This window comes from Leptinotarsa decemlineata, unplaced genomic scaffold, assembly GCF_025532065.1.
Source record: "Leptinotarsa decemlineata unplaced genomic scaffold, Ldec_3_MD MMD2_tig00003192_RagTag_RagTag, whole genome shotgun sequence".
Classification (NCBI taxonomy): domain Eukaryota; kingdom Metazoa; phylum Arthropoda; class Insecta; order Coleoptera; family Chrysomelidae; genus Leptinotarsa; species Leptinotarsa decemlineata.
In genome coordinates this window covers 955,688-1,099,866 of record NW_027412582.1, presented here as the reverse complement: position 1 = coordinate 1,099,866, position 144,179 = coordinate 955,688, and the positions used below count along the sequence as shown (strand labels likewise).

The 144,179-nt window shown below is 34.4% G+C and overlaps 1 long non-coding RNA gene across 2 annotated transcripts; it reads left to right on the top strand.

Annotated features, from left to right (window-relative positions):
* Positions 1 to 51,227: 51,227 nt before the first annotated feature.
* Positions 51,228 to 123,680, top strand: LOC141483217 (uncharacterized). 2 transcript variants are annotated; one of them, XR_012465966.1, is made up of 3 exons: positions 51,228 to 51,420; positions 76,524 to 76,972; positions 123,570 to 123,680. It is a non-coding gene; the product is annotated as an uncharacterized lncRNA (long non-coding RNA). The 2 variants fall into 2 exon arrangements; XR_012465965.1 differs by lacking the exon at positions 123,570 to 123,680 and having other exon boundaries at positions 76,524 to 77,493.
* The last annotated feature ends 20,499 nt before the right edge of the window (positions 123,681 to 144,179 follow it).

The window sequence follows — 144,179 nt, the reverse complement described above, 5'->3', positions numbered from 1 at the left end:
CCGTGTTCGTCAGGATGGTTTTTAGTGATTTTACGATTAAAGAAGATCTTTTGAAGTTCATTCCACTGAAAGGACATGAGATGTTTTCTCATTTAAAAAATATTATTTTTTCTGAGAAAATTCCAATATCAAAAATGGTAGGCTTGATAACCGATGGCGCTCCAGCTATGGTGGGTTGTGATAAGGGTCTGGTGGCGTTATGTCGTAAAGATGAAACTTTTCCGCAATTTCTCTGTTACCACTGCCTTATCCATCAGCAAGCATTATGTGGAAATTTCCTGGAACTAAACAACGTTATGAAACTGGTGGTAAAAATTGTGAACAAGATTAGAGCTCAAGCGTTACAAAGAAGATTATTCAGAACCTTGGCCGATGAAGTTGACTGTCAATACGGGGACCTACCCCTTCACTCTGAAGTCCGATGGTTAAATAGAGGACGGGTGCTGAAACGTTTTGATGATGTCCTATCTGGCATATTTCAGTTTTTCAAACAACGCGATGAACCCGCTCCGGAACTAGAAAATTCAATCTGGCTTAGAGATTTTGGTTTTCTCGAGGACATTACAGAGAAATTAAACGAACTTAATTTGCAGCTTCAGGGGAGAGACAAAGAACTAGCGGAAATGATTTCTGATATAAAAGCATTTATCAAAAAGTTGAAGTTTTGGGAACAAATCCTAATTAACAGCGATGCCAAGCATTTTCCTATTCTTTCAGAAAAAATATCTCAAAATCCATTAGAACCCTATGTCAACAAATATCATGTAGAATGAATTTCTACCCTGAAGAATAACTTCAAAAATCGTTTTAAGGATTTCAATGAAATGGCTTCAGTAGCGCAGTTTGTTGTTTCACCCTTTATGGAAATTGATATCCAACAGTTTGCAACTTGTGTAATGCAGAACTTTGGCGAAGACATCGCTGCAACAGAAATGGAAGTCATTGAGTTTCACAATGTCAAAGGCATTAGAAAAGTCACAGAACACTGCTGCTGAAAAATTTTAAAATTGTCAAATGCGACATGTCACTGATAATTAGTACAGTTTCATTTGTAAACTACAGATTCGTCCTTTCTATACCCATATGAAGCTCTCCATTACAACTTTAATTTTTTGAGATTGTGGAAAGGCAAAATTTCCAAAAAGGTCAACAAAAACCCACAATTCGGTTCATTTTGCTGGCAATGCTGATTGAGCACGGTTCAATAATGAACATGACGAATACAGCCAAGTCTCGTTACATAAAAGCACTCTCGCACGTGAAATTTTTTCCAATCCAGATGTAAATGTCACCAATCGAGAACGTTCATGTGAGGATATATCTTGGATCAAAGAGAATCTACATATATCTATTCTAGCGGAGTCTATCAACGGCGAGCGTCGGCGGACTAACGAAATTGTTTCTGTATAGCTTCGCAAATTCCGTTGCCAATGCAAACACATACATATACTCTGTGCAGGTGAAACATGAATATTTTATGCAGGAACTCGTCTTCGACGAAAAGCGTTCCGCTACTACGGAAATGTACTCTAGAAAAATTGACTCGAGACGGAAAATTATTTCTTCGCCGATGGAGATGTCTACCAACCTATATTCGGAATTGAATAACTACAAGAAAGAATTTAACATTAATGGGAGAGTCAATTTTACGCCATCCTTATAGAATAGAATAGAAAAGAATAGCATAATACAGGGTGTAACTGAATAAGTGAAAAACATTCAAGAAGGTGATTCCTCATCGAAATATTATTAAAGTAACAAATTAAGAACAGAACAACAACACACAATTAGTATTAATTCAATTTCGAAAATTCCCAAACTAACGCTAATAGCGACCTACTAGATAGATTAGTTTCATATTTTCGCATTTATGACGATGTATCTCTGTAGTTGTTCGTAAAATATTTTTTTGCTGCGAACTGGTTTATTTTGGGAAAAAACCCAAGAGACATTTTTTGTTCAGAATGAAACAGGCTATCGGAAATAAATTTTTAAATGGTAAACAAATGATAAGACAAAAAGTTATATTGGAAATAAATTTTGGGGGTTGCGTTTTCCACCCCTTACAACCATAAGGTAAACCAAATAAATAAAATAAGTGTCTTTTTGGTAGTACAAAACGTCAGGTTGATTTCAATATTGTAACTTCTTTAGTGCTCGTGAAAATAATTGTTATAAAAATTTTATGTACCCCCTTTAAGGGGTTATATCTAAAGAAGGGCTGCTCCAATGAAGTTTCTTTACATGAAAGATCCTTTCGATGAGCAATCACCTCCTTCATTTTTTTACACTTATTCAGTTACACCCTGCATAAAGAATCGAAATGCTTCGATTTGCAACAATCATTTTTTACAGCATTTCGGTTAACCTATACAGAAACAAACACGAACTGAAAACAATAGAACATAAATACATAACAAGACAAAAAAGCAATTCTGATATTTGTACGAAATCCTCAGAAAAAGCGGTAGGACAACGATGTTATACTTACCTCGCACCTCGGCTTTTCAACTTCTTACATAACAGTTCAAAGGATCAAATCTCTCACACCAACTCTATCACTTTAATCAGAAAAATACTAAAATCGTACATATTCAATCTAAACAGAAAAGTAATTCACGATACATAAAGAATACAGAACAATTAGTTGAAAATTAGAGTGTTATTTCCCCTATGTTGACTACAATATTGAAAAAATTATTAAATACCTCTACATCAAACAACAAAATTTATCAATAAACAGGAAAAAACCCCACGTACAACCTAGGTTTTTGTGGGTTTCCCTGTTTATTCGTGGAAATCATCGAAGAAACTGATATTCATTATTGTACTCAGAATGATACAGAAACTTATATTCACAACAATAAATATTAGTACTATTACATTGTTAATATAACTTAGGAGTGTTCTCTATAATATGAATCATCATTATTATTGTTTTACTTTATACATTTCAATATTCTGCACACGCACAAGTTTTACTTTTGTGGGTCTTCTTTTATTTATTCACCATTGTCATATTATATATTGTAAACTTGATTTGAAATTTTGGTAAATCAATATTATTATTATTATCGAAAATTTATTTTAAAAAGACGGAAGACGACAACCACATCGAACTTTGTTCAAGTTATTGGATCAAAATATCACCGAGACTAATTCATTTGAAACGCCAAGGAAAAAATATGGAGACAGAATGGACCAAGAAACCACCAAGTAGTAGTTGTGTAAATTCATGTTCGTTTTCAGTATGTAAGACTTTACATTACATTTGGATATGTTGAAAGATAGATTATTCTTCCGACACCATGTAGCAGCACGATTTAAATTCAGGGCGAGGCGTTCGCAATCATTAGAACCTGTTTTGTTATCTCATTTACACCGTTTGACGTGAACAGTGGTTTTCAAATTCATACCTCGATGTGTTTTGCTGAGAAACGAAAGATATTCGCCGACAAAGATGCATTCTTGCCGTTCTCAACTCTTCCAAAAATCTCCGAACACACACGCATCGACAATCGTCCGCCTAACAAAACAACATTTTCCCGATAGCGTTACTTCTACGCCAATGATTCCGCATGTAGATTCCCTTTGATCCGAAATACATCTATGCAGGAGTCTGATCCCCTCGTTCACTATTCCTGCTCGGCGTATATTCGTTATTTTTGTTCTTTTATCCAGAGCTTCGCATTCTTGTCTTGAGGGACCTCCATCCTTCATATATTGTGAGATACGAGAGAGAATCTATTCCCCAGACGACAGAACTGCCAACCAAACAGGAAGCGTCGCCTCCTCTGCGTGGGGAGCATAAGGAGATTGAAATATGGCACGCTCAAAGATTGAACCAATTTTCATATATTCACTATATTGGGATATCTGAGATACTCGAGACCATTTACGGTCTAATGCAATATTATGTTTTCGTTTTGGACTGGTTGAATGGAAAATAAACTTAGTTTAGAGGTACTAATAAAACTGTCATTGTTGTGGGTCAAGATATTCAAAAATCAAATTCAAATTAGGAGTTATTACATTTATCATTCATTTGCGAATACAAGTATCTAACAATAATTGTGTTCCTTCGATCAATAGGAATACAAACTAAGCATAGGATGCTTGTGTTTTGCACTTCTTAATGATAATCCAGAAAATATGCCTTGAGTTTGTACAGTTTATGAATCACACGAGTCAGACGAGTGATTAGTAGATATTGATTTCAGATAAATGGCAAAGAGGTACAAAAATTTTATGAGGAAAGAATTTGATAGTTATTTGAAATTATTTTCAGAATAACATCATAATAGTGATTATTAAGATTCATAAACTATATATTCAATGGTATTCGAAAATTATAGATAAAGATTAACATTAATTTCATTTGACTTTATGAGCTTCTTTACTTAAGTTTTGGAAGCTTTCTCCCTTCTCAATTCTTTCACACATGAAGTCAGTGAATTATACAGCGTGAGTCAAGGTCGATGGTAGGTTAGACGTTTCTGGAAAACGCAAAGCATGATTTTTCTGAACATTTCACCTCTCACATTTCCTTACCTGTTCTATCAATCTAAAATATTTTCAGAATAACTATGTACTGAAATATATCTTTCTGTAGGTTGATCTTTTGGTTCTCCTAAATGAATTAAATTCTAATAATCATGACGTTTACTTTCTCAACTGGATTCAGAGTGCCTCTAAATAGGTGTGACCAAAATTTCATGAAAAAATATTCATTATTAACAAAGTTATGACAACTCAAAAATTCGAAACCTCACACAGCTAACAGTCACAATATATCATTTTTTTTATGATTTCAACAATAAAGTGCCGCCAGATGAAAAAACAAACAAATAGCGTAAATATTCTTAATGAAAATAACGAAATTACATTCACACAATTCAACAAACAATGAAGCAAAAAATTTTAATAAACGTAACTAATAACTAATTATTGAAATGTTTCGATTCAGTGCAACAATTAATTCTAACTCATATTCTAGTAGCCTGTACTAATCCACCACGTATTTCGATACATGTGTCGTAGCGCTTACGAATGTTTCTGATTACGTTCCTAAGTTCTTGAGGGCTAATATCTGCACATACCTGTCGAATTCTTGCACAAAGTTCATTTCTATCTCTTGAGCGGTTTTTGTAAACCTTTTGTGTGAGAAGTCCCCAGAGAAAAAAGTCCAAAACTGTGAGGTCTGGTGATCTGGGTGGCCACTCTATAAACGGACTATCACGGCCTATCCATCGGTTTGGAAAATGTTCGTTAAGCCATTGCCTCACAGCTCTGGCATAATGAACTGAACACCCATCTAACTGGATAATTACATTTGATCGTTCATTGATTGGCAGCTCGTGAATAGCATCCTAAAATTCTGTGTTTAAAAATTCTAGAAACCTCTGCGCATTATTGTTTTCCTCAAAAAAAAGGGACCAATAATTCTTTCGTTCAATATCCCACAGCAGACGTTGATTTTTTAGGGATACTGGCTCTTACAGTTTATTACCCAGTTAGGATTATCCGCTGCCCAATAGCGACAATTCTGTGATGACACTACTCCATTTGTAGTGAAAGTGGCTTCGTCGGTATATAAAATTTTTTTTAGGAAATTTCTATTGTTTAAATATTCCTCTTGGGCCCATAAACAATATTCCAGGCGTCTTGCTTCGTCACCTTCTTGAAGTGTGTGTAAAAATTTTGACTTGAAAGCTTCAATATTCTTCGCCTTGAGACATCTCCGAATAGTTTCTCGTGGAATATTCAAATCTAAAGTGGCATTCCTTATGCTGGCATTACGATTATTTCCGAAATAATCTAAAATGATTTGATCATTTCTGTCATTTCTGTTTCGTCTTTGTACAAGATTACTTTTTAACATAATTTTTGATACTGCACCAGTTTCATTGAATATTTTATTTATTTTATTTACCGTACCGCAGCTAATACGAGGACGATCTGGATGTCTCTCATTAAATACTCTACAAACCTCTCTTGCACTTCTAACGTCATCTCCCGAAAGGCGTACAATTTCAATTTTCTCTCTTACGCTCAATCTTGCAGCCATGACACAAAATAATTCGAAGAACTGTAAGGTGAATATTGTTGACAATAATACACTCGAATCTTCCACAATTAAGATTTAAATTGAAATATTAGGTCTTAGTTTCAGTTAATTTGCGTGAACACTTGATTGTAATTCCGTTATTTTCATTAAAAATATTTACGCTATTCGTTTTTTTTTCATCTGGCGGCACTTTATTGTTGAAATCATAAAAAAAATATGCTCATGGCTATATCTGTTGATATAGGGTGTTTTTTGTAACTGTTAGCTGTGTGAGTTTTCGAATTTTTGAGTTGTCATAACTTTGTTAATAATGAATATTTTTTCATGAAATTTTGGTCACACCTGTTCAGAGGTACTCTGAATTCAGTGACGTAGTGATTTTTTCAATGAAAAAATCGCTAATAAAAAATCCCAATTTTCGACTAAGAAAAAATATCGTAGTATGCCCTGAAACTTTAATATACATTTAAAATTTTGTAACAAGGTAGACCTTTCAGTACTTGACAATTCAAAAAAAAATTTAAAATCGGTTTACAACTTCAAATTTAAGGGGGGGTGTTTCCATTAAAAATGAGTCACACTGTATGTAAAAATGAAAAAAATAACACTGAATCAACTAGGAATTCAAAAATATCAATTGGCAAAACTTTATCATCTTTAGTTTTGGCAAACCTCCCACCCACAGAAGGAGCAGCAGAACAACATTGTTACAGGGCATATTATCAGCTTCAAACTTGGCTGGGTAACGAACTGACAGCAAAAGATTGGGGCTGGAAGCAACATCAACGTGGCGTTATGCACAAATTTACAGAAAAGGAATCAATTCCGGAAGTATTGCTCAAAACTATTTGCTGCATCTGTGAAACTGGATGTAACAGTTTAAAATGTGGCTGTCGATAACATGGTTTAAAATGTAGAATTCATGCTCAAATTGTCATGGTTCTGAAAATTGCTCCAATATGGAAAAAACCCACGAGAAAGTTGATGATTCTGATGAAATTGTGGATGAAGAACCAATGCAGCCTGAAAATAATATTGAAAACGAAAAAAGTGATGGTATCGAAGATTTCGAAGATCAACTAGAATTGAAAAGGATTTTCGAATCTAATGATGAAGAATGCCATGAAAGAGACAAAAGCTAATGGATACGTGATTAAAACTCAAGATAAGGTATTTTTAAATAACAAGAATAACGTTTTTGAAAATATTATAATTAATAATGTAATCAGAATGAAGTATCTAAATTCAATAGTACGTATTACATGTATACTTATATTTTATATGATATGAATGTAATTAGAATAAAATTGCAGCAATTTAATTTTTTTAATGAAATTGTACATAATGATTTTTAAAAAATCGAATTGGAGTTTTTTTCGATCTTCTGCATGCATTTTCAGAGAAAATTTATTGTAGTAATGTATTTTTTCACACCATCAAAAAGCAGAGATTTCAACGAACAAAAAGGACACCAACTTTTAGAAAAAAGCTGATATTTTGATGCGAGAATTTTCGACTGAATATTAGGGTGCTTTTTTGATTGTAAGTCAAAATAAGGTGAAAAAAATAAAAATAAAATACCGAAAACTTTGTTATTCAAATGTTTTACATAAATTTTGTGTTTATGTGAAAAAATCGTAATCAATAAAGTTGTAGGTTATTTTATTACCTACAAATATGCCCTTTAACGTTTTCCTATAGGACTTGTAGTTTTGTCGGAAATCGAGATAAATCATTTTTTACCCTCAAAAACTCATTCCCTCCTCCCACTTCCTGAACTCAGATCGCCCGTAATTCATTTTTCCTCTCATTTTTATTATATTTCCCTCTTTTTCTTGTGGGTTTCATACCACTGTTATTTTTTTGGTTTCAAAAATTGACAACCCAGGACTATATATAATACCTAAAATATACGTAGAATAATCAGAAACGCCTTACTTTTAGCTCTGCAAGTTTGAAATCCAAAACGAATGTATTAGTGACAGCCGTTGTTACAAGTATATGCAATGCTAACATCATTAGTTGCATTAAACTCACTTCGTCCAACTTCCAGCAGAAATTAAGATACATAAATAACTTTTCAGCACATAGTAATAAATCATAATTATAAGTTTACGCTTTCTGTTCGATTCAAGAGTTTTGATATTTTGCCGACAATAAGTGTAATTAATTGAACAACTTGATTATCAATACATTTCAAAAGTCGGGATCGTGCTTTTGGAATAACATGTGGGTGATTTGCTGATTCGAGTTTTTCGTTTGAACCAACATGAGAAACAGATTTGAAGTGGCATGGGTTCATTACCATCTAGCTGTGTGATTGTGAGACTCTTCTTCCAGTCATTGAGTTCGTTTTGCTTCTTTACATGAATCCTTTTTTGATTTATACGAGGACCGTTCAAAAATTCCGTGGTATGTCCTTGAAGAATTATCGGCGATTCGGTATTTATCTCCTGAATAGTCGTAAAAAAGCCGTTCTTTTATGGGGAACAGGTAGACGTCGCAGGGGGCGAAATATGGTGAATACGATGGATGAGGCATGATTGTGGTGTTGTTTTTCGCCAAAAAAATTACGAACAAGCAATAACGAGCGAGCAGGTACATTGACCTTGACATTTGATCCAGCTTGGCGTCCGTTGTTTGGTCTCCACTTCTAACACCTCGGTGTGAATTTTAAAGAAAAACGTACTTCCTGCCTCACTGGGGATACACTATGAAACACACTTTTGTGTGTTTTATAGTTCATCCCCAGTGAGTTTCATATTTGTTGACTAGTTTACAACATTTTCAAAACTAACTAGATCAAAATATGTTTATACCTACCTTGCCTATACCTGTCATAAATAATTTGATACCTAGATTGTGTATACTTGGGATAAACTCAATTAAAAGCAGTATATGGATGAACATGACAAAACATTTTTTTGATAAAATGTGGGCTTTGGGAACTGGGTTATAGATTCAGGAGGGAACTATTACTTAGATCAGTGGTCGCCAACCTCTTCAATGTGTTGAGCTACTTTGTTAATTTTGGAATAAACAGCGAGCTACCCACACGGAAGCCACGTAACGCAACGTAAATGAAATAATCCACAGTTAATTCATCATTATATGTATTTATTTTACTATTTAACTGGTAATACATAATACATAGGTACTAATAATAAACTAATAACAAAACAACTAATATTACTAGTACGTACTTGATCATAGCTACATTCCTACCTATCAAACGAAGGTGTTTGAAAAATAAACACAAACTTTTATCCAGCCACAACGGCATGTCACGTATGATTCAAAAATAGTTAATAATAACAACAAAAAAGTAACGCACTATCATGAACATAAACATTGAAAAATAAAAGAGCACGTTCAATGAGAAGGCTGACACTCAGACTCATCGATAATTTTTTTTAATGTTTGCAGTATAATTTGATGCAGCCATTCGAATACAATTATCCAAATGTTTATCTGTAAGTCGATAGCGATATTTGTTCTTGATAAACTTCATATTGGAAAAAGAAGATTCACACAAATAGGTTGAACTGAACAATGCTTTCACTTTCAAGGCAACACGGCATAGAACTGACTATTTGTCCTTACTTACAATAGGCCAGATACATTCAGTACTTGAGACTAACGATTTTAAGGCTAAATCATTTTAAAACTCAATGACTTCCATTTCTGTTGCAGCGATGTCTTCGCCAAAGTTCTGCATAACACAAGTTGCAAACTGTTGGATATCAATTTCCATAAAGGGTGAAACAACAAACTGCGCTACTAAAGCCATTTCATTGAAATCCTTAAAACGATTTTTGAAGTTAATCTTCAGGGTAGAAATTATTTGTACATGATATTTGTTGTCATAGGGTTCTTATGGATTTTGAGATATTTTTTCTGAAAGAATAGGAAAATGCTTGGCATCGCTTTTAATTAGGTTTTGTTCCCAAAACTCCAGTTTTTTGATAAATGCTATTATATCAGAAATCATTTCCGCTAGTTCTTTGTCTCTCCCCTGAAGCTGCAAATTAAGTTCGTTTAATTTCTCTGTAATGTCCACGAGAAAACCAAAATCTCTAAGCCAGATTGAATTTTCTAGTTCCGGAGTCGGTTCATCGCGTTGTTTGAAAAATTGAACTATGCCAGATAGGACATCATTAAAACGTTTCAGCACCCGTCCTCTACTTAACCATCGGACTTCAGAGTGAAGGAGTAGGTCCCCGTATTGACAGTCAACTTCATCGGCCAAGGTTCTGAATAATCTTCTTTGTAACGCTTGAGCTCTAATCTTGTTTAGTTTCAGGAAATTTCCACATAATGCTTGCTGATGGATAATGCAGCGGTAACAGAGAAATTGCGGAAAAGTTTCATCTTTACGACATAACGCCATTAGACCCTTATCACAACCCACCATAGCTGGAGCGCCATCGGTTGTCAAACCTACCATTTTCGATATTGGAATTTTCTCGGAAGAAATAATATTTTTCAAATGAGAAAACAACTCATGTCCAGTAGTGTGTCCTTTTAGTGGAATGAACTTCAAAAGATCTTCTTTAATCGTAAAATCACTATAAACCATCCTGACGAACACGGCCATCTGGGCAGTGTCAACGACATCTGTTGATTCATCCAGTTGAAGTGAAAAATAATAAATAAATCTAAGTCAGTTCTTAACTGTAAAAAAATATCATTGCTCATTACTTCTACACGTCTCATCACTGTATTAGCAGAAAGTTGCATAGATTTTATAGCTGAAACTATCTCGTCTTTATTTCTAAAGTTGGCAAATAACGAATCAGCAGTTTCTAAAAACGCCTGTTTTATCATTTCTCCGTCTTCATAAGGTTTCTTTTTTTTGTGCAATTATCTGGGACACACGGTACGATGCTTCAGTTGCAGCCTTATTTTTGTCGATTGTTCTAAAAAATATTGATTGTTGTCCAATTAAGTGCTTTTTTAACTGTTTCAGTTTCTCCTTACTGGCGACAGAATGTAGTGGGAATGATTTTTCAAAATTAGAATGTACAGTTTTATGATGTCTTTCAATATTTCCTTTTTTAGCAACGGAGACCGAAGTATTACATAACAAACACACATTTTTATCTTTAACTTCTGTAAAAAAGTATTGTTCTTCCCATTCCGAATGAAAGTGGTATGTCTCTACCTTCTTACAACTGCTTGCCATAATATTATTTTTGTTGTTCTCTACTAACCCAACCGCTGTGGACGTTGGTTACGCGTTCAGTTTTAAACTAAGCGCAATGTCGCCGCGCCGTGCGTATTTATCCCGTTCAAAGCAATCCAGATCGTTCTCGAACACTAACGCGCTGGTCCGGCTGGTCGGTTCTAGCCGATTGTAGCTTGATGGCGTCAGCGGCAGATCGTTGACCGCAACGTTGTCGCTGTTAATGTTTAATATTATGACAATTAGATTTTTTTGAGGAATTTTCGGAAGCTTCTCTGATTTTTGCAGTTTGTATTTTTTAAATTAAAATCGTTGTGAGAGCTACCAGAATTGCCTCCGCGAGCTACCGGTAGCTCGCGATCGACAGGTTGGCGACCACTGTTCTATATGGTTTATGAGATTGTCATAGAACTAATAGATTGCGCTAGTTGTTGATTTACCCGGTCGAAAACCGTGCTGGCTATTTGTCAAAATATTATGCTCATTGATAAAATTCATCAGCCTGTCCAAAAATCCATATTCGAAAACTTTCGAGAAACTACTGCAGATCGTTATAGGTCTATAATTTTCCATGTGATCGGGACAGTGTTTTTTATAAATAGGAATGACTTTTCCTTTGTTGAGGGTTGTGGGGAATGAAAGGATATGAATAATGAATTCGATATGGATATTGTATTTCAAGAAAGTGAAAAACTATTTGGATACTACTTTTTCCGGTCGTTGAATTAGCCGTCGAGGTCCTACAGAATGGCCAGCCCGCTCGCCATATTTGACACCTTTGGACTTTTTTATGAGGCTATTCGAAACAGAAGGTTTACGAAACTGCTTCAATATTGGATATACGGCAGATAATAAATATTTGTAGAGATATTGACGTCACTTTGTTCGAAAATGTTCGGCGTAAAAGATCGGATAGGCTGTTCATATGTCAAAAAGTTCAAGGCAACCATTTCGAGCTTCTTCTAAACTGACCTCAAGCTCATTAATGTATTCAGGCAATTATTGAAATTTCCACCATTTTGTAGTAGTTGAAGATATTGACATTATACTCTAGGGTTGTGAATCATTTGTCAGGAGCTCCAAAATGATGTGTCACAAGACCCCCTTTCCATTTAATTTTTTTCCCAGATGGCGCCCAGTCGCCATTTTGAAAGTTTCATCTGTCAATTTCACTTCAAAATAAAGTATTCATGCATTAATTTCATTATCCCAAATTCCAATCTTTTGAGTTGAATCGTTCAGAAAATAAAAGGCGGGGGCTATGAAGAAATGTACTGTATATGGAAACTAAAGGTAAATTTTCATGTTACATCTGAACGAAAACGATGATCGGTTACGAAGTGTCGTTCAAGAACCAGCTGTTATCGAAGAACAAAAACCAGAGCAAACAATTATTTTCCGTCCCAACTCATTCACGGTTTAAAATACAACCTACCGTAAAAAGTAAAAGCTAATAAATAATCCAAAGTTTGGCCGAGGTGAGCGCCTTTGTAAGACGCCGTGTTTTACATGCGAAAGTAGATTTGTATTCCGTGCCCTCTTTAGCTCTAAAGACGAGCGAGTTCATTACTTAAGAAGCGCGATGAGACTCCAAACGCCTGGGGAGCGTTCCCGACCTGCCCCAAGAACATATTAGTTTAATGTGTTACGACTTTAAATGATCCACATCCTCAGCCACTAGCCGGATTTTCCGCTTTAAATTTGTTTTATTAAGAGGGTGGATTTTTGTGAAAGAAACTGGGAAATGCGGAGTTATGATTCCGGAGTCGGTTTGTTTGTATTGGGGAAAGGGTTGGGGAACGAGTTTGATTTAGGATTCATTGGGATTTCGATTAGTGATTTGAACATTTGGTTGACGGTAGATAGAAAAGTGCGAAATTGGAGATTTCTTTGGTGGATTTTAACCTAAAAGCTAAACTGTATGCAGTGTGGGATCCCTCCATTTTATTATATGTACAGGCGGTTCCTTTTATCATGTGGTAACATTGCTGTATTGTGAACCGTAACAGATACGAAGACGATTCTGTTTAAAATCTGTTTTTCCGTCAATCAGCTGTCGCCCCCATAGAAACAACAACTCTCAGAAGTTGAGAAACTTGTGCGAGCTAAAGAGTAACGAGATCTTACCTTCTAACGTGTGATTCCTGGGCAATAAATGTGAAAAAAACCTGAAACAGGTCGATTTTTATTCTTAAATTGACAATTTACACTATGAAAATATTATCCCCCTCCAGCACCCCTTCTGAATTATAAGCACCCTCTCGAAAATTTTAAATAGCAAAGGGAGTCGTGTGGCACCTTGTTAGAAAGGGATTTCAGTCCTCTGTTCAGCAATATGAAGTTTTTTGAGTTTGGTGCAATCATAACTGATAAAATTGATTTTTAGGATGTAAAATTTTGATAATGTCTCTTGGTATCACATAACTTTACGTAGAATGAAGATAATAATGCCGCATAATATTTAGAATGTATTTTTCAATGTACTTCACAAACAAATTAAATGTTTAAAATGACCACCATTAACTTCTTGACAATAACCGAGGCGATTTTGGAATTCTCGTACAACATTTTGTATGACCTCGGGGGTTATTTTGTTAATTTCTTCCGTTATCCTTACTTTCAAATCAGCAATATTGTTTGTTCTATTGAAATATACTTCAGATTTTTAAATAACCCCATAAGAAGTAATCGAGAGGAGTCAAATCGGGGGATCTAGCCGGCCATTTGATCGTTTCACGTCTTTCAATCCACCTATTGGGAAACACCTCGTTTAAATAATTTCAACTGTACGTGCAAAATGCGGTGGAGCTGCGTTTGTTGGTAGTTAATAGTTCGATCTATCTTATTTGGATGATTAACATCAGGAAAATGTATTTGTAATGTACGCACTAAAAAGTTAATCAAAAAATCTAGATAAACCTCACCATTAACAGTGCCCTCAAAAAAATAAGGACAAAATATTTTATTGGTAATGATACCAGCCCAAACGTTAACTTTTTTAGGATATTGAGTGTGAGTCGCACACATCCAGTGAGGATTTTCTTTGCTCCAATATCTACAGTTCTGTCTGTTAACTGTTCCGTTTAAATGAAACGTTGCTTCATCAGAAAACACTATTTTGTTAATGAACTGCAAATCTGCGTTCATTCTGTCCATCATCAATTCACAGAATTCTTGCCTTCTATCAGGAGCATCTTCATTCAACTCGTGAACCAACTGAACTTTGTAAGGGTGGTATTTTTCTTTATGCAAAACTCTCAAAATAGATGATTTACTTACATCATTGTCGGCGGCAAGTTCTCCAGTTGTCTTATGCAGATTCCTCAATCTCTAGAAGTACATCTAACTTTTTTTCATCAGTAAATTGAAAATTTCTACCTGGTTTTCCAATATTTTTTAGATGTCCAGTTTCACGAAACTCATTTTGAATTTTGCTAACTTTAGTCTGCGACACGTGTTGACCAGGGTATTTATTGTTAAAAATTTCACAAACCTCCTTTTGAGTTCTTGTTTTATTACCACAACCAATCATAATGAAAATGTATATTCTTTGAGTCTCGGACAAATGAGCCATAATTAAATTCAATACGCCCACAAATATTATACTGAAGTCTTTTAGTAACTTTTAATACCTAAATAACAGCAGCCTACTAGATTCATATCAATTGTTTATTTGGATTTTCGTCTAATATTTTAGTATCTTCAAAGATTTTTTCCAGGATTCAAGGTGAGTAAGGATCGTGTTACAGGAATGGTCTGTTTAATAGATCAGGTTATTGTCAAGAAGTGAATAATGGTGGTCATTTTGAACATTTAATTCAATTGTGAAAATTAATTATCTCAGTTATGATTGCACCAAACCCACTCAGTGTCGCTCCTCTTCACCAAAACGTCTAAGAATGGCAATTCGTTGTGGATTTCCTTCTCCATTGTGAAATTGATGGAAGGTCTCACGCTGTTGATGTGTTTCAGGAAGGCGTCTAGTTCAGTATTCCCATGGTTCCATATTATGAAGGTGTCGTCAACATATCTCAACCAGACTCGAGGTTTCTTATTGGCTTCTTCAATGGCCAGAGTTTCAACCACTCCATATATATGTTGGCTATGACTGGTGAAAGTGGCGATCCCATTGGCAGTCCCTCATTTTATGTACAGAATTCGTCCTTCAGTTGGAAATAACAGTTACGTACACAGCATCCTAGTAATTCCATGGTTACTTCTATAGGTAGATTCGTTCTCTCTTTCAGGTTCCCGTCTTCGGATAGCTTTCTCTGTATGATTTGGAGTGCTTCTTCGACCGGAACGTTGGTGTAGAGGCTTTCCACGTCGAAACTAATTAGTTGATCTTCCTGTGTAACCTCAATTGACCCTAGTAGTTCGACAAAGTGCCTTGAATTCTTCACAAAAGACGATGTTTTTCCTTGTAATGGTTGTATTAAGGGAAGTAAAAATCTAGACAAGTTTTGAGTAGCCGAATCTCTGGAGCTGATGATCGGTCTAAGCAGAACGTCCTTCTTGTGGATTTTGGGTAGTCCATACAAGTGAGGGAGTTAACTGTGGTGCGGTGTTAGCGATGATATTTCCTTGTTCGAAAAATAGACTCGGTGTTTTTTCAAAATCTGGTACAACTTTCTTTCGATTGATGCAGTAGGGTCCCGTACGATCTTTGTTTATCGTCCCTTCTGAAGGACCTCTTCGATCTTTTGTTCGTAGAGAACGGTATCCATTACCACAGTAGCGTGGTAATCGTGAAGAGGACCGACACTAAGTGGGAAACATCTGTATACCGAAAACTCACTCATACGGGACAGTATCTGAACCACGAATCCAACCACCATCAATCGACTGAAAGAGGAATCATCAAGACTCTATTAGAACGTGCTTTTGGGCTTTGTAATACGAAGGAAGGTCTTGAGAAGGAACTAGACATCATCAAAAATGATCTTCAACGGAATGGCTACTCCAAAGCGATGGTAGAAAAGACTTTGGCTAGAAGACAGGCCTCGCAAGGAAGAGAAGCCGTCACAACCAGTGCTTGCACTTCCCTACATCAGAGGATTATCGGAGAGGATAAAAAGAATTGGTTCCAAGTACAACATCAGAACCTGCTTTAGATCCGGTAACACTATCCGTAGCAGCCTCACGAAAACCAGGCCACCAAACGCGGACTGCGATTCCAAGAATTGCATTTACCGGATACCCTGTGAGTGCGGAAAATCCTATATTGGTGAAACTAAGAGGCCATTGAATGTTTGCATTGCCGAGCACAAGAAACACACATAGCGAGGGGAATCCAGCAAATCAGGAATAGCAGACCATGTTTGGACCCATCAACACAACATCGAGTGGTCCCAAGCTGAGATCTTGCACAGAGAGGAACATTGGTTTAGGAGAAAATTCAAGGAAGCCGCATACATGTTTTCCAAGAACGTATTCAGCCAAGCCAGCGTAGAAATACGCAACAAGCGAAAAATGGCCAACTCCCACCAAAACGGTCATCTCCCACGGAACCAGTGAAGCGGAAAATGGAAAGCGGGGATAAGTGAAAGTACTCGAACGACCTATAAATAGTCATCTCTCGGAGGAATCAGTCCAGTCATCACCCAAAGACGATTGTAGATACTAACAGTCGAAACGTCGTGAACTAACGTGACTTGGAATCTCTCCACTTTTTATTTTTATTTTCTTTTATCATTTCTTTATTTTTATTTATTCAATTGTTCTATTTTTACTTGTATTTTATTTCACTATCATTTCATTTCAGGTTTATTTTGGTTAATATAATTGTTATTTTCAGCTATTCAATTTCAATTCTTCTTTTTTAGTTGTTTCAGGGATTTCAAATCATTCTATATAGTAGACAATGGAAGTCCGAACTAGTGAAATAAATTTTGTTGATTATATTATATTTTAAATTAGCTAACCCGTATATCAGGGAATCCTAATTCAATTCAATATCTCAATTTGTTTATAATTTCCGCAATTTCTCATGTGCTAAGAAACGGTATCATTTCGCACAGAATTTTCGCACCTACTTTTCCAAACGGTCTCTTTATTTTTCACCATTTTCAACTTGTGAACCAGAGTATCTAACGAACATACTCCCCCCCCCCCGATATTCCGCAGCAGTTTCTCTACGTCCCCAGCACGATTCATGATTTATTCCTAATTTGGCAGTGTATGCTCTCCCGACGTACCGTTAGAACAAAATTATTAGACAGTCGCGTCACGATCACACAATCGCGTTTGTGACAATTTCATATGCTGACAGGCGTGAGCTCGAATTATTTTATTAGTTTTAGTCTCGTAGGTGAACCGCGAAAATCTCACATCTCGATCTTTGTTACAGCCGACGTTCTCATCTTCATCTCACACACGTCCCCGGAAAATCTTATTATTAATCTTTACACTCGATAAGCACGCCGTTTCACAAATTCGGGCTTTGCGGCCTCACCAGCTTCTGAGAAAAAGCAAGTATTGCTCGTACTTTTCCACCCCCTGCGACTTGCAGGAATTTAATTGAGGACGCAGTCATGTCGAGCACTGCCGGGGTGGTGCTATAATATTTTATAAGTTTAATATATCTGCATTTGAGTGTGATGTGCTTGTGCGTCTGTTATGCCCCCGCCGTGGGTTATTGCGACTGGAGCAATGAGAATACATTTTCCATCTTGGATTCCGGGTCAGTAAGAGGTGAACAGGAAAATCAAGATCAGAGCTTCTCAAACTTATTTTCTCTACCGCCCACTTCGAGAATTAATTATTTTCTAGCGCCCCCCATTTTTTTTACTACTACGTCTTAAGAATCACAATCGCAGTCATTACTGCGACTTATGTTTGTCATGTGAAAATGAGACTTTCTGTATGTAAAACACCATTTTGTAATATTAGGAAAACTTTTATTCATGCTATTTTTTTTTCAATTTCAATTCAATTTTATTTTCAATTTGATATAACAAGATACTACATAAACATACATTATTATTGAATAACTTTGAACAGGAGAAGAAAATTGACCAATTTTCTTCTCCTGAGGAACTTTGATGCCGAAACGCGCGTCGAGTGCAAAAATATCAGTTTGGTGTTAGGGCAATTGATCTCGAAAAAAGTTATTCAACTTTCACACCAAAGGTTCCAAACTCATCGTTATACATTATTATAACAGTTATCCTTTATTATCCCAAGGGTTCTCCTGAGCACTCGAGGCGCTTGTCTTGTGCATCCCCTTGGAATAATTCAGGATTTTCATTAGGTAAGTAAAATGAATGGTAATTATATTAACCATATTAATATTCAGATATCAAAGAAAATATACATTCTATCTAGTTGAATTCTTGTAGGAAATGATAAAATTCAATCAATGGATAATTCTTTTTCCTTTGGGATTATTTTTTTTAATTTTACCTTATTTTCTCTTTCTTGTTTCGCCTTCTCTAATTTATGATTCATTATCTGGTTCATTTTTTTTTCTCTAATCTTACATTTCACTCTTCGGAGCGGTTGATGTGGCAAGGATCCATGTCTTTATTCAAATTTATGGGGTTCGTTCATATAAACTCATACAGAGTGTAACTGAATAAGTGTAAAACATTTAAAGAACTGATTCCTAATCTAAAAAAAGATAGGATCCTTCATATAAAGAAACTTCATTGGAGCATCCCTTGTTAAGATACAGCTCCTTAAAGGGGGTACATGAAATTTGGATACTTAACAATTTTTCCACAAGCACTGAAAAAGTTACAATATAGAAATTAACCTGACGTTTTGTATTATCAAAAATAAACTTAGCCAGTAATTTTTTTGGTTTAACCCATGGTTGTAAGGGGTGGAAAACGCAACCCCTAAAATTTATTTCCAATTAAACATTTTGTCTTATCATTTGATTACCATTAAAAAATGTATTTCCGATAGCCTGTTTCATTCTAAACAAAAAATGTCTCTTGGGTTTTTTGCCCAAAATAAACCAGTTCGCAGCAAAAAAATATATTACGAACAACTACAGAGATACATCGTCATAAATGCGAACTGGATTTATTGTTATTTTGTAGTTAGTACCTGCATTAAACAATTAAAGGTTGATAAACAAAGCTAATTTATTATTACCAAAACACACAACATGTAGAAATCATAGTAAATGAGCCACGTATTCGCTCAAATATTCCTGGAGTCTCCCTGATTACCCTGCACGCAGCAATGATGCGGTTTCTTAAGTTCTCTTCATCGCGAACAGAAGAACCAAAAAATTAAATGCAGTAAATGGCTCCAAATAGAGAAATCGAGAGGATTGAGATACGGGGATCGAGCGAGCCAGTTCTGTGGTCCTCCTCGACCTATCCACTGATTTGCATATGTTTCAGTTGAATGCTGACATGCTACTTGACTAAAATAGGCAGTAGCCCCATCATGCATAAAAAAGGTATCCCTTCTGATGCCCAAAGGAACTTCCTCCAGCAGTACTGGATGCACTTCTCTTAAAAATTGAATGTATGCCTCACCATTTAATCGAATAGGTAGAAAATGAGGCCCAATTAAATCATCCCCAATAACTCCGAGCCACACGTTAAGAGAAAACTGTTCTTGATGGTTAGTTTCGACAATAGCGTGAGGGTTTTCATCAGCACATATGTGGAAATTATGAAAATTAATAATCTTGTCCCGAGAAAAACTACATTCGTCTGTGAATTCTATCGTCTTCAGAAAGTCACAATTTCTTCTAATCATTTCCAGCATCCAATTGCAAAATTCAAGACGGTTCGGAAAGTCTCGCGGTAACAGTGCCTGTACTCGTTGCAGATGGTAAGGGTATGAGAATTGTTTCTTTGAAATTCTAAATACCGTCATATGATCAACATTTAGCTGGAAAGCAATCTTTCTAGTACTGGTAGTAGGTTGTTCTTCAATCAAATTAAGTACTGCTTCCTCAAGCTGTGGTGTTCGTACTTCGCGATGGCGACCAAAATCCTGTTTTTTTTTTTTCGAATTAACCATATTCTCATAATCGTTGATGAAGTCGAGCAAATATTCTATGCGAATGATACTGCCGTTGAGGATACATTTCAGCATATCTTCAAGAAGCTTCTAACCCATTCCCCTGCGACAGACAGTAAACGTAATGCATATCAGCCATTTCCTAATTTGTGTATGCCATTTTAATAACAAGTAAATTATTAAAGTAACAAATTAAGAACAGAACAACAACACACAGTTAGTATTAATTCAATTTCGAAAATTCACAAACTGACAGCGTCATACCAATTTAATTGTTACTATCGCTAATAGCGACCTACTAGATATATCAGTTTCATATTTTCGCATTTATGACGATGTATCTCTGTAGTTGTTCCTAAAATAATGGTTTGCTGTGAACTGGTTTATTTTGGGGAACAAACCCATGAGACATTATTTGTTTAGAATGAAACAGGCTATCGGAAATACATTTTTGAATGGTAATCAAATAATAAGACAAAAAGTTACATTGGAAATAAATTTTAGGGGTTGCGTTTTCCACCCCTTACAACCATGGGGTAAATCAAATAAATTTCCGGCTAAGTGTCTTTTTGGTAGTACAAAACGTCAGGTTAATTTCAATATTGTAACTTTTTTAGTGCTTGTGAAAAAAATTGTTATACAAATTGTATGTACCCCCTTTAAGGGACTGTATCTTAACAAGGGATGATCCAATGAAATTTCTTCATATGAAAGATCCTATCTATTTTTCGATGAGGTATCACCTCCTTGAATGTTTGACACTCATTTAGTTACACCCTGTATACATACACAAATTACACACGTACAAACATATAATATGTCAATCTTTATCCATATATACAACTGACTTCTAGTCAACCATATATATTTTTTATAGTAACTTCACTAGTGATGGATAGTTGAAGTTGATAAATTGTTTTATACCAGTTTTATATTTGTTAAATGAGAGGTTTTCTTTCAAACTGCGATCTAGTATATTGTAAAATTTAGGACCGAAATTGAAAATTGTTCGTTGTGTATGAGTTTTTTAAACATGGGAATTACTACATTTAAATTTTCGATAGATCTAGTATTTTTTATCTTTTCGCTAAAGTAAAGATGTTTATTATTATACATCCATATAAGACAGTGATAAATATAAATACATCTTATGTTATATAACTTGGTTTCTTTATAGAGCTGTTCTGTTGAGTTTTTTTCCTAAGAATTATTTTGATTATGGTATTTTGCATGACTTGGAGGTTGTACAGGTTGCAGTGAAATGTGCCTCCCCACCCGGAGATACAATACCTAATAAGTGATTCTGCTAAAGATCTAAATACCGCCATTAAATTTTTAATGTTTATGATTTCTCTCAAATTATACATTTTGTGAGTGAGCTTGGGGAGTCGCTTTGTAACATATATGGTATGTTCGTCCCATCTCATATGCTGATCCAGAACTACACCAAGATATTTTAACTTTGACTCTTTTTCTATCGAAGAGCAATCACATTGTTTCCTTGATGGACATTCAGAGGTATGTATTTTTAGGGCAGTGTCAATTGGTTGATCGTTTTTGAGAAGCGTGAAACAATCGAATTTGGTTTTATTCAAATTCAAACTGAGGAGATTGTAGTTCAGCAATATCTGGATATCCTTCAAACCATTTGCAGCTGTTTAATATACTTGTTGCCATGTTTTTGCCAGAAAAAATGATCACCGTGTCGTCTGCATATGAAATAAGATTATTAACCGATTTTATACAGCCAATACTATTTATGTAAACTAAAAATAAAATCGGCCCCAATACTGTGCCTTGTGGAACATCAATTGTGATTTCATTTGAGGAATTAAGTTCTTTGTCAATTTTAACAGTTTGTTTTCTGTTCGATAAATAATTTTGCAAAACGTTTAACGCTGGGATACGAATGCCGTACTTATATAGTTTGTTCAGTAGCTCACTATGTGCTACCGTGTCGAAAGCTTTAGCTATGTCTAGAAAAATTGCAAGGCACTTATCGGAATTTTCCAAAGAGTCGGTTACGGTTTTCGTCAAATGAATGACAACTTTTGCCAGGCAAAATTGCAAGTGACTACTCAATTAATTTCGAATCTCAGCGTCTCCAGCTCACTGTTCCTAACTCGCTACCACTTTATATTCATTATTTCGTCGAATCGTTTTGAAAAATGAAGTTCCTTGGCCTTCTCTCCGGCATGGTACAGTCTGTAATGTGACAAGGTAGACCGTTTCAGGAGCGGTTAGAGAATTACCATAGAGTGGGCCATAAAGCGAGCGGAGAATGTGAGAACTGTAAAACGTAATACGCCAAGGACAATAACTGGATGCAGCTAACGGATATGAACACATAAACGGAGAAATAACCTCCTGGATGCGAGTTGATATTCAAATTCCAACTGAGACGGCGACCATATGAATAAAACGAACTTCAAATAGAAAAGTTTCCTCATATCGCTTGATTTATGTGCTTTCGAGAAAAAATCTTATTGTTGCTCATGTCGATACCAAAGTAGAAAATGCATAAATATTCTGCAATGAAATGAGCGTGTAATAACAATATAAAACTGAATTATTACCTTCTGGAAGCTATGGATATAAAATATTTTTTCAGATGTGAAATTCATAAGCGTCACTTCGTTAAAGACAGTGATTTAATTTGGCTATAAAGCTTCAAGGAAAACATTACTCTCCTATTTTTCTTTGGCTTATTCAAGGTATTCGACTCCATATAGTAGAAGATCCAAACCTAAATCGACCTTCACCGAGATGATAATAGAATGAAATATATTTTATAATGAATTTAGTATATTAGAAAATATGTTAAAAAGGGGTTCGCTAAAAATTCCTGGACAGACTATTTTTAATTATTTTTTGAAAAATGATTTTCAATTAAATTTTGCAACATCAAGATAATAAGAAAATTTTTGTCCTTACTTGAAGTATAAAACGTATAGAATGTGCAGCCGTTGGGTTGTCTATTATTTACCTGGGCGAACTACTGGTTTTCAGGTATAAACAGGTATATCGATGCCAGTTACTTTCACTGCTTAGATAATAAAAAAAATGTATATCATCATGAGCGCTGTTTCATTGCGAACACGTTGATATAGGGTTGTCTCCAGAAAATTCGGTCCTATTAGGGGTTTGCGAACTTTAAAGATTTGAATTCAAGCTGCTGGAAAATAATTCCATGAGAATCAAAATAAATAGATAGATACTTTTTGATCACTCCCATATTGATTTCAATTTAAGAGCCACCGGTAGACAGCTGTTTCAGCCTATTGGGCATCGTCAGTACCGGGCAGGCGGTCCTCAATTGATGACAAAATGAGAAAAAACCAAGAAAGTACTTGATAAAAATAGCGGCATGAACGCAAGCGAAACTTAAGTGGAACCACCTATTGGTGTGACACCCAAGTCAACTTGCCAAGTTTTTATGTCAGTGTTGGTGATTTGACCAATCAACCGGCAGCTATAGCTACCTGCGCGACATCCGGGTCCAGGATATAAATACAGACAAAGAAGATTTTATCGAGTGTGTATGATATACAAATCAAAAAAAGAAACAATTAGTGGATATAACACTCCAAAAAGGGGGGCAAACCGCGGACACGTGTTTCTGGCTATTGGCCTCATCAGCGCGGTGCAGCCTAGTGTAAAGATAGATAACACTTGTTTGCCGAGTGTTATGTCCACTAATTGTTTCTTTTTTGATTTGTGTATCATACACACTCGATACAATCTTCTTTGTCTGTATTTATATCCTGGACCCGGATGTCATGCAGGTAGCTGTAGCTGCCTACGTGGTCATGTTAGATGTAGCCTGGGAATTCTAGGTCTTCTAACTGGAACCACAAATGTGCGGTTGGCTCCTGTTGTTGACTCCGTGCATATGTGTTGTTTCCTGTTTTCGGCAAACAAGTGTTACCCATCTTTACACTTGGCTGCACCGCGCTGATGAGGCCAATAACAAGAAACACGTGTCCGCGGTTTGCCCCCCTTTTTGGATGGGTTCATGACTGAAGGGATGTTGGCGGTATGAAGTCCTCAGACATCATTACCACCCTTCACGGGGAGTTTGAAACTAATTCAACGTGTCACAATTACCCCACAAGAAATGGAAATCTAATTAAACTGCAGCAACATCGTACGAGATTGTTTAAAAAATCACCCTCTCTAGCAGGATCCAAGCTAGTCAAATATCTGCCTTCAAATACAATAATGTCTACTTTCAAACGGAAAGTTGAAGAATATCTTTCAGAGTGATGTTTTTATCCTATCGATGAGTATTTTGAGTATACTTCCAAATAATTGTGATCAATGTACTCTATGTGATTTATTAACTCCGCATTCATCTACATATTTTTTGACGTTCCCTACCTCATCATTAAATTATCATTTCAAAGGATTAAAAACATTATTATTATTATCATCGAAGTATACGCTGGTCAGGCCTTATCCCCCGAAGCCCCGATACATCCGAGAGGGCACGCCAGCATTATCAACCAACGAGCACTCCCCACACCGTTGGGGAGTGCTCCCCACACCGTGGGGGAGTCTGCGGAGTTCGAAGAAAAAATTCTTGATATTTTATTCGTTTTTCCTCCTCTTTTCGGATGATATTTGTTTCGCTGAAAACTCCATGACAATTATCGTCTTGTTCTGGTGGTCGGTAAGAACTACATCATGCTTATTAGCTTGAGGATGGGGAAGGAATAGTTCCAATAAATTCGGCACTTCCCGTTTCCCACAACGGATTCAATATCCCCCGAAGCGTAGGGCAACACCGGTGTCTCGTCAATACCGTAAGAGTTCCGTAGATGGTAATATAACACTCTAAGGGCCGCGTTATGTCGATGGATATAGGCCGAGACCGCATATGCTGGACATGCTGATAGCAAGTGCATTATGGTCTCGGGCGCCTCGCGGCAGGTCAGTAACCTCTATACACATCACGCGACTGCGGTAGACTAAGGTGTTGAAGACACTATCCTGGCAAGCCATGATGAACCCCTGAGTTTTTGACTTCAGCCCACTCGCCCTGAAGTAAGCAAAGTCAGGCGCTTTGATAAGCCAAAGTTTTCAATGTTATTGAAAAAGACCCCATGCATTGGCTTATCCTTGTGTTTCCGCAGAAGTGAGGTTATCTCTGCGGCTTTTATATGAGCTTCATGCTGAACGGGTTTCAACTTGGTGGCATAGTTGTGAACACTTCGTTCAGTGTCGAAAACTAAACCGAGTTCATCAGCTGCTCGGGCAGCTGCCCTAAAGGGAAATGCTCCAATTCCTGCTCTCTCACGGTCACGGACCATGCAGAGAAAGGGATCCGAACTCCTGACGACTTTACAGGCAGTATCCAGTACCATTCTGTCATGTAGACACTCTAAACTCAAAAGTCCACGGCCGCACTGTTGTCGGGGGAAGAACAACCGTTGAACGGACGATTTGGGATGCAAACTCCTATAGAGATGCATCCTTCTATGAAGACGCATCATTTTTCGGGTCTTTACGTTGAGTTGATACAGCTCCTTCCGAGTCCACTTCACTACTCCAAACGAATAGAGTAAGATTGGAACGGCAAGCATATTTGTTGTAGCAACATTACTCTTCCCTGACAGTTCCGATGACCAGATCTGTGGAAGTTTGTGGTTATACTTGCCGCGGAGAGAGTTTTTCACTGCTGTTACCTCTTGTGAGTGGCGTTGTTCCACCCCGAGGTAAGCATACGTCTCTCCTGCATCCAGATGGTGTAGGATGCCTCCATCTACGAGCTGCACATCCTCTCCGTAGTCCCCGCATCGTCCTCTTTTGAGATGGACCATTGCACTTTTGTCTATCCCGAATTTCATACCGATAGCATACATGTACTCTTCCACCACCCTCAAGGACTGACGAAGATCCTTCTCTCCAGAGGCATAAAGTTTAAGATCATCCATATAAAACAAATGGGTGACCTTGACCGGGGGTGCCACAGTTATACCCTCGAGTATTTCTGAGCGCAACGGATAATGGCCATAGTGAGATGAAGAAGAGAAGGGGACTGAGGGAATCACCCTGAAATACACCCCTTCTGAAAGTGACCCACCCTGTTTGAACTTTTGCTTGACCAGATGTTATGGTGAAGCGAGTTCGTCAGAGTGGTATCAGTTATTCAATGCTTCTCACTATTTTGTCGGGTACCGCAAGGCATCTGAGCAAATGCAAGATGAGCTCATGCAAAATTGTATCAAATGCCTTACGGTAATCGATCCAGGCTATAGAGAGGTTCCGCTTATATTGTATCGAGTCCTGCGTTACACATCTATCGATGAGCAGGTTCTCTTTACATCCAGCGACTCCTCTCTTCGACCCTCTCTGCTCATATATTCGTTCGAATACTCGGTCAACTGCGGTGAGTATTCGTGTGTACAAAATGCTCGTAAACAACTTATAACACGAATTAAAGCATGTTATCAGTCTGTAATTCTTAGGAATCGACAAATCTTCGCTTTTGGGGATAACACCCTTCCCCCCCTCGACAATCCAATGCGGAATCGGCTGCTCATCGCCCAGCCATGAGTTGAAAACTCTGGCCAGATGGCGGTGGGTGCTTGGTAGTTTTTCCACCAATAAGTGTTCAGTCCATCTGGGCCTGGAGCAGCAAAGTTCTTGGAACCCACAAGGGCTCTTCGAACGTCATCCGGGGTTATCGGGTTCCGCAGTTCATTGGGCTCAGGTTGTCGAAGCTCTCTGTTGAAAGCTTCGAACTGCGCTAGGGCTGGAGTGTCTAAGTTGAGTGGCTGCGGGTGTTCATAGATATCTTTCCAGAAGGATTCCACCTGATCAGCGGTCGGCGGATTATCCACAACACGTGGAGGCTCTTGGAATAAGCGAGAAGGTTTGTCGCGGAACCTAAGGTTTTCCGCGATACTTCTCGCTCGCCTCACTAGTGACTTCTTAGCAGCCACCAGCATCCGTATTCTATCAATGCAGTGCTGTTTGGTAGTCAGCAGCACGCCTTGACTTAAAGTGTGATGGATACGTCGTAAATTGGCGGCTATTCGCCGCACTACGGGCGTGAAAGGCCTATTGGCCGCACTGTAATCCAACACACATTGGATACAAGACGCGTGTTGTCTCGCTGAAGACATCTCAGCCTCCATCTTGTGTACACGCCGTTCAATCTCTCGAACCGCAAGGCCGGGATTTCGTCCTTACGATTCGGGAAGCGATTGGACGACGCTATACATGGCGGTGTTGATTTGCCAGATGTCAGTCTCTTCTGTTGGAAGTTTTTTCCATCGTTTTGTTTTTTTCATCGTAGTGTGCGCTGGTCAGGCCCTATCCCCCGAAGCCCCGATTATTATTATTATTTTTTCCACCGTAGTGTGCGCTGGTCAGGCCCTATCCCCCGAAGCCCCGACACATTCGGGAGGACGCGCCAGCATTATCAACCAATGACCACTCCCCACACCGTGGGGGTAAGTGATCATTGGGTCTGAGAATCATGTGCCCTGAGCAAGTGTAGTGAGCCAAGAATGACAGCCTTCTTCATCTGTGCGGCCAAGATTTCTGCTCTAGTGCGGCAAGCCGGTATGATTTTAAGATTCGAGAGTAGAGAGGACATCATTCCTCCAAGGACTTCAACAATCAGAAGAACCATCTTGACAGAGTGATCTGGATATAATCTGCGGAGTTCGAAGAGAACTCTATTATTATTATTATTATATCCATATTTTTCAGTTCACAATCTGCATTGGTCAAAGACGATGTCTTGAATTTATTGGAGCCTCTGCAGACACCCTACATTTTGTTTTACGAAAGAGAGAACATTGGCAAATCAAGATCTACAGATGATGTGGTGATGCAGGTTTTTCCAGGTTTTCCTGCAGCTGAAAGAGCAAATGCGCCACTGGAATCAATGAAGTCGCCCCGGAGCGCCAATTAATTTTTGTTGTTACAAATTTTATACAGTTTTATATTACTTCACCTTAGTCTTGACGTACCTACACAATTATATTGTGAATCTTATAAACATTTTTGTAATTTTTAAAAGTCAATAAATATCTGATCTTATCTGAATTCGAACTAGGAGATTTGTTTTGTTTGAGAATTCCAACAAATGATTCTATTGGTTACGGCCTGATCCCAACTAAACTCCTTTCTTTCAAGAACCCGTAAGAGTGCACATAACCGCAAACATTCATGGAGAATGTCGTTGCAACAAAACCGAGTACACTAACAGTTTTCTTCGTATATGCAGATGGTATTGACAGGCCGCCATTCGAGGCATAACGACGCTAATATCTTCTAATAGCCTTCCCATAAAAACCAACAGCAGGAAATTCGGAAAGTTAACCGAGCGGAAGATGGGTTTGCCTACCGCAATTTTCCTTGTAATACATGATGTGTTGTACGCTTTTCGCCGGCATTTCCACTATGGGAATCGTAAAGAAATAATGTTATGTAATCGAACAACATTATTCTTCTTGCATTTCGGGTCTGGTTTTGGCACCGTTTTAACCACACATTTGTCTTTGAGGAAATTCGTGGAAAATTAGTATACGAGCCAATTCCGGAAAATGCTCTCGAGCATAACGTTGAAATGAAATGGAAATGAAAGATTATGCGGACATGTATGTTCCGAATATGTTTACCATTAGACAAGGAAGTTATTTGCTGCAGTCCTGATGGAAAAATTGTTCGACTCTCATCAACATCAAGATCTCAATATATAAATAAAATTCACGATGCTCGAAAAAATTGGCAAAATATAAATGACAGGACCAACAGCAACTCGAAATGTCAAGACAAATATAACATTATAGATGATAGTGGGCAAAAAATTTTCGATAATAAACACAAATCAAATTACTTCAACAATTTTTTTGCAAATATTGGGCAACAAATGGCAGAAAAAATTGATAAACACGTTACCAGAAAGAGATTCTAATATTTCTGATTATATTTTCCTGAATACGGTCATAGAAAACGAGGTTGTGAAAATTATATCCAGTCTAAAAAACAACAGCTCCGTATCAACTCCGTATCTGACTCCATTGTGTCATATTATTGAACTATGTTTCATACAAGGATATGTACCTATTACTTGTAAACACGCTTTTACCATCCCAATATTTAAATCTGGCATCAATAAATTTGCCGCAAATTATAGGCCAATAACTATCACAAACAATTTAGCTAAAGTTTTCGAAAAAACTTGAAAAATAGACTTGTTCATTACCTATACAAAAATAATATCTTAAATGAATGCCAGTTTGGATTCAGAGAACATATGTCAACAGCAAATGCTGTCTTTCAATTGGTTCATAGTATATTGAATAATTTCAATATTGGCAAAAAGTGCCTAACATTATTTTTAGATTTGGAGAAAGCCTTTAACACTGTCAATCATCATGTCTTACTGCTGCGTTTAGAATTCATTGTAGTAAGAGGAATCACCCTTCAGCTTTTTGAAAGTTACCTATCTGGCAAAAATCAGATTGTTAAAATCAACAATATTTACAGTGGTCCACTACCTATAACCATGGGCGTCCCCCAGGGAACAGTACTAGGCCCAATTTTGTTCTTAATATACATCAATGACATTTACAAACTTGAAAACATCCAAGGCAGCATTATATCTTATGCAGACGATACAGCTCTGTCATTTCTAGGCCATACGTGGGACGACGTCTTTGAAAAAGCTGAAAGGGGGCTCACATCTGTTTTTTCTTGGTTGACCACAAGTCTTTTGAGCCTAAACATCGCTAAAACTAAGTACATAACATTTACCCCTAGAGATAAAGATCAAATTTCCAAAAATAAGCTCACTATACACAAACTATTCACCAAACGCCAATGATATGCACATGTCCTACAGTTGATAAGGTAAACAACATGAAGTATCTTTGTGTATATGTAGTATATATAAATACAAATTCAAGTCAAAACTGAAAGAACATGTGAATCAAAACTATGACACATTGAAATCTGTCTATGAACTGGATTCATAATCGAAGTTCTCTCTAGGCTATGAATACAAACTACATCCTATTGTAGGTAATATTCAACGTCACCTTCTTTTCGAATATTACTCTCTCTTTCCACCAGTTTTCCTTCCTTCCAACTATTTGTATCAGTTGTATTTCCATTGTCAGTATGAGTGTTTGCTTCATTATGCAACAATGATACCTCATTTATATGTATGTGTTTATGTATGTATATGTGTATATGCATGTATATGTATATATATATATATATATATATATATATATATATATATATATATATATATATATATATATATATATATATATATATATATATATATATATATGAAATCTGAAGTTTTCACGGATAGGAATATGCTGAACTGGTTTTTCCGGGTATTTGATCCGTGTATGTGATATTATCTCTAATTTCACCGACGTTTCGACAAAATCTCATTTGTCATTATCAAGGTGTGCTGTTACGTGTTCAGAAATTTGTTGACCTTGCTCAACTCACTTCTTACTATAATGGTAAAATGGTATTCGTTATGTGTTCAGAAATAGAGTAGTCCATAAACCCTCTACTACCTACTATTTAAACGTTGTTGAGTTTTACCTGCGTTCTTCTTCTTCTTAGTTGACCTCATCTCCCCGTTAAGGTATTGAATATGAAATCTGAAGTTTTCACGGATAGGAATATGCTGAACTGGTTTTTCCGGGTATTTGATCCGTGTATGTGATATTATCTCTAATTTCACCGACGTTTCGACAAAATCTCATTTGTCATTATCAAGGTGTGCTGTTACGTGTTCAGAAACGTTCAATAGCATATATATATGCTATTGAAGAGGAAATACACAACTCTATTCCTTTCCTCGATATGAAGTTATTGAGATTAGAACAAAATATTATCATCACTGAATTGTACAGAAAACCAACATCAAGTAATAGATTTATTAATTACCATTCCTATCATCCAAATAAAATGAAAATCAATTTAATAAAATCATTAAAAAACAGAATCATCAAAATTACCCATCCCGATTTACGAAACCAAAGTTTGTCTAATTTCAGTAAAATTCTGATCCAAAATTCTCATCCTAAATCTTTAGTAAACAGAATTTTATTTTGTGAAAGAACAAACTTTCAAAATAATAATGAAGAAGTTGAACATAACAACGTTATACCTTCATTCATATATAAATCACTCCCATATATTCAAGAATTGACACCAAAATTAATTAATGTATTCCTAAATAATAACCTCAAAATATCTAAAACAAATGTCACTTCTAATATAACCGAGGGAAAGTTTCTTTGTGCAATTATTATTTATTTTTTGTTAATTTCTTACATAGTAGAACTTAATATTGTGATATTTTTCTCATATATCATAACTAATCTTTTGTCTCCATAATCCGATTTGATAAAAATGCCAGAATCAGTTACAACGATGAATGTCTTACAACGCCGATGATAATTATAATTCTATATCTAAATTATACAGTAAACTAAAAGCTCCAATTTCAAATAAACAAAAATCCAATTTAGTATACATAATTTCTTGTATGGATTGTTCTAAAACATATATAGGACAAACACCTAGACCTCTAAGTAGTCGCATCACTTCCCATAAGAGCGACTGTATACGAAATGTTAATTCTTGTGCATTAACAGCACATGTTAATTCGGAGGATCATAAAATTAATTTTGAAAATCCAAATATTTCAGATAGAGAAACCAATACAACTAAAAGAATATTTTTGGAAATGATACATATTAATAACGAAGAACATTCAATGAATAAACGAACTGATATTGATAGTCTTAGCAAGATTTACACGTACCTACTGAAATATGATAAAGAAAATAAAAGATCTAGTAATTCAAGTATCATTCAGAATTTTCCCACTTGACATTGTCAACCAAAATTTTTATCAACTGTCATTTATTAATGTTTTTCTATCTGTTTTTGATCCATTTTATATTTTTTCTACACCCGTACTCTAACAATACACTTCTATGACCATAATCCGTTTCATAATAATATCCATTATGATACAGATTTTTCATAACGATACAGATTATCAACCAATAGAAACCCATAATTTTTCAATCAAGAATCCTGTTCCTTTGTCCTAGATTCTAACCTAAGTAACTAATTGCTTTATTTGTCAAAATCATAATAAAATCAGCATTTCCAATACAATATTGAACTCTATTGAGAGTAACAACAATGAGGTAAATGTAAATATTCATTTCACTTCCAAATCAGTGGTACCTGGAATAAACTTTTCAAATTGCACAATAAATAACCTTAATATCTTTAAAAGATCAGATTAATTACAGTTGTTATATTCAATATAAATATAATTAGAATCTTTATAGTTTTCATATATCCATGATAATACCATTAAGTTTGTGTTTTTTTTTTTAATATGAGTTAATTACTGTAAATGTGTTCAATACAAATATAATATTTATAGTTTTTCATTATTTATCGGGTTTAGAAAAAATAGCGTATGCAACTCTCATGTAATGGTTATTAATACACTCGCATATACCATACAAAACTCGCCTTCGGCTCGTTTCGTATCCGGTTAATGCTCGTGTCTTAATAATCATCATTACATGATCGTTGCATAATAAACTATTATTCTCACGTTGGTAAGTTCTCCATATTTATATATTTTTTACAAGATATATAATCTTATTATTGCAGTTGTCCTGACGAAGGTGTGAAATATACCGAAAGCTTGACATATAACAAAGAATTTTCTTTGCAACCTCACGAATTAAACCGATTTATAGTTAATCCAGTCACTAATTATTCTGTTATTCAATTCTACAAAAAGGATTTGAAGCTTTATATCTTCTGCGAGCGCTATCGACAGTTGGTAGTACTGTTATCTTCTAGGCACTCCTCAAACTGAACTGGTCATCCTGTTGTCTGCCTCTTTATACGGTCCGAACGTCTCAACTCAGGTATTTCAGGTACTTTAGGTGAATTTGCCTGTATTTGTACTGCATCAGGTACTCTTCTTTGTGTTAGATCTTCTCTAGGAATCTGTATGGTTTTGTTTAATATATTGAATGTGAGGTCTTGTTGTGTTTTGATTTGTACTTGTTCCTTGATAAATGTTTTATGACTGTTAAATTTATGGATGTTCAAGTTTTCCAAAATGTCCATGCGGTTTCCCTTGTTGACTTGTTTTATGAGTTTTATGTTCTCTGGTGGGGGGAAATTATGTTTGTTTTGTATGGCGTGTGTTGCAAGGTTTGATTTATATACTTTTGGATTTATGATGATTTCTGATGCAGAACGAATACAGGCAAATTTACCTAAAGTACCTGAAATACCTGAGTTAAGACGCTCTGACCGTATAAAGAGGCAGACAACAGGATGACCAGTTCAGTTTGAGGAGTGCCTAGAAGATGACAGTACTACCAACTGTCAAAAGCGCTCGCAGATAATTGATAGAAGATATAAAGCTTCAAATCCTTTTTGTAGAAATTAATATTGAAATACTCAAAATAAAGGAAAATTAGTTGCATCAATCAAAAAAAAAATATAAATTCCACATATGCCACTCGTTTAATCGCAGAGGGACATGAGTTCAAATATGAATTCAAGCCCCTCCATTTCCAGAAGAAAGATTCGAAACTTAACCTGCTGGAGAGTATGGAAATAAACAAATTCAAAAACTGTCAATATCTCATTAACGATCAAACTGAATTGAATAATTCACCATTATTGAATCTGTTTATTTCCAGGTAAGAAAAGTTAGGTTATTCATATAGTTAATGAATTCATAACTGACTTTTCAGGTAGATTCATCAATTAGAAAGTAGGCATACAAGTAGGTAATATGGTAGAGTATGAAATATTTCTAATTTAGAAGTTATTTTCAGTTTACGCTTGAGAAAGCTATTGTATAGCGAAACTAGTGTCGCGGTTTTTGTAAAATCCTTTATAGTGAAAATCACAGCTGTATTAATCAGTTTTTTTTGTTGCAGGCTGATCAGATTTCTTAGTTTCACGATAAGAAAGCCATTTTCATTACAAAATGTTGAGCAGTTCATGAAATATTGGAAAAAATCGATTTTCATTTCGTACTTTCCAAGGGCGGTACCTTTTTTGTGGCCAAATTTGCATTAAAGTAAGTTATATCCAATTGAGTTGTCTTTGACCCCAGAATATGTGGTTCAATTCGATACCTACTTTTGTTGCACCCTGTATATTCCATTCGCATCTAATTTCTTCAGCTGCAAGATCTATGATTGCCCCGTCATAATCGTAAATCTAATCAATAACCCGTGAGCTCGACCACAAATTCCATTTGATCAATTAAATAAATCATTTTCTGTGTATGGGCATTCGACGCCCCTAAAATCGTTATCATTATTATTATTTGGGATGGTCTGTGCGCCATTCAATATCGCCGCTTGATATTAATTACAATACAAATAAAAGCTTGCTATCCCATTGACTCACACAGAAATTATCATTGCCGTATTAAGATAATTATTGGTTATCTGGCACCTATTTCAGGTTTATAAACTTCATTGAATTCCGTAATTATAGATTATACGATATCTCCGTGTAGGTCCATTCACGACTTATATTATCCTCAACGTAATAACGCCATCAAGTCCGGGGTGTTGATTATTGCCGTGTATATATTTATAACCTCACATTTTCTACTCGGATTCTCATTACAACTTTCGACTGGTGACAGTAATCCTCTGTCTGATTCCTCATTTGTTACACATGGATTATCCGCATGTTCCGTACGTTCGTAGTAAACAACTAATAATATGTTTTCTGGCTTTTCCTTCACCTACTCTTGGGAGCTTATTGTTTCTTTATTATCTGCTTTTCTAATAGGAATGAAGGGGATTTTGAATATTCCGGAGCATCTCGTTTGTTACTCGTAACAATGATATATTTATATTCGGTCTGCGGTGACTTCAAAGAGAGTTTATGTCAAGTAATTTAAGAGGTTTTATACCAACCCAGTTACTTTTCTGGGAGTAGCTCAAGATATTTACGCATAAAATGCAGGCATGTAGTGAGAGACATGAAAAACTATTCCATAACCTTAGCAAAATTAATTCTGAAGCCATATTGAATGAAAGTATAATAAATAATAGTTTAAAAAACTAATAAAACATGCTTTGATAGCAACAAAAACTAAAAAATGATTTGAAACTAATTAAAGACTGTTTGTCCAGTCATTTTGAATCGATTTAGGCGTGTATTTCGGAAAGTTGACATACCCAGCTGTAAATTTGTATAAACTTTATAGTTTGACATCATAAAAGTATTCTAAAAATTCACACATGATTCGACGGCCGCAACTTCGAAAATTGAGGGTCAAAAGTCAAATGAACCGACTTTTTTTGCAGGATTTTTGCCAATATCTCGTTTCCAATTGATTTTACGCTAATTATATTCATGATCAATATTGTAGAGAATTGAATTCTCTACAACTTTTGCCTCAAACATTTTTTCATACGTTGAATCGTTTTTGAGATAGAGGGCAGCGCGAGCGCAGATTAAATATTATTTGAAATCAACGGGTTGTCCCGATCGAAATCAGCTCATTTAAGGTTTATAAATTATTACTTAATGAATCATTATGAATAATTTTCATTTTTCATTAACAAATACATTATATTTAAATATTTTTTTCATTAATGAACCGATCTATGAATTCAATAATACAATTTATTCTTATATTTCAAAAAGTCATCAAGGGATATACTTTAATTACATTTTAATCGTATTCTCTTTATCAAATATTCCACCAACAAGTGCAGCTGCTCATCAACATTTCAACCGTGTATATTATCAAGTTCAAACTTGGTTAGGACATGATTTGGAGCCCCAAGAATGGGGTTGGACAATGCATAACAGATTACTAGAACCTATCATGACCATTTGACAACCTGCTCCAGATGAGTTACTCAAAACGATATTCTGTAACTGCAAAAGTGGTTGTGGTTCAAGGTGTGGATGCAGGAAAGCGGGGTTGCAATGCTCTTTAGCTTGTGGCCAGTGTAATTAACAAGCTTGCCTCAATAATGTACCATATGAGACCGATGTTAACGAAGATATGTCCTTTGATCCAGAAATCTTCACCCAATCTGGGTGAAGATGTCAATGAAGATGATAAAGCCCTTGAATTTTTACAGCTGCGAGAAGACGACGACGATGAAGAAGAAGAAAATTGAAATTATCACTCATTATTCTTTCAATAATTTTATCTGTTTTTTTTGACATTTACAAATGTATCAATTGAGAATGTTTTTAATGAAAATATTATTTAAATTTTTATTTCTTTTCCATTAATTTTTATTTATTAAAGAAAGATTACTATATATTAGATTTAAATTATAATGTAATATATATTTTTCCCTCTACAAATTCATAACTACACGGGCAGGTAAGTGTTACTGAATAAATTGATACTTGATTCAAAATAAGTAATTAATGAAAAAAATATTTAAATATAATGTATTTGTTGATAAAAAATGAAAATTATTTATAATCATCTATTGAGTAATAATTTATAAACTTTAACTGAGCTGATTTCGATCGGGACAACCAGTTGATTTCAAATAATATTTAATCTGCGCTCGCGCTGCCCTCTATCTCAAAAACGATTCAACGAATGAAAAAATGTTTGAAACAAAAGTTGTAGAGAATTCAATTCTCTACAATATTGATCATGAATATAATTAGCGTAAAATCCATTGGAAACGAGATATTGGCAAAAAACCTGCAAAAAAGTCGGTTCATTTGACTTTTGACCCTCAATTTTTAAAGTTGCGGCCATCGAATCATATGTGAATTTTGAGAATACTTTTATGATACCTACAAAGTTTATACAAATTTACAGCTAGGTATGTCCACTTTCCTAGGCAAACCCCCTAAAATAACTGGACAGTTCAACATCGATAGTAAGTCATATGACTTTATATAACTAATGACTTTCAATAAGTCTGAAATCAGAATGAATCTAAATCGGAATAAATCTATTTCGGCTCTGCCGAACTATAAAAATCTGATGAATCCCCCGCCGGGATATTTAGCACCACACATTTTTGTACCTACAACATTTTTTTTTTTTTGTAAATAGATTTGTTCTAATTTCAGACTCATTAAAAGTCATTAGCTACATCAAGCCATAGGACTTATTATCGATGTTGAACACAATCTTAAATTAGTTTCGAACTAATTTTCAGTTTGTCTTGCTATTGAAGCGTGTTCTTTTATTTTTTTAACTAATATTTATTTTTCACTTTTCAGTTTGGCTTGCTATTTAAAGCCCATTTGTTACAATACAAAATTTACACACATGCGCAGGCAGTGTGGTTGTTTCACTTGCTCTCGCACAAAGACTGTGCGAGGAAATTATTTAATCCTGGCGATCCTGATCAGGAAAATGAGATGAACTTATGAAATTATTGTATTGTTACCGATTCTTAATAAAGGTACAAAGTTTAAAATACATCTGTCCGTTTGAAGTTAGTCAAAATCGAGTCCAAAGGAGTCGCTTGCGAACAAACGTACAAGTCTGTCTGTCTGTTTAAAATATGTTTTTCCGTTAATCAGTTGTCGCCCTCATACGAACGACAACTCTCAGAAGTTGAGAAACTTGTGCGAGCTGAGGGCTAACGAGGTCTTACCTTTTAACGTGTGATTCCTAACACGGTGAAGCTAATAAATGCTGCTGAAGAAAGTTTTTGCAAAAACTGAAAAACTGATGGCAACAACCAAGAATAATTTTTTAACTGAAACGGCTTCTGGTAGAAAAAAATGTCCTTTAGCTTGATTAAGTTACAGAGCGGTGAGCAAGTTCACGACCCTCAGGATATTGCTATATGTTAACACCTACATTTCTGTTTTTGAAATACTAATAACAATTATTGAATACTCACAGAACTCATAGTAGATGTTTACTTGGAGTATTGAAATAACATCATTCACATGGCTCACCTGAAAAAAGAAAAAAACATTGAGAAAATCAAATATTATTGTTTAATTTGAACATCGTTTGATTGATGAATATGTAGCAATCTTATATTTGAAAACTTGTAGTTTTGAATTCTTAAAATGTAGTATGAATTGAAAGTTCTTTGACGACCAAACTCTCCAGCTTTCCACTTCTCATCTCCAAACAGAAAATGTGGGAAATTTCCCGAAACATCGAAGTACACCGTTAAGGATAATATTACACACTGTGCAGGGTTCCTATGAATTATGTCGATTTCAATTTCATCTGGCAACAAAAACTGACAATTTTTTCGATTGTTGAGGTGAACCATTCAGGTTTAGGAATCGTACAAAGTATGCATTATATCAAAGAGTAACTTATGTAAATTTTGTTTGAAGGTGGTTGACAAAGTTTCGTGGTGCATTGCATTTGTTCGGGCTTCCATTGTCATATGATATAAATTGATTTGAAGTCCCTGAAAGAATCTATAAAATATTAAAAAGATTAGCTGAAAAACAATTATAGTAAGCAAAATAACTGAATTACAATGAAATATAATCGTCTTCGGGTGATAACTTGACTTATTCCTCTGACTATTCATAGGTCATTCTAGCGCTTTCACCTATCCCCTCTTCCCTCTCTCCGCTTCATTGGTTTTTAGCAGGAGCTGACCGTTTGGCAGGAGTTGGTCGTGTTCCGCTTGATTAGAGGTTTCCATATGTTGCGTATCTCTACGCCAGCTCGGCTAAATGCATTGTTGGACAACATAAATGCGGTTTCTTTGAATTTGCCCTAATCCAGTGTTTCTCCTTGAGGATAATTTCAGCTAGAGCCCGCTTGATGTTATAATAATAATAATATTTATTTAACTACGTTACATAATACAATACGTTTGTAGCAAGTCATGTTTGGCTTCACATTTAAAATTCTCAAGTTAAAATTTACACAACAGTAACATATGTAAAAACTTTGAAAGTCAAAAAGAAGTAGTGACTTTTATGTTACTACAAAAATGTGTTCTGAAGTCACCGACAGAATAGAAGCAATGCCTCAACGAATGATTTTTCAATTTTCTCTTGTATGTGTTTAGACTGAGTTCTTTGAAATCTTGGGGCAAAATATTGTACAGAGAGTAATCTATGGATTTTTTTTGCGATCAGTGAAGACGAAATCGATTCATTCTAATGTGGTGAGCGTTTCGCGTGTTATGTTCGTGGATATGACAGTCTTTTAATACCACTACAGAAAATATTCAACGCCTCAATAAGAAACAAGATATTCCCAGACAAGTTTAAAATTGGTCGCATAACACCCATACATAAATCAGGAAACACTAGTTTAGTTTGTAACTATAGGCCCATTACAGTTCTGCCATAATTAACGAACAACATGGTTTTGTACCAAAAAAATCAACTGTAATAAATTTAATCCTCATTAGTGATTATGTTGGTAATAATATTGAATTTCAAGTTGACACGATATATACCGACTTAGCAAAAGCCTTTGATAAGGTCAACCATAATATCTTGATAAAGAAATTGCATGCATATTCTTTTTCAGAAAACTTATCATCTTTACTCAAGTCGTATCTTTCGAATCGCGAGAATTTTGTGAAATTCAACGATAGAAAATCAAATACCTTCGAAACATCTTCGGGTGTACCACAGGGCTCAATATTAGGTCCTTTGCTCTTTGTTATGTTTGTCAACGATATATCTAATTATATTAGGTATACAAAATTTGTGTTATACGCTGATGACTTGAAAATTTACAGATCCATCAAATCATTTGAAGATACTGATTTCATACAAAATGACATTATCTCCATATCTGCTTTCTGTAAGGATAATGACCTGGCTTTGAATGTATCCAAATGTAGAATAATAACTTTTACCAGGAAAAGAAACCCTTTCAAGAGACTCTATAACATTGATAATATTCCTATCGAGAGAGTCAATGAAATCAAGGATCTAGGTGTAGTGTTTACTTCAAACTTCAACTTCAATGAACATATTGAAAGACTGCAAGCGAAATGTTTCAGATGGCTTGGATTCATCCTCAGGACTTGTCATGAATTTACCTTTAAGACTTATAAAGTACTTTTTAATCCTTACATTCGTTCAAAACTCGAATATGCGTGTGTAATATGGTCACCCCAAACGCTGACTCATTCTGATATGCTGGAAAAGGTAAAAAAACGATATATCAGGTCAATGTATCTGAAAAAATATGGAATATACCCTTTTATGATATCCTATGTAAAACAAATGGAAGATTTTAATTTAAGCACCTTTAAAAAACGCCGAGAAAATGTTCAAATATTATTCATATTCAATTTATTACGAAACAACATTTTTCTTCCCGATGTACTCGCTTCCATCAATTCCTTCCAAGAACCGATTTGAACGGTATCATATGTTTGCACAAGCCATTCACATAAATGACAAATAAGAGCGGGCCCAAAACAGTCCCTTGCGGAACGCCATGCTTAACAGTTTGAGAGTTTGATAAGGTACCATTAAGCATCACTGCTTGTTGACGGTTAGTAAGATAGGTTCTTAATAAGTGAAGCGAAATACCTCTAACTCCGTAATAATTTAATTTTTTCAATAGAATTTCATGTGAGACGCAGTCGAACGCTCTCAAGAGGTCACAAAGCATCAGCGCAGTGTGATTGCCCTGCTCAAGTTCGTCAATCATGTCAGACACGACGTCGAACACTGCATCTATTGTTGAGCGCGACTTTCTGAAACCATATTGTGAGTTGCTGAAAAATTTATTATTCTCAAAGTAGCTAAATTTTAATTATAATTTCCACCACTTTACTGAATATTGAAATAATACTTATTGGTCTGTAGTTATCAATGACTTTTTTATCACCTTTTTTAATGTTGTTGATGAGTCCAAACATGCTCTGCTATTCCTAATTTGCTGGTTTCTCCTCGCTGTGTGTGTGTTTCTTGTGCTTGACAATGCGAAGAGGACCGACACTAAATGGGAAACATCTGTAAACCGAAAACCCACTCACACGGGACAGTATCTGAACCAGGAATCCAACCACCATCAATCGACTAAAAGAGGAATCATCAAGACTCTATTAGACCGTGCTTTTGGGCTTTGTAATACGAAGGAAGGTCTTGAGAAGGAACTAGACATCATCAAAAATGATCTTCAACGGAATGGCTACTCCAAAGCGATGGTAGAAAAGACTTTGACTAGAAGACAGCAGGAGCCTCGCAAGGAAGAGAAGCCGTCACAACCAGTGCTTGCATTTCCCTACATCAGAGGATTATCGGAGAGGATAAGAAGAATTGGTTTCAAGTTCAACATCAGAACCTGCTTCAGATCCGGTAACACTATCCGTAGCAGCCTCACCAAAACCAGGCCACCAAACGCGGACTGCAATTCCAAGAATTGCATTTACCGGATACCCTGTGAGTGCGGAAAATCCTATATTGGTGAAACTAAGAGGCCATTGAATGTTCGCATTGCCGAGCACAAGAAACACACACAGCAAGGAGAAACCAGCAAATCAGGAATAACTCTTCAACATAACAACGAGTGAGCTCAAGCTGAAATCATCCACAAGTAGAATCACTGGTTGAAAAAACCGCATGTATGTTGTCCAGCAACGCATCTAGTCAAGCTAGCGTGGAGATACGCAACATATGGAAACCTCCAATCTAACGGAACACGACCAACTCTCGCCAAACGGTCAGCTCCCGCTAAAACCAATGAAGCGAAGAGAGGAAAGAGAGGATAGATGAAAGCACTCGAATGACCTATAAATAGTCAGATCTCGGAGGAATAAGTCCAGTTATCACCCGAAGACGATTGTGGATACTAACAATCGAAACGTCGCAAAGTAACTTGGATCCTTCTTTCCATATCTTGTTAATGATTTCTTCAATTTAGTTAGATTTTTTGGTTATTGCTTGTATTTTATTTCATTGTATTTTATTTCATATTAGACAATGAAAGTCCGAACTAATAAAATGGATGGATATTATATATCGTTATTGGAGCGTTTCAAGGCCGAAAATGCAAAGAAACGACCGCACATGGCAAAGAAAAAAAATTGTTTCATCAAGACAACGCATCATGTCACAAGTCAATCAAAACAATGGGAAAATTGCATGAATTTGGCTTCGAATTGCACCGTATTCTGCAGATTTGACTCCCAGTAACTTTCTCTGTTCTCAGACCACAAAACATGCTCATCTGTTAGAAATTTTACTCGAATAAAGAGGTTATTGTTGAAACTGTGGCCTATTTTGAGGCAAAAGATGAATAAAACCAATTCTGATTAAAAAAAAACCGCGTTTTTTTCTCAGACTCGAGACTTTTCAGCTCATGTGTTATATAACCCTATCAAAGAAACGTTTCCCAACATTCCCATCAAGATCCCCTCAATTCTACATCTAGTCTTGTCATGCATCAACTAAAAACGTTCCCGATTTAGAAAATACAAAAGCCTCGCTTCGGAAAGGTCGCTTTCTACCTATGCACGTCTCAACTGCATATGCAGAGCGGATTTCCAGTCAAGTTTTCAAACGTCAAAGAGCTACTTTGCATAAAGGTAAACTCTCAGCATACATTAATGTACGGCAAATCTCCGCTCGATTAGCATTAGAATTATATGACAAACAACGGAAGGGTTTGTATGCAAATTCCTTCTCCGACCGTTGTTAACATCACTCGAAAAGCTATCTGAGTATGCTGATATTTCAGACGGATCATTCAGTCGTTTAAGGATATGTGGATTGAAATAATTTTAAATCCAGTATTTTCTGGATGTTTCGTTTGCAGAGTTTCGAACGCTGACGTACGCATACTTTTTTTCTATCAAGAACGTGAATTGCAATCAATAAAATGATCATTATAACACATTTCAACCGAGGTTAACAACATTATTACTTTTTTATCGACCTTTTTTGGGTAATTGTTACCTTCCACAATCTGAAAAAATATAAAAATTATAATGGAGAACTTTATACAAGTGTAGAAGGGCAAACTTTTTAGTTTACCCCGATAAGTTACTGCGTAAAATCAAAGTATTTTTCACAAAGAAAAATCTTCTATTTATCAGTAACTTGTCGTATTTAACAATTTTGCCTATCAAAAAAATTATTAAGAAATAACACTTATCTTTTACGTTTCGGAGGCCAAAATCTGCCTCCGTCTTCAGAAATGGATGAAAAATTCTAATATATTCGCAGTTATTCCTTTTTTGATGGCTTGTTTCTTTACTTCTTCGACAGATGTCAAAGAAGTTTTGAAATATGAAATTATGTCAATGTTGTTGATTGACAACTGAAATATTCGATGTAATACAAGGTACTCTCTGATATCAGTTTGTTGCCATTTCGCCACTATCCAAAGTTTTCTTCAAGATGGGTAGCCAAGTACGGTCTATTTCTAAGGAGCTATTCGAGATACAGTTCTCTCCAGACATGAGAATATACGCTGATTCTTTAAGTTTACGTCTCTTAGAATGAGGCTCATTGGTAATCTTTCTTGTCCTATTCCATTCCACCCGATGTTCACCGTCTGATTTTAAAATGTGTTCTGATAATTTTGATCCTGTCAATTGTCTATTTTTTATATAATCTCGATGTTCATTCTCACGCACTTTCAATGGTCTTGAGGTTTCACCAATGTAACTTTTACCACAAGAACAAGGTATTTTATAAATTTGTAATTTTCTACTATTAGTATTATTATTGTTGGCATGGAGCGACTCCTAAGGGCGCATGCTCGAGTCTCGATTGAAGTATGCTTATCCATCTAAACCAGGGGTCTCCAAACTTTGAAGCCTTCGGGCCATAATGATTTTTTCAGTTTGTTCCAAGGGCCAATTTCTGCCCTTAACTATATTTCTAGACTAGGATAGTCGCAAAGTGCGTGACCTAAGCAAACTTACGCTTTTTTTGCATTTCAATTATTATTGTGTATTGTGACACTTAGCGACATCTAGTGGCGAGTAGTGGTACTATGTACTATCTTTTTCAGCTACCCGCTAGGTGGCATTAGGCGTAATTAAATATTTGGAATTACCGCGTTGGTTCGAAAAAGTTCTGGTTCTAGCTAGTGTATGCCAATCACCTCGAGATGGCGGTAATAATTGCATATAAAAAGGCTAGCGGCGCAACTGCGAGTTAGTCTGCGTAGGAAAGGCGAAGGAAGCGAAACTGTCTATTGTGAAATAAAGTAACACCCGTTAATAAAAGTATTTTGATTTGACTTATTGTTTTCATGTGTGATTTGTTAGTATGGAAAAGAAGCAAAAAATCGACAGTGGATGCAGAACGTTCCAAGAAAAATGGAACTTTCAGTATTTTGTGATTGAGTCCAGTAATAAGGCGCTATGTTTGATTTGTAATGAAAACATAGCTGTTCTCAAAGACTATAACATTAAACGACACTATGAATCGAAACATCTTCAAAGTTACTTCAAGTATACAGGAAGTTTGCCGAAGGAAAAATTTGAAGCTTTGAAACGCGGACTCCTCCAAAAAGGTAAATTTATTTAAAAGTGTCAGTTTGTCAGCAAACACCGTGGCTCGGAGGGTGCAAGACATCGCAGAAAATATATCATCTCAACTGTCTGACAAAAATGGACATCATGAGTGGTTTTCTCTAGCATTGGATGAGTCAACGGATGTGTCAGATACTGCTCAGGTGTTGATTTTTATTCGCGGAGTAGATAAAAGCTATGAATTGTATGAAGAACTTCTTGATATTGATAGTATTCACGGCACGACAACTGGGGCAGATATTTTTAGGGGAGTTGAAAATGCCATTAATAAAAAGAACCTTCGATGGAGAAATTTGAAATCTATAACAACTGACGGAGGCAAAAATATGTATGGTAAAAATAAAGGATTGGTTGCACTTGTGTCAAAGGCTGTAGAAAATGATGGTGGTTCAAAACTATTAGTCTCACATTGTCACATTCATCAACAGTCCTTGTGCGGAAAATGTTTGGATATGTCTGAAGTTCTAAAACCAGTCATATCAGTTGTTAACTTCATCAGATCCACTGGGCTGAATCACCGACAATTCCGCGAGTTTATTCAACAGATTGGAGAAAATGATTCACCATATCATACTGCCGTACGCTGGCTTAGTTGCGGAAAAGTCCTTAAGCGCTTTTTTTGAACTTCGAGTAGAGATCGAAATTTTTTTAAATGAGAAGAAGCGCCCTTTTGCCGATTTAGAACATAGTGAATGGATGTGGAAGTTAGCCTTCTATGTCGATTTGACAAATCATATGAACGACCTGAATTTGAGATTGCAAGGAGAAAATCAGCTTCTCCCTGATTTATACACCAATATCAAATCCTTCAGGCAGAAAATAATGCTATTTCAATCGCAATCACGTAAAAATGTTTTACACATTTTGAAACATGTGAAATATTCAGCCACACTACAGAGACTGAATTTCCCGTCAATTTTGCAATCGAAACTTTGAGTGCTTTGAAGATAAATTTTTATACTCGTTTTTCAGATTTTGATGTCATTGCGAACAAAATTAAGCTTTTTCAAAATCCTTTTGATTCTGACATTGAAACTCTGGCTCCGGAAGTCCAAATGGAAATTATTGATTTACGGTGCAGTGATATGCTTAAGAACAAATATCAAAATTCATCGTTGTTGGAATTTTATAAGAGTCTTCCACTGGAACAATTTGATAATTTGCATAAATTTGCTCGTGGGTTGTTTTCTGTTTTTGGTACTACTTACTTGTGTGGGAAAACGTTTTCCAAAATGAAGTACACAAAGAATGTTTACAGATCTCAATTAACCGATGAGCATCTCAAATTTCTTTTGGTAATTGGTACAAGTAAAATTGATCCACAACTACAAAGTATTGTCGGTGGAAAATCACAATTACATAAATCTTATTATTGTTTTTGTTTTACTGTGATTCATTTCAATTATTTGTTAGTTATCAATATGCTTAAACTTAAATACTCAAGTTAAGTTTTCTTTGTCATCATTTCTGTCGTTAAGTTTTACTTTGCAAGTAAATAAAACCGAGTAATTATCATTCTGTGTTTTCTTCTTCAACTTATCACAGCAATAGTAACAACAATTAGGTAATCATTGGCTGTCGCGGGCCAGATTGATGACAGTAAATCATTGGCTGTCGCGGGCCGGATTGATGACACTGGCGGGCCGGATTTGGCCCGCGGGCCGTAGTTTGGAGACCTCCTGATCTAAACCATATCACTAGAGACCTACCTACGATCTCATGCTAAGTAGGCTACGTGAATCGCTATTTTTTTTGCTAATTACTTATTTCGTCGTGTGTGCTCTAGACTCTGTGTCACCTTCGACTGTTTGGTAACTCATTTTAACTTCCCGCTTTGTTGTACAATCCAGTGAAGCTGAAGAAAGAACACTCCAAGAAAGGGCCCTTTCAGAAGCAGGGATTTGTGCGAGGAATCCGGTGAGTTCGCTTCATGCCACAATTCTTACAGTCCACTCTTGTTTTCATTTTTATTATTTTTCAAGTATTTGAAGACGCGACAACATCCCTGACACAAAAGCGCCCAAGCAAGGTTCACACATGCTACAATCCAGCCTCGATGAACTTCGCAAACTTGAAAAAAGTTATAATGCTCGGCTTTTATTCCAGTTTCCCGGAGTTGCTCCTGAGTTTGAACAAAGAATTGTCGAGACAAACACAGAAATAATAAATAACATCCCGAAAACTGCGAACTTGATCAGTTTAGCGTACGGACGAAGTAAACAAAAAAAAAGTTAATCATTCATTTGTCGTAGTATGCGTTGTATTGATGCAGGGGTTGTTGCGGATGACGCCCCCGTTGGAATAGGTTGCCATGGCAACCTAGCTCCTCGCGTTTTCACCCCACACCCTCGCGACTGTCACATATGAACACACACATGCTGCCTTTAGCAATTTCGGTATGAGGTCTCCCATATTAAAGAAACTGCACGGAGGTGCAAATCATTTTTATGTACTCGAGGAATGGAAATTTTGAAAAACGCCTCGACGATAACGCGCGAAAACAAAACGAACTATTATTCATGTGTCTAATCTCTATGGGTTGTCTAGAGACCCGGAAAATGTGTATGAAAGATATTGGGTATCGATCGGCAGGCGAGGGGAGGGTTTACATGTTTTCGGGTATCGCTCCTTTCAAAGCTATCTATCGATTTCATGCCACTTGTATCCATCCATATTGTGATCGGGAGTGTTTGTTTGATTGTCATGGTGTCCATGAATGGAGCACTTAAAAAACTTTTTCGGGCATTGATGAAATACCTATTCGGTATTATTGTGGAAAAATTATACACTTGTTCGCCGGAAATTGAAGCGGAACCAATGAAATGAATGACATCGAAAAGACAGAAACATTAATGAAAAGACCTCTCATTTCGATTAGTGTGCATTATTAATCATAATATTTATTCACACAAAAAATAATTACAGATGCAACATTATTGTGAATAAACAAGAATATATCACGGAAGCAGTATGTACTGTTTGTGTGTTGACGTTTACACCATGAGTAAATACAAACAAATTACTCGAGAGTGCTGTACTGAAATCACTAACAATAAAATCAAGTACACACTCATTATGAGAGTAAAATAAGTATAAGTATTAATGTAGACTACCATACAATACAGGGTATTCCCAAACACATGCTAATATTTAAGGAGGTAATTCTAAGACCCATTTTAAGGAAAAAACGTCCTATGGACGTATGTCCTAAACGCCTTTGTAGACATCTTTGGCATATTTGGTACATATGTTCCATGCCTCAAGGCACATTTTCTGATGTACAATTTTCATAATTTTCTCTGCCAGTGGCGTACGTACGAGTTTTGAAATGTATATTTTTGGCGAAAAAAATACTACGCCACTGCTTTATCTCGAACTAAGAATTATTTTTAAAATCTCCATACATTTTTGAGCACATTTGATTTGCTGGGTTTTCTTTGTCCAACGCATAGTTTTCGCTCAAAAAATTAAAAATCGCTTTACTTAAGGATAAATTCCTTAAAAATCTGATGCGGTATCGTGCATCGACTGAAAGCAAACTAAGAGATCAGATTTGTTGCAAAATAATTGAGGATCTAAAAGGTATTTGTTTGTTGTCAGATGCACTGTTCTCAATTGAAATTACGTCATAACGCAGCACCGCTTAATAATATTTGAAAACATAAATTTAGTTATCCTGGAATGAATGACGTGTAGCAGAATTTATTTACTGCACCCCTTGGAAATATGGAATTTGTCGATATGTGATTTCTTTTAAAGATTGAAAGCAGAAAAAACAGCGTACCCACCATAGCAAAAAAAACGAATTCTCTGTATGTACAAACGTCAGTAGCTAATATTGATGTTGGTTTAAAGTAAGGTGTTGGTGTTAAAAACTGTCACAGCGCGTTTTGATTGATTTTGAAGTGTTATTGAAGTTATTTTGGTAGTCCGCTGTTTTTCTGAATATCAGTAAATATGGTAAATTATACGAATGCGGAAATGGCGCAAATGCATTACGTAAACGGCCTTGCCGATGGTAATGCAACAGAAGCCAGGCGCATTTATCAGGAAAGATATCCTAACCGTGCCTTACCAGATAGCCGAACCTTTTCAAATATTCATCGTCGACTTGGGGAAACTGGTAGTTTCAAGAAAGGGACTCCGGAAGGTAGACCTCGTGTAGTAAGAACTCCTGAAATTGAGGAAGCGGTGCTGCAAGAGATTGAGGAACTTCCTGAGACGAGTACGAGGAAGATCGCTAGAACTCTGGATATTTGTCATCAAATTGTTTGGCGTATTTTGGTTGATTTTTTGTTATAACCATACCATATTTCAAGAGTGCAGGCATAACTCCCCAGAGATTTTCCACAGCGTGTGAACTTCAGGCAGTGGTATCTACAAAGTATTGCACTAAATCCGCAGTTTGAGACACAAATTTTGTTCACAGACGAAGCAAATTTTTTTGGAATGCCATTCAAAATTTTCATAACAATCATGTGTGGGCTGAAGAAAATCCCCATGCAATAACCGAAACCCATTTCCAACACCAATTTTCGGTTAATGTATGGGCAGGAATTATAGGTGATCATCTAATAGGCCCATTTTTTCTGCCAGGACGCCTTGATGGTTGTTATTATTTACACTTTCTCGAAGAAGACTCACCTGGGTTATTGGAAGATGTGCCACTTGCGTTAAGGAATCGAATATGGTACATGCACGATGGCGCCCCTGCTCATTTCAGTGTTATTGTCCGAAACCATTTAAATACAGTTTATCCTAATCGTTGGATAGGTCGCGGAGGACCTCAGCAATGGCCAGCAAGATCCCCCGATCTCAACAGTTTAGATTTTTTTTATGGGGTCACCTTAAAACTCTTGTGTATAAAACTCCCGTTAATACTTTAGAAGATTTAAGAGAGCGAATAGTTGCCTCGTGTGAAACTATACGAAATACGCCGGGAATATTTGAACGGGTGCGTAATTCCATGCGTAGAAGGGCGGAAGCATGCGTACTAAGTGCAGGTGGCCACTTCCAACAATGTTTATAATCAGTTTTGGTATTATTACTATTTAACAAATTTGTGCTATTCGTTTGGACTTACTGTCACAAAATAAAATAAAACTCGTTTTTGTGAAAAATTTTTTTTTGCAGATTATGTTTTCAAATATTATTAGGGAATTGATAATGCGTTATGAAGCAATTTTCAGATTCTCATTCATTTTAGAAGAATTGATCTAATTTCTTAATTTGCTTTCTGTCGATTTGTATTTTTTTGAGTGAAAATCATGCTTCGGACAAAGAAATACCAGGATATCAAATTTTCTCAAAAATAAATGAGGATTTTAAAAATGATTTTATTTCGAAAAGAAAGCATTGACGTAGTACTTTTTCCCCAAAAATATTCAATGCGAAACCCGTAGGGATGCCACTGTTTGAAAAAATACAAATTTGTGTACATCAGAAAATGCGCCTTGAGGCATGGAATATATGTACCGAATATGCCAAAGATGTCTACAAAATTATCTCAGTTATTATTAAAAAACTGATTATTTTTGAAAACTTTGCCACCCTGTATCTCAAAAGTTAAGTCGTTTAGGACATACGTCCATAGAACATTTTTTTCCTAAAATGGGTCTAAGAATTATGTCCTTAAATATTAGCTTGTGTTTAAGGAACACCCTGTATATCTAGTATTTGTAATTTACCTACATTGTTATTTTTCCTATTTATTGAATGCTTGGATAATTCCGAGTATACATATTTTAGCGTTATGAAGTTGGACTGTGACTTAGTCTATCCAATTAAAAAAAAATGTTTTTGTATATTAGGATGCCTGTTTGTGAAATAAATATATTAATATTACTGTTTCAATTTTCAAAACTCCTGTGATTCAATAATTTCAAACAGGGAATTCAAAAATGATTCTAGGAGGTTGCAACCCCGAACCCGTAAAATTTCGACTCCGTGAAAATATGCAATCAAAATGATAAAGCAACAATAAAGTAGGAAAAGGGTAGTCGCTTCTAATATTTCCGCATCAGGTAATGAAATCTCTGTTTGTTTGTTCAATACACTCGAATTCCTTACGCTCGCAATTTATGTATTCTATTCACCGCTACAAGCAAACTAAGCCCATCCGCGCTAAAAAAACCATTGTTAACATCCCTGTCGATAGAAAATCTCTTAGGCACATAGGCCCAGAACTCCTTTGTATTCACTTTTTCCACCAGACCGTGGTTTATGTAATATTTCTCATCGAAGAAAGGGTTGGAAATAATTTTTTGTGGGGTAGGGTCGGCCTTTATAATGCATATTTTTAGGGAAGGCAGCGAGATAATTTATGCGTTGCTTCGTATGCAGATGCGTTCAGGGTCACCTCTACTCAAATTAACAGGGCAAGGGGTAATTTTAATAATACCCCCTCCCAGCGGAATCGAACCACTCCCAATAAACACGTTTATCTTTTCAAATTTCGCTACCGATAGTACTCAGTTGATTTTTACGGCCGATACTTGGATATTTGGTTAATTTCTAGTGGTGTTTTGTTTTTACTTGTGTTCTGCTTGCCACCTGTCGTGAATTTGATATCTTTTTTTGTGGGCCTCGAAAAGGAAGGTGGCCAAACAAAGTTTAATGTGACCCGTCCCAGGTTGGTGTCATAAAAAATGTTTGCTTAAGTTGAAAGGGTGAGTGATATTGAGGAAGTGAAAAAGCATATGGTCATGAAATTAATGAAATTTGAATGCTCAAGAGGTATTTCTTGAGCAAAATAAATAACACTTAGCATACCAACAAATAATTCAAAGTTCCTCGGTTCAAAGTTTTTTTTCCGCTGTGCCGTTCTTCTAAAAATCAACATATCAGTAGTAGCATATGGTCATGAAATTAATGAAATTTGAATGCTCAAGAGGTATTTCTTGAGCAAAATAAATAACACTTAGCATACCAACAAATAATTCAAAGTTCCTCGGTTCAAAGTTTTTTTTCCGCTGTGCCGTTCTTCTAAAAATCAACATATCAGTAGTAGTCTGGGTCACAAGAAATTTTTTCTGGAACTTCTGTCGAAGGGCACCGAAAATTATGATCCAGGGCTTATAGTCTAATCAACAAGTTCAAAAACATGGAAAATAGAGATAAAGGTCCTAAAAATATGAGCGATAGCTCATTCGATTCGGAATCACCTCTAGAAAATTGTTTTCGAAAGATTTTGGTGCAGGTAAAACATTGCAATTGTTATTAACAAAATAAGATTTAAAAAAAATGGTATTTAGTTTTTCGTTAATAACTCAAAAAATATTGATATTCAAACAATTTTGGAAAAAACTTGTTAAAGAGAAGGAAATTTCCAATGAAAAGGTCTCGACTTCCGAAACTCTATCTCCAATATTTATAATTTTAATTTAACATTAAAAATAGGGTTCCGCGCTGCTGTTACGGCATGCCAGCGCTGCCGCTAAAAAATTTTTTTTTTACATAAAATGTCATTTTGAAAATTTGAAAAAAATCTAGTATTTTCTCAATACTTGAATGAATCGAGTCCAGTAGAAAAAAAAGTTTTGTCACCATTTTTCAAAAAGTTATTAAATTGTTAACTAACAAAATTTTTCCCAATCTCCGTTGGCATAAATAATGGGATGGAGGTGTAACTCGAAGCGAAGCAGTAACTCGTCTTGATAATGCCATCTGAGATGATGGCGAAACGTCGACTATCGAATAGTACACAACGGATGAACACCCGGAAAAACAACACATCATATATATATATATATATATATATATATATATATATATATATATATATATATATATTGAAAGGTCAAATTTAGTTGACTGGTTATTATATAACTATAAATTATTTTTGAGTTGGGTATGTCAGTCAATATCTGCGGGCTATGGAAACACTATTTTTTGTTATTCAAGCTTTCGGAAATATATTTTTTTCCTTTATCAAGAATATCTACAAAATAAAAATCATGTGAATATTTTTTTTAGGAGTTAAAATTTTTATTATGAAACAACGATAAAAATAAAATAAAAACAACAATTAAAATTAATTGGCGCTCCGGGGCGATTTCATTGATTCCAGTGGCGCATTTGCTTTTTCAGCTGCAGGAAAACCCGGAAAAACCTGCAGCACCATAACCTCTCTCATAAAACAAAATGTAGGGCTCCAATAAATTCAATGCATCACCAGAACACTTCGTGTTATAATATTCACATATTATTGTATAATATGTGAATATTATACAATAATAGATATGTTACAAAAACTCACCAAAGTCAGTATTAAATATAAAAAAAGGCATATAAATCCATGGTTCACATAAGTAAACATAATGATAATTTAAACATAAAATCAGAAATACAAAATTTAAGTCAAATTTACAATTATATTTTAACTTTTGATAAATAAAATTGAACAAATAATTTCAATATCATATTACTAATAATTTTTCACTTACACTTACATTTAAATCTCACTGTTTGTGTAAATATTATAATAATCACATTTTCTCTGGTGCTGTAACAAAATTTTCAACGTCAAATTTTGCATTTGACTTTTCGTTTTTATGTTTGGATTTATATGCCTTTTTTATATTTTATACTAACTTTGGTGAGTTTTTGTAACATATCTATTGCTGTATAATGTTCACATGATCTTTATTTTGTAGATATTCTTGTAGATAAAACAGTTTAATCTTCCTCTTGAAGATGATCACGACACGAAACACGTGTCGAGGTGTAAAAATAACGATTTGGTATTGGGAAAAAACTCCAGTAATATACATACCTTTTAGACACTAGAATAAACGAAAATCCATGGAAAAAAATTTCCCGTGATTATATTATTAGGTATACTTTAGTTATTCAACTAATTATTACAAGTTTCAAATTTGCAGAATAACCTTGATAATTTTCAAACCAAAACCTTCAAATTTTTTTCACCTCTTGGAGCTTTTCTTGAAAGCCTTCAAAAAAGATTCCTGATGGAAAACTTGAAAAATTTCCACTTGTAATCAATAATCAAAGACGTTAAAAAGAGAAAAATTCAATTGAAACAATTTTTTTACGATATTCAAATTTATTCTTATTCTTATTATTTGAAGTTTTATATTGCTCAAAAACACATTCGTTGATTAATAATTTTTTCTGCTACTGAATATGAATATTAAGGAACGATTTTTTAAAATCATAATTACTATTTCTCGTTCATATTTTGAGAAAAACTTTTTTTTTCCAATTTATATTTTTTTTATTTATTCAATAAACAATTTGTTTTAAAAAAATCTATTTTCACGATATATTTTCTTTAAATATGTACTACCAAGAAAACAAATAGTACCATGTGTCACTTTTTGTGTAAAAAAAATTCTCCATTTTTATTTATTTTTTTAATATCATTTTGTTCCTTTTCAACACAAAAAGTGACACATGGTTGTTTTTGTTTTTTTTGGTAGTATTTGGAAATAATATACCGTGAAAATTAATTTGTTTGGAACAAATTGTTCATTAAATAAATAATAAAAAATATGATTAGAAAAAATTCAGAATATCAAAGAAAAATACAAATTATGATTTAAAAAAAAATCGTTTCTCAATATTCATATTTAGTAGCAAAAAGTCAACAAATGCGTTTTCAGGCAATTGAAAAAAAATTTTTAGAAGCGATTTTATTTTTAAAAATCATAATATTCATCACTGATAAAAGTTCCCCAAAAAATTGTCAAATATCTCATAAACAGTACATTTGTTCATAACAATTTTTGAACGAATAGAGCTAAAAATTAGGGAAAATCATTTTTATGTAACTTTGAATAAGAATACGTATAAATTTGAATATTGGAAAAAAAAATGTTTCTTTGCTTTATTGAATTTTTCACTTTGTAACGCTCTTGGAGAAATGGATATACATATTATATATAAGTAAATATGTTCATATGTCTATTATATAAGTGTTGATAATATTTTTAAACAAGTCTGTTCACAACCATGTTCATACAAAATTTCGACGTTGAACTGTAGTGTATGTTCTAACTTCACTATTTTATATTTCTATATTTACATTTGTATTTATTTTTCACAAGCTTCGTCCACAAGATTTATTCTCAATGACAATAAAGTATATTATTATTATTATTATCGGTCAGCGCGTGCGGGACGCACATTTTAGTGCTATTTTCGCCTCTAAATCAAAATTATAAATATTGGTGATGGAATTTCGGGAGGTGGGGGCTTTTTTTAGGAAGTTTCCTCCCCTTTAAGGATCTTATTTCAAATTTTGAATAACTTCAACATTTTCGGAGATATTTGCAGAAAACCAGACTCCCCTTTTTTTACTATATTGTTTATACCTTCTGCAATTTTTTCGAGCCCCTCTTCAACTTCTTCAGAAAGTTGCTAGAGGTCATTCCGAATCGAATGAGCCCTGAATCATAATTTTCGGTGCCCTCGGACACAAGTTCCAAAAAAAAAGGATCTTGTAACCCAGACTATTGTATTTGTTGCTGTTCTTCGTTCACTCGCTGTGGCTCTCCTACGAAAAACACCCTGCGATACCGTTTCTCAACAAAGAATAACAGGTAAAACTTCGTCCTTTCGACCGTCACATCGCAATCCTGCTGCTCGTCCTTATAATGACCGGCCGCGATCCTCGCAGGCGGCAACTTCGCAAATGAGTAGACACAAAGCAAAGGAGAATCCGGGAAGCGAAGAACGGCGAATGAAAGCGAGAAGACATTCCTGAGCCTTCATCAAGCGACGCCGTGCGCCGATTTGTCGTTAGCCACAGACGGGTGATTAGTAAGAAACGTAGCAGGAGCAGCGTCTGCTCTAAACGGAGGAGCAGGACCTGCCGCAACCGGCATTACCTTGTACGTCTTCAATTAAATTCAGCTTCGAGTTTAAGATTGAGACCCGCCTGTTACGCGCCGGTTTGTTTGGAAGCGTAATGGGTAATGACCTATTAAACTGAGAGCGAAATTGGGTCTCGAGAGAGAGGTGATTGCAGGATGAATGGAGCGGCTGGCGATGCATTCGCGATTATGAGAGTCACGTGGTACGAGTTTTGGTTTCTGTTGGAGAAAGTTGTGATTAACGTGGGAGTTTACACTGTTTTCAACTTCAGACTTGAGCAATAATTATTGAATTTTCAATATTTTATTTTATATAATAATAAGTACATGTATTAAACTGGTATTATACTACCTGTGCTCGAAAGGAAGCTGTTGAAATTTCATGATATTCTAGTCTCAAGTTTGCAAGTTAGTGTGCTGGTATTTCCAAAACAATGGATCGAAAACAATTTCGTGTTTTGGTTTTACACTGCTTCTTGATGGAAAAAAATACCGTTCAGGCTAAGCAATGGCTGGAAACGTGTTATAAGGAATCCGCTCTATCGAGAACAATATTTAGAAGTGGAAAAAAATTGAAACTTTCTATGTTTTTTACCACTTCCATTTGTAACTAACGGTACTGCAGTTTCGTCTTTGTACTCTCATCGGAAAAGCACGTGTTGAATGATAGGTACGGATCATCAGTTAGTAGCTGGCTCAGTTGTTCACAAAATTGCAGCCTTCTATCAGGATCATCTTCATCGAGTTCCTGTACTAATTTAATTTTGTACGGATGAAATTTATAGGCTTTTAATATCCGTATTATGGACGAACGGGAGACACCTGAGGCTGCAGCAAGCTGACGGGTACTTTGAGTATGATCCAATTCAACATGTTCCAAAACAACGACTGCTTCATTTCTGATCGGTTTCCGTGGCTGGTGTTTCACATTACAGACATATCCGGTATCGACAAAGTTTTGGACTAACTCGGCAACGTACGAATCATTCACATTTTTCCCGGGATGACTGTTATTAAAGAGGCGAGCAGTAAGTCTAGCACAACTATTATGTTGATAATGAAGTTTAACAATTTCAACTCGTTCCGGAATGGAATAAACCATTTTTGCAGTAAAGTTGAAATGATTTCAAAAGCGACCGAACTGAATCAATGAACGTTTGCCTAATTCTTTTTGTACACTCATCTGCTGTTGTTATTTGAACCAAAAAACGCACGAGAGAAATTGAGGAATGTGGTAGTGATAAAAATGCCGTTTTTTTTCCGCATTTTCATTAACACCAAAAATATCGAGTGAATGTTCTTGCTTTTTTTATAACTATTCAAGTTAATACAACAAATTAGGTATCATTGGAAAGAGAATTTTGTGCCCTTTCAAATGATATATCACTCGACCCCACTTTCCATTTAAAATTTCAGGGTTGTTACTCACCCTCGCTAAGGGGTTGAAGGCACAGGTAGAAAAATACATCTAAAATGTGTCCCCCTCAAAAGCAAAATTGACCTGTCCAAGCATTTTTGCGTTAAGTTACAAAAAAAGGAGAAAAGCAAGGTGCATACTTTTCGTTGGACCACTCGATATATGGACATCTACAAGAAACAAATCACACAATTAATGAAGAAAATATAAAAATTATTCAAACGTGCAATAAAGGAAGGGAAATGAATTTGTTGGGAGCAGCTATATACAGTATGCAAAAGCCAAATGGAATAAATTCATTATTTCAGTACATATTTCAACAAAATCCCGAAATACGTCAAATTTAAATTATAATTTGACATACTACAACGAAAAAGGGCTACCCCTACTTTCAACCCCCGTCGAATGACAGGATCAACCCCAATTTTTTTTAAATTTGAAGTTTAGGCTTGTGATATATCGTTTGAAAGATCTCTTTATTGTGTATTCAAAAATGTTATCGGTTTCAATTTCATTGCAACAATCAAGGTAAAACAAATTGAGATCATGTGGTTACTGAAATTTGATTAACTACACTCAAAACTTATTGTTATATACTCAAAACTTAGTTCATGTTGAGGTAAGGATAATAACAAAGTAGCAAAAACCATGGCAATATTCTTTTTAGATGGTATCCTTTAAAAAACTGTAAACAATTTCCGTGACAACATTTGTTCAAAACGCCTTGTCAACTTGTTTTGTATGTTACAACATTAGTTGTCAGTATTTCAGTTCAAGTTTAAAATTCGTTAACTTCAATTCTGAAAATGGTTAAATTAATGAAAATGCATTAAATAACAGTTTTACGAATTTTCTTATTAGTCAGTGAGCTATGCTTGGAGAATGGTAGTAAACAAATCTAAAGAAATGAACTTTAAACGTTCAAGCCAGTCACAGTAGGTTGAATGGACTGACGCCTATCAGAAAACAACTACTCCCCTGGGTAATACCACGTTGACAAAACTAAACCTCCAGATTTGAATGAGTTTAAAGAACGAATAACGCTTACGATTAGTTCGGTCACGCCTGATAAGTTGAATAATGTTACAACACAGTTTTATTTGAGATTAGGATGTTGCCAAATATTTTGAACATCTACTTCGTTAACATCCATAGTTCTTTTTCGTATTCTACATTTCATTACGTTTTGCATTGTATTTTTTGAGTATATTTTATCGAATTTCGGTAACCACATGATTATAATTTATTTTATCTTAATTGTTGCAATAAACTTGAAACCTATAACATTTTTAAATAGAGAATGAAGAGACCTTTCAAAGTATATATCACAAACCTATACTTTCTATTTAAAAAATTGGGGGTTGTACCTGTCTATCACAGGGGATTGAAGGTTTGGGTGGTATTTTCACGTTGGAGAATGTCAAATTATAATTTAAATTTGACTTGTTTCGGGATTTTGTTAAAATATGTACAGTAACCGAAATAAGGAGTTTATTCCGTTTGGCTCTTACACACTGTGTGGACATCTACAAGAAACAAATCACAAAGTAAATGAAGAAAACATGAGAATTCTTCATACGTGCAATAAAGAAAGGGAGATGAATTTTTGGAACCATTAGAAATAAATGAATGGTACAAAAATCCCAATTTCAAAATACTTTATTATCAACTAGAACTATGCAGCTTGCCTTCTTTTGAATTTGTAAAGTTTGACATCTAGTTTAGAATCTATTCATCGTGATATATTATAGAAGATAATTACTTATAGTAGTATTGGTATTCATTATTAGGGTACTTATTACAGGTATCTGACCTTATTGATGTATATTCAAATACTTCTCTTGGCTTGATGTATAAGTTACTTGAAAATGGTGTAGTAAACCGAAACCAGTAATAACAAGTCTTCAAATAAACTAATAAAAAAGTTTTTTTTTCAATAAATTGATGGTTGTAGTCTACGTAGTAGGAAATCATAATGAAGAAAAGAAAACTGAAACTGTCTATGTTTTTACCACTTTTATTTGTAACTAGCGTTACTGCAGTTTCGTCCTATACGGGCATTTTCAAACCTATACAATAAACTAACAACGATTCATTATATTAGCCATAGATTTGATCATTTAACAGGTTGTACCCGCAATGTTTATGCTTGTGAATTTCCAAGGATTCCAAATAATTGAGTTTGCAACCCTTCCTTGCATAGTGCAAAATTTCCGTATCGTTTAGATTCGGGAACTTGTGGTTGCAAGCCAAGGAATGGTTCGAAAACGTCGAATCATTTGGTCTGAAGGACCTTTCATGTTCAGCATACCGTTTTTGGAAATTTCGACCACATAGTCTCACATAAACATTATTACATTCCGGACACATAAGCTTATGAACTCCAGATTTTTCCAACTTAACTATTTTATATTTGGCATTGAAAAGGAAATCAGATAACCTAGCATGTGGTCTGAATGCCACTACCAGATTGTTTTTCCTGAAGAAACCCTCAATTATCTATTAAAATGACATTTTTGGGTTTGTTGTTTTCAGTTCTGATTGATTGACTTTATATGGCCCGTTAATGGGATTTCTGTTTTGTAACAAAGTAAATTTTTGATATTTGTCTATATTAAACTGCAGTCGATTTATATCACACCAGCAAACAAAGTTAGATGAATCGTACTGTAATAATTCTGTATTAGTTGAGTCATGAATAACTTTAAACATCTTCAGGTCACCAGCAAACAAAAGAAATTCACTATAAAGAATACATCTTTCAAGTCATTACCGAATAGGTTGAAAAGCAATGGCCCTTAATGAGAACACTGTGGTACACCCGATGCAACTGTGATTGAGGAAGATACTGAGTTACCATATTTTAAAAATTGTACTCTGCAGGCTAGATAATTTTCAATCCATTTCAGAATGTTTTCTTGAATACCCAAAGTGTTTAGTTTATGCAACAACAAATTGTGATTTACTCGGTCAAATGCCTTTGAAAAATCTGTGTAAATAGAATCCACCTGGTGTCTATTTTCAAAGGCATTTATTATACAGTTTTGATAAATTAGCAGAATTAAGCTGGTACATCTACCACGACTGAATCCATGTTGTTGATTGATGGGATAATGTCTACATCCCATGTTAGCTTTTTTGTAATTAGGATTTGTAATTGATACCCAACTAAAATTTGATAAACATATTGACTATATTTCGAAAAAAAATAGGATTCATGAGACGTATAACTTCATCTTTATCTCAGTCTAGTCGGATAACAGTGTACAATATTATGATATTGCCTCATTTCAACTATTGCAGTTCTATAATTTACACGAACATATCTAATTATGACAGACGGCAAATTCTACAAAATAAAGCAATGCGTATTCTTCTTGGTTGCAACAGTTACACGAATATAAAATCGATGTTAGATATCCTCAACTGGCTTAGTGTGAAACAAAATCATTATATTCAAACAATGACTTTCATTTTCAAAATGATAAATAATTTACTGCCCAATTATTTACAGTTTTAATTGATTCCTGTGAACAATATCCATGATCGAAAAACACGAACTGCAAGTAATATGAATTTCTATATAAAACCAACTTCTAAAAATAGTTCGAGGAAATCTGTCTTTTTCAAAGGTATTGTTGAATCCAATCTACTTCCTCGTGAAATCAAAGAATCTTCGTCCATAAAATTGTTTAAAACAAAATTGAAAGAATATATGACAAATTGAACATTCTAATTGTGTATGTGTATGTATATGTATGTGTGTGTATATGTTTATATGTATGTATATGTGTATATATGTACAAAATAGGTGGTCACTGATGTGGGTTCATTATGATATTATTTTGTGTATACAGTATACTGTATACAGTGTGTCCAAGATAAGGATCCTAAGCATGGGAATCTCAGTACCTGTTGGAGATACAGCTTAGGGTAAATTAGGAAAAAGTTGTGTTCTTTGAAGCTTATTTACATGCCGTTTAGAAACTTGAAGAATGTTCATGGCCTGCTGAGATATTTGGGAAAAACGAGAATTTGACAATATCAATTTTATTTTTTTCTGACTTTATTTGAAAAGATACCAAAAAACGAATAACACTTTTTCATTGACACTTTTAAGGTACTATACGATGGTATTTTTAGATTTTATATCCGACGTTTCGTTTTCAAGAAACCATCATCAACTTTATTTTTTTATATGACCCGAAACAAAAGTACACCCTGTATCTGATTCCATTTTTTATTACAAATCCAACGATGTATCACATGCCATTGTTTTCTTTTTAGTTTGAAGGAAAATTACATTTTTTCTATTTTTAAAAAAATATTTAAGTAGGCGTTGCAAACAAATGCTTTGACGTAAATACCTGTCACCGAGCCTGTCAAATATTATTTAATTACACGATAAAATGGTAATTGTCGTTGTTAATAGCCTGTTTGTCGAGTTGTTGTTTTTAGAGTTATTGTTACTGTTGTCGTTATTATTGTTTATTGTTGAATAGATAATATTGTGTTATTATCGTCGAATATGCCGGTGAGCATTATAGCCATGAAGAAAAGTTTGACATGCTAACGTGCTACATTTTGTGCCACAAAAATACTGTAAATACAGCAGCAATGTATCTTAATACATATCCAGAAAGAAAGCAGCCATGTAAGTCCATTTTCTTAGAGCTGGCTCGAAATTTAAAAGAATATGGTTCATTTAAAAAGCCTGTTTTATCTCGAAAAAAGGAATCTTCAGAAGAAGCCCAAAATAATGTTTTACAAGCAGTTGTTGAGAACCCTGAAATATCAACTAGGCAAATCGAAAATAATGTAGGAGTAGCCAAATCCACAGCTCAATTTATTTTGCGTAAAAATAGATATCACCCCTATAAATTTAGGATTTGCCAAGGACTTAAACCAGGGATTTCGAACGGCGCCGAAATTTTTGCGAATGGTATACACGCGCGTGTGAAGAAGATTATAATTTCCCTTCAAAAATAATATGGTCCGACGAAAGTATGGTCACTAATAATGGTATCTTCAACCGCCGCAATACACATTAATGGGCTCAGCAAAATCCGCGTGTTAAGAAAATATCAAGACATCAAGAACGTTTTGGGTTTAATATGTGGTGTGCAATTTTAGGAACTAAAATACTAGGTCCGTTTTTTTACTATAATTCTTTGACCGCCGAACGATACCATCATTTATTGCAAAACTATGTAGAAGACTGTTTAGATAATTTACCTCTGGCACAGGTCAATAACTGTTGGTTTCAACAAGATGGTGCTCCTGCATATAATTCTAGACAAGTTCGAGAGTATCTTCCGCAGCGATTTCCTGGAAGGTGGATTGGAACCTTTAGTGAAGTGTCTTGGCCAGCGCGATCCCATGACTTAACTCCTCTGGACTTCTTCATATGGGGTTTTGTTAAAAACCGGGTTTACCAACATTCTTTTGAAACTTAACAGCAGTTACGAGAATGTGTAACTGTCGCATTTAACAGTATTACACCAGAGATGTTACGTGATGTTTTAAGTTCTACAGTTAGAAGATCATACTTATGTTTGGAAAATAACGGAAACCTGTTTGAACACCTCCTTTGAATTGAATAAAAAATGCGTTAATTTCTTTGTTGTTTTCATTACTTTAAAAAAATCATTATTAACCTACTTAAAAATACATTTTAAAAATAGAAAAAATGCAATTTTCCCTTAAACTAAAAAGAAAACAATGGCATGTGTTACATCGTTGAATTCGTAATGAAAATGGAATCAGATACAGGGTGTACTTTTTTTTCGGGCTATTTAAAAAAATAAAGTTGATGATGGTTTTTTGAAAACGAAACGTCGGATATAAAAACTAAAAATACCATCGTGTAGTACTTTGAAAGTGCCAATGAAAAAGTGTTATTCGTTTTTTGATATCTTTTCAAATAAAGTCAGAAAAAAATAAAATTGATATTGTCAAATTCTCGTTTTTCCCAAATATCTCAGCAGGCCATGAAAATTCTTCGAATTTCTAAACGGCATGTAAATAAGCTTCAAAGAACACAACTTTTTCCTAATTTAACCTAAGCTGTATCTCCAACAGGTACTGAGATTCCCATGCTTAGGATCCTTATCTTGGACACACTGTATTTATTTATATGGTAATTTATATGTATATATAGATCTGTGTAAAAATTTTAGCATGTTCCCTACTATTCTTTTATTTTCCATATTTTCTTTATACATTGTAATCTGATTACCCGATGATGAATAAAGCATTCGTTCATTCATAGATTATATCCTAATCGAGAACTTCTTAAACACTAAATTCATTCTCTTCATTTTCCGCCAGGTGTCTATTTTTCGTGAAACTACCACCCCCATCTTTGCGTCAACCCGAAACTAGGGAGCGAAGTAACAACCGCCATTTTTCTATACATGACCGGGGTCACTGAACGGTCTAATCACCGTTCCACCGAAATCCACCCCACACCCCCAGCTAGCCATACTTCAAATTCTCAATTTACACCCTACCCTCTGCTACAATGCAGTTTGACGGTGTATGAAAGTGCTGCTTCTGTTCGGGAGATATGGATTGATTGGGTATGGAAACCATCATTTCGAATGTCTGGCAGCGGACTTTCGATAACAAGTGAAGGGAAAAGACCCAGTTCGATAGTTAAGTTACTATAGGGCGAATAGAGTAAGAATTCATGGAAATGACTGTCAAGGGATTGTTAAATCCGGTTATATTTCTGGAGTATTGCTTTTTATACAGTGCGGAAACCACATTTTCTCAAGGAATAGATTTTAAAAAAATCTTTTGCGTGTCAACTCCATCAACATCTTTGTAATGGGGAGGAGTGATGAGTTGTATTTGTCTTAAGAGTTTTTAAATTCTCAATATGAACCATCTTACAACTGGGCTGAATAATCCCGGGTCTAAAAAGAAAACACGTTGTTTTTGTTCGAAATTGGCTTCATTAATTTACGTTATCTCCACACTTTTGTGTGGCACTTTTGAAGCCACACAAAAGTGGTATTTCAATACCACTTTTGAAGAATGATTCATCTTTTCACTATAAAAACACACTTTTGTCTATTTTCCACGACAGTTCTATATTTGTTGACTAGTTTCGGTCATTACACCATTTTCAAAACTAACTGATTACATTCAAATCTGAGTAATTTACACCTTCCTTGCCTATGCCTGGAATATCGATGAACATAAAAACAAAACTTTCAATATAATGTAGGTTTTGGCAACTGGGTTACAGGTTCAGGAGAGGACTATTGTTTAGATCAAATTTTTCGTTGAGAGACAGGATGAAATCCCACTTTTCATAATCAAGGCGTGTTTAGAAAATATTATTGAACCTGAATAAATTGATAGATGTAGCCGTTACTATGTGGTAGGAAATCATAATGAAGAAAGTAGAAATTAAACTTTCTATGTTTCTTACCACTTTTATTTGTAACTAACGTTACAAACGCATACATTTTGAAACGCATACCATAAAGTACTACTACCACGGGCAACAACTAGTATGATATAAACTGATTCAAATCCCTGAAAGAACAAATAAAATTATGAATAGCTAAAATAATAATTGTATTTAAAAATGAAACCTGAAATAACGTATTCTAAAAACACTTTATTGTGTGATTTTCACTAGACAGTTTTAGAAAAACGCAACACGTGTTTCGCCATACAATGGCTTCCTCAGGCGTGTCTTGATAACTAATTCTACACACTCAATGCTATACAGGGTGATTCAATAGTAGTTTGACAAACTTCAGGAGGTGATTCCTCACAATATTCTAATATGAATTGTCCAAATAAATGAATGTCCGGAAACGCTTGTCCGGAAACGCTTGGTAATAGGAGGTTTTTGAGGTGTCGAATTCGAACCTGATGTTCTTATTGCTCTTACTCGTAGGGGGCGCCACCTACACGTCTTTTTTTTTAAAGATTTATAATTTTTTTGGGCGTACTTCTAGCACATTTTTCAGTAAAAAAATCGATTCCTCTATCATATCTACGTAAATAAGCTACCCTTGTTAATAGTCGCTGTAAGCAACCGTTTTCTAAATATTTGGACTTGAAAACTTCAAGTCGATTATTTGATAATCGATGCATGTTGAAGTTATTACGAATATTTTGCTTTTTTCACAAGAATGCTTTAGAAATGAATTTGACGTTTTACTCGTTTGAAGAGGTCATTACTTTGGGTACGTTCCTTTATGACATCCTTAAGCGAAATAAATATTTTTGTATCAAGGGTGCATAATCAGTATTTGTTTTAATAAAATTTGCAAGAAATGTCAACATTTTATTTCAGGAAATTTTGAATATGTAGAATAAACTAAAATAAACGAATCTAAATTGTATTCAAATAAATTGTTGGAAGTGTCCACCTTCAGCGAAGATACAGGCAGTCAGTCATCTAGTCATTGAATCTCGTACCCACACAAAAATTATATTGGTGTGTTTCTTATTGTTTCACAGGCGTCTACTATTCGGTTTCTTAGATCTTCCTCGTTCACTACTGGAATCTTATAAACTAGTGACTTCAAATGTCCCCAAAAATAGAAATCTATCAGGTTCAGATCTGGGGACCTTGGTGCTCACGGCTGGTTAGGTTCTTCTACACCCCTACCGATCCATCGATTTGGATAGACTGTGTTGAGGAATTCCCTGGCCACAACGCTAAAATGGGCCGGAGCCCCATCATGCATAAACCACATGCGGATACGAATTTCTAATGGTACATTCTGAAGTAGTCCCGGCAATTCATTTTCTAAAAAGTTTCTGTAAGTTGCGCCATTCAGTCGGAGCGGAAGAAAGAAAGGACCTATCAAGTAATTATCAATTATTGCCGCCCATACAGAAAATTTATACTGATAATGCCTTTCACTAACTGCGTGCGGATTTTCGAGAGCCCAAACATGGTTGTTATGAAAGTTTGTGATAGCATTTCGGGAAAAGTTTGCCTCGTCCGTGAAGAGTACATATCTTAAATATTGAGGATTTCCAGCCAATTTTCTCAAAAACCATTGACACATAGTAATGCGTTGGGGAAAGTCTCGTGGCAAAAAAACTTGTACCGTTTGAATATGGTATGGATAAAACTGTTGATTGTGGATAATTCTCCAAACTATGGACTGAGTAGAATTGACAGCTTCAGACATTACTCTTGTGCTTGTTTCTGGATTCTCCTCGAGAGCGTTCAAAACAGCTTCTTCCAATTCTGAGGTTCGGACTGCTCGTGGTCTTCCACTAATATCAGCTGCCCTCTTAAAGCTACCTGTTTCTGCCAAACGACGGTGGAGACTGGCAAATATTGGAGCTGAAGGCAGTACTCGATTAGGAAATCGCTCCTGGTAAATACGTCTTGCTTCGCGCGCATTGCCATCCGCAAGGCCATAAACGAAATGCATATCGGCTAAATGAGCATTATTGTTTAAGTAATCCATTTTTTCAAAATAAGTGTTTTCTACTTCTGCTTACGGAAACTTCAACAAAAAGTCTAACTGTCACAAAATATGTAATTACCAAAACTACTCACAAACGTCAAATTTATTTCCAAAGCATTCTTGTGAAAAATGCAAAATATTCGTAATAACTTCAACATGCATCGATTATCAAATAATCGACTTGAAGTTTTCTTAGAAAACGGTTGTTTACAGCGACTAGTAACAAGGGTAGCTTATTTACGTAGATATGATAGAGGAATCGATTTTTTTACTGAGAAATGTGCTACAAGTACGCCCAAAAAAGTTATGAATCTTTAAAAAAGAAACAGACGTGTAGGTGGCGCCCCCTACGAGTAAGAGCAATAAGAACATCAGGTTCGAATTCGACACCTCAAAAACCTCCTGTTACCAAGTTTCGTTCAATTAAGTTCAGTATTTCAAAAGTTATTTGAAAAAAACGGAAATAAAAATAAAACTTCAACATCCTGTATCTTGGAAACGAAGCGTTTCCGGACATTTATTTATTCAAACAATTCATATTAGAATATTGTGAAGAATCACCTCCTCAAGTTTGTCAAAATACTTTTGAATATACCTTATTCTACTATTTCAAGTACCTGAATTTCAAGTACCTGATTTTTTACCTAAGTTTGTAATGAATGAAATTACCTGAACTTATGTTCCATTTTCCACATTTGAAAAAATATTTAGTAACGAGTAATTATTTAATTCTAATTGATCATTCAGTAAATTACCCGAATTCCTGAATCCATTGAATTCTAAACATTCTAGAAGATTGAGTTTCAAACTCTTCTCTTCTAAATGTAACACATCGTATTCATGATTGAATTCATGTCCTTCTGCTAAAAGATGGTTTGCAAATGTGGAATTGGTCTTTCTATTAAGAAAACTACTCCTATCTTCTTTAATTCTTTGGGAAAATGTTCTTCCTGTTTTTGCCAATATACAGTTTTGGACAAGAGCCACAAACAAGTCAGCTTATATACTCCTGATCTACCCAACAACGAAGTTTTGTCTTTATTGTTTTTAATAAATTCACTTGAATTATTATTCGTTCTGTAAGCTACGTTTACGCCTTCTTTCTTCAAAAAACGGTCAATGAACCTGGTTGATCCACCCAAATATGCCAATGTCCTATAACTAACGTTATAGCATTTTGAATATGGGTAGACGAAGTTCATGGCTTGCTTTTGAAGTTTTTTGGAAAGAATGGCGTTTATAATATCTACTTCAAAACCGTTACGCGATTTGTTTGATCAAATTCTGCTCTTTCTGGAACTCCCTATCAGACAGTGGAATATTCAATAATCTGTGAAGCATACTATTGAATGCAGCAACTTTATGCTGATAAGAGTGTGTGGAGGAATTATGTATGATAATGTCTGTGTACGATAATTTGTGGAAAATTGCAAATTCATATTTATCGTTATTTTTCGCAATGGTTTAGTCAAGGTAATTTATTGAAGTATTTACCTCCCTCTCAGTGGTGAATTTTATTGACGGGTGCATGGCATTGGAAACCTATACCAATTTCAAGCCAAAATTCACTATAAATAATTCTTATCAATTAGTGGATAATATTAAAAACGTAATTCTTCCAGATAACGCAAAATTAATATCGTTCGATATCCAAAATTTATTTCCCAGTATTCCGCGAATTGAAACAATTGGACTAGTTGAGTGTCTCTTAGACAAAATCCACGTGAATCCACTGATAAAACAGGAAATTGTAGATTGACTTACCATTTGTCTATCTCAAAATTATTTCCAGTTTGACGGAAAATTCTATCCATGCAATGAAGGACTAATAATGGGGAACCCTTTGAGTCCCTTGCTGGCCGAAATTTTCATGGATAACATAGAGTATGAAATCCATAATAATCAGTTAGCTAACAGTTTTTTGTACTGGTACAGATACGTAGATGATATCTTAGTATGTTTCACTGGTATCGATAGGCAATTAGGCAAGTTCATTGAATATGCCAATTTCATCCACCCATCAATAAAATTCACCACTGAGAGGGAGGTAAATAATTCAATAAATTACCTTGACTCAACCATTACGAAAAATAACAATACATTTTCCATAAACCATCGCACACGGACATTTTTATACATTATTCCTCCAGAAACCCTTACCAGCATAAAACTGCTGCATTCAATAGTATGCTTCACAAATTATTGAATATTCCACTGTCTGATAGGGAGTTCCAGAAAGAGCTGAATTTGATCAAACAAATCGCGGTTAATAACGGTTATAAAGTAGATCTTATAAACGCCATTCTTTTCAAAAAACTTCAAAATCAAGCCATGGACTTGGTCTACCCATATTCAAGATGCGATAACGTCAGTTATAGGACATTGACATATTTGGGTGAACCAACCAGGAATATTGCCCGTTTTTTGAAGAAAGAAGACGTAAACGTAGCTTACAAAACGAATAATAATCTAAGTAAATTTATTGAAAACAATAAAGACAAAACTTCGTTGTTGGATGGATCAGGAGTATATAAGCTGACTTGTGGCTCTTGTCCAAAACTATATATTGGCCAAACAGGATGAACATTTTCCCAAAGAATTAAAGAGCATAGAAGTAGTTTTGTAAATAGAAAGACCAATTTCAAATTTGCAAAAGGACATGAGTTCATTCATGAATACGATGTGTTACATTTAGAAGAGAAAAGATTGAAATTCAATCTTCTAGAATGTTTAGAAATCAATGGATTCAGGAGTTCGGGTAATTTACTGAATGATCAATTAGAATTAAATAACTCTGTGTTACTGAATATTTCCTCAAATGTGGAAAATGGAACATAAGCTCAGGTAATTAAATTCATTACAAACTTAGGTAAAAAAACAGGTACTTGAAATTCAGGTACCTCAAATTGTAGAATAAGGTATATATATATAGCATTCAATGTGTAGAATTAGTTATTAAGACACGCCCGAGGAAGCCGTTGTGTGACGAAACACGTGTTGCGTTTTTGTAAAACTATCTAGTGAAAATCACACAATAAAGTGTTTTTAGAATACGTTAGTTATGGATTTTCATCAAGTATCGGACGATTCCATCATAAAAACCTGAAATAAAAATACATTTAAACGAATAAAAGAATGAACATACAAAATTAAAATAACTACAGAGTAAAAAGAAATGAAAAAGAATAAACATTGCCAAAACAAACGGGTATTATTTTGTTTGGACTACATTTAGTGAGTTCTTTGATAAAGTTCTTACTATTTACGAAAACAGAGAAAAATAACAATAATTAAATGAATGCTGTTTTCATCTATTTGAAAATGTATTATTTCCAGAGTTGAAAAAAGTTACTGAAACAACATAGGTTATATAGATGGACACCTCGTATCAGAACCTGATTTTCAATAAGTAGTTAAATAGCATCATCAACATTTATAATAATGAATTTATATTCTCTCAAATAGTCTCTTCTGGAAATAACTCCAAAAATTTTTTGAGGACTAGACCGGTGTATAGAGATTCAAAATACCTCCTGAACAAAGTTAAACTTGACTTCTTTGTGCAACTGGGAAACTTTGAAGGAGTTGATCTGTAGGGTAGGAGGTTTGAAACAAGAATAAAACTTTTTATGTGAAAACATAGTTTTTCAAAAATGAAAATCTTTCTCTCCAGGGATTTTTCAACATAAATTGCTGTTTTGGAAAGACAGATTTTATTCCACTATGTTTTCCTTGCTTCATTAAACCAATGTTCAAAAACCTAAACAATAGTTCCACATATAGAAAATGGAGAATTGAACTTGCAATAATAAAAGTTTGGTGTCAGAAAAATCGGGGGTGTATAAATTATCATGTGGGTCATGTTCGATGTTTTATATAGGTCAAACTGGAAGGACGTTTAAAGCCCGCATAAAGGAACACAAAAGAGTTTTCAGTATGTTGAAATAAATTCCACATATGCCATTCATTCAAGCACAGAGAGAAATGAGTTCAACCATGAATACAAGCCCCAGAAGAAAGCTTTTCAAATGCCTAGAAACAATCGAATACAAAAATTGGAACAATCTAAAGCTGCGCCAAATGAAATTATCAATTGTTGAAATATACATAACTTTTTTGATGATTAAAACGATTACCCATCTCAAAAAAAAGTATATTGATCTAATATCAACTTGAATAATAATGTCTTGGTGATGCACTGTTTGGAACCCATGTTGTGGTTTCGATCAACAAGAGATCATTTCAAAAGAAATATTAAACTCTTGAAGTAATCACTTGATGATCTAAACACGTGTCGAGGTGTTAAAATAACGGTTTGATGTAGTGTTCAATAATGTCTTTGGCAGAAATTACAAGAAACCCTACTGAGATAGATATGTTCGATCATTCATTATTGAATACTGTTATTATTCCGAAATAAATCATCATAATCGGTTCCCTCATGAATGTCGAAGTAATACTGTGTTCAGTTCTGCATGTTTCATAGAAATAACAAGGTAATAATCACCTAATCATGTATTACAATCGCTAGTTGTACCACTAGTGAAACACCGATTATGAATCTCGCCAAAATTTAACCACTAATAATACGGGACAACAGATTTAATGTTGATTTCCATATTTATGAAGCACAAAACTGGTTAATATAACAGTTTATAATAGCAGTGTGACTAAACGAACAATAGTGTTTTTGGTATTGGATATTATTCTACATAAGTTTGGTTTGATGAAGTTTTTATGAGATGATTACACTCGGAATTTTGAACTCTCAAGAGGAAACCTCGTAAACAAAATTTTCATCGGCGAATTTGCAATCCGCGTAGGCACTTTGAGTACCTAAACTTTTCGAAGTTGTTGTTACCATTATCAAATGTTTGGGGAAAAGTTTTGGAATTTTTCAGTTAGTGTTCTGTGGAAAATTTTGTACTCATCCATTAACTATGATATGAATTGCACAATAGTTAAAATTTCATTTGGTTATTTCATATTCTTGTTATACAGTGTGACCCATTTTTAATGGAAACACCCCGCTGAAATTTGAAGTTGTGAATCGATTCCAATAATTTTTTTTTAATGTCAAGCACTAAAAGGTCTACCTTGGGACAAAATTTGAAATGTTTATTGAAGTTTCAGGGCATACTACGATATTTTTTCTTAGTCGAAATTCGGGATTTTTTATTAGCGATTTTTATATTGAAAAAAGCACTACGCCACTGGATTCAGAGTGCCTCTAAATAGGTGTGACCAAAATTTCATGAAAAAATATTCATTATTAACAAAGTTATGACAACTCAAAAATTCGAAAACTCACACAGCTAACAGTCACAACATACCATTTTTTTATGATTTCAACAATAAAGTGCCGCCAGATAAAAAAAAAACAAATAGCGTAAATATTTTTAATGAAAATAGCGGAATTACATTCACACAATTCAACTAACAATGAAGCAAAAATTTTCAATAAACGTAACTAATAACTAATTATCGTAATGTTTCGACTCTGTGCAACAATTAATTCTAACTCATATTCTAGTAGCCTCTACTAATCCACCACGTATTTCAATATATGTGTCGTAGCGCTTACGAATGTTTCTGATTACGTTCCTTGGTTCTTGGTTCTTGGCACATACCTGTCGAATTCTTGCACAAAGTTCATTTCTATCTCTTGAGCAGTTTTTGTAAACCTTTTGTGTGAGAAGTCCCCAGAGAAAAAAGTCCAAAACTGTGAGGTCTGGAGATCTGGGTGGCCACTCTATAAACGGACTACCACGGGCTATCCATCGGTTTGGAAAATGTTCGTTAAGCCGTTGCCTCACAGCTCTGGCATAATGAACTGAACACCCATCTAACTGGACAATTACATTTGATCGTTCATTGATTGGCAGCTCATGAATAGCATCCCAAAACTCTGTGTTTAAAAATTCTAGAAACCTCTGCGCATTAATGTTTTCCTCAAAAAAGAAAGGACCAATAATTCGTTCGTTCAATATCCCACACCAGACGTTGATTTTTTGGGAATACTGGCTTTTACAGTTTATTACCCAGTTAGGATTATCCGCTGCCCAATAGCGACAATTCTGTGATGACACTACTCCATTTGTAGTGGAAGTGGCATCGTCGGTATATAAAATATTTTTTAGGAAATTTATATTGTTTAAATATTCCCCTTGGGCCCATAAACAATATTCCAGGCGTCTTGCTTCATCGCCTTCTTGAAGTGTGTGTAAAAATTTTGGCTTGAAAGGTTTAATATTCTTCGCCTTGAGACATCTCCGAATAGTTTCTTGTGGAATATTCAAATCTAAAGTGGCATTCCTTATACTGGCATTAGGATTATTTCCGAAATAATCTAAAATGATATGATCATTCCTGTCATTCCTGTTTCGTCTTTGTACAGGATTACTTTTTAACATCATTTTTGATACTGCACCAGTTTCATTGAATATTTTATTTAATTTATTTATCGTTCCGCAGCTAATACGAGGAAGATCTGGATGTCTCTCATTAAATACTCTACAAACCTCTCTAGCACTTCTAACGTCATCTCCCGAAAGGCGTACAATTTCTATTTTCTCTCTTACACTCAATCTTGCAGCCATGACACAAAATAATTCGAAGAACTGTAAGGTGAATATTGTTGACAATAGTACACTTAAATCTTTCACAAGTGTCAAACTGTAATATCATTTCCATGGCAACTAAGATTTAAATTGGAATATTAGGTCTTAGTTTTAGTTAATTTGCATGAAAACTTGAATGTAATTCCGTTATTTTCATTAAAAATATTTATGCTATTTGATTTTTTTCATCTGGCGGCACTTTATTGTTGAAATCATGAAAAAAATATTCTCATGGCTATATCTGTTGATATAGGGTGTTTTTTGTAACTGTTAGCTGTGTCAGTTTTCGAATTTTTGAGTTGTCATAACTTTGTCAATAATGAATATTTTTTCATGAAATTTTGGTCGCACCTGTTTAGAGGTACTCTAAATCCAGTGGCGTAGTGATTTTTTCAATAAAAAAATCGCTAATAAAAAATCCCGATTTTCGACTAAGAAAAAATATCATAGTATGCCCAGAAACTTTAATAAACATTTCAAATTTTGTTCCAAGGTAGACCTTTCAGTACTTGACATTTGAAAAAAAAATATTAAAATCGGCTTACAACTTCAAATTTTAGGGGGGTGTTTCCATTAAAAATGGGCCACACTGCATATAAAAACGCGCTCTCTTTCTTAGGCCAGGGATTTTTCAGCCCATGTATCATGTATTTTTACATTTGGATTAAAATACTTATTTTTTCATCTTTCCTTCAATCTCAATAAAACGCTGGAGAAGATCTTAGAAACAGAACTTTTTATCCACGGTCTCTTTTATGAAGAAAACCATTTTATAAAGCTTGTGATATATATGATATCAACTGTAATATGAAATCGGCATTGATAATAAAAATTATGCACTTCACAGGTGACTATGGAAACTGCTCATTTTATCATGATTTATCAGAAAAAAAGGAAATAAAACATGAAATGATACTATTAATTATTTTTTTCTGATAATCCTTTTTTGGCCGTTACTTGATGAAGATCCATAATAATTATCTGATCAGGCGTCACATATCATAAAAATCAGAATTTTTGAAAGAAGGTAGTTTGACGAATGAATTGAAACTTGTGAAATCAGTACGCAGTAAAATTAACAAAAATTATATTATATTGACTAGAGCAGATAAAGGCAACACTGTGGTTGCTATTGACCAAATCAACTATGCCCAAAAAACCCTAGATTTCTTGAATTTAGGAAATTTTGAAATATTGAATCGTGATCCAACTAATTATTTCCAAAGAAAAGTGAAAGATTTTTTGAAAAATTCAAACATACTTATTAATGAAAGGGAAAAGTTTAAATTACCGTTGACGAACCCCCAAATTCCATGATTATACTCACTTATAAAACTGCACAAACAGAGTTATCCAATTAGACCAGTGGTTTCCTTTTTCACTGTACCATCAGTGAAATTAGTATCATCTTGAACTATTGCAACTTTCAACCAAAATTCAGTCTACGGAATTCATATGACTTAATCAATAAAATAGAGGACATACCTCTACTTGACAACGCAAAATTACTATCCTTTGATGTGCAGAATCTATTTCCCAGCATACCTCCTGATGATACTATTACTTTAGTAATAGAATTATTAGATAAAAATAGAGTGAACCCAATTATCAAACAAGAAATCATTGACCTTCTGTCGTTATGTCTCAAACAAAATTATTTTCAATTTAAAAACAATACTTATTCCTCTTCAAAAGGTTTAATCGTGGGAAATCCGTTAAGCTCCTTACTTGCGGAAATTTTCATGTATAACCTAGAGAAGTCGATTTTTGAACATTCTTTGATTGAGAATGTCTTGTTTTGGCCTAGATATGTGGATGACGTTTTGGTATTTACCCATCCTTATCAACACAATACAACACAAGCTTATAATAGCTTGATTCACAGATTAGTCAATGTTCCTCTTTCAATAAAGAACTTAATATCATCAAGCAAGTTGCAGTAAACAATGAGTTTAAAGCTGAAGTTTTTCCTATAGAGAAGTTATAAAATCAAAATCATAGAGCTTCAACGTATTTAGAACAAACATCAGAAAAAGTGGCTTCGTCTTTGAGAAAACGTGATATCAAAATTGTATATACGTTGAGAAATTTAGTTGAAAATAATAATGACAAAACATCCAAATTCGAGAAATCAGGAATACATAAATCAAAGTGTGAAACGTGTCCTAAGGTAGGGTATATATTGGTCAAACTGGCAGAACATTCAGGAATCGAATCCAGGAACATCATATGAGCTATGTGAATAAGAAGACAAATTCAACATATTCAAATCATCTTTCATATGATTTGACTTCCAAATAATATCAACTTGATCAATCAACAAAAGAGGTTTCTTTGGCTACACTTCAGACAAGTGGTCGAACTGATTTTTCAACTAAAAAGGCAACCATCGAATTATTTGATATATAAAAGTGAGGTTATGTTATTCATTATCTCTCAAACACCACTGAGAAATTTGAAAACAAATTCAGGATTCCAACCAAATGTTCGGCTCTGCGTCAATCTGTAATGTCTGAAAAATAAGCTTTGTAAATCCGATATGTTCATTTCTACGTTTGACAGATTATAAGAGAAGATTCAATATCAACTTTGAGTTGAGAACTGTTCATTTTTCTAATTAATTGGATTGTCACATATCAATTCAAATAATTGATTCAATTCACTGAATTTTCACTTAGCAGACCGATCACCAAGAAGTTTTCTATTTTACTATGAAGTTTCCTGTTTTCAATTTTCAAGTAAGGCGGCGTCTCAGATTACAAGTTTGTTCAAGAGATTGTTTTATTCAATTACCCATGACTAGAATCCCTTCGTTAATTTAGTGGGTATCTGTTTATAAGCTGAATATTACTCTCAATTCAATTTCTAACACATTTTTTCCATTTCAAACTCAAAAATATACTCAAGATTTCATTATTATCAAGCGTCTAGGTTACGAAAACATTTATACTATTAATCATCTCCTCACAAACAAACGGTTCCGCAACTACAGCTATTGCAATTATTCCGTTTGACTTCCATCATCTATTATTGATGCATAAACGAGTGAATATTATTAACTTGTGCAAGATTTCTAACAGAAATCCTCGATAAATTCAAAAATGCACGATCAACTCAGATTCAGTTGGGATATCCGAGATGAACAACACTAGACAGTTAAATTAATTCAGACCTAGGTCAGGCGACCATAAAAAAATAGAAGAAGGATGATTATTACAGAACCGCACGCTTCAATAATTAACATTCCCCGCTCTTGATTGACACCCAGTATAACCGTAAAGTTACGTGACTGACAGCGAGGCTCATACCTAGTAATTTGTTATTGATAACTAGCTTTTTCAATATTCAACCAGTTCTGTAACACACGAAAGGAGCGCTTGTTTTTTATCGTATTTTTTGAATCATGCATGCACAAAATTAATAATTCTTACCTTTCGCTTTCAGGCACTGTCACCCTCCGCAGGAAAAGCACAGATTCGCTGCCGGGAAAAGACGAGAAGGAAAAAGGGTTCTTGGCAATGTGGAAACCGAGAAAGAGGACCCTCAACCTGGTTTGGAAGACGGGATAGCAGCGAGTGAGACTCAAAATTCTCGTGTCTTGAGCCACCGAACTCCACACACGCGTAATTCTAATCAAGTCAAGTTGAAAGAAATCCGTCTCTTTCTCCCTCGCCCTTTGCCGTGCTGTAGAGAGAGAAAGCCGAGGAATTTCTATGAAATTTGCGAGAGTTGTATAGGAACTAGACTGTTGCGTATGGAGCGTCTCTCCCTCGCTCCGGCGTCGCGCATGATCAAAATGGCCGATTTCGACGACTGCCTGGCTCAACTCATTTGGTGTTAAGTTTTTGCAGTAATTAGAAGGTTGATTTGGCGGTGCTTGTTTCAACGTTCCGGTAATTCTGTTTTTGTCTGTAATCCGCGGATTATTATGACTGGCGAGCCGGGGGTGTATCAGCGACCCACCCACCCTTATTTCGCGTCGTGCCATCGATTTTATTTCCAATATGTCTTTCACAATGGCGAGTACTTGAGTTTTGATTTGCGGGTTGTCGATTGTTTTGGGTTTTCTTGGTGATATTCAGGATTTTCTTGTTTTGAGAGCTTTTCGTTTTCTATGGGAATTATTCTGTTGAAATCGGTTTCATTGATAAAAACTAGACCATAGTAAATAGCTCCAATGTTAGCTAATGGCATCAGGAAAGACTGATGGAAATCAAATTTTGTTTTCAATGAACAACGTCATCAAAGTCTTTTTTTATCAAAAACTACACCTCACGATTTGATTTCCACAAACTTTATTTGAGAACTATATTAGAACATGTTTCGCTAGCACAGTAGCTTTATCATGTGATTTGAATACTTCAAGTTGTTTCTTACATTATTATTCACACAGGGTCTTTCACGACGAGCGTTCGTTATGAATATATGGAGAACGATTCCAAATAGAAACTTGAAATTTTGTGGCAGTTGATGTTACAAAATGACCTTCTCAACTAAAATATTTTCAACTTCCCGTCTCTTTCCGTTATACCGGAAGTTATAGTTAAAGAAAATACACTTATTTAAAACAAGATAAAAGATATGTTCAAAACAAGAGATTGGCGAATTTGAATCAACGTGGAGGATTTTTCAGTTCAAATTAATATACACTTGCAGAGCTCGGCAAATGAAATAACGCATGTGTGAAGCATTGATATAATTTTCGCAAAATGAGGGCAAAATTAAGAGTTGCAGTCAAAGTTTACCACTTTCTCTTCGGAACTAGGTATACAACGCAGTACTTACTGATATAGTGGAGTTTTTTCTCAAGTAACACAAACACCTCAATTTCATTCAATTATAATACTTACCCATGAAAACCCTGTGATTTATTTTCAAAAATTCTATGGACTTGTTCATAACTTGAAGCTTACGGTGTGATTCTGTGAAATTTCACATTTTCAACTGTTACTGTCCATGAGTTTTTTCGGAGTGGTGCTGTAACTGTCAAATTTTTCAGAAAAAAATTATCATCTCGAAAACTAACGAATTTGGGTATAGACATTGTTTCACAAAATGGGCCTGAGAAATTCAAATATGTAATGAAATACAGGGTGTGTTTTTGAAATGAGGAAGTTGCCTTCAACTTCCGGTATAACGGAAGGAGACCGGATGTGGAAAATATTTTAGTTGAGAAGGCCATTTCATAAAACCCGTTACCACAGAATTTCAAGTTTTTATTTTGAATCGTTCTCCATATAATCCTAACGAACGCTCGTCGTATACTACAGGTAACCATAATTGAGACTACCTCCAAAATATTACCTAAACCTCTATCTAAGTTACCTGTTTATTATGATCATGAAGCATATTACCTCACATCTACATCAATAATAATTCTTTCTCAGCTTTTAAGAAAACAAGTTCAATAATGGTGATGTATTCAAATCCAGTTGGTCATTCAATAGAATGTTTGAATTTTTAAGTTTATTAATTTCCATTGCTTCCAAATGATACAGTTTCAAACCTTAATTTTCTATCTGCAAAATTTTGAACTCTCCGTTATTTCCTTCTAGAAGATGATGATTTTCTTCTAGAAGATGATTTGAATATGTTGAATTTGTTTCCTTATTTACATATCTCGTTAGATGTTCCTTGATTCGATTCCTAAATGCTCTGCCAGTTTGACCAAATGAAATTTATGGAGATGAAATCGTATGGTGTAGTTTTTCAAATTATTATGGATCTTCATCAAGTAACGGTCGAATCAATTAGAAAAAAAAGTCATCAAAGTTACTCTTAAAGTCGGAAGCGGTTTTTGGGTTTCTAGAAGAGAGTGACACTATTTTGATGATTTTTTTTATTCGTAAGCAATGGCGTCTGTATTCAAAAAAGACAAGGATGGGAATGTATAAAACATAAAATAAGTAAAAATGTCTTTATGTTAAACGGTTTTATTGGAAAAAAAAGATAATAATAATGTAGATGCACTAAAAACTAAAAAATAATTCAGGTATTAGGTAGCAGTCATCATCCTACTCTCCCCAGTAATTTACGGTATTGATCAGAAAAAAATATTATGAAATCGTTGGGCGTAGTATCTACATTATTATCTTTATTTTTAATTAAACCGTTCAACAAAATATTTCTTTACTTACTTCATTTTCAAGTTGTTAGTTTCTATTTTGTTACTCATTTCTTCTTATTCTGTTTAGTTCATTTAGTGCCTGAGTATTACAAGATAATATGTAATCCGCCATTTTGTAATTGCAGCCATCTTGAATTTGCATCTTTTTCAAAGTTAGTCAAGCCCTCTCATTTGATACCCATATTGAGGTAGTTGTGAGAAAATATGTTTTTCGAAATTTTGTGGCTGCTGCCATCTTAGATTTACAATATTACAGAATTTATTTCAGATCAATCTATCGACAGGAAGGGGGTCGAAACTTCAATTACTAAATATGACCCAAAAAAGTAAATAAATGAACTAACAAACAAGGCAAGTTGAATGAAACCGTTTAATTAAAAACAAACAAACAGGGCAAAATGAATAAAACCGTGTAATAATGAATGCAGAATATACCTAAACATATAAGGTTTTCATTGATGAAGTTACTTACATATTTACAACGAGTGAATTTGTATAGAATTCACCCTTCTCGAGTTATTCGGGGAAAACCAAAAATGCTGTTTTTCGTGTTTTTCGAACGGAATTGTTATTTCGGAGAATATCAAAAAATGGAAAAAGGAAATGTTAAAGTATCAGAAGTGTACTATGACGATGTAATAATAAATATTCCATAAAATGTTTCGTGTCAACATGGCCTCCATCAACTTTTTTGTTTAAATACGGACCTGTCTTTTTTATTACAAATATTGATAAAGCCATACATTCACAATGGGGAATGTTCCTCCTGATGAAAATCAAGTAGTTTTCACAAAAGAGCAATATATGAATTAGAAACAAATCCCTTTAAAAATTAAAACCCAACATTTGAAACATCAATTTGAATACTTTTCGAAGTGAATTTGAAAAACTTATGAATTGAACCCAACTTTATTTTGTTCAAACTTTCATATGATGTAATAACCCAAATTGAGGAACATTCCCCATTAAAAGGTATATCACATTTCATATTTTTATAGCGTTTCATTTGAAATAACCACCATCATCAGTGACATCAATCAAAGAGGAAAACAATTTATTTCATCACGAACTTTTGGGAAAAATTAAACCAATACGGAAAATCGAAGATAAATGGTAATATACATCAAATGTTCGAATTCACGACTTCTTTGTTGAATGCACATAAGTTGTCGGCCCATACAATTTCTTTGTCAATTTTCTAGCATAATAGATGTACATGCATCTCTTATTTTTTGTTTAAGACGGTGGATGTCTTTAATTGATGTTGTGAAAACTGTATCCTTTATGAATCCCCGAACAAAAAAATCTAAAGGAGTAAGATCTGGGGATCGAGCTGGCCAGTTAATTGGTCCATTGTTTTCAATCCATTTTCTTGGGAATATTGCTTCTGAATGTTCCCTTACTATTGCTGCATTATGAGGTGGAGCGCCGAACTGTTGAAAATATTGTAAAGGAAAGACTAAGGATGTTTGTTCCCACAATTCCCAACCAAACATTTATTCCAAATCTTTCTTGGAAATTGGTTTCCCTATGTAAATGCTCATTTGTATTATTCCACCTATAATGGATATTTTTGTTAAACCAACCATTGTCGGTGAATTTTGATTCGTCCGTCCATATTATTTTTTTACAAATATTTCCAACTTCTCGATTTCTACGTCTTAATTGCTTCGCAAATCGAACTCTCCTTCATTGAGGTGATGGACTTTGCTGCGTATCCTGTAGCATTTATATTTATTCTTTTTCAAAATATTTGTAGTGGATTTTTCAGAAATCCCCACTTTGTGGCAATTCCTCATGAGTTCTCTGATATTAGACCTATAAGTATTCTTCCGCCATCTCGAAAGTCTTTGAAATTATTATTAAAGAACAACTCTCAGATTCCGTTAAACAAAAAAATCTCATTACCTCCGTTCAGTCTGGATTTCACCCTCTATATAGCACTACTACGGCTCTGAGTCTCGTCACTGACGACATATTCAAATCACTCGATGAAGGAAGTTTCACATGTCTCTTAATGCTTGATTACAGTAAAACATTCGATACCTTGGATCCTTCTTTATTGTTCGTAAAACTTAAGTGCTTTGGTTTCACCCATAATGCAGCGTCACTTATGAATAGCTATCTCTCCGGAAGGACCTTATCAACTTACCTTGATGGTAACCGATCAACAATAATATCAAAAAAAATTGGTGTACCGCAAGGTTCAGTCCTGGGACCGCTCCTTTTTGCAATTTATATTAGTGACTTCCATGACAGTGTTAGTTTTGGTAAAATACATCACTACGCCGATGATACTCGATTGTATAGTTCATTCAGCTTTAACGATATTACACCTGCTAATGAAAATATTAACAGAAACCTCAAAACTCTATATGATGTATCCTGTGCACATAATCTTACTATCAATCCAAAGAAATCCCAGGTCATGTTATTTGGTAACAAAAGTAAAAGAAATATTGTGTGTGAGTCATTGTGAGTCAATATTTATTCGAAGTTTCTCCAACAATGCGGCAAAGTTGTATAACACCATCCCTACAGACTTTAAAGAAAGTTCATTGAGAAACTTTAAGAAAAGGTTGAGAGACATGTTTTTTACACGACAGTGATAGGGCACGACATATGCAAAAAGATTTTGGGAATTTCTCACATATCTGAATATTATAAGAAATAATAAAAATACATACCAATCGAGGTTGGGTTTAAAAGCAGCTCTCATAGCTGAACTCCGCCTATTCATCATTTCTTTGAATTTCATTTAATTTGTACTTCTTATTGTGATGAATAAATACATATTATTTTTATTATTATCAATAATATGGTTTTATCACAACTCATAAATCAGTCTTTTGAATCTGGCGAGTTCCCATCGTTTCTGAAGACATCTCTGATAATCCCTTTGTATAAAGGGGGACCCAATGATGACCCTTCCAACTTCCGGCCTATAGCACTTATTCCTACCCTTGCGAAACTCATAGAAAAACTAGTGAAAAGCAGAATTTAATGTTTTTGCAATGATAATAACATCCTTACTTCTCGTCAATTTGGATTCCAAGCAAATAAGGGTACTAATGATGCTATGTTCTCTCGCTAAAGAAGCAGTCGCTGCTATTTTCTGTGATCTATCGAAATATTTCGACTGTGTCAACCATGATATCCTTCTTGATAAGTTGCAACAGTATGGCTTCAGAGGCAACACTCTCCACTGGTACTTATCAGGTCGCAAACAGGTAGTTAAAACAACCGATTGTTCCTCTGCTCAAACTATCAAATGTGGTGTACCACAAGGATCGATCCTTGGCCCAATTTTGTTTCTTATCTATATAAATGACTTGGCTTTTATAGATATAACGGCCACAATTACTTTCTTTGCTGATGATACCACTTTATTATGGCACAACAAGGACATTCCTACCCTTCAAGATGCCATCTCAGCTGACATCAACAAAATCAAAGAACGGTGCGACTGCAATAAGTTATCATTCAATATCAATAAAACTAGCATATTTACCTTCCACTGCAACTTACCTGAGACCTGCCTTGGTGACAAAATCTTAGACAGGGTACATAATTATAAATTTCTAGGGTTGAACATTGATCATAAACTGAAATTTAAAAATCACACAAAAAACTCAAGCAAGAAGCTTGCCTCAGGTTGCTATGCACTAAGAGTGATTTCTAGAGAACTAGGCTACTCCCATTCAAGAACAGCTTATTTCGCTTTAATAGATCCCCATATTAAATATGGAATTGCCTTCTGGGGAGTCTGTTCTAGAGATTTATTTCGAATGATTTTTGTGCTCCAAAAAAGGGCTGTCCGATATATGTGCAAAGCAGCTCCCAGAGATCCATGCAAGCCTCTTTTCACAGCTCACGGTATTTTAACAGTAGCTGCCCTGTTTATCTTGGAATCAATTTGGTTGATAAAAAAAAATTATTCTTGTGCATCTCCCATACTCGTAGCCACAATAGTAACATAGATCTGCCTATTCCTGCGAGCTCCCTTGTCAGGGATTCAATTATATTCAACGGGATCAAACTGTTCAACCACTTACCACCCCGAATTAAAGAAATTATAGTGCTTAACAAACTCAAAAAAGCAGTCAAAATGCTACTTGTTGATAGGGCCTATTATTCAGTTCAGAAGTATCTTGACGATTCACTTGAATCTTAACTTTTATTTCTGTCTTGTTATTTCCAGCTGAATATCTCAGTGTATTTCACATTTTTAGCTTATGTTTATTGTATTTTGTTCAAACTGTTTATGTTTTTTTTATGTAGATTTTTGTATCTTATTATTTGTGACTTTGTCTACAAGATGTAGTTCTTCAGACAATAAAGTATATTTGATTGATTGATTGATTGAATCTTGATTAGCATACTTTTTGTGATTGGCCAATACTCAATTAAAAAATATATATTTTTTCAATTTACAAATTTGTATGTGCCATAGAAACCAAGCAAAGCCTACGCGTTTGAGATGATAAATAAACTGAGATGCTATTTGATCGTAACAAATCATACAACAATCAAATTTTGACCAAAAACTAATATTTTCGTTACTTCGAGGATTGAGAATTATGAAAATATTACGAAATATAATTGATGAGGGCGAAATAAGTTTTGAAAGAAGGATTACGGCAATACAAAAATTTACAAAACGAAAAAGTACGGATTTTCATTGTATTAGGGTACGTACCTGTCCAATTTATTTGGTTGTCTGAATTATATTTTGAAGAAATCGAATTTACGAAAGACGTAACGATAGGACCGTAATTTGAAATTTTTGTCAAATTAAACGCTATAAAAATATCAAATGTGATATATTCTTCCATTGTGAATTCATAGGTTTATCAATATCTGTGATAAAAAAGACAGGTCCGTGTTTTCAAAGAAAAGTTTATAGTGGCCATGTTGACACGAAACGTGTTATCGAATATTCATTATTACATCGTCATTTTTTGATATTCTCCGAAATAACAATTCTATTCAAAAAAAAACGAAAAACAGCATTTTTGGTTTTCCCCGTATAACTCGAGAATGAGAAAATGTATTCAAATCATAATCATTATCAGATATAGAGGGAAAAAAGTATTTTTCAATTTCATTCTGAACAGAAAAACAAAATCAAGTATTTCTCTAGTTTATAAAATGATTTGAAATTCCTGAAACAACTAAAAAAGAAGAATTAAAAATAAATAGCTGTAAATAACAATTATATTAAGCAAAAAAAACCTGAAATGAAATAATAGTGAAATAAAATACAAGTAAAAATGAAACAATTGACAAATAAAATAAAAATAAAGAAATACAAAATGAAAATGAAGATAAATAGTTAAGAGATTTCAAGCCAAGTTAGTTCACGACGTTTCGATTGTTATTATCTTCAATCGTCTTCGAGTGATGACTGGACTGATTCCTCCGAAAGATGACTATTTATGGTCGTTCGAGAACTTTCACTCATCCCCGCTTTCCATTTTTTTCCGCTTCACTGGTTTAGTGACAGATGACCGTTTGGCGGGAGTTGGCCATTTTTCGCTTGATGATGGGTTTCCATATGTTGCGTATTTCTACGCTGGCTTGGTTGAATACGTTGTTGGACAACATGTATGCGGCTTCCTTGAATTATCTCCTAAACCAATGTTCCTCTCTGTGTAAGATCTCAGCTTGGGACCACTCGATGTTGTGTTGATGGGTCCAAACATGGCCTGCTATTCCTGATTTGCTGGTTTCCCCTCGCTGTGTGTGTTTCTTGTGCTCGGCAATGCGAACATTCAATGGCCTCTTAGTTTCACCAATATAGGATTTTCCGCATCCACAGGGTATCCGAATAATTGCATTTATCGGATACCCTGTGAGTGATCATCTTCAATCATCCTCTCGCTGTGTGTGTTTTTTTTTTGCTTAAAATAATTGTTATTTACAGCTATTTATTTTCAATTCTTCTTTTAGTTGTTTCAGGGATTTCAAATCAGTTTATATAGTAGACAATGGAAGTCCGAACTAGTGAAATTCATCATGAAACATTGTCAATCACCTTCAAACAAACATTAAAATCAAGTATGCCTCAATTCGAATACACTATGTAGACGTATACGATATGCCTTTTATATTTCGGGATTGAAGAACAAAAACAAATATCAATAATCGAAAATTACTTCATTGTTTTTCAAAATATTCCCTTTGAAGATCTATACATTTCTGCATGCGTTTAAACCAATTGTCGAAGCACTTTTGTCACTCTGAGGTATCTCCAAAACATGCATTCTGAATACAGCAACCGCTTTTTCAGGTGTCGAAAAACGTTGACCTCTCAGTTGGTTTTTTACGTGAGGGAATAAAAAGTAGTCATTCGGTGCCAAGTTAGGACTAAACGGCGGATGATTTATCAATACGATGTTTTGGGTGCTCAAAAATGCAGTTGAGCCGATGTGTGAGAGCTCGCATTGTCGTGGTGAAGAGTGATCCGTCTTCGGCGGTTGGTTTTCCAGATTTCTTGGAAGACAACTGTCAAACAAATGGTTGTGTACCACTCAGAATTAACTGTTCTGCGTTGTTCTAGTGATACGGTTGCGACATGTCCAGTTTTTCCGAAAAAACAGGCGACCATTTGCTTGAAAGTGTTTCGTGCGAGAACAACTTTTGTTGGATTTGTCTCATCTTGAAACAGCCATACAGTCGACTGTTTACTTTCCGGCTCAAAGGCGTAAATACACCATTCATCACCTGTCACGATATCATAGACGTGTTTCGAAGCAGCACGATCGTATTTTTTGAGTATTTCTTTGGACCAATCGACACGAGCCTTTTTTTGAGCGATTGACAAATTATGTGGGATCCAACTCGAACAAATTTTTTGACAGTCGAATGTTTATGCAATATTGAATGTATGCTGGTTCCACTAATGCCTAAGGTTGTCTCAGTCTCACGATAGGTGACATGACAATCTTGCAATATCAGTTCGCGCACAGTATCAATGGTTTTCGGAACAGCAACTAATTTTGGACGACCTTCACAAAATTCGTCTTGAATTGAACTACGACCACGATTGAATTCACCATACCATCTATAAACACTAGTCCTTGATGGAGCTTCATCGCCAAAAATAGAATTGAGTTCATCCATGCACTGTTGCTGAATTAATCCACGTCGCGAGTTGTAAAAAATAAACGCACGAAAATGTTCAAGATTCAATTCCATTTTTGGGCCGAGATGAATCTTTCCAGTTACTGTAAAAACCACAAAGAGCGTATGTGAAAACGTTTCCAACTTTACGATAGAGCTGTCACTTGCCAGATTGCAACACTAAGGTTGCCAAATCCCGAAATATAAAACGCAACTCTCTATAGTAGAACCAATAATGATTGAGAGTAAAGCGCGTTGTCATATCAAAATTTTACCTTACCAGTTTATAGCAGAATCAAAATATAGTAAGCAGTAGAGTTGTAGGTTGTGGCAAATTATAGATAATACACAATACTAGTACGATTAAAAGGTATTATTCATGACAAAAATCAGTAATGAGCTTGTAATGAGTAATACTTATACATTTCCTGATGACTGATCAGTTAAAATTCATTATTTTCTGTATAGTGTTAGATATTTATTACAAATAGTGGCAACGTTGTACGCAACGATATTTCTATCTTTGTCACTTTACCGTAACTTCCATCTCATCGTTGCAGTCCTCACTTATGTACTTGCAGCCATGAGCGTATCATTGGTTTGTGAATTATACAGCGTGAATTGTACGTTTTACAGTTAAGTTAGTCAGCAATCGACGTGTTGTGATAACAATTGGTGAAAATAATATTGCTAATAAGTGTTTGAGCGTTACATAATTATATTTCTACACCGTTCTCAAACTACTCAAAAAATGGGAGACATGGTCGGGCCTTCCACGTCGAAAAAGGTAAAACGGTCGGAGTCTCGGTCAGTACGAGAAAAACAAGTTATACTGCGAGTATTTCACTGTCTTGAAAGAGATCATCAGCCACCAAAAGATGACTTTGTGCATATGTGCTGTAATTCTACGTGTGTACCTCCGAATAACCAACCGGGCATTTCTACATCATCAAGTTCCACAATTACAAAAGATAAATTAGTTGATATGTGCTCTGATTATACCGGTGTACCAAAATCATCGATTTACAAAATATTAAGAGAAGCAGAAATTCATGGGGACGTACAAACGCCAAAAACTAGTAGCGGACGAAAAAAAATCACAGTTGATGAAGAAGCCAAAACCAGTATACGCAGAACTATTCACAGTTTCTTCTTCAGAAATGAGCTGCCCACACTACAAACAGTTCTGGAGGCACTTAGCGATCATGAATTGGTCCCAAAAATGGGTAAAGAAACTTTTAGGAAACTTGTACACGAAATGAAATTTACGTACGGAAAAGTTGACAGGAAAAGCATTCTCATTGAACGTCAAGAAATAATAGCATGGAGAAGAAACTATCTAAGAAAAATTGACGAATTTCGGAAGCTAAAAAAAAATTGTGCTTGCTTCATGGACGAGACATGGGTTAACCAAGGACATACGGTCAAAAAAGTATGGCAGGATGGTAATATAACAAGTGCACGACAAGCCTTTATTGAAGGTTTGTCAGTTGGGTTAAAACAGCCATCTGGAAAAGGTAGTCGTCTGATAGTTACGCATATAGGAAGCGACAGTGGATTTTTACCAAATGGTGAATTAATATTTAAATCTAAGAAAACAGGCGACTATCATGAAGAGATGAATGCGGAGGTGTTTGAAAAATGGTTTGAAGGCATCATTCAACTTGTGGAACCTGGGTTTGTCATCGTCATGGACAATGCCCCATACCATAGTCGACATTTAGAACCATTACCGAAACAATCGTGGAAAAAAGCAGCAATTCAAGAATGGTTAATTAATAAGAACATGTAATATAACAAAAATAGTTTAAAGGCAGAACTACTTCAGCTAACAAAATTACAAACAGACAAATATAAAAAATTCGCAGTGGATGAAATGGCGTTAAGTCGTGGAATTACAGTTTTAAGGTTACCAACATACCACTGCGAATTAAACCCAATAGAATTAATCTGGGCGCAAGTAAAAGGATATGTGGCACGAGAAAACAGAACATTTAAATTAGTGGACGTGCAACATCACCTACAAGAAGCTATTCGAACTGTTTCTGCAGAAGACTGGAAGAAATGCATGCAGCATGTTTTAAATGTGGGACGTAGACAACCGTATTGAACACAATATTGAACCAATCATAATTCACTTTGATGATAGCGGTAGCAACAATGACGAATCTGAGGTTGAAGATTAGACGAAAATTTGTACATTTACATTTATATTACATTCTATTATCAATAATTTGTAATTTGTATTTTCTAGTACCCCTGACGATGAGTTTAAGTTACTCGAAAGCTTGAGAATAGTTATAAAGAGTTCACTTATCAATTGCTGCAACCCAATAGTGAAAATAAGTTATATATATATATATATATATATATATATATATATATATATATATATATATATATATATATTACTCCGTTTTCATAAAGCCCACCTAATGACTACAACGATTAGGTAAATTACGATATTGCAAAGTTGTAATGAAATAAATAAAAAATGTGTATGAATATTTTAACTAATTGTACTAACAATTTTTCTTTCATTCTTAACCCTCTCAAAAATTAATAAGCACGATTTACTGTCAACTGGGCTTACTTCTACTCTCAATCATTATTGGTTTTAGTATAGTATTTAATTTGTGTCAGCTTTCACAGCTTGCAAATTTTTACTAGGTTGATAACTTTGGAATTTTCAAGTCTCAAAAATTTCAAATGTTCAGATGAATTTTTGAGGTTGAATTTACCTCTGCTACATTCAAAGATATTCATTAGAAAGAGGATGAGGACTGGGGAATCATTCGTTATGAAAAATACTGGTTAAATCGATGCCTCTGTATCTGATTATAGAGTACCCGAGACACGTTTTGGCGTTTGTGAAAGACAATTCGATGAGTTATTGAAATTTTAGATAACATGCCGTGTATGGAAATGCAACGTTATAAGTTGTGGTGAAAGTAATAACATTAATTTGTGAATCTTCTTTGAACTCCGTCCGAAGGGATTAGCGTGAGTAGTTACATAACAACATGATTGATCGAAGTATAATTTCATATTAATTTCGTGGGATTGAAAACTGAATGGATCGACGGTTTTTCTATATCCACAAGAGGTCGAGTTGAGAAATTTGAAAGGAGGAATCAGTTTGACAAAATATATCTTCATTGGAATTAGATGTTGCTAACAAAACGAGGATTTTTGTCTATCGTTTTGTCTTGTCTGAAACAAGGAAAGGGGAAAAATCAAGCCACGACAGGACAAGAAATTGGGTTATCTAGGTCAAGACGAAACAAGAAAATATGAACCTTCCTTGAACAAGAGAGGAAAAGAGAAGTTGAGAGAACAGTTGCATTATAAAAATTCATTTATTTTCTTCATTTATTTCCTCACCATATATTATATCTTCCCAGACCCATTTTTCCAAGAGAAACAAGCGGGTTCCCATCATTGAAGTCGTAAAAATCATATTCCAAATTTTTTTACTCATTAATGTTTCCAAACAGAAAATAAACAAAGATGCAACGTTCATCATCACTGTTCACTGTCACATCAATATTGGGTAATTTCTCAATATCGTCATTACTTTCAATTTCTTCATTTGTTTCTTCACCATATATATGTCTTCCCAGGTCCCTTTTTTTTTTCAAGAGAAACAAGCGGATTCCGTTCGTTGAAATCGAAAAAATCAGTTTCTAAATTTTCTGACTCATTAATGTTTCCAAACAGAAAATCATCAATGATGCAACGTTCATCATCACTGTTCACTGTCTCATCAATATTGAGTAATTTCTCAATATCGTCATTAATTTCAATTTTTCCATTTATTTCCTCACCATATATTATGTCTTCCCAGACCCATTTTTCCAAGAGAAACAAGCGGGTTCCCATCATTGAAGTCGTAAAAATCAGATTCCAAATTTTTTTACTCATTAATGTTTCCAAACAGAAAATAAACAAAGATGCAACGTTCATCATCACTGTTCTTTGTCTCATCAATATTGAGTAATTTCTCAATATCGTCATTAATTTCAATTTCTTCATTTATTTCCTCACCATATATTATGTCTTCCCAAGCCCTTTTTTTCCAAAAGAAACAAGCGGGTTCCGTTCATGGAAATGGAAAAAATCAGTTTCCAAATTTTCTGACTCATTAATGTATCCAAACAGAAAATCATCAATGATGCAACGTTCATCATCACTGTTCACTGTCACATCAATATTGGGTAATTTCTCAATATCGTCATTAGTTTCAATTTCTTCATTTATTTCCTCACCATATATTATGTCTTCCCAAGCCCCTTTTTTTCCAAAAGAAACAAGCGAGTTCCGTTCATTGAAATGGAAAAAATCAGTTTCCAAATTTTCTGACTCATTAATGTTTCCAAACAGAAAATCATCAATGATGCAACGTTCATCATCACTGTTCACTGTCACATCAATAGTGGGTAATTTCTCAATATCGTCATTACTTTCAATTTCTTCATTTGTTTCCTCACCATATATATGTCTTCCCAGGTCCTTTTTTTCAAGAGAAACAAGCGGATTCCGTTCGTTGAAATCGAACAAATCAGTTCCTAAATTTTCTGACTCATTAATGTTTCCATTAGGTATCATCCATTTCAAACAGTTTGTTTCAGTAGAGCTCGCATATTAATATTAAAATACTGAAAATGAAGGAAAATTAGTTGCATCATTCAAAAAAACATTATTATATATATATTTATTATATATACACATCGGAAAAGTCTAGGGATATTTTTATAACATACTAAATTTCATAAAAATAAATAAATGAGGTCGTTTAATATGAACAAAGCCTGCAAAAACGGTAACTAATCTTTTATCAAGTTTTTTACAAACTGTAGATTTTCGGCTAAAATGAATAATCTGAAAGTGCCGAGTTTGAATATTCTATGCAGTTCTTGCTCAGCAATTAAACTGGAAATATTGTGCTTCAACATGGAACGCCATCACTTACCATTGGCTGAGATGAATAGAGCTGTAGAGCTTCTTCAAGGTGGCATGCGACAAAATGATGTTGCTCTTCGTTTGGGGGTCTCCCAAAGTGTTATCAGTCGATTGTGGCGGCGTTTCCGTGAAACTGGCAGTCCAGCCGAACAACATCCAGGGCGAGGACGCGCTACAACTGCAGTTCAAGACCGATTTTTGGTCTTAACCGCAAGAAGACAACCGACAATCACAGCACCTGAGTTGGTTAACGTGTTGCAGCAGACGCACCAGGTAACCATTGGTCGTGATACTGTCAGAAATCGACTGCATGAAGCAGATCTCCACAACAGAAGGCCACTTAGATGTCCACATTTGTCGAGAGACAATCGCGGTAGAAGATTAGAGTGGTGTCAAGAACATCAAAACTGGGATGCAAATGATTGGGCCACAGTTTTGTTTACAGACGAATCCAGATTTGGATTTCATCCAGATTCTCGTCGAGTAAGACTGTGGAGACGACCTGGAAATAATGAACGTTTGTGACACGTCCAGGAAGTCCACACATACAGAGGTGGTACAGTAATGCTATGGGGCGGAATCCTGATCGGCGGCAGAACCGATCTCGTTTTTCCAAATCGCTCCCTCACAGCTCGACAGTCTCTCGACACCATTCTTCTACCTATCGTCCGTCCGTTTGCTGGTGCTGTTGGTGAAAACTTCCACCTAATGCACGATAATGCTCGTCCACATGTCGCGCGTCTAGTGACTGACTGGCTCACCAACGAAGGAGTTGATGTATTGCCATGGCCAGCACAATCACCGGATCTGAATCCCATCGAGCATGTGTGGGACATGCTTCAACGAAGAATTACTCCGCATATGGGGAACATTCACACAACGTTTCAATTGAGAGAGCTTTAAATCGCTGAATGGGCAAATGTACCTCAACAAGACATTGACAATCTCATTTTGTCGATGCACGATAGATGTAGGGCCGTAATAAACCAGCGTGGAGACCATACTTTGTACTGATTCCAATTTTTTTTGTATTATGATTTTTTTTCGGGGTGCCAAAGAAGAGCCATATTTTTTTTCAGTTTTGCTTATATGCGCACTCAGTATTTTTGACCATTTAATGAATTTTGTTGTAAGTTACATTCGTTTAATAATCACCCGTCAACTTTTTTTCCCTGAAGCGATCTAAAAAAAATATTGCCATTTTTAAAAATATCCCTAGACTTTTCCGATGTGTGTATAATATTATATAGTTATAATTGTGATTCGTATATATTCAGAAATGATAAGTTAGCTCCCCCAACTATATTAATAAATGGGAGCTGTTTGAATTTAGGTTGCACTATATCATTTACTTGAAATATACCACATAAGGATGACCAATTTTCTCCATTTCCACAAATTCGCCAGAAACGTTCGCCATTGATGGCTGCCAAACAAATACTCAACAACGCAGCGTCTTCAAACTTGGAACACATGCTTCATAAATTGTGTACTTTCCAATACAGCGATATTTTTCAAAAAACTACCGCCATCTCGAGGTCAGGCCGGGTACTTCAAAAATTGAAAATCAACCCGGAATATCAGTTTTCAAAACGAGTTCCAAAACCCCAATTTCAAACTAATATAAAGCGGTCAAAAAATCGACTGATGCAACTATCTCTGATGGCGAAACGTACGTTGCGTATCAGTCACCAGTTCGGTGAAATGTTAACGTTATTTATCTCCAACTCCAGCCCATCATAAAGATTCGCTGAGTTCATACTTCATTTATCATGTGGAGTACAGTTTCCCCCGCCTGCATGATAACGAAATTTTCAATCCCATATGCAGCTTCCGTCGGGTACACAATATATTTGGATTGCCTTCAATAACTCGAGACAGCAACCGAATAAAATCGATTTCTTGATTGTATATTTGAAAAAACGCGCAGCACGGTTTTCTTCTAAGGAAAGTGTGGACGTTTTTATGACTCTGTGCATTTTTGGTTGGTTTATATTACGAGTATTTCACTTCAGATTCCGGGAGAACTATGATTATCTTGAATGAGTTTGCGTTCTGGAATAGCTGAAGAAAGCTCCTCTTCAAAGCGCTGATTCACATGGTACAAGATATCGCAGGTCGAAAAAATATTATTTGTGCAACTGTCATTGAAAGTGACATTTTTAATGGTTGTCAAGAGTATTAAAAGATGATGATTTTTAACACGATTATTTTCTACCAAATAGCAATACACTAAGCATAATTATTCGATTCTCAAGAAAGCTTCGTTATGAACAATAGCTATAGTTACAAATAAATTCTGTTACAAATGTATTATACACATTAATATACACGTTAATATGAAAAGTGCAGTTGAACAACTGCCGATAATAATACCTTGCGATGTTGAAGAGCCTTGTTATACAGTGCATTTCTTTACTGTCCCCCCTTTTATTTTTTGAACGGATCAACTCAAATAATTGAAATTTGTGATTATGAAATTAATTCATGAATATTTTACTTTGAAGTGAAATTGACAGATGAAACAGAGGAAAAAAAATAAATATAAATGGGGGTCTTTGGGACAAATCTTTTTCAAGCTCCTGACAGATGCTTCACAACCTTAGAATATAATGTCAATATCTTCAACTACTACAAAATGGCGGAACTTTCAATAATTGCCTAAATACATTGACGTTTAACGACATAATATGAGGTAATAAGGTGGAGGTCAGTTCAAGATGCTCAAAATGGTTGCCTTGAACTTCTTGACATATCAACAGCCTATCCGATATACAAATATTTAGTGATAATAATAATAATTCATTTATTTCGCTTGTTAAAAAGTACATAACAGTGGATAATTCTATCAGTACAATAACAAGGAAAACGTCATAAGATTTCGTGCTTTTCATATCCATATATTCAATCTCAAGTATTCATCTGAATATTTTAAAAGAATTGAGATGAAAAGATGAAAAATATATGTAGACACATAAAAGTAGCGAAATACTACAACAGTGAAATTGAGGGTCATGGTTATAATTGAAAAGTTTAAAATAATGGTAATGTCAAATAGTGACAAGAACGTTAAAGAAAACAAAAAAAAACACCTAAAATTCCTCAAGGGTGTAGCAATTTTTTCTTTGAGAGCAGCTTTCAGTCTTGATTTAAAAATATTAACATTTGGCGCATTCTTTACCAAATCATCAAGCTTATTGTAAAATTTTGGTCCAAGAAAAAGGTGGCTTTTTGGTATATGGTGGTTCGATGCATATGGGGTATTAATAAGTTTTTAGAGCGGGTGGGGTATTTATGCTGATTAGATATAAAATTAAGACCATTCTTGTACATGTAAATGCATAATTCATAAATACAAATACCCGCAACGGTGAGTATTTTGAGTTCTTTGAAAATGTTTCTACACGATTGCCTCCATCCTATACGAGCAATAGTTCTGATGGCATATTTCTGTAGAGTAAAAACTCTCACTGCAGACGATCCAGTGCCCCAGTTCAGTATTCCATATCGTACATGACAGTATATTGATCCATAGTACAAATTCAACAAAACTTGTTTACTGCAATGCTTTGACATAAATCTTAGCGCATAGCAATTTCTGCGGAGTTTGCCGCAAAGAGTTTCAATGTGAGGGATCCAGGTGAGCTTGTTGTCCAGTGTAAGACCAAGCATCTTTGTTGTTGAGCAAGATTCAACATACAACTCCTCGTTCTCATAAATGCTAAAATTGTCATGAGCAGAATTCAGCGAGAATTTCACTAATGATGTTTTCGTGATGTTCAGTAATAGTTGATTTTTTTTGCCCATGTTACTACCTGCTCATAGACATTCTCTGTTTTCTTTGCAAGTGCTATTGCATTGCTCTCCTTTATGAGGAAATTGGCGTCGTCTGCATAAGCAATCACATGTATTTCCGTGAGACTATTCTTGAACTGCAACTGCAACTGCATATTAGATATTCTCTGCCGTATATCCAATATTGAAGCAGGTTCAGTTTCGTGCAGCGGTTGCTTCAAATAGTCCCATAAAAAAAGACCAAAGGTGTCAAATCTGGCGATTGGGCTGGCCATTCTGTAGGACCTCGATGGCCAATCCAATTACCGGGAAAAGTAGTATCCAGTAATGTGGTGGTGCTCCATTTTGTTGAAGTACAATATCCATATCGAATTCATTAGGATTATTTGTTTTTTGGTAATTAGGTGATTCAGCGTCGCGTGAAACGGCCACTTCACAGCAAATACGATAATATGGAAATAGGTAACTGACAAGAGATGTCAAAATATGTTTTTATAGAAATATGAAATTTATCTATTTTATTATGAAAACAGGACAGTTGTACAAAAAATTTTGTGTGATATTTGTGTTATACGTAAGTTTTAATCCTGTTCGTGTTTCTGACTAACGAAATAAAACCGTACTTTTAACATGCATATCATAAATATATATTTTTTCGCACATCAACCACTCGATTCGTAAACTAAAAAATTAATATAACTTTGAAACTATCAAAGATATGAAAATAAACATCAGAAACATTTTCATGAAGAATTATTATATCTTCCAAATGAGCTTTTCAACAAATCTGCAACTATTATTAACCAATTGTTATTTGCATTTGTTCATGAAAATAACAGGCATTTTTGACGATTTTCGCTATTTTTCCACTTTTAGTATGATAAATAACTCAAACATGATAATATACATTTGAAGAAATGTAATTTATTGATCCAATCTGTCTATTTTTGGGGTCAAGTCAGAATTATAAATCATAGAGATAGATTCCCCGGTGGTGTCAATTTTCTCGTCTTCAAGGACTTTTGTTTCTAATTTCTTAATATTTTATAGTTGTTGAAATATTCGCAAAAACCTACATACCTTTTTTCACATCCATATTTGTTTATAACTTTAGGAATTTTATTTGTGCTTATAAACGGTTTTAGCACATTTTTCTTGATATCAATCAGGATTGAATGAGCCATCGCACGTAATTTTCCGACCTTTATCTCTATTTTTCACCATTTCCAACTTGTGAACTCAAAATGGATCGTACTTTGATACCTGTCTTGAAGAAAATCTTGGATAGTGGTGAAATAGCAACAAACTGATTGACTATGGAGTACGTCACGGCTCTATTCTTGGCCCCATTCTGTTCTCTCTATAAATATCTGACTTCCATAAGATAATTGATCATTGAACAGTTCATCATTATGCAGATATTATCGATTTCTTCCAAGAAACTGGCAGGTAGCAATGGAAAAAATTAACAACGATCTACAAAAGTTACTGGATCTATCTATAGCCATAAAAGATGAGAAATTTAAGGAAGAATTGAAATCCAACTTGGACAAGACTTACTACAAATATTTACAGAAAGCAAGAACTTGGGTTTATGGCTAGATGCTGATCTGAGATTTGACAAACATATAAATTCACTTTGTCGTAGCTCGTACAGTATCTTACGTCAACTCTATCGAAGTCGAGATATTATGACTTCCAAATTGAACTTCTTCGAATGACGACTTGTTTATTTTGTGGAAATTCATGTTCACTGAGGATACACTACAAAAACACACTTTTGTCTATTTTCCACTATATTTCTTTATTGTTGACCGGTTTCGGCTATTATACCATTTTCTACATACATGCGAAAAAGGGAAAATGATGAATCTGTTGGAATCTATGGAAATAAACAGGTCAAAGAAAGATCCCAATTCTATTGTCCTCAACGAACAACTTGAATTAAACAATAGTCCTCTCCTGAACCTATAGTCCAGATCCCAAAACCTACATTACATTGAAAGCTTTGTTATGTTCATGGATTTTACAGGTATATGAAACGCAGGTACCGGATATCAGGTACATCAGATATATCAGGTATATCAAATCATTTATGCTAGAATAATATAGGTATAAATTACTCGGATTTAAATGTAATCAGTTAGTTTTGAAAATGGTATAATAGCCGAAACCGGTCAACAATAAAGAAATATAGTGGAAAATAGACAAAAGTGTGTTTTTGTAGTGTATCCTCAGTTCCAAATTGAAGTTGAAACTTTGCGAAACCCTCATATTGTCTAGATTAGCATATTGCGATATAATCCATGGGTCTACTATGATACAAACTGACGTAAGTCGCTAACAAAAAATACAAAACAATTGCATTCATCTTTCTTATGGTGTGAGAAAATTCGACCATATATCCCCCAAGTTCGAGGAGTCAGGTTTGTTACCGATTGCTGAAACCTAGCAGTTCCACCTACTCGCCAATACACATGAATTCCTCATTTACCAGATGCCAAATTATATTTATGAAATATATAAAACTTTCAAATCTTAGAAGACGAAACCGTCACAATTTTATTATTCCAGAACACTCGACAGCCTGGTTTTTTCGTAGTTTTATTTACAACTCTATCAAACAATTTAACGCTCTGCCCAGTGAATTTAGACTCTACTCCATATGTAGTTTCAAGAAAAAGTTGAAAACATATCTGAAGTCTTCTGGATAGATAATATGGATGATAATATTTATGATATGCCTTGCTCATATGGTTTTTCCTTTGTCTCACTTTTGTGTATGTTTTGCTATATATTTCACCTTATTCAGGCTGGATAGATTTTCAATATTTACTTTGGAATTTATAAGCTTTGTTTTTTTCTTAGTTTCACAAAGATTCATGAAATACTCACTTACCAATGTATACTAGGTGATTATTTTTATGTTTCTATATAATACATGCTATTCCCTTGGTTAAGTTGTAAAACAGCCTCGGCTGAACTTCCCATATCAATTGATTATTGTATCTACTTCTTTATAAACAAGGTATGTCAATGAATAAAGCCAATTTATTGTTTTTATAAATATTATTACTTGCCGGGAATCATGTTTCACTACATTTACCTGCTTTCATTCGCTATTTTTACCAACACTAACCTAAAATAAGGAGTGTTCAGGACAGAAATTCTTCTGGAAAAATATAAATTACCTCTATCATTAAATTTCTCAATGCTTGAAAGATATTCGATCAATTATTCCATGCTCCATCAGTTATTTATTGAATCGGTCATATTGGGAAGCAAACAGTGTAACAGATTCGCGATAATTCTTCCTGAATGAAGAACCAATTAGTTTCGATATGTTCTCGATTTTGTTGAATGCATAGTATCGATCTCGAAGAAAAATGGCGTTCTGCTTGGAATCGCACATCTCGAGAGATTTTTCAACATTCGTCTTGGAATGTCCGGCAGTTCCGTTTTAAATGATCCCGAAATGATAAATGAGAGATAGATAGAATCAGATTAACAATAGTCACTAATTCCTCCAACGAATGTATTTTGAAGTATGTTGATGCATTGGTCGGTTTAGTAAATATATTCACAGAATACATTATTTTCAAATGAGGTGAACTCCCACATTGAAAATAGTCTCTTGCAACGAAATTACACCAATAACATTCCATAACAAAAAACATAAATTGAAAGGGGCATATTTTTTAAAGAGATAATTTTTTGTGAAGGTAATAGCTAGTATTAATATATGAGTCGCGATATGAAATTTCATTTATTTGTCTGAGTATCATCCTCAATGGTGGACTCATTTATTTATTTATTTATCGGTCAAGTACACTACAGAATTGTTATAAAATCCCAAATGGTACATCAAGAAAGTTTCAGTTGTTGAAACCAGTCAAGCAATAGAGTTCAGTTATGAACCCAACAAGTAAGATCCTTTCTATTGTAATTGCTTAAAAATAAAGAAACCTATTTATTTTTATCAGTCCAGTATAACACAAACTGTTACTAAAATACTAAATGGAACATAAAGAAGAAAAAATATAAAAAAGACAGGAATAAGCATAAAGACATTCAACACTAATGGTCAATTAAATTATAGAACGAAACCTAACTATGTCAAGTACATTACAGAATTTTAACAAAGTCCTAAATGTTACATCAATGTGAAAACAAATCCTAGAGTCAAGTTATTACTTCATAATAAATAAAGGTATGCATTTTCATTTGTCGTAGTACATTATACAGGGCTTTTCATGATGAGCGTTAATCAGCCGTTTCTGACAAACTATTCAACGGATCAACCTGAAAATTTCACAGTACGCATAAACCAATATGACCTACACGCCTAAAATATTTCAGACGAAGCGGCGTTGTCGCTTCTACTATAAAATAGCGGCTTCTTTGATTTTTCAAATTGAACACCCCGTATATATCATATTATGATTCATTATCACTTTGTCAACTAATTCATATACTATTTCCCTATATCTATCTATTACCGTTTAGAAGATATAAATTAATTTCGATATTTTTTTTACCAAACATGAACAACAAAATCTAAATTGATTTCTGAAGTAATTTTGTTCATTCATACCTCATAGAAGATATTTAGTAAATGTGAAATTACTTTCGTATAATTCCTTCCCTTAGTTTAATTGCGTTGTAATTTTTCGTAATTAGTAAATCAAAGTTTAACTGTTTGAAAAGTGCAGTAAAAAATAAATTATTGACTTTTCATTGATATTGTTTTTTAATTATGCTTATGTATCAAGCTATTTCGCAAAAAGTAGAAATAACGTGAAATATTTATCTGTTTTTAAAAACTGTATCAACTTTTTGGCATAATTTTTTCTGGTGTTTTAAATTTTTGCGAAATAAATTGTATTTAGAATTGCAATTGGTAATAAAAATGCGTTGGAAAGATAAGTTAGGCATAAAGCACTAACTTTGTTGAGGTTTGGCTAAATTTTAGAAATCGGCAAATGTCAAATTTTCGAAAAACTGTAAAAAAACTAAATTTGTACTAGAGAGCTAAAAATTGGTATATGGGTAAAAAATGGAAAAACAATATCTTTTCTCTCTACCGATTTTCGAAATTTCGAGCAATAACTGCTTTTCTGAACATTTTTTGGAAAAAATGTCAAATTTGACAGGGAAGAAAAATCACTTGATCGCATGTCATTTGGCATCATTTTTGAAGCACAACCTAATGGAGATATCAAAAGTTGTTTGAAGAGATGAACAAAATAAAATCCCATTTGATGCGGACTTTATGTGTGACATATATAATAAAGTTATTGTGATTCTTATATAATCAGAAATGTATGTATTTTTAAGTAAAATAAATACAACAATAAAAATTAATGGGCGCTCCGGGGCGACTTCATTGATTCCAGTGGCGCATTTGCTTTTTCAGCTGCAGGAAAACCCGGAAAAACCTGCAGCACCACATCATCTGAAGATCTTGATCTAACAATGTCCTCTCTTTCATAAAACAAAAAGTAGGGTGTCTCCAGAGGCTCCAATAAATTCAATGCATCGCCAGAACACTTCGTGACACGACTATCGTCAAACTTAAACCAGTCCGTTTCTTCTTTGACCAAAGCGTAATAATGACCACATTCAACGCCAGAACCACAGTGAACAATGACTGCATGAATATTATAACAGTGGTCTGCTAGGTTAAAATGTTCATCTATTTCGAACCTTCCAAAGAGTTTCTTGCTTCCGTTAGAGGTTGAGTCTTGTTTGAAAATCATCAGAGTTATTATTAGATTGACTGGTGCCTCAGCTATATTTGTTTCCTTATAACAGTCAGTTAGGTTGGCGCATGTTTGGCAATATAGACGATCATCACCTGTTAAAAATTCCATTTTCAGATGATTTAACAATAAGCTTTGCACGGACTGGTTATTAGTCATATTAGGAAAAGCTAGATGAGGTTCCAGGAATTCACATAAGTTTTCGGTACTTCTTGAACATTTACCACAAAGTAAACCAGTGAGGATTTTTCCAGCAAATGATTTACAAACACAAGACGAGATGGGTTGTACGGAATCATTCAGTCCAGAGCGGCTGGGAATATTGATTTTGCTATTGTTTTGCTCACGAAGAGTATTCAACAAGAACCCCAAGAATTCGGAACAATCCTCTTGTTGTCCTATCTAGTGGACTTCAAAGACTCCAGGAAATCGGTTGGAGGGAAAGATGATACCTTCTTACGAAACTGCAGCTGCATGAACAGTTGTTTGAGTTTGATGAATAAGCAGGAAACATTCTCGTTCTCGTTCATCATTAAAACTTCGTTCTTGAAATTCTTCGTCATGAACAACACTTGTAAAATGCTATTCATGTAACAAGTGTTTCCTAAATTATCCAATCCAATTTTCTTCTCTAGATTTTCAGGACAACTCTCTACTGATTCGTAAGGAAGAACACGTTTCACAGAATCTCCAATGATTATTGAATAACAGAATTAGTTAGCTCCCTTACTATTTTATTAAAGGGGAACTGCTGAAAGGTAGGGGGCACTATATCTTTTACTTGTGTGAATGTGAATAGCTACTTTCGCACAGGAATTGCTCTGAGAGAGCCTTAAGGATTTTCCTGTAGTGCTTGTGTTTTGTCGTTTGAAAAAAAAAACATTTTTTGTATAAAGACGGAAAATTACCTGCTTATATTATACTCATATTGACATTTTGAAGAGTGAGTATTATTATCGTTCTAATGTTTTTTGTCATAACTACTGTTATTTTCTTCATTTTTCTGAAGCCTACAATTTCAGAAATCCCCGAAAAGTGGTACAACCACAGACAATTCCGAAATGCTGCATTTGTGTATTTCCAGAACAAGTTCATATTTTTAGATGAATAGTCTTTGTACAAAAGATATTTTTGACCACAACCTCCAATTAATCTCCCTTTCTAGAAACACACAAGTAATGTATACAAGGAGCTTTTCTCCTCTCGTTTCTACCTACAAGTGATGGAGAGATTATGGCAATGTTGAAGATTGTCGAAGTCAAACGCTTTCGGGATAATCTCATGAAATTGGCTATTTAGCTCTTTTACATTCACGGTGAGGCTGAGTCTTTTTACAAACCGTTCCATTAATAGGATCTGTTTGGTTTTGTGATGGAATCAGCTCGAAAAACAAGTGAATGGATGGCATTCACGAGGCAATTGTATAGATAATTTCATAACAATTAATGAATAAATATGTTTTGTATAACTGTTTTTGAAAGTGACATTTTTAATGGTTGTCAAGAGTATTGAAAGACGATGTTTACAAAGTAGCGTGTTGAAAATATTTTCAACACTAGTGTTCAAAGTATTTTCAACACGATTTTTTCGACCAAAACATAATTATTGAGTTTTCAAGAAAGTTCTATCATGAACAAGAGATATAGATACAATTAAATTCAGTTACATTAATTACATTATTATTATTCATGAACATAAATATGAACAGTATAATTAGAAACTCAGCAATGGTAGAGGGCATTTTCCAAACGTGGTCATACCAACTGGGTTGGCATTGCATTTATAATTTGAGTATTTCAGAAAAAAACGTTGATGATGAATAACAGAAGGGCGTAATGCAACATACTTATTAGAATAGTCAAGGTTTTTTCCAACAATGCTAAAAGATCGACCTGTTTTCGTTTTTGTATTTGGAATTTGAACAATCAATGATTTATCCAATAATTTAAAGTCTTCCATTAATAAATGGCACAGCTCTTCAGGCCGGCAGGTTCCATATTTTCCAAAAATAATAACAACTTTTATCATCAAATATTTTTTCTATGGATGCTATACAATGTGCCACTTCTCTTATCGCTTTCATAAGTTTAAAACGAAAGATTTCTCACGCAGTGAGAAATATCCGCCATTACAATGAGAAATAATTTTTCACTGTTTACACGATAACCCAAGTCAGTCATGAATTGTTACATGTCAAATTGATATGACACGTTCTCCATGTTGACTCCGCTACGCCGATGATTCGCGTGCAATATCCAAGTATCCCATTGTCGGCGTTTCCATAACAACAAAACAGAAGCACTGCATAATTATTGCTGTCAACTTACCCAACGAAAATAGTTTTATTGTTGATTTTTATAGAATAAGCAGTTGATATTAATTAAATATAGAATATAATGGAATGCGAAGATTTAGAGTTGGAAAATACACCTCCAGAAATTGTTCAGAAAACAATACTTGTTTGCAATAACTTGCTACCAAGCACATCAAGAGAAAGATATGAAATCGCTTACAGAAACTTCGTGGACTGGAAAATGAAAGCCAAGGTAAATTCTTTCCAAGAAAATACCTTGTTAGTTTATTTTGAAGAGTTGTCAAGAAGATTGAAATCATCAACATTATGGTCTCAGTATTGGATGCTGAGGAGTACCTTAATTATTGAAAACTGTGTTTATATATCAAAATACGTAAAACTACGTTCATTTTTAAAACGCAAACCTAAAAAATATGCTTCAAAACAGTCAAAAACATTAATTTCTGAAGAAATTCAACAATTTTTAAAAATGCACCTGATGAAAAGTATTCGCTTTTGAAATTGTTATCGAAAAATGAATGTTTGGTTTTGATTCCAGCCTGCTTTAGCTATTGGCCTTACAGGGGCATGCCGTAGTGATGAACTTCGAGAAATAAACATTGATGACATGGAAAATCTTAATTTGGCCCTTTTTATGAAGTTACCCGGTACTAAACTCAAGGTTCCTAGAAATTTCACAGTCATAGAAGAATTCTACCAAATTTCCAAAAAATATGTGAAGCTTCGACCATGCACAAATGAAACATGTTTTTTTTATTAGAAAAATAGCAAATGTACGAAACAGTCTATGGGGGTAAATGAATTTGGCAACATGGCGATAAAAGTAGCGAAATTTTTGCAATTCCCGAACCCTGAATTATATACTGGCCACTGTTTCCAAAGGTCATCTGCGACTATTTTAGTTAATTTAGGGGCAGATCTTTTAATTTAAAAACGCCATGGAGGTCGGAAATCCAGCAATGTTGCTGAATCTTATATTGACAACTCCATAGCTAACAAAATGAAGTATAGTAGAATCCATTAATCCTCCAGCGCCATTAGAACCTGAACACAACAAACACAACACTCGCTTGATTCTGCGCTCGTGAGAAATATGTTGCTATACAATATACTATTTGTTCAAACGTAAGAGTTTTTGATTTTTGGGACTATAACTCTCATTTTTTCGGTTTAAGAATGCTATTACCTTGAAATATTTGCTTGCATCAACACCATTTTAACGAGCGCACTCGACTTCATCATTGAAAACTTACTCCACAAAGTTGATGAGTTCCATATTTTCGATTCCTCTTCTAGATAGGCTAAGAAGACGGTTGCACTGAAATTTCCTTCGGGGTTTTCAAGTCTACACCAGCTAAGAAAATGAGAATATGCGATATCGTACTACTGAGCCCATTTTTTTGTAACAATTCAATTGAAGCTCTTTTTGCAGCCTCTTCAATATCACCAGGAACACACAATTCCTCACTATTGTTCTTCATTCTGCAAGACATTAAACACCAGCAAGTACTTCAAAAATGTGTCTTCAAATAAAACGCGTGAGCTGTAAACAATACTATTTTTTAGTAACCAAGTGATTCAGCGTCACCTGACACGGCTACTTCACAGTAAATGCGAAAACATGAAAATAGTCAACTGGCAAGAGATGTCAAAATGTGTTTTTATAGAAATATTAAATTCATCTATTCCATTATGGAAACTGAGCAGTTGTACGAAAAACTTTGTATGATATTTGTGTTAAAAGTAAGTTTTATTTTGTTCGTGAAATTGTTCAACTCGCTACGCTCGTTTCACAAACTTCCTTTCAACACTCATATCATAAATAACTATTTCTCACGTAGTCTAGTTCACATGTACTTTTTTTTGTAATATTTTTCAGCCCTGCGATTCGTATTTTTGCATGAAAAGTTTAAGGAAGGTCCGAAAACGCGCCGATAAAAACTACTAAAGTTATAAGCAATTAAGTGAAAAAAAAATGGGGCTTTAGTTTTCTCTCAATATCTCGGAAAATTTTCAAAATTTTGGAAATTTGAAAAAAGATTTGAAAAGATCAATGAATTTGCGTAAAAAAAATCCCGACTCCCGAAACTGTTTTTTGCAACTAAATATTCAAATTAAGGAACCGTTTTTTTTTAATCATACATTCTATTGTTCAAATATTACAATCTGGAAACCACGAGCATCTACCAAACAGTTGGATGTTATTTATGAAACCAGAAATAATAAGCACTTGAAAAATATCATTCTGTTTGCGCATGCCTTCACAGGATGCGATACAACGAGCGGTATTTTCGGCAAAAGGAAAAAAAATTGCTGGATATTATAGATAAAAATCCTCAGCTTGCATCAGTGGAAGTCTTCTACAATCCCGATGTCTCTCGTCAAGATATCGAAGTAGCTGGAGAGCGAATTATACTGGCCTTGTACGGTCAATTCGATACTAATTCAACATCAGGCCAATGTCGTGTTTCTCGATTTTTTGATTGCAAAATCAAAGACTGCGATGAACTTAGCAACTTTACCTCCAACAACAATAGCAACACATTTACACTCATTTAGGACGTATTACCAAGTTCAGTTTTGGATTGGTAATTATAATTTGAATCCGGAAGATTTAGGTTGGATCAAACAATGTTCCTGCCGATAAAAACAACGGAAAAACTGGCGCCTGACGACTTACTTGAGCTGGTTAATTGTGCCTGCATAAAAGAGTGTAATAATCGATGTGGATGTGAAAAAGCTGGGCTTCCTTGCTCATCTTTATGCAAAAATTGTGAAGGTGAAACATTTTCTAACAGTACAAGGCCATCACTTGATGATGACAATGATGATACTGATATCATGATCGGTCGATTAAATGCTATCGATAGTAATCCCGATGGAAATGAAGACGACCTTAATGATTATCAAGATTTTCCAGTAGGAGTTCAAGAATACTGTGAACCGATACTTGAAGAAGTCGAAGAGGGGGAAGTTCAAGGAACAGCACGACAAGAAAATACAGAAGAAACCACAGATGATGAGCCACCGCCACTAAAACGATCTAAGAGATTACAAAAAAAATAATAAAAATTATTAAAAAAAGTTTAACTGTACTAAACATGATTTAATAAATTTCAAAAATAACTTTCAGTATGTTTTTGATTTAGTAAATTCCCTGAAAACTTGAAATTTTTCTTTTTTTAATAAATAACGATCAATAATTAAATAAATAATAGGACTACAACTTTAGTAAAAGGCTGAAATTGTTAATAAATTCATAATGAACAAAAAAGACTTGAAGCATATTTGTCATAACTGCAATAGTTTAAAAGTTATTATAAAAGCGAAGGAGCGAATGAAAAAGACAAGTATCAAGGTATCACAATATTAAAAGTTTTATGAAAAATAGAGTAAATTAAAAAACACATGGTTACTTTTATTATAGAACAATGTATTGAAAAAAATGAAAATTAAAAAAAAATTGTTTGTAATAATTTTTTTTTAAATAAACAACTTTACTTGCGTCGACACGGTCGCGGCTTCCCATCTAGATGAAAGTTCCAAGTCTGCTGGAACTGCAGCATTGTCTGGCGAGAAATTGAAAAAGAAAAAATACCAAAATTTCGAAAACAACTATCTGTTTCATCCAGTAGCGGTTGAAACTTTTGGTGTTTATGGCCCGGAGTCTCTGTTATTCGTTCATGAACGCGGAAGGAGAATAGGCCAAGCAACGAAAGATCACCGTTCTACTTCTTTTTTGATAGAAAGAATTAGTATTGCTATTCAACGTGGCAATGCTGCTTCAGTACTTGGAACTATTCCTCCTTCACATAATTTTGATGTGATCATGCATTGCCCTAATTTCAGTACGAAACTGAAACCTCTTCGAAACAAGCCGAGATATGTGGATATTAATCAGTCTCCTATCGAGGTTAATTCACAAGTGATTGATCCACCTTCTTCTTTTTCAGTGCGGTCAGTCATTCTTGTCACCAAAAAATGAGTTGCAGCCCTCGTGAAACTGGTACCGTTTCAGTGGAAGAGCTTCTTGAAGCAAGAGCCAAATCGATCCCTCTACGAAACCCTTCTTCACTTGGAAGGATCGATCGCAGCTTGAGAAATGGTTCTTATGGAGATTCTGTGAAACATGTTCTTCCTTACGAATCAGTAGATATTTGTCCTGAAAATCTAGAGAAAAAAATTGGATTGGATAATTTAGGAAACACTTGCTACATGAATAGCATTTTACAAGTGTTGTTCATGACGAAGAATTTCAAGAACGAAGTTTCAATGATGAACGAGAACGGGAATGTTTCCTACTTCTTCATCAAACTCAAACAACTGTTCATGCAGCTGCAGTTTCGTAAGAAGGTATCATCTTTCCCTCCAACCAATTTCCTGGAGTCTTTGAAGTCCACTAGATACTCGTTAGGACAACAAGAGGACTGTTCCGAATTCTTGGAGTTCTTGTTGAATACTCTTCGTGAGCAAAACAATAGCAAAATCAATACTCCTGACCGCTCTGGACTGAATGATTCCGTACAACCCATCTCGTGTTTGTAAATCTTTTGCTGGAAAAATCCTCACTGGTTTACTTTGTGGTAAATGTTCAAGAAGTACCGGAAACTTATGTGAATTTCTGGAACTTCATCTAGCTTTTCCTAATACGACTAATAACCAGTCCGTGCAAAGCTTATTGTTAAATCATCTGAAAATGGAATTTTTAACAGGTTATGATCGACTGTATTGTCAAACATGCGCCAAACTAACTGACTGTTATAAGGAAACAAGTATAGCTGAGCCTCCAGTCAATCTAATAATAACACTGATGATTTTCAAACAAGACGCAACCTCTAACGGAAGCAAGAAACTCTTTGGAAGGTTCGAAATAGATGAACATTTCAACCTAGCAGACCACTATTAAATATTCATTGTTCACTGTGGTTCTGGCGTTGAATTTGGTCATTATTACGCCTTGGTCAAAGAAGAAACGGACTGGTTTGAGTTTGACGATAGTCGTGTCACGAAGTGTTCTGGTGATGCATTGAATTCATTGGAGCCTCTGGAGACACCCTACATTTTGTTTTATAAGAGAGAGGACATTGTTGGATCAAGATCTTCAGATGATGTGGTGCTGCAGGTTTTTCCGGGTTTTCCCGGAAAAACCTGCAGCTGAAAAAGCAAATGCGCCACTGGAATCAATGAAGTCGCCCCGGAGCGCCAATTAATTTTTATTGTTGTTTTTATTTTAATAAATAATTAAAAAAAGAATAAAAAATAAAGTTTTTTCAAAACCTTAAAGAACGATAGAATTTATGATTTTAAAAAAACGGTTCCTCAATTTAAATATTCAGTTGCAAAAAACGATTTTTAATGAACAAACCTTTTTTTTTCTAAAAATCATGATTTTTTTCAATTGACATAATGCAAAAAAAATTCGAATTGCTTATAAATGTATTTGTTTATAATAAATTTATTAACAATAGCTGTAAAAAATAAAAAAAAAATTATCAATTAGTTTCTAGCCATGAGACATTTAAACAATAAGAAATTAAAAAAACAATTTTGTAATGTATTTTTTATGAAATTATAATTTTCAATTGTTAATAAAAAAATATAGAATAACAATTTTTTTGGGAAAGAAAGTTTTTGGCTTTCTACTACTCCATCTGATACAAAAAAAATGGATGTGTATATACACATCCATGTATAGCGTTACTTATTTTCAAATTGATTACTTCCTTCCTTTCTTTGGAAGATTCTCTCATCCATTTTTTTTGTATCAGATGGAGTAGTAGAAAGCCAAAAACTTTCTTTCCCAAAAATTAATCACTCCTTAAAATATAACCCCTTTCAATTCAAACAATTTTTTTATTTTGGCAAAGGTAATCTATTTTTTTGCCTATTAAGGATAACTTCACCAAAGGGAAAAAATGCCAGGGTTTTAGTTTAATAATTATAGGGATTTTTATATTAACTTTCAATTCAGAAAAAATTATTAATTAACAAATTTATAATTAACGTTAAAATTGGGATACACATTTTTTGACTTCGGATTATTGTTTATTGATGTATCCCAACATTACATGAATTTTTTCATTCCTTAATATTTACATTTAATATGTTTAAATCTTTTTTTTTTTGTTTTTATGTCAGAGTGACGAAAGGCGCGCGGAAGCCAGACTACCCGCTTTTGTCTCTATTTTCAGGGCTCTGTAAAAATTATAAATAATCGAGATACAGTTTCGCGAGTCAGGACTTTTTTTACGCAAATTCATTGACCTATTCAAATTTTTTTTCAAATTTCCAAAATTTTGAAAATTTTCCGAGATATTAAGAAAAAACTAAAGCCCCATTTTTTTTTCACTTAATTGTTTATAACTTTTGTAATTTTTATCGGCGCGTTTTCGGACCTTGCCTTAAACTTTCTAGGCAGAAAAAAGGAATCGAATGACACCTTGGTCGTAATTTTTGGACAGGGCTGAAAAATGTCACCAAAAAGAGCTAAATCGAGTACATGTGAACCAGACTAACGGTGAATAAAGTGAACAGTAATGCATCAACGCAGATGTAGAAATGCCATTTTTTTATAGGAAGTTGTACAAAAATATATTTTTATAGGAAAATTCCAAAGCATTATAATAAACGTTATATTTTTTAAGGGTTCGTTAACTAAAACAGAATGCATTTTTCTAACGTGACAAGAAACACATTCGATAATAAATTAATTCCCAATTCAGTAACCACGGAAACGGTCTGATATCCAAACAACAAAAAAGTCCTTGTAACCGGAAGAAGTGCATAATCATCAGACGGGAGAATAAAGCCTTTCCTAGCTTCTTTGTGCCTTCACTTTGAACCCATTGATTTTTTTTATCTCGTACAATAACCCAGAGGGACCGGAGCTACCTGAAAAAACACAATGCTCAAGAGGGGCACATCACACACTTGCAAGAAACTAGACCATATGCAAAAGAAAACGAAGTCAGCAGGTATCTTAGACAACATCTGCATACGGAGAAAAGGGTTGTGTGAGAACTCCGAGGACAGGTAACGAACGGATTGTGAAAAATGATAAATTGTATTGAGAATAGGGCTGGGGTCTGTCGCGACCTCATTTGAATATAATTCAAAAACTGTCAAATACCCTCCGATGGCATTTGCATGCGGTATAAAAAGTACAGCCGTTACTTCTGATGCATATATTCAAATTAGGTTTATTGAACAATTTGTTCGATTGTTGTAGACTTATGGGGTTCCATTTATAACCTTCTCGGACAAAGGATAAATAATGTCACGTCAGTGTTGAGGTATTCTTCAACCCCTTGAAGTCTCAAGCCCTGTATTTGTACGCTTGTACTGTGGGTTTACTTCATTTCGGATTAACATGAATGTGATTCATCGTTACGGCGTTAAAGTTAGATATATTTTGCAAAATATTCATTTGATTCACAAATATTTGTTTCATTCAGTCAAATGAAGAAAAAAGTCATTTCCGAGCAAAATTCATTTCACTATAAATATATTTGAATATATATATATATATATATATATATATATATATATATATATATATATATATATATATATATATATATATATATATATATTATGTGACAGGCAATATCTGGTTTGTTGAAGGAGATACACAAAAATGTTTCATACAAAAGTTTTAGGAGTTCATGAGAGCTAATAAATCAAACCTTGTTCCTACAGCTAATAGGTTGAAAAGAATAGATAATATAGGAATTAAGCTATACAATGTCTTATCTGTTGAATTTCGTAACTTGCCATTTAGAAGATTCAAAAACTTATTGAAGTAAAACTTAACCAAACATCCTTTATATGAAATTGATAAATTTTTCGAAGTTATTCAAGAAGAAAGGGACACTTTTGTGGTCACCTCCCGAATTTTTACTCAACTTTGAATATATATCGGGTGTCCCACATTTTATGTGACAGGCAATATCTGGTTTGTTGAAGGAGATACACAAAAATGTTTCATACAAAAGTTTTAGGAGTTCATGAGAGCTATATTTTGATATAATTTTTAAATATAAAGGGTGTTTGGTGTAGATGCTACAGACCAAAAGTCCATTTTTTAAAATAGAACGCCCTGTATATCATTACATATTCAGATGCTACGTTGAATTCTGATATCATTTCATGTTTGGTTTTTGAAATTCGGTTACGGCGTTGTTGAGTTATTGCTTAAAATGTAAAGTCTTGAGAACGACTATTATTTTTAAAAATATCTCATACAATTATTCTCTCTGCATCAGATCACATGAAAATTAGTCAAAATTTTAGGTGTTCGAAGTAATGGTTTCAATTTTGAGTTGTGAAATTCAGTCAGGAATCATTTTGAATATGAAACAATTGCGAAATTGATAGAGGTGTATTCGAAAACAAATCTTTAATTAATAATGATGTAAATAATTTAACTTGATAAATCATTTCATAAGAATGGTGGGTACCTAGAAATAAGTCATAAAAATTGTTCAAAGTGATGCCCATTAGATATTATACAGGCTTCGAAACGTCGAATCACTTCTCTCGGACAAGTCGCTCTTATAATATCAGGCGTAATATCACTGCACGCTAGTCGAATTTTCATTTTCAGATCATCCACATTCAAAGGGGGAGTAGTGAAAACAATATCTTTTAAATAACCCCATAGGAAAAAATCAAGCGGTGATAAATCTGGGGAACGAGCCGGCCACCGAATTGGACCCTTATTACCAATCCATCTATTTGGGTACGTTCTATCCAGATATTCAGTAACAACCTGTGAATTGTGAGGAGGAACACCATCTTGTTGCCACCAAATTCGTTGTCGTTCTGCTATGGGAATATCTTCCATCAACTGGATCAAATCATTTTATAGAAAATGTAAATATCGCAATCCATTGAGATTTTCATTGAAAAAGTAAGGTCCTATGATGCGGCCATTGAACAATCCACACCATACATTAATACCCCAAGTAGTTTGAAAATTACTTTCGCTGACCCAGTGGGGATTTTCTTGAGACCAATAGTGACTGTTATGTCGATTCACAACTCCATTATTGTGGAATCGCGATTCATCGCTCCACTTTCATGTAATATTACCTGAATACAAGCAATGAATTCAAGTCGTCGTTCAAAGTCCGTGGGTTTCAAACCTTGTACCAACTGAATTTTGAATGGGTGGTATTTATTTTCTTTCAGAATTCTCTGTACATTAGATTTACTCACACCGACTTCTTCTGCAAGAGTACGGATAGAAACATGTGGATGAATAATAATATAAGCCAACACATTGATCTCTAAATCTTCAGTTCTAACAGATCTCGTATGATGACGATGCTTTATAGTAGAAGGAAATGACCCAGTTCGCAATTTTTCTACAACTCTCGAAAAAGTAATTAGTGACGGAATAGGTCTGTCTGGAAAACGTTCTTGGTATAGACGTTGTGCTTGACGGCAGTTTTTCTGACATTCCCCAAAAATTAATAACATATCAATGCAATCACTTGGACTAAACGCGAAAGGCATACTGGAGTTTTCGCACAAAGAACACAGTTACTGTTTTGCAAAGAATCACTGAATCGAACTGACAAGTAGATACAATTCAACAACATTTGTTACTATGGCATCAACAAGCATAAGCTACTTGATGAAATTGTGCAATATAAAGCAATTCACCCTCAAGTTAGTCACATTCTCAAGAATTTCAATATTATATTTAACTGATATCGATATCGTATCGTAGAGGTAAGAATAATGGTTTGTATTCAGTAGTAGTCTAGTTCAATTTAATAAAAGATATAGACTGGATTCGTGTACGAGTAAATAAGTTTTTTTGAAACTTTATATTTAAGGAAAAGTGCAATAACTCAACAACGCCGTAACCGAATTTCAAAAACCAAACATGAAATGATATCAGAATTTAACGTAGCATCTGAATATGTAATGATATACAGGGCGTTCTATTTTAAAAAATGGAATTTTGGTCTGTAGCACCTACACCAAATACCCTGTATATTAAAAAAATATATTAAAATATAGCTCTCATGAACTCCTAAAACTTTTGTATGAAACATTTTTGTGTATCTCCTTCAACAAACCAGATATTGCCTGTCACATAAAATGTGGGACACCCGGTATATATATATATATATATATATATATATATATATATATATATATATATATATATATATATATATATATGCAGTGAATAATATTCGAAGACCGGTACAGTTGTGTAATCATGAAGGCGCAGTTAATCATTGTTATTTATTCAAAGTTCAATTTTCTTCGAAAAGGATACAATGTCTAATTTACCTCAGAAACACCTCACTTATCAAATTTTGATTGTTGATTCTGTCTCCGAATTTTACTATAAATGTATAAAGTCTAGCCATTCTAGCTGTACAGCCCGTTCGTGGTTGAGGATCAGGGAGGAGCATGACAAAATCTCTGATTCACAGAGTGTGTATCTCTTCTATATCAGGGAAAAAGAATGAACGTGATGATCCTGGTTCCTTCCAAAGATAAGACATCTCTGTACCGGAATAATAACTAAGAACTTTTCCGACGTAATAAACAACAGGAGTCTTTTTTTCAAACTTTACCAAAACATAACAATTATCTTTGATTTTCTCTGGTCTCACAATTGAATTATTATTGATAATGATCATCAGTCTCTTCGTCCATTTTTGAATCAATTGGAGATGTTAAACTCTTCCGCAAGGTAAATTGCGATCCTTCAGATTCCTCTGAATCATTGTCGCTTTCTATTTTCTTAGCTTTCTTTTTTATTGAACTGAGTTCTTTCAAACTACGTTTCACTGCTTCGGCTCTGGCGTTCCTTTCCTTTTCTTTTTTTTCCAATTCTTTATGTCTATGTCTATGTCTACCTTTATTGGTTTTTCTGTTTCTAACAGCTGTAGGATAAGGTATTATGACCTCTGCTGTTATGGTAAGATAAGAACTCGGTACAGATTATGTCTCGGCGGCAGAGGTGGAAGGTTCACCAGTTCCGGTAACAATGCCTTGAGGCATTGAGAGGAATCATCAAGACTCTACTGGACCGTACTTTTGGACTCTGTAATACATAGGAAGGTCTCGAAAAGGAACTAGGCATCATCAAAAATGACCTTCAACAGAATGGTTACTCCAAAGTCATGGAAGAAATTGCCGTAGCTGGAAGACAGCAAGAACTCCACAAGGAAGAGAAGCCGCCACAACCAGTACTTGTACTTCCCTACATGGGAACACTATCCGTAGCAGCCTCACGAAAACCAGGCCACCAATTGCGGAGAATCATACATAAGTGAAACTAAGAGGCATTGAAAGTTCGCATTGCTGAGCACAAGAAACACACACAGCGAGGAGAAACCAGCAAATCCGGAATGGCCGAGCATGTTTGGACTTATTAACACAACATCAAGTGGACTCAAGCTGAAATCATCCACAAAGAGGAACACTGGTTTAGGAGAAAATTCAAAGAAGCCGCGTATATGTTGTCCAACAACGCATTTAGTCAAGCTAGCGTTGAGATACGTAACATATGAAAACCTCTAATCAAACGAAAAACGACCAACTCCCGCCAAACGGTCATCTCCCGGTCACTCGAATGACCTATAAATAGTCAGATCTCGGAGGAATAAATCCAGTTATCACCCGAAGACGATTGTGGATACTAACAATCGAAACGTTGTGTCATAACTTGGTTTGAAATCTTTAATTTTATTTTTTCATTTTTTGTTACTTAATATTTTTAATTTTTTCAGCTTCCATCAATATTTCAATTTTTATTTGCTTGGTTGTTATTGTATGTTATTTCTTTGTAATTTCAGTTTCTTGTTAAATAAAATTGTTATTTTCGGTTAATCTTTTGATTTTTTTTTCAGGGTTATCAAATCAATTTATATTATGTTAGACAATGAAAGTCCGAACTGTTAAAATACAATGCCTTGAGGATTATACAACAACCATCCTTGTATTACATCATCAATTGCTAGATTCATGAATTCTTCATCCACTTCGTGAGCGCGCGTACCCTTTTTTTATATTTTCGCACCGTGATTCTGCAATAAAATATTAATTATAGGCAACGCCAACGCCTTTCGTGGTATTCGCCAGGGGAGTAGTTGTTTTCTGGTAGGTGTCAGTCCATTAACCTACTGTGTAGGGTGTTGAGACTGGTCTGAACGAATTGTTCTTAGATAATTTGATTAATTATAACGTTGACTCATTGAAAATATTTTATTTTGTTAGAAGTACAATATTTCATTAAAGGAAAAATATGTTATTGTGTTATCTACACGATAATTTTAAAAGCTGATACTATATTTCATTTCATAAAAATTAAATTTTATATACTAATGGTCTGCCTCTGCCATGCCTTTGCACAAAATTAAAATACAACTTTATACAAATTCTAATTCAGTTTGAGAAATATAACAAGGTAAATCATTAATACGGATTCAAGAAGTTTCAACAAGGAAAAGTAAAATATTATATTAAGTTGTCAGGAAATATTGATTGGATTTTAAAGAATGTTTCAAAGACATTGCAAAGTGAATGTCTATTGAGTAAATTTTTTATCTTAACTATACTTTCCCTGGCATAGACGGCTTATGATTTAAATGGACCCCCTTCAAATAAATGTAAGAAATTTAATAGCCATCCTGAAGGTCTTTTCATTACCATATGCATATAAATATCCGGTATGTGGGACATCCGAATAACAAGCAGAGATAATCACCTTTGTCAGTAAAAAGACAGGACAGGCAGGTAAACCCACAGTATATATTTATAAGTCATTCATCCCTTCGCGTCTCAAACATTCTCACCCTCTTTACTTTCGATTTCGTGTTTCAAAAAAATTCATTATCTCCACAAATATTACTAAAAAACGTACAAAGGAAGCATCCTCAACCCTTTCATCTGGAACGCTCAGGTAGACGAAAGGGAAAGCTTCCACAGTGGCGGCGTAACTTGATCTAAATAAATATTAAATTAAAATCCTTTTCAAGTTGTATTCCTATAGACACAGTGTTTTCCATCTCGGGTTCCCAATTGGCGATTTTTTTTTATTTTGCCCTGCCTTCTCGAAAATCTATATTATTACTGGTTCAAAAATTAAGAAATAAACTCACCGCAGGCGTTGACAGTGTTCCTTGTCTTGTGATAAAGGACTGTATCGACGTTCTCTCTATATCTCTAATAGGCATATTCAACTTAATTTTATAAACTTGTACCTTCCCTGAGCATTGGAAAACGGCTCGAATTTGTCCGATATTAAAAAAAGGTGACTCTAACGACATCACAAACTACAGGGCAATTTCGGTTTTATGTAACTTTTCTAAACTCTTCGAGATATGTGCGGAGAAAATTATGTACTCCCATATTCAAAAAGTTATTTCTCCTAGTTAGCATGGTTTCGTACAACAAAGATCATGTATGAAACATCTTGCATGTTTAAATGAATATCTCTGGACAAGCGAAAACAAGTCGATGTTGTTTATTTAGACTTTCAAAAAACCTTCGATCAAATAGACCATTACGTTCTTCTCAGCAAATTGACAAAACTGGGACTCAATAACCAACTGCTTACCCTAATTGAATCATATGTAGTTGAAGCAATAAAACAATCAGAAAACAATTCGTCGAATATGAATCGGTCAAGTCGGCCCAGTACGTAGTTACATCTGGGGTACCACTTGGTTCTAATCTTGGACCGCTTTTATTTTTAATTTTTATTAATGACTTGCCAACCTCTTTGAATATTCCTAGCCTACTATTTGCAGACGACCTGAAATTAAATTATAAAATCGACGACGTTGCTGACTGCCAACGTGTACAACATGAATTAGATGTTATCAAACTTTGGTGTTATAATAATCGTCTGAAACTGAACGTATCCAAATGTAGAATAATATCATTTACAACAAAAAAGCGAACTTTAATATACGACTATTCAATCAATAAAACTACAATCAAGCGCGTTCATGAGATAAAAGATCTTGGTATAACATAAGACAGTAAATTAACATTTACAACACATATAACGAATATGACTGCTGATGCAAATAGGATGCTTGGATTCATTTACAGAAATGACAAAAAGTACAAAAGTATTGCTATCTGTTTTCGAGATAAAAAATAAATTGTGCTAAATATGGTCCAAAACATAGCCTTAATTGAAATTAAGTACATCAGTACTCTCAATTCATGAAAAGTTGATATTTTGATGATAGTTTGGACAAACTCGAATTATTCAAATAACACCAAGAAATCGACTCCATATCATACAGGGCGTGCTAAAATTACTATTATTTCCATTGTGCATAAAAGTAGTCAAAAGTTCATATTTTCAAATGAAACCCCCTGTATATTACTCGATAAATTGGAAGATGGTGAAAAATGCTTCAAGATGATATACATGTCCCTATACCTAAATCGTCAAGTTTTCTCAATAAAGTCGCTTCTTCTAGAAACATTATTTTTTTTTTAGAATTTGGATTTAGGTAGCAGTGGAATTATCAAGCTTATAGCAGTTCGGTTACTTTTATAAGTAATTTACAAAGAGTTATCGACGGTGTTTCGAATCATCTCCCAAAATGAATGCAAATATTGATTATTCAAACGAAGTTCTTATGAAATTATTCATTATACACGGACAGTGTGATCAAATTATTACCAGAACTTGTAGAAAATTCAACCAAATGTATCCTGAATTAACAACAATGAACGAGAGGAAGTTTGTAAGATTACAAAATAATGTCCCTAACTATGGCTCCATGTTAAAAGCGTCTTCAACATTACCAAAACCTCTTACTTCAAATGAGGACAATACTGTTAACGTTTTGACATATTTTTATGCATATCCAGAAGCTTCCATTCGCTGTGCAGAAAAAGATTGTGTATCACATGCTTTAGTACAACGAATTTTGAAAAATCACGGAATGCATCCGTATAAATTTACCAAAGTTCAAGCTCTAAAAGCAGAAGAATTCGAACGTAGAATGCATTTCTGTGAATCCCTTTTGATTCATACACAGGAAGATCGGAATTTTCGTCAAAAATAATTTGGAGCGACGAATCAAAATTTAAGAGGGATGGTATTTTCAATAGAAGGAATAAACATTTTTGGGCTGATCATAATTCTCATGTTACAAAAAAAACGGGTTTTCAAGAAAATCTTGACCTGAATGTATTCTGTATTCTGAAGAACAATAAAATTAGCTTTTTTATTTATGAAGACACACTGAATGCAGAGAGATATCTCCAAATATTAAGGACGACTGTAACCGATTTTCTTGAAAATTTGCCTTTAGAGGAATATAGGAATTCGTGGTTTCAACTGGACGGAGCGCCAGCTCATTCCACCCAGGAAGTTTCCAGAAAACTTGACGAACTCTTCGACGATCGTTGGTTTAAGCGTTTAGGGCCGTGGGATTGGCCACCGAGATCACCCGATGTCACGCCACTTGACTTTTTTAATGGGGGGTTTTAAAAGAAAGGATATACAGTACTCCAGTGCCTACCAAAGAAGAATTGTGACGGCGAATAGTGCGGAGTATTGAAGATCTGAATCCCCAGGAAATTGAAAAAGCAACCACAAGTCGCAACCACAAGAATGTAATGGATAACATTTTCAGCATTTATTGTGAAAATGTGATATTTTGTTTACTATTTTGTTATTTTGAATCATCCTATTCTGTTATTGTTTATACTTTCACATGTTTTAGCCCACAAAATCTTACTTTTTACCTAGAAATGACTGATTTTTGGTACAGTTGTTCCCTGGAAACTTTGAGCCATAGTTAAGGAAATTATTTTGTAACCTTACAAACTTCCTCTCGTTCATTGGCGTTAATTCAGGATACATTTGGTTGAATTTTTTACACGTTCTGACAATGATTTGATCACTTTGTTCATCATGTGTATAATAAATAATTTCATAAGAACTTCGTTTGAATAATCGATATTTGCATTCATTTTGGAAGATGATTCGAAACACCGTCGATAACTCTTTGTAAATCACTTATAAAAGTAATCGAACTGCTATAAGCTTGATAATTCCACTGCTACCTAAATCCAAATTCTAAAAAAAATTGACGATTTAAGTATAAGGATATGATATATCATCTTGAAGCATTTTTCACCATCTTTCAATTTGTCGAGTAACATACAGGGGGTTTCATTTGAAAAAATGAACTTTTGACTACTTTTATGCACAATGGAAATAATAGTAATTTTAGCACGCTCTGTATGATATGGAGTCGATTTCTTGGGGTCATTTGAATATTTTGAGTTTGTCCAAACTATCATCAAAATATCAACTTTTCATGAATTGATAGTACTGATGTACTTAATTTCCATTAAGGCTATATTTTGGACCATATTTAGCACAATTTATTTTTTATCTCTAAAACAGATAGAGATAGGTATAGGACATTATTAAGCAAAAAGTAGTAAAATACCAGAGCGATTCCAAAAATGTATTAATATACGGGGTGTTCCATTCAAAAAAATAAAGTTGCTAGGACTTTTTGATGGAAGTGGCAACGCCGCAATGCTGAAAATATTTTAGATCGATAGAACAGGTAAGGAAATGTTAGAGGTGAAATTTTCAGAGAAATCATGCTTTGCGTTTTCCAGAAACGTTTAACCTACCATCGACCGTGCATCACGCTGTATACTTTGTTTTAGCATTTACTTTTCTACATTTCTATATTCCATTATTTTTATGTTCGGAATGTTCAGTTTGTTGCTGAAAGGTATGTGTGTTGTTGTACCTCAGCTAATGTAATAATGAAGCAACTTATTGTAATAGTTTATTTAGGAGAAGCGTCAAACGATTAGCCAACATAAACGGACATTAACAGAACTCACCTAAAAAACAAGGAACCACTACTACTCTACTGCAAATACATTTTTGACATCTATAATTCAATTCAACATGTTTTGCACCAAATATTTTGTGTAAAAATTGGAATCAAGTGCTCTTGTGATATCGAAAACCACAGTCCTATTGTGCCATTGAAAGAGCTCATCAGGGCCATGACCAACGAAAGCACGCCAAATTCTTGCTACACGGTCGTACACTCAATAAGGAGTATCATCTTTAAGTCATGTGCCGTGCAGCAATGCCAAAAAAACGTTCGGTAGTGTAAAAAAATTCATGACTTTTGCATCACGATAATGTTTCTGTTGTCTTGTCATTGCTTGTTCGTGATTTTTCAGCAAAAAACGGCACCAAAATCATTCCTCATACACCGTATTCACAAGACTTTTGACTCCCTTCGACTTTTTCTTGTTCCCAAGATTGAAAAAACCCTTGAAAGGACTGCATTTTGCTACAACTGATGAGATAAAAATCAAATCACTGAGTTCCGATCGAAAATATATTCATGAACTGATAAACAAATAATAACAACAAAGTAGAAACAGTAAAAATATTAATTTTACTGTCCAAATAACTTTGGACAGTAACCTGACTTGGAACTGTCACACTAATCAGTTTAAAAGTAAATTATATTCAACAATATTTATTTTACGTCAATTGAGAGATGTAACTAGACCCCATATTCCAAAAGCAACCTATTTTTCTCTTTTTTACTCTTCCATTAGCTATAGTGTAATTCTCTGAGAATAATCTAGTTAGTTGAAATTCACAAACAGTCGCTTTCCTTGATCAGACAGTCTGATATACATAACTATAAAACACGGAAAGCCAATTGAGTTCGAACAGAACGATTTTGTTCAACAAAATCTCTTTTTCACGAGTTTAAAGTTCCCAGTCAATCTAAATTAAAAAAAAAACACTGAAAACCTATTTCTGAGATACTGGTTTTACTCAGTCAATCAATATTCAGAATATATGTCTACAACCTCATTTCGACAATAGTTAATGTGTTATTTTTTTCATTTGTAGGTTGGTCAAGCAGTGTAGATATTTTTTCTGACTGTAGAATATTTTACATAATTTTCAAAATGTTTGTGTTGTCTAGTATGACTTGCTAAATGACATACTACAAACATATTTGAGTATGTAACGTAGTAAATGAACTTACTTTACTTCACTTTACCGATAGTGGTCTTCAGGAATTCAGGCAAAGGCTCGTTTTTTGTCAAACGCTCATCGCAGAAACAACTATGTTTTTGAAACAATCCATTAGTACAGTATGTTACATCCAAAATAATTCAAATAATAACGTAAATTTCATGGAGTGACCCTAATCTTATGACTGGCATATAGTGTGAGGTATATTAATAAATGAAAACTATATTGAAATTGAATGGTGTATCAAAAATTATCAACGAAAACACACTTTGGCACAGAAACTATTATGATAGTTTGCCTCAAAGACATGTCTAATTGAATGTCCGCTTTGTTGTTCCTATTTGCACCACCCTGTATATTCATATACCCGAACTCCGCCACTGGAAAACGGGCAACCCGGTCGACAAACCGGCAATGACCGTTGCGGCATCAACCCCATGCCATGCAACGTTAATTTGAATACCGCGGCAGTTCCTCTTCCGCCGTCGGTCTCTCCAACATTTGTGATTTATGTAGAGAGTGATCCGTCCAACCCAAGGTTGGACGCGCCAGTTGGCCGATGAAGCCGTACAGATGGAGACCGCGTATTAATTATCTGCTAATTATTATCTGCGGGTTCGATTTAACCTTTGACACGCACTACGGCATACGGACAATCCCAGGAAGTATTTTTATTCGGGGAAAATCGTTACTTCTTGTGGTATTTAATGTGCGGGAGTGTCCGAGATATCATTAAGTGAAATTCATCTGCTTGGGAGAGGTTACCAAATTGGAGAGATGTAAATGAACTAGTTATTGATATTGGTGATAACACTTTTTGCAGAATAAACATCAGTATCGGTAGAAAGTTGTTTTACTTGTCGTTCGTCCCTCTTCATTTTTTGACTTTTCAGTAATGTATAGTTATGTAATGAGAAAAACCTAAAAAAATTAACGCCTGATTTTTACCCACTTTTTGTAGTTATTTGAATCAGTTTCTCTTATAATGGACCAACAGACACGTTTTCATCCGAAAATCCTTGGTTTCGTTCTTCAAAAACGTTTCAATCTTGGTGCAAACGTTCCCCTTGTTCGTCACTCATTCTTCCTACGGTTTCAGGGAAAAAAACTCAGATGCGAGTGCAGAAAATGAATCTTTAACGATATGTTTACTCCCACGTGTTGAAAATTTTTCAATAAGTCGGTGAAGATTTCTTCCTAATTTTCACCTATTTTATTTCCCAAAAAATCTTCCTCAACCATTTTGAATTAGTTCCAAACTGATTTTTCATTAACATATAAAAGGCTTTAAATTAAACTGTACATAAATATAGCGTATTGATCAGAATAACATATAGGCTACAATTTACGAAGGTTTTGTGTAATTTTGGTAAGAATAATCCGTCAAATTCTTATGAAAATCGATACAATTGCCGCTTTAAGTGTTTAAAATAGATAAACTTTGTCTTCTTCAGTGAATAATTCAAACAAATCGATAGGAAGTCATTCGATTGTCGAAGCTATTCATTACTTAGTGCAGGTGGCATATTTTTTCAGTTACTGTCTTTTAAAAGTAAAAATATAAATTACTATCTGTTGCCTGCTCTTATACAGGGTGTAACTAAATAAGTGTAAATCATTCAAGGAGGTGATTCCTCATCTTTATATTTCATATAAAAAAATTTCATTGAAGCATCCCGTGTTAAGATACAGCCCCTTAAAGGGGGTACATAAAATTTCTATAACTATTTTTTTCACAAGCACTGAAAAAGTTACAATATTGAAATTAACCTGACGTTTTGTACTACCAAAAAGACACTTAGCCAGAAATTCATTTGGTTTACCCCATGGTTGTAAGGGGTGGAAAACGCAACCCCTAAAATTTATTTCCAATGTAACTTTTTGTCTTATTATTTGAAATCAAACGACACAAAAATGGTTCTGCAATAACCTGATATGTAGTTTCAGAGGTGAATTCACGGTTTTCATTATTATTATAGAAATGTATTGTAGATAACTACAAATAAATACATATTCTTCAACGAATTGGTATTGATTACATTTCTGATCTTATTGCACTTACTTCATAAAATAATTACGTTAGTTAATTTATATTATGTTTCAGGTACTTTTTTGGAGTTCATAATAGTCAAAAAATGATATGAGACTGTTGAAAAATGATGTTTCAATCCACAAAAATATTATTCTTTGAGATTTTAATAACAATCCGTTAACTTTGGTACTTTGATATATAACATTTATTGGAAATTGAAACTGTATCACTTCAATACTTTTTATTCATCAGACAATATTTCTCCAATTATTTTCCGATTATTGCCTAATACTAGACATACGTTACTCACTTCTCATTTTGTTTCAGGGTCCACGTGTGCTTCAGATCACTACCACTGGTTGGTCCTGTAAATGAAAATAATAATTATGAAATCAATAAATATGTTTTTGTTTCACTGATATCGTACTTCTTGAAATAATAAATATATTTCAATATAAAAACGAGTTTTTTATTCAAGAATTCATCCAACATAACTGAATAATCGTCGAATAATCGAATGAGTAGTTAGAAAAGGAAAAGAAAAGAAAAGGAATAAACAATTTGCGATACTTTGTAATTTTGAAAAATGAGAAATAAAACTTTCTATGTTTTTTCAATCACATGCAATTTTACCAATGATTACGAGTTGTTATAGAAGCTTTCATTTCTCATTTTTCATGATTTCCTACCACGTAATAATGGCTGCATCCACCAAATTTCCTTAGTTAATTCCAAAATCCAATTTTCTCAAGTAGTGGCGGTTTAAATATGTTCAGGATATGTTTAAAATATGTTTTTCCGTTAACCAGCTATCGCATCCATACGAACGACAGCCCTTAGAAGTCGAAACTTGTGCGAGCTAAGGATTAACGGGGTCTTACCTTTTAACGTGTGACTCCTAACACGGGTGACGAAGTCACAAAAAGGATTTGAAGCTTTATAACTTCTATTTAATTATCTGCGAGCGCTTTCGACAGCTGGTCGTGCTATCATCATCTAGGGCAGGGATCTCCAAACTACGGCCCGCGGGCCAAATCCGGCCCGCCAGTGTCATCAATCCGGCCCGCGACAGCCAATGATTTACTGTCATAAATCTGGCCCGCGACAGCCAATGATCACCTAATTGTTGTTACTATTGCTGTGATAAGTTGAAGAAGAAAACACAGAATGATAATTACTCGATTTTATTTACTTGCAGGGTAAAACTTAACGACAGAAATGATGAAAAAGAAAACTTAACTTAAGTATATAAGTTTAAGCATATTATTAACTAACAAATAATTGAAAAGAATCACAGTAAAACAAAAAACTAATGAGATTTAGGCAATTGTGATTTTCCACCGACAATACTTTGTAGTTGTGGATCAATTTCACTTGTATCAATTATCAAAAAAGATTTAAGATGCTCATCGGTTAATTGGGATCTATCTGTAAACATTCTTTGTGTACTTCATCTTGGAAAACGTTTTTTAACACAAGTAAGTAGTACCAAAAACAGAAAACAACCCACGAGCAAATTTATGCAAATTATCAAATTGTTCCAGTGGAAGACTTTTATAAAATTCCAACAATGATGAATTTTGATATTTGTTCTTAAGCGTATCACTGCACCGTAAATCAATAATTTCCATTTGTACTTCCGGAGCCAGGGTTTCAATGTCAGAATCAAAAGGATATTGAAAAAGCTTAATTTCATTCGCAATGACATCAAAATCTGAAAAACGAGTATCAAAACTTATCTTCAAAGCACTCAAAGTTTAGATTGCAAAATTGACGGGAAATTCATTCTCAGTAGTGTGGCTGAATATTTCACATGTTTCAAAATGTGTGAAACATTTTTTACGTAATTGCGATTGAAATAGTATTATTTTCTGCCTGAAGGATTTGATATTGGTGTATAAATCAGGGAGAAGCTGATTTTCTCCTTGCAATCTCAAATTCATTTCGTTCATATGATTTGTCATATTGACATAGAAGGCTAACTTCCACATCCATTCACTATTTTCTAAATCGGCAAAAAGGCGCTGCTTCTCATTTAAAAAAATTCGATCTCTGCTCGAAGTTCAAAAAAGCGCTTAAGGACTTTTTCGCAACTAAGCCAGCGTACGGCAGTATGATATGGTAAATCATTTTCTCCAATCTGTAGAATAAACTCGCGGAATTGTCAGTGATTCAGCCCAGTGGATCTGATGAAGTTAACAACTGATATGACTGGTTTTAGAACATCAGACATATCCAAACATTTTCCGCACAAGGACTGTTGATGAATGATACAATGTAAGACTAATGGTTTTGAACCATCATCATTTTCTACAGCCTTTAACACAAGTGCAACCACTCCTTTATTTTTACCATACCTATTTTTGTCTCCATCAGTTGTTATAGATTTCAAATTTCTCCATCGAAGGTTCTTTTTAATAATGGCATTTTCAATTCCCTTAAAAATATCTGCCCCAGTTGTCGTGCCGTGAATACTATCAATATCAAGTTCTTCATACACTTCATAGCTTTTATCTACTCCGCGAATGAAAATCAACACCTGAGCAGTATCTGACACATCCGTTGACTCATCCAATGCTAGAGAAAACCACTCATAATGTCCATTTTTGTCAGACAGTTGAGATGATATATTTTCTGCAATGTTTTGCATCCTTCGAGCCACGATGTTTTCTGACAAACTGACACTTTTAAATAAATTTACCTTTTCGGGGCATATTTCTTCTGCTACTGCAATCAAGCATTCTTTTATCATTTCTCCATCGGTGAATGGTTTGCCACGTTTTCCGATTTCAAGAGCCACATGAAAGCTGGCGCGAGTTGCAGACTCTTGTTCAGTATTCGCTTTGGTAAACAAAGATTGCTGCGATTTGAGTCCGCGTTTCAAAGCTTCAAATTTTTATTTCCGCAAACTTCCTGTATACTTGGAGTAACTTTGAAGATGTATCGATTCATAGTGTCGTTTAATGTTATAGTCTTTGAGAACAGCTATGGTTTCATTACAAATTAAACATAGCGCCTTATTACTGGACTCAATCACAAAATACTGAAAGTTCCATTTTTCTTGGAACGTTCTGCATTCACTGTCGATTTTTTGCTTCTTTTCCATACTAACAAATCACACATAAAAACAATAAGTCAAATCAAAATACTTTTATTGACGGGTGTTACGCCTTTCCTACGCAGACTAACTCGCAGTTGCGCCGCCAGCCTTTTTATATGCAATTATTACTGCCATCTCGAGGTGATCGGAATACACTAGCTTGAACCAGAACTTTCTCGAACCAACGCGGTAATTCCAAATATTTAATTACGCCTAATGCCACCTAGCGGGTAGCTGAAAAAGATAGTACATAGTACCACTACTCGCCACTAGATGTCGTCAAGTATCACAATACACAATAATAATTGAAATGCAAAAAAAGCGTAAGTTTGCTTAGGTCGCACACTTTGCGACTATTCTAGTCTAGAAATACAGTTAAGGGCAAAAATTGGCCCTTGGAACAAACTGAAAAAATCATTATGGCCCGAAGGCTTCAAAGTTTGGAGACCCCTGATCTAGGGCCTTGTCAAACTGCAGTTTGAGTTTGATGTTTAGTATCGTTTGTCTCGTATTTTTCAAGACGGCCAATTTTATTGGGTTTCTTTTTTCAAGGTGCATTTATTTCACTAGCAGTATCATAATTTGTGATATTAATTTTTTGTAGATTTGACTTGTTGTTATTTGTGAACCGAAATTAACCTCCCATTATGTTTTCTCATCGCTTCAAGCGCTTTTGACTTTGATAGTCGGACAGCTGGTGTTTGTGACTTGGATAAAAGTACAGGAAAATCAGTTAACATATGCACAAATCCCATTTGGGATTCGCATCCGTTATTAATTACTTTCGTCTTCATTGCTCTCACTCATTGTAACAACAAGACAACGCGCTAATTGCTCAAATAAAAGGCAATGGGAGAATATGCCCAATAAATTTACTTACTTACTTAAATATGATTTAATTAGGTATAATTCTATACCTGATGAACATTTATGTCTGTATTGTAGTTCCACAAACAAGTATGTATAATATTTCTTTGGATATTGTTATGTTTATTCATTTTATAGTATTCGAAACCTGATATTACTGCAGCGAATTTCTTTTTTTACGAATAAACGTCATTATTATTATTATTATTATTATTCTGATTTTGAACTGATTAAAATGAAGACTTCTTAAGTCTGGAGGAATTTTATTATATAGATGCAAGTTCAAAGAATTCATTTAGGAAAATAAATAATTTGACATGATTTTCAGTTTGAACTTTCTTTCAACCACCTTCAATTACAGCGTGATGAATCTCAAACCGTTATTATAATTAGCCAACTCTTCGAGAATGGACCCATTACAAATCAACTTCGATAAAAATCTCCTGAGCCTTTCTATCGAATTAAAATTCCCCGAAATCGACAATCGTTCATTATCTTCCTGTTCATCGTTTCTACCTGTAACCTGTTACGTGATCCAATGTAAACTCAAAATGATATTGAATGGTTCTATTAAGGGCCTCTTAACTTTTAGGTCGCATCAATAGTAGGTAGAAAACGATAATTCGGGCGAAAAACTGGGCTCAATCAGATCGAGGCCAATCTGACAGGTAGTTCCATGCCTACATTAAGACATGAATTCCGGGTTTAATGAATTAATTTTATTCTTTTCAGGCAATTATAGAGAATATATTTCACCATTATTGTTTCAGAGATACACCGATTCGACAATTTGAGCATTGATGATGAAACCAGCTGGTAGATACTTCACAACGATAATAATGAAAATAACCTTGTTCTTTACGCAAACTACTCAACTGAAAATCTTCAGAGGAGACTCTGTCTATACTGACTTTTCCAAAGCCTTTGATAGAGTCAACCACGGCCTACTTCTTAACTGGTAGAACTCTGTCTGTAAAATACGAAGATACAACAACTACACCCATTCAGGTTCCATCAGGGATACCTCAGGGATCCCATATGGGCCCACTGCTGTTCAACTTGTTTGTATCGGACATAGAGTTTGTTATCAGATATTCAGAATTTCTTGTTTGCTGTCTAAAACTTTATCGAGCAATTACTTGCCGGAAAGATGCTGAATTACTGTAAAAAAAATCTAGAAAGCCTTTTCCATGTGGTATAGAAATAATTTGTTAGAGGTAAACATTGATAAGTGTCAAATCAGTAGGTACGTTTGCTAAAATTAGGAAGCCCAATATTCTTTGAATATACATTGAATAATATAGCTCTCAAAAGAGAAACATTTATTCGCGATCTGGAAGGCAAATTTTATAGCGAAATTAATTTTAATCTCCAAGTATCAGAAACTATGGCAAAAAGTCTCAAAATGCGGGGTTTTGTGTTGAGAATTTCTACTGATTTTTCAATTGAAACAAAAAAGATTTCATATTGTGCTTTCGTAAAATCCATTCTTGAATATTGTTCTGTTATATGGGACCCATACTATAATGTGAATATCGATTTGATTGAGAATGTTTAAAAGATATTCTTAAGGAATTATGCTTTTCACTTTGGTATTCAACGAAATGAATATGCGTGTAGTTAAATATAAAATCATTGGAACACGGGAGAATTTCTATGAACTTGAGTTTCCTCTTCAAATTGATAAATAGTTAGATAAACTTCCGCGAACTACTTCAACTAATATCTTTTCATGTCAAACAAAAAGATATGAGAAATTCTGACATTTTTCATATACAATTTTTCAGTTCCTCGCATTCTGAAGCTAGAAAAATCAATATCATAATAACTTAGATCTGTTTAATGTATCACTTCGGGTCTTTAAAAATCAATTGAAAAGGATATTGCGTTTTGGAAGCTTTTCTTCACCTTACCATTTTCTTTGTAAGTACCAGATTTGTTACATCTTTTTTCTTGTAAGTACCAGAATTGTTTCATGTCCAAATGACATGTGATTCATGAAATAAAGATGATAAAAATAAATATAAATTGGCGAGGGCCGCATTTTTCAGTTTTTGCCCCGCCTTAAAATTGAAGATCCGGTGCTGATTTTCCTTTTGACAAATGAAATGTATAGAAATAGAAATGAAAGAAAATTAAATAGGGTGCATACAAAACAAAACAGGAATACCACAAAAAAGTTATCACAATGAAAGTACATTGAAATAAATTTAACAAACACAAATCAATATTAAAACTGTTTTTTTTTCAAAATGCCCATCCAGTGAGTGAAAACATTTTTTCAATAAAAAGTCACTTGGAGTTTTTTTGAAGCGGAGTAATGACTTTGTTGCATTAACATTTCTGTGAAATTGGTTATATATCCTAGGTCCAATACAATTAATAAAATTTATGTAATATTGAGTCTGGCATATGGAACGTAAAGATAATTTTTTTTGTCTTGTATTCATTATATGAATATTGGAAATATGTGAGATACATCTACAAGAGAATAGGCAGTGTTCAAGACAAACTTTGTTTTCAGAAAACTGGTAATACTGATTATTTGGAGGATCATATACAGTGTCATATTTGAAATCAGCAACACCTGGAAGTTTCAATATCAAGAAGCTTCAACAAAATTGGACATTCGCAATGGGTTTGAAATTTGAATCAAATTGTATCATCAACACCATTACATTGCTTCTTTTGGCATCTTCATCAGTTATTTTAGATATCATGGCAATAAATGAATGAATTGAATTTCTTGTCAAATTTGGAAAATATCATAAAATTTTATTTTGTATTCTTTTGAAACCATTTTTTTGACAAATAATTTGTTGATTTGAAAACTAAAATTGATATAATCGATATGAATTGACTTTTTCAAAACTAACATTTGCTGTTTATCAGCTAATATTATTTTGTTATTGAAATAAATTTTCACACAGAATTTCTAATTATGTTGTGTAACTTGCCGATATTCGATGGAAATCTATAATGTACTCAAGAAACACTTTGTTGTGAGTTTTTCACTAAACTGTTTAGTGTGTTTTTCCGTGTTTCGCTCCGTGTTTAGTGTTTTTGATCCTCACAAGGGTTGTTTCCACAACGTTTCGGCAAAGTCTCATTTGCCATCTTCTGGTGAAGTCTGGAATTTAAATCTACTTATACATCTGATTTTAAACTCATCCATACATAGTTTTCAACACACTCATTGCACTTATGAGGTTTTGTAGTTTATATTATTATATCAATCGCAAAATTTGGTAATTTGTACTATTACTTCAATGAAAATAAGAATACACATTTGAGACAGTCGAAACTCTGACTTACATTTTTATAAGTTTGACATTTGTATTAAATCCTTGAACCACGCATATGCTTCAAAATGTATAACAAATTGACTATTGAATTGAAGAGAGGTTTGACTAGAAAGCGTAATAAAAAAATGTTTTTATTCAAAATTTTTGTTTATTGAATACATATTTCTTTCTCAAAGTTGTTTTGATATTTGACTTATTCCTAATTCATAATTAAATAATGATGTGAGTACTATATACGTTCAGAAAATAAACATTATACCTCTGAAATGCTATCAGAACGAGTCTCAAAAAAAAGAAAATTGTGAAATGAGAACAAATATATTAATTTCATCAACAACAGTCTTTTTTTACCATATAATAATTATACTTGATAATCTATTCTATACTAGGATGTTCAGAAAGAATTCCACCATTACTCATATTTTTCACTTTTTTGGCATTTTCAATGCAAATATTCAATTTAGGCATCGCATATTTCTACATGAGTTCTTGATCATATATTATCAACAATACAATAAGCGTGAGGTGAGTTTGCAGACAAAATACATTCTGAATTTGTCTGAAGAAAGAAACACAAATTTTGTAACCAAAAATTGCTGTTTGTTGTACAAAATTCATTGATACGAATCGTAATTTCTACTAATAACAGAAAAAATATGGGTTCCAAATGCGTGAGAAAATTTCAGCAGTAGACACAGTTCGTTTTTGAAACATATCAGAAATTATCAAATCATGGTCTACAACCATTTACATTTATACTTCTGTTATTTCTTATGGATGTTTATCAATACTTCTACACTGTTTTTGTTATTGTGTTGTTTATATTATTTTATTTTGACCGACTTTTATAATATGGTTACATGTAGTTGATTACATTTATATAGTTTTTATATTTACTTTAGGACTTTATATTTTCTTTGTTTATTGTGCATTGATTTCTTATAACTGTACTTTTCAACCAAAGAAATGAATATAATTATTATTATATTCAATATTATTAATATATCATTTGGTGATATTGAGCATTCTTCATAAATTCCTAATTTTGTCTTAAAAAAAGTCAATGAGTTATTTCAACTGGATTAAATCGAAAAGAAAACAAATCAGAGTTATCGAAATAAAGTTCGCTTATTAAATAAAAATAACGTCTACTGGACATGTTACCCAAAAACCACCACTTTCGAAAAATACAAATTGCGATTTCTGTACTATTCAGCAGCATAAATACAAATTTGCAGTCAATATTCAAAATGTTAAAAAATGAGTTTCAATTTTCATTAAAACTTTGGTTCAATTATCAGTTGATCTCAAAATAGATAAGAACAATTCGCTGCATGATTTCGAAACAAAAAAGTGCATCAATCAAATAACTTCTCTAAGCCCGCAAGGGTTTACAATAACTATGAAACTTGAGTATTAAATGGATATGATTTGATAGTGCCACCCTGTAACTCTAATAGAATGCGTTTTGTAAGTATGCATTGCTGCGACATCTCTGTAGCAGTAGCCGAAGCACGCAGTTCACGATTTTCACGCAAGACGCGTGCGATCCTCGATGTAGTCTACATTGTTGATGTTACAGAGAGCTACAGTTTTGAGTTTGCTAGAGGGGAGGCATAAAGGAGTCCATACACGAAGGGTACTTTCGGAAACTGTTGGTTAAAGTTAAATATATTGAAGTAGGATGTTTGGAATGGTGGTAAAATTCCATTCAATTCATACGAGTTGAAAAATAACCGATAAGGATAAATTTTTCTTTCAAATATTTCAGAAAATGTTTTTTTTTGGGAAATCAATACAATGGGTATTTTGATGATTTTATGCATTGGTTGTTGAGTGACTTTTCAAAATATCTGGAAAATATATTTTGTAAAACTGCAATCATTACGTTTCGAAAAAATTACAGTTTATTCTATTCAGGATACTCCATCTTCCGTATAATTTTATTGTTTGAAAATTATTCTAATTTCTAATTCTCTCTTTCAGTAGTGAGCTTTTTGAAGATTTCTCTCAAAAGTTACTGTATCATTCAATTTTTCTCGAATTTCAGAATGATATTGTCCAATCATTGTATTTTTCTAACGATAACATTATTTTGAGGTATATAAATATAAATTTTTTGTAAAACTGTCATTAAAAGTGACATTTTTAATGGTTGTCAAGATTATTAAAAGATGATGTTAACAAAGTAGCGTGTTAAATCTAGTTTCAACACTAGTGTGAAGCAAAAAACAAAACCTGATTATGAGTTTCTGATTTTTTGGGTCTATAACTATCATTTTTCCGCTTTAAAAATGGTATTATCTTGAAATATTTGCTTGTATTAACACCATTTTTATCGAGCTCACTCGACTTTATAATTGAAAACTTGTTCCACAAAGCTGACGAGTTCCATATTTTTTATTTCTCTTCTAAATAGTCTAAGAAGACGGTTCCGCTGAAATTTCCTTCGATGTCTTCAAGTCTACACCAGCTATGAAAACTAGAATATGCGATGTCGTACTGCTGAGCCGATTTTTTTGGTATCAATTCAATTGAAGCTTTTTTGCAGGAACACACAATTCCTCACCATTGTTCTTCATTATGAACGACATTAAACACCAGCAAGAACTTTAAATGTAACTTCAAATAAAACGCGTGAGCTGTATACAATACTGTTTGTTGATAACCAGGTGATTCAGTGTTTGATATTTTTTTATTGTTTTTTTTTTTTGTCTGTTATTTTTAATCCTCACTGCATTTTTGTGAATACCATACATGCTTTAAAAATAATAACACTTTATATATTTTTAACATTTATGTATGTATGTAAATATGACATCCTTTGTCGACAAATTGTATTACATTTTAGACAATAAATCTATCTATATTTATCAAATTCTGTATAAAAAACTGCATAAAAATAATTCTGAATTAAAGTATGAAGAGTGAGATATGGCGGACGCGTGTGGTAATTGTCGCAAATAATGATAGATAGTTAGATCTTTATTTAAATAGGATATCCTAATAATATACAAATCAACTAGAATGGTAGAAATAAAAAAAGGTATGTGTTACATATAGAAAAGACTTAAATGTATGACAAACATAAGTTCAATAAAATATTTTTAAAGACATTACTACAAAAACAGCAACATTATACATTCGAAAAATTTCAATGCAACATGTAGAAAGATAAATTACATAATTATTTGAAATATATAACGAACATTAGATGAATGGAATTATACAAATTACAGCTACAGGTAACAAAGACATAATACATATCATATTTGTACATTTAAAACAAATTTCTTCAGTTCATTTTTGAACATGTTCAGAGATGGGCTATTTTTAATTGCATTAGGTAATTTGTTGAACGGATCAAAACCCTTGAAAAACAATGAGTTCATAGTATTTTTGTTTTTTGTTCTGTTAATATATAAGTTATTATTATTTCCAGTGAAGTGGTGGTGAATATCGTGATGAAAGACAATATACTGATTAAAATAAGATGGTCCTAAATTGTTCAATATTTTGTATACGAAGATCATTGTGAAGTATAGCAGTCTTTGGGAAATGGATAGCCAATTTAAAACATTGAGCATAATAGTGATAGGAGTATCTCTACGGCACTTCAAAATGATTCTCATACCACGATTCTGAAGTTTTTGGAGTTGAGACAATTTATTCTGATTGAATAGATATAGGATAGAGGAACAATAGTCGAAGTGTGGCTGAACAATTGATTTGTAAACTGTGATACTTGACTCCGTTGAAAGATTATTGGCAATTCTAGAAAAAAAGAATAATTTCTTTGAAATTTTTTTATGAATATACTCAAAATGTTCATCAAACGATAGAGTGTTATCTATCTGGAATCCCAGATATTTAGTTGAATTCACTATTTCAATTTTGTCATCATCAATGTTGAGATTAATAGTTGTGAGTCTATTTGGCTGTATTTAAACTTGGTGGTGATTATCATCGCTTTAGTTTTCATCACATTCAGCTTGAGTTTATTAATTTTAAAATACTTGTTGACACTTGCTAGAGTATTATTCATTTTTTTGTATAGCCATCGTAAGGTTCACATCGCTACATGCCAATAGAGTATCATCAGCAGAAAAGTTCATAAATTCACAGTCGACAAACAATGGCATGTCGTTTAAATATAGTATGAATAGAAGGGGTCCCAGAACACTACCCTGGGAAACTCCAACGTAATTGTCAATTTCATAATGCAGAAATAATTATTCTAATCAATGTGTGAATTGTGTGAAATGGTATTACTGGAGTTTTATCCAAACATGAAATCGTTATTTTTCCACACTTCGACACGTGTTTCAATCACCAAGTGGTTATTTTCAAGAGGATGATTGAAGATGATCACTCACAGGGTATTCGATAAATGCAATTATTCAGATACCCTGTGAATGCGGAAAATCCTATATTGGTGAAACTAAGAGGCCATTGAATGTTCGCATTGCCGAGCACAAGAAACACACACAGCGAGGGGAAACCAGCAAATCATGAATAGCAGACCATGTTTGGACCCATCAACACAACATCGAGTGGTCCCAAGCTGAGATCTTGCACAGAGAGGAACATTGGTTTAGGAGAAAATTCAAGGAAGCCAACAACGTATTCAGCCAAGCCAGCGTAGAAATACGCAACATACGGAAACCCTTCATCAAGCGAAAAATGGCCAACTTCCGCCAAAACGGTCATCTCCCACGGAACCAGTGAAGCGGAAAATGGAAAGCGGGGATAAGTGAAAGTACTCGAACGACCTATAAATAGTCATCTCTCGGAGGAATCAGTCCAGTCATCACCCGAAGACGATTGTAGATACTAACAATCGAAACGTCGTGAACTAACGTGACTTGGAATATCTCCACTTTTTATTTATGCTACCGACTGGCTCTGGCACCGCACGAGTGCAATGCTGGTATTTGATATAAATTTACTCACCGAATATTTCATCCTCCGAAAATATACCGATACGGAGAAACAGTGATGAAAATAATAATAATAATAATAAATGGTCTTTATTTTACGTGGCGGAGTTCAGCAAAGCGCTATTCTTCCACTCAACCTCGTTTGAAGAAAAAGAAACAACAAAAATATACGGCAATTTCAGGATAGTAGTAAAATGAAATACAAATATTTATGTTTGGATCACTGTTGACTGAACAATTTAGTTTGAAGATTATTTTTGAATAGCGGTGGTGATGAAATTTTCAAAGATTCACTGAATAAATTATACATTGTTACAGCATGATACTGCTGCTGATATGATACGTGCTGATAGTGCTGTTATGATTCGGAATGTCAAAATTATTGTTGAATATGAGGTTTCTCGAGTGTATCTGATGTCTGGGAAGGAGTTTATTTATCAAATAAGTGGGTTGTTGTTATTTTATCAGTTTGTGAATGAAACAGGTGAAATGCAAATCCATTCTGTTTTGCATTTTCAACCAATTCAGTTGATTGATCTCTGTAATTCAAGCTGAAAATTAGTCTAATGCAGGCGTTCTGTACTTTCTGAATTCTTGCAGAAGTTATGGAATCGATACAAGGACCATGGACGACATCGCAATAATTAAACATAGATAAAAGATAAAAACGAATGCTACCGGATCAGATAAGATAACCATCAAAGTGATCAAAATATATATCCCTTACTTAACTCCAGTCAACAAATGCCTTGAAACTAGTATTTTCACAGAAATATGGAAACAATCTATTATTTTTTCTATAAACAAAATTTCTGAACCTTTGCCACCAAATGTTTTGAGGCCCATAAATATGTATAGTACCGACAACAATAAAAATTGTAAAAAAGGCAGCCTATAGTCAGATATACTCTTGTCTCTGATAATAACATCCTGCCTGAACACCAATCTAGTTTTCGAAAAAATCGCAATACATCTAGTGCTCTGTTGAAAATGAGCGACGATTTTTTTCAGCCACCGATAATGAAAAAGTCATTCCTTTCTTGTCTCTCGATAACAGTGAGGCTTTCGACACCATGAATCACGATCTGATGTGCGCCAAACTTGTTTTTTTTGGTTTCAGTATGGAGGCGTGTGACTTTATTAGTTCATTAAAAAAAATTGAAAGCAACGTGTTGTGATGAAGGGTAGTCAGTCTGATAATATGAGTGTATGTCATGGAACCCCGCAAGGTTCAATTTTCGCCCCGCTGCTCTTTATTATCTACACATCTGACTTCTCCAAGGTTCTTAGTTACTCAAAATTCATACATATGCAGAAGACAGTAACTTGTACACCTCCGATGAAGGAAATCTGTTTAAAAGATCTGTTTCTGGACGGATTTCTTAAATAATTTGTTTTCTTCGAATGTTTCGTTTCCAACCAATATAACATTCCTTTTAGCTACATTCAATGAAAAAATATACAACATTATTCCAACATTCATAATTATATCTAAAATATCAATATAAAATTTCACAAACTACACCTGAACGATTTGATCTCCACAAACTTTATTGAAAAAATATATCACAACATGTTTCGCTAAACCTTAGCTTTTTCAAGTGATTAATTTTCAAGTGATTAATCACTTGAAAGAGTTAAGGTGATATATTTTTTCAATAAAGTTTGTGGAGATCAAATCGTTTAGGTGTAGTTTGTGAAATTATTATGGATCTTCATCAACTAACGGCCGAATCAATCAGAAAATCAGTATAAAACGTAGTAACTCGATTGATTCGAAAATTCTGTGGCAAAATGAACTCCGGTACGGAGAAACAGTTATGGAAAGGTAATTTTTCTAAGAAAACGCCCCCATCCATTCTCAGGGGGGGCGCTACAGTTGGAATATTCAAAAGTCATTCTTTATTGCACATAAACAACTTAAAACGAACCGACATACAAAATTTCTGGCTCCGAAAATATAGCGGTACGGAGAAACAGCAATGAAAAAATAACTTTATTTTATGAATGCCCCTTTTCCCCGCGGCTGACTCCCCAATTAAAATTTTCTCATAATGAACATATACAACATAATACGAACTTACATACAGAATTTAAGCCTCCGAAAATATACCGGTACGGAGAAATAGTGATAAAAACATAATTTTCATATGTAAACGCTCCCCTTATATCCCCAGTAGTGACGCCCCAGTTTAAATATCTGAAAATCCTTTCGTATTGTTCATCTATAAAATGAAAAGAACCTACATACAAAATTTCAGCCTCCGAAAATATACCGATACGGAGAAAAAGTGATAAAAAATAATTTTCATAAGTAAACGCTCTACTTTTATCCCCAAGGCGGACGCCCCAGTTGGAATATTTGAAAATCCTTACATATCTGCAACATAAAACGAACCTACATACAAAATTTCTGGCTCCGAAAATAAATCTGTACGGAGAAACAGTCATAAAAAGGTAATTTTCAAAGGTAAATGAGCCCCTTTCATCCTCAGGAAAGCACCTCAGTAGAAATATTCCAAAATCATTTCTTATTACACATCTATAACATAAAGCGAACACACATAAAAAATTTCAGCCTCCGAAAATATAGAGGGAAGGAGAAACAGTAATGAAAAAGTGATTTTGAAAGGCAAACGCGCTCCTTTCATCCTCAGGAGGGCACGTTAGTTGAAATATTCCAAATTTTTTTTCTTATTGTACATCTACGACATAAAACGAACCTACATACAAAATTTCAGCTTCCGAATATATAGCGGTACTGAGAAACAATGATGAAAAGGTGATTTTCATATGAAAATTTTTTGCCAAAAAAATTATCCTATCAAATTTGTCTATTTCTAGTCATCTGTGTCGAAATAACCAATGAAACCATCATTACACTGATAAAACTACCCATGGATAGTTTTCACGGGTAGTTATCACTTATGTTATGACATTGCTAAGCAACCAACACAATAAAGTTGTTTGACATTTCAGTAATTCAATTTATTTCGAAAATGTCACTTCCTCGCTTTGGTGTTCAAAATGATGCGGCAATTGACAAAATCATTGAAGAAAATACACCAAAAAATACTGTCAATAGTAAAAAATACACTTGGAAAATATTTATGGAGTTTTGTGACGCCAGAAAATATGAATTGGATGGAAATCGTACTCTCGAAGAGCTTGCATTAATACTCAAGGATTGGGCGATTAATATGAGAAAAAAGGATAGCACAGAGTTTAAGGAGGCTACTGTTAAAACCGTATGGAATATAACAAGCAAATTATTACAAGAAAAGTATTACAAGGAGTATAATATCATGCTAGACCCCTTTAAAAGTGTTGCATTCAAACAAGCGCGGAATGCACGCGACGCAGCACGAAGAAATTTACAAACAGATCCCACTAAACGCAAAACAAGCTCAGTACCATTAACTTCAAATGAAATGAGTAAAATTATAAACTTTTGGGATGAAAATACCCCTATAGGACTCCTACGCAAATTTTATCACATAGCAGCGGTGGAATTGGCTTGGAGAGGTGGTGAAGGTGCTGCTTGCTTAGTTGATTATTTTCATATCGAAAAGGACAACAATGAACCTGCCAAGGGGGTTCAAAGAACTGCGCCTCTAGCAAATGGTTAGTTCAAAATAGTGATAACAATGCTTGTCCTGTCAGATTATTCATTAAATTATTATCAAAACGAGGCACAAATATCAAGACAAATAGATTATTTTTAAGGCCAAACCGTCACTGGAAGACAGGAAGCGATAACTGGTATGACAATATGCCTCTGGGTAGAAATATAATCAACGGATGGACGAAATCTTCTGCTGAAGCAATTGGCTTGGATACGAAACAGAGGAAAATACCCAATCACTCTAATAGAGCAACTGCAGTCAGTCAACTAGCTAAGAGTGGAGTTCAAGAACAGCAATTGTTAAAAATTACTGGGCACAATAATGGAAATTCCATAAAACCTTATTTGAATATTGATCAGGAACATCATAACCAAATAATCAATAGTATGCGTGGAAACACCTATGCAGTAACCGAGGCAAATACAACAAGATCAACGGAATATCATTATACGAATTGTTCTTTTAATAACTGTGTGTTCAATAAATAATTTTGTTCGAATTGCAAAAAATTTTCTCACCGAATATCCCTCGAACATTGATAAATAACTCATAATTTTATCACAACTTCCTCAAGCACGTTATTTTAGGTAACATCCCTCCGCCTTCGGCGTCGGGATGTTACCAAATAACGTGCTTTCGAACACTGTGATAAAATTTTTTCGTTAGTTATCAATGTCTTTGGGATATTATAGCTGATAACGTCCCCCTTTCACATCTAAGACCTAAGAAGCACCTAAGTACGGAGAATTATAGATGAATGAGTCAATGAGTGGGTGACTTTCGCCTTCTCAATAATAGGTACTCATAATATCAGATTAGCAACAGTCACCTCCACTCACCAAATATAAGAATATATGATGAAATCGGCCGATACTTGGTGAAAATCCATAAGTAACGTATTCTAAAAACATTTTGTTGTGTGATTTTCGCTAGACAGTTTTACAAAATCGCAGCACGTGTTTCGCCATGCAATGGCTTCCTCGGGCGTGTCTTAAGACAAATTTTTTCCTCAGTTTTTACTTTAAAATTCAAATCAAAATCTCCAGAGTTGTTGATAACATTTGATATAACCAAAATGAGTATGAAATATTGTAAATGAATACGAGTATATCATTATCATCCATTTCATATCACAAATAATAATAATAATAATAATAATAATATTTATTCAGACAAGAAAAATAATTACTTTCAATCTCTAAAGGATTTGTTGGGAAAAGAAAAAGTGAATTTACAGTATTTTTTTTATTCTCTATAGCCATCTTCTTATTTAATCTTTCTAGCCAATTCTGAACCTACATTTATGAAGTAGTCATTAAAATTATTTGCTATTTCTGTTGGTTCTGTTGACACATATTCATCTTTCGAGTGTATGCTGTTCATTTCTGTAGAGCTAGGGTTTGTGAGTATTTCGTTTACTGTTAGCTATAATTGCTTCCATTTTTTTTATTCATTTCAATGTTTTTTCTGTAGTGATCTAATTGTGCCTTTTCAGCATTGTCTGGCGAGAAATTGAAAAAAAAAAACAAAATCTTGGTAACAATTATCTGTTTCATCCAGTAGCGGTTGAAACTTTTGGTGTTCATGGCCCGGAGTCTCTGTTTTTCGTTCATGAACGCGGAAGAAGAATAAGCCAAGCAACGAATGATCACCGTTCTACCTCTTTTTTGATACAAATAATTAGGGTTGCTATTCAATGTGGCAATTCTGCTTCGGTCATTGAAACTATTCCTCCTTCACATAATTTTGATGAGATCATGCATTGCCCTGATTTCAGTACGGAACTGAAATCTCATCGAAACAAGCCGAGATATGTGGATATTTATCAGTCTCCTATCAAGGTTAATTCACAAGTGATTGATCCACATTCTTCTTTTTCAGTGCGGTCAATGGACCCACCAAATATGAGTTGCAGTCCACGTAGTTCTGGTTCCCTTTCAGTGGAAGAGCTTCATGAAGCAAGAGCCGAATCGATCCCACTACGAAATCCTTCTTCACTTAGAAGGATCGATCGCAGCTTGAGAAATGGTTCTAATGGAGATTCTGTGAAACGTGTTCTTTCTTAAGAATCAGTAGAGAGTTGTCCTGAAAATCTAGAGAAGAAAATTGGATTGGATAATTTAGGAAACACTTGCTACATGAATAGCATTTCACAAATGTTGTTCATGACGAAGACTTTCAAGAACGAGGTTTTAATGAAGAACGAGAACGGGAATGTTTCCTACTTATTCATCAAACTCAAACACCTGTTCGTGCAGCTGCAGTTTCGTAAGAAGATGATACCTTCTTTTCCTCCAACCGATTTTCTGGAGTCTTTGAAGTCCACTAGATACTCGTTAGGACAACAAGAGGATTTGTTTGAAGGTGATTGACAATGTTTCGTGATGAATTTCACTAGTTCGGACTTCCATTGTCTACTATATAAAATGATTTGAAATCCCTGAAACAAGTAAAAACGCGGACTGCGATTCCAAGAATTGCATTTACCGGAAACCCTGTGAGTGCGGAAAATCCTATATTGGTGAAACTAAGAGGCCATTGAATGTTCGCATTGCCGAACACAAGAAGCACACACAGCGAGGAGAAACCAGCAAATCAGGAATAGCAGACCATGTTTGGACCCATCAACACAACATCGAGTGGTCCCAAGCTGAGATCTTGCACAGAGAGAAACATTGGTTTAGGAGAAAATTTAAGGAAGCCGCATACATGTTGTCCAACAACGTATTCAGCCAGGCCAGCGTAGAAATACGAAACATATGGAAACCCATCATCAAACGAAAAATGGCCAACTCCCGCCAAAACGGTCATCTCTAACGGAATCAGTGAAGCGGAAAATGGAGAGCAGAGAAAGTGAAAGTATTTCAACCACCTATAAATAGTCATCTCTCGGAGGAATCAGTCTAGTCATCACCCGAAGACGATTGTAGATACCAACAATCGAAACGTCGTGAACTAACGTGACTTGGAATCTCTACACTTTTTTATTATTTTCTTTTTTCATTCCTTTAATTTTTATTTATTCAATTATTATATTTTTACTTGTAGGTTATTTCACTATCATTTCATTTCAGGTTTATTGTTGCTTAATATAATTGTTATCTTCAGCTATTCTTTTTTAATTATTCTTTTTTACTTGTTTCAGGGATTTCAAATCATTTTATATAGTAGACAATGGAAGTCCGAACTAGTGAAATTCAACAAGAGGATTGTTCCGAATTCTTGGGGTTTTTGTTGAATACTCAAAACAATAGCAAAATCAATACTTCTGACCACTCTGGATTGAATGATTATGTTTGTGAATCTTTTGCTGGAAAAATCCTCACTTGTTTACTTTGTAGTAAATATTCAAGAGGTAGCGAAAACTCATGTGAATTTCTGGAACTTCATCTAGCGTTTCCGTGCAAAGATTATTGTTAAATATGGAATTTTCACCAAGTGATGATCGACTGTATTACCCAACATGCGCCAAACTAACTGACTGTTATAAGGAAACAAGTATACCTGAGGCACCAGTCAATCTAATAATAACAACGATGATCTTCAAACAAGACTCAACCTCTAACGGAAGCAAGAAACTCTTTGGAAGGTTCGAAATAGATGAACATTTCAATCTAACAGACCACTATTATAAGACTCATGCAGTCATTGTTCACTGTGGTTCTGGCGTTGAATTTGGTCATTATCACGCCTTGATCAAAGGCAAAGAAAAGTGTGCATAAAAAGAAAAATGTGCATAAAAAGAAGCTCATTCCACAGGTGTATGCTAAACAGTTAGCACATAACGCTCTGTCTGTGAGTGATCTTAAATTTTTGAAATCGATTGGATTGAAAGTGAGAAAATAACAATGGTGCTCGAAACAAACAGTGAAAAGTTGAATATATTCGATGAACCAGTGCTCGATCATTCTCTTATTCGAAACGAATTGGTTTAAGTTTGACGATAGTCGTGTCACGAAGTGTTCTGGCGATGTATTGAATTTATTGGAGCCTCTGGAGACACCCTACATTTTGTTTTGTGAGAGAGAGGATATTGGCAAATCAAGATCTTCAGACGATGTGGTGCTGCAGGTTTTTCCGGGTTTTCCTGCAGCTGAAAAAGCAAATGCGCCACTGGAATCAATGAAGTCGCCCCGGAGCGCCAATTAATTATTATTGTTTTTTTTATTTTTATCGTTGTTTTATAATTTCACAAATAAAAATTCGTTTTTCGAGAACTTATTTGTAATTACAAAACTCTTGTTGTGGGATTTCATTGTTCGTTTCTTTTTTCAATTTATGATACTTTTGATTTTTTTATTTGTAGCTTCTATCGATGATTTTGATATCCAATTCTATCGTTTTCTTTCACCTAGGAGACCTATAAATTCATCAGTGGCTTCGTCAAGATTTTTTATTCAAAGGACCTCGTTCCAATTTACTTTTTCTACATTTTCCAACAATTCCTTGTCATCTAATATGTTATGATATCTGGAATGTTCTTTGACTTTCAATCGCTTTACTTTTCAAAAACTTCTATGTAGTTATGAATAGAAACATTTGACCCACCCTCGTACACCAAATTCCTCCTCCATGAACCGCCGAGGACAAAAAATGTCGACTTAATAATAAACGAATTCAGGCACACATTAGGGAAAGTAAGTCGGATAAAAACAGAACACTTATTTACGAGAACCACGTATTAATAAAATAAAGTAAATCATCTGTTTCCTGATGATGGCCTCGGAGCGGGTGCGGCAGGTGTCTTGTGTCGTTAGCCACTACTTGTATGGTCAATACGGCCAACGGTCAACATGCCTGATGACTACGTTTACGTAAATAATAAGTGCCTAATTAGGTATGGGTGGTACAAGTACGAGACTAAGATGGCTCATTTGCCGCTGATCTTATGCTCTCCAAACGAACAAAAAAATTGTTTTGGGAACAGACCGGTAATGTCCGGGTCGTGGGAACATTCCCAAGGTTAGAATCTGTTTTTTGTGGTATTCAAATATTATTGTGTGGTACACTAGGGGAGTTTTTGAGTATCTACAGAGTATTCTTTGGGAGACTTTCTTTTTTCTGATTGATTCGGCCGTTACTTGATGAAGATCCATAGT